Raw genomic sequence first — 142,183 nt, 5'->3', positions numbered from 1 at the left:
AACCCTAACCCTAACCCTAACCCTAACCCTAACTCTAACCCTAACCCTAACCCTAACCCTAACCCTAACTCTAACCCTAACTCTAACCCTAACCCTAACCCTAACCCTAACCCTAACTCTAACCCTAACCCTAACCCTAACCCTAACCCTAACCCTAACCCTAACCCTAACCCTAACCCTAACCCTAACCCTAACCCTAACCCTAACCCTAACCCTAACCTAACCCTAACCCTAACCCTAACCCTAACCCTAACCCTAACCCTAACCCTAACCCTAACCCTAACCCTAACCCTAACCCTAACCCTAACCCTAACCCTAACCCTAACCCTAACCCTAACCCTAACTCTAACCCTAACTCTAACCCTAACCCTAACCTAACCCTAACCCTAACCCTAACCCTAACCCTAACCCTAACCCTAACCCTAACCCTAACCCTAACCCTAACCCTAACCCTAACCCTAACCCTAACCCTAACCCTAACCCTAACCCTAACCCTAACCCTAACCCTAACCCTAACCCTAACCCTAACCCTAACCCTAACCCTAACCCTAACCCTAACCCTAACCCTAACCCTAACCCTAACCCTAACCTAACCCTAACCCTAACCCTAACCCTAACCTAACCCTAACCCTAACCCTAACCCTAACCCTAACCCTAACCCTAACCCTAACCTAACCCTAACCCTAACCCTAACCCTAACCCTAACCCTAACCTAACTCTAACCCTAACCCTAACCCTAACCCTAACCCTAACCCTAACCCTAACCCTAACCCTAACCCTAACCCTAACCTAACCCTACCCTAACCCTAACCCTAACCCTAACCCTAACCCTAACCCTAACCCTAACCCTAACTCTAACCCTAACCCTAACCCTAACCCTAACCCTAACCCTAACCTAACCCTAACCCTAACCCTAACCCTAACCCTAACCTAACCCTAACCCTAACCCTAACCTAACCCTAACCCTAACCTAACCCTAACCCTAACCCTAACCCTAACCCTAACCCTAACCCTAACCCTAACCCTAACCCTAACCCTAACCCTAACCCTAACCCTAACCTAACCCTAACCCTAACCCTAACCTACCCTAACTCTAACCCTAACTCTAACCCTAACCCTAACCCTAACCCTAACCCTAACCCTAACCCTAACCCTAACCCTAACTCTAACCCTAACCCTAACCCTAACCCTAACCCTAACCCTAACCCTAACCTAACCCTAACCCTAACCCTAACCCTAACCCTAACCCTAACCCTAACCCTAACTCTAACCCTAACCCTAACCCTAACCCTAACCCTAACCCTAACTCTAACCCTAACCCTAACCCTAACCCTAACCCTAACCCTAACCCTAACCCTAACCCTAACCCTAACCCTAACCCTAACCCTAACCCTAACCCTAACCCTAACCCTAACCCTAACTCTAACCCTAACCCTAACTCTAACCCTAACCCTAACCCTAACCCTAACCCTAACCCTAACTCTAACCCTAACCCTAACCCTAACCCTCTAACCCTAACCCTAACTCTAACCCTAACCCTAACCCTAACCCTAACCTCAAAAGAACCACCAATTGATACGCACCACTCCAACTCTTAGGCGACCAGGACCACCCAACCCCAGAACCATCACCACAAGATGACATGGAAACACTTCCAACAGCACCACAAAATGGAAACCCGCAGCTCAACAAACAGAACCAGAGAAGACCAGACAACACATAAACCATCAGCATCCAAAAATATCATAAAACACTTGTTTTATTAATTTGATCATATTTTGTCCATTTTTAAAACTAAGCTTCATTTTATTTTAATTTTTGTATTTTTTGTATTTTTAAACTTCATTTTCATTTAAAAACAAGTTGAAAGAATTTGAATTCTTACAAGGGAGCTTTCACAAATGTGAATATTCAGGGTGAACTTCATATAAAAATATTAGAGAGGCATCTTAAAGCAGACATCTTGTGATCATAGGTAACATTGGAGACAAGCTTGTGATATTTAGAAAAAGAAAAGAAGAGTGAGTAAAGGGAGGCTTGATAAATGTCCATTAAATCTTGATGAGATAGGATTTTTATTTATTTTTTATTGATCATGATAGAGATAATTAGGGCTATCTGGTGCAACTAAATCAGTGGGGGATTTAGAAAAGGTATTCTTAGTGTATGAGAGTCAGTTCTGTGTAATGGTTAAGACCAGGGAAATCCAAGTTCAGATCTCTGTTTAGCCATGGAAGCTCACTAGGTGTCTGAAGATCAGTGTCCTGACTTAGAGTGAAGAACCACGCTGAGACGAAAGGTTGGAGCTCTAGTGTGTATTGTTCTACTCTACTAGACAGAAAATCTACCGCTGCCCCTTCACTGGCCTCTCTCACCAGCTGGCAGGGGGAGCCCCACAAACTTTCCTCCCTCCTGACTCTCACTCAAGGAGGTAGGATTCCCACATACTGTCAGGCTCTGCCTGCTAACCAGTAAAGACGCAGATGCTAGCGTGGGCTTAGGTTCTGGCTTTATTGATAGAACAGAATGCATGCCATTTTGAAAAGCTGAGAGTGAGTGGAGCGTGCCAGAACGGGATTTAAATAGCCCGCACCGGTCAGCGCTCCACCCCTTCTTACTCTGGGTGTGCCCGAGCCCCGTTGGTTCCGTTGCCGGTAGGTGAGGGGTCATGGAGCCCCTCCTGTGCTTCGGGCGTTTCCTTGACAGTTTTCCCGGCCGGTGATGGTTCATTGCCAGGCGATCAGGTTTGTAATCTTTTTGACAGCTCGGGCACGCCTCGTGGTCTGGTCTTGTCAATTACCTTCTTTGCAACATTGTATCTCTCTCTTCCGCACCTCCGGCTAGAGTCGATACTTTGTTGCCAGCGCCTGTTGCTCTGTTTTGTTAGCTAGTTGCCTTTTTCCTTAATCCGCCCGGTACCCATTTCCCTGTATTGTTATGCAAGCCGTTGCGATGTCACAAGCATCGCAACGGTGATCATGACACATACACACCTCATCCACTCTTGGGCTCCCTCCCCGTCTCTCATACCAGGGAGGGAGTATCCCACTCATCACACTGGAGGTTTGTTGTAATTTCTGTTACAACAACTAGATATCTCTTATGATGGGAACCAATGCTTAACTATTTTATTGAGTACTTTAGAAATGCTCAGTAAAACTGACAAATCAGTAAATCTTCCAGACTTTTGCTGTAGCTCCATTCTATTCTTACAGGATTTGATTAGCTACTTCACTATTAAGGTTAGCGTCATTATGTTGATAAGAGTTTGATTCACTTCAGCATTTAGCATTTCATAAGGTTTTAACACTACCAAGGGGTCTTTAGATCTAAACACCTTCTTTCTTTTTTTCTCCTACATACCACAGCAGGTGCAAAACCAATTCACAGCAATTCCCAGAAGCAACCTGAAGTCATTTGGATGTGGCATATGTGGAAAGCTCTGGCTTTGTTTCCAAAGGCCAAACAGTAGGGGTAGCCCAACAAGTTGCTTTTTTAGTGGTTGAGGCAGGACCTTGCTGGTGAGCTAGTGTGAGGTCACAACTGCAAACACAAACTTGGCCATCCTCATCAGGAGCTTCCTTGAAAAAGCAAACTCAGCTATTGCTACAGTATTCCCAGCTTTTCTTCTAAAGCTTTACCAGAACAGTACAATTTTTGCCACCTTTCTTCCAATGTGAACAGAAATATGGAGGAGTCTGAATCTGTGTGGGTGGAAATAGAGGACCAAGGGGAAGCAGGGGGCTGGGGTCCATGAACAGCATGGGGTCTGCTTAGCATTCTCCACTCATCCTACAGTTTGTCTGCATTCATGACGGGGATTGCCAACCAGAGTTTTGTAGACATCCGCCATGGTGTCTGCCACCCCTGATTCTGATGTAAAGAAAAAAAACCAAAAGCAAAAACTTAATAAAAACATGGTGAGCTGCAAAGCCTCTGTCACCTTTATTTACATGAAAGTTTCTATGGCCTACATTAGCATTTTCAGAAATAAAATGAGGCAATTACATCTGCTTTATCTAGAAGTGAGATTTCCTGCTGCCCTCCCCCTACCCCCAAAAAAGAGACAGATGGTGTAGTAGAAGACATTCTGAGCAGCTAAAGTAATGATGGACTTGGGTGTCTGCTGCTGTTAAACTTAACTTTAAATGTATACTAGGGTTAGCCCATATATGGCTTAAGGAGCTGTCATTAGATGCTAAGTGTGCACCCTCATATACTCCAAAGAAGCTGTATACCTTTGAATCTTGTGCCAAGCAAAGAGAAAGCAGTTCAGGTTGGACAAATGGAGGAGACTGTGGCTGTGGAAAATCTAAGGCTTGTCCACCCCTCTCACCTGAGACTTCTGCTCCAAGACTGAATTGAGGATTTTAGAAAGCAACACTTCAGCAAAGGATAGTTACCTTGTCGTGGTGCTGGAGCTTGAGCACCTGTAATGATTGCCCAGTCCAAATACTCAGACTCACAAGAGGTTGCTAAATGAAATCTGATTTATTAGGAAACTTATGACAAGTACAGAGAAAGCTGAGAATGACAGAAAGCGCGCCAAATACAAACTTAAAATCCTCGCTGCAAATGTAACCCCGCCTCCCTTCCAGCAGAGCCGCCCATCCCAGGTGCTGGCAACCGTCAGTTCTTCTAGCCTGGGAAAGCAACCTTGAACACAGGAGATAACCCAAATACATTCCGAGCTTACAGCCAAGAGATAAACCTACTCCCAGCAGGAATCATCCTCCCTGGAAAGATGAAACACGCATCCAGCTAATGACATGTGAAACGTTACGATGTATCAAACACATTGAAATGGCGAACATGACATACCGCCCCCCCCCAAAAAAATTTAGGGACCCGGTTTAGAAGGGTAGGCGGAATGAAACTGGGCAACAAGGGTAGGAGAAGCTACGTCATAGGCAGCGACCCATTCCGGATGAGGGAAATGCTTCCAGCGAACTAAATATTGTAGATTATTGCGAAGGCGTCTAGACTCTAAAATTTCTTTAACTTCAAAGTGTTGTTGACCATCAATCATGATGGGGGGTGGAGTTGGAGGTTGATCATGCCATCGGTCAGAACAGGTAATGGGTTTGAGCAAACTGCAATGAAAAACAGGATGTAAGCGTTTAAGGTTATGTGGCAAATCAAGTTTAAAAGTTACAGGGTTTATCTGAGCGGTAATAGGGAAAGGACCCACAAATTTAGGTGCCAATTTCTTTGAGGGTTGAGAAGACTTGATAAACTTAGTAGACAAATAGACCATGTCCCCCACTTGAAAGGCAGGGTGAGGTGCACGTTTCTGGTCAGCATAGCGTTTGTAATCCAATTGTGCATCAGCCAATGCATTCTGAATGACCGGCCAGGACTCCGCCAGTTGCGTCGACCAATCGGCCGGCGAGGTCGGTCCGACGGAAGGTTGCGGCAGATCAGGGATGGGTACAAAGTCCCTGCCATGCGCAATACGAAAAGGGGTCTGACCGGTGCTTTGATGAACTGCATTGTTGTAGGCAACCTCAGCAAAAGGGAGGAGGTCCACCCAATTGTCCTGTTGGTAATTCACAAAAGCCCGCAGGTATTGCTCCAACGTGGAGTTTAGAGCCTCAGTGGCCCCATCCGTCTGTAGATGCCACGCCGTAGACAAAGCTTGCTTAGTTCCTAGAAGTTTGAGGAACGCCCACCAGAATTGAGAGGTGAACTGTGTGCCCCTGTCCGAAATCAAGCAAGAAGGACATCCGTGAAGCCGGTACACGTGTACAAGGAAAAGGCGGGCCAACTGGTGTGCGGAAGGAACTGACATGCAGGGAATGAAATGGGCTTGTTTAGAAAAATAGTCCTTTACAACCCAAATCACTGTTTTGCGCTGGCTGGGTGGTAACTCCACAATAAAGTCCATGGAAATCTCATCCCAAGGGCAGGTTGGGCTAGCCACGGGTTGCAAGAGTCCCTGAGGTTTACCACCTTTACGCTTTGACATAGCGCACACAGGACAGGAGGTGACATACTCTTTTACATCTTTGCGCAAGGTGGGCCACCAGAACTGCCTCCGGACTAAGTGCAAGGTCTTTACAAAACCAAAGTGTCCCGCAACCTTGTCATCATGTGAACGGAGCAAAATGTCTTTTCGCAAATTCTCAGGGACGTAGAGACGGTTAGATTTCCAAGCGAAACCCCGGTCAAATGTAACATTGTCTCTATTGGCCAGCAACCAAGTATCAGTTTTTAGCTCTTTCAGAAACTTTTGTTGCAACTGGGAGGGAATTGACAAAGGGCTCGGCGGTCCCGAATCCCCAGCGGCTGGCTGCTGCGCCCGGGTTTGGCTGCGCGTCACAGCCTGCATTCCCAGTTGTGGTGTTGTCCACAGGGTGCTGACCACTTCGGGTGCTGCGCATGAGTCTTGGGGTTGCCGTGACAACGCGTCTGCCAAGAAATTCTTTTTCCCTGGAATAAACTTCAATTGAAAATTAAATCGATTGAAGAACTGAGCCCAATGTACTTGTTTCAGGCTCAGTTTGCAGGGGGTGCTGAGGGCTTCTAAGTTCTTATGGTCTGTCCACACCTCGAAAGAGTGATTCGCCCCCTCTAATAAGTGTCGCCAAGATTCTAAAGCAGCTTTCACTGCGAACGCCTCCTTCTCCCATACATGCCGTCTTTCAGTCTCAGAGAATTTATGGGACAGGTAGGCACATGGTTTTAAGCACCTGCCCCATCAGCCTGCATCAACAATGTACCAATGGAATAATCAGAGGCATCGGCCTGAACCACAAAAGGTTTGGAGGGGTCAGGGTGTTGCAATATTGGCTCTTTGATAAAAGACACCTTTAGCTGATCGAACGCCGCCTGACAAGCCAGCGTCCACCGCAGCAGCACACCTGGATTCTTTACTCTTCGAGTATCCCCCAGTCCCTTTGTGCGAAGTAATTCCGTTAGTGGCAAGGCAATCTCAGCGAACCCCCTGATGAACAATCTGTAATAATTGCTGAACCCCAAGAAACTTTGAAGTTGCCTGCGGGTGCGGGGTCTTTCCCAATCCACAATAGCCTGGACCTTGGCAGGATCCATTTCAATGCCCTTATTTGAAATTCTATACCCCAAATAATCAATTTGTGTTTGGTGGAACGCACATTTAGACAGTTTGGCATACAATTCAGCTTTTCGGAGCTTGCGAAGCACCTGTTTAACCAAAGATACATGTTCCTCCATAGTTTCAGTATAAATCAATACATCATCCAAATACACCAATACCCCTTTAAACAGATGTTCATGGAGTACCTCATGGATCAATTGCATAAATACCCCAGGGGCCCCAGCCAGACCAAAAGGCAAAACCTTATACTGAAATGCACCCAATGGGCAATTGAATGCCGTTTTCCACTCATCACCCTCCTTGATCCTTACACGGTAATAGGCTTCTCTCAAATCTAGTTTGGAGAAGATTTTCCCTTTGGCCAGATGAGACAACATGTCTTTGATCAAAGGCAAGGGATATTTATTGGATATTGAGACTGCATTTAGCCCCCGGAAATCGGTACAGAGCCTTAATGTCCCATCCTTCTTTGGGCGGAAGAGGACTGGTGCCCCCACCGGAGAGTTGGCTGGTTCGATAAACCCACGAGCCAGGTTTTTGTCCACAAATTCCCGAAGCAAAGTTAATGGAGTTCCTTTTGCGTCATGGAGTAGATTTTCAGCTTAGGTAATTGGGTGTTAGGCACCAGTTCAATGGCACAGTCCGTTTTCCAATGAGGGGGCAGTTGATCCGCTTCTTTCTCTCCAAACACATCAGCGAACATCTGGTAGTCCACTGGCAGGCCCTCCAGAGGAGGGGCCGGGCAATGCGGAGTTGCAGCTGCCGCTACCCCCACCACCTCCTCTGGGGATTCCCTTCCGTCCGGTGCTTGATAAAATCCGTCCTTAAAGGTGACAGTTCGATAAACCCAGTTTATTTGGGGATTTTGCTGGACCAACCAGGGTACTCCCAAAACCACTAGGGGACCCCCCACCAGAGCCACCACAAACGACAACCCTTCCCGATGGCTACCCATTTGTAAAGCCACTAGCCCAGTGAAATGGGTGACCGGTTTGCCACCCGCCATGGACCCATCCAACTGCGTAAATGCAATGGGCCGTTGCAATGGGAATGTAGGTAGCTCCAGGGCCGCTACCACATCGGGGTGCATCAAACACCGGGAACACCCCGAGTCAATCATGGCCCACACTTCTATTGTCTTAGATCGGGAGCCCAACTTTAACTTCACCGTGAGAATGCGATAACTGCCACTCACCGATGTAGGCTCGCACCCTTCTTCCACCACCTGCCCTGCGGCACCCTTTAAAGCAGGTGGCTGGTGTTTCCCGCCGGCTGCAATAATTCAGGTTCCCCCTCGTCTTCGTAGAACGGTACGCTGTCTACCTCACTCTCGGCCACCGCTGCTTTCATTTTCCTTGGCAGGGAAGAGGACTTCGCCATCGACTTCCCTGGTCATTCCTCACCCTTCGCCCTCGGGCACGCCGCCGCGCGATGTCCCTCTTTGCCGCATCGCAGACACTGCCCCTTCACATATCGCCTCTCTTTCTCCTCTTCCCAGGATCTTTGCCCGGTTCTTCCCCCGGTGCCCAGCAGGCAACTAGGTTTCCCATCTCGCCCCGACTTCGCTGTTCTCCTCTGGGCAAACACCTTGTGTGCGTGTTCAGCCCTCCCAGCGAGCTGGATCCACTCGTACAAACTGTACGGGTCATCCCGTCCTAAGGACCAGCGCAGCACTTCTGTGTTCAGGCCATCCTTGAACAGCTCGATGATGGTTGCTTGAGACCAGTCATCCACCTTTCCGGCCAGCGCCTTAAACTCCAGCACATAATCAGCCACCGATCTCGACCCTTGCTTGAGTTCTTTCAGGGCACGCTTCACCCTCTCTTTCGCTAAGGGATCCTTGAAGTGCTGCCGTAGGGCCCAGAGGAACTCGTTGAATTTTTCCAGTTCAGGCGCTTCCGACTGGCACATCTGTACATACCAGTCTGCCGCCCTCCCTTTAAGTTTGGTAGCAATGGTGATAATTTTCGCTTTTTCCGAGCAAAAAAGTGACCCCCACTCCTCCATGTATGCCTTGGCATTTGTTAGGAAGAATGAGAGTTTTGTCGGGTCCCCATCGAATTTGACGGGGAGGTCCCTCAACCCACCCGCTGATGGGCTGCGCCCCCCCACTGAGGGTTCGGTGGGTCCAACTTCTCTTGCCTGCCGCCGATTGGGGACTGGCGGCAACCTTACAGGCGGCGACGCTAATTCCACTCGGACAGCCTGGTCCCCTTGTCTTGGACGTGCCGTCCTTCTCCGCTCAGGGGACTGTCCATGGGACGAAGGGGTCGAATGCCGTTGGCTTGACCCCTCCCGCGTTTCCTTCAGCGAACTCAGGTCCAGACTCATCTGTTTCAGGATCAGTTCTAATGAGTCCATTTTTGACTCCAACACTCGGATACGGTCCGGAGTGGGAGAGTCCCCTTTTGGTGGCACCTGGATTACGGTAGGGGACAGTGGGTACCTCTGCCTCCAGGATGGGCCCCCCACAACCGAGACGTCCCCCCGGGTTTCATCCCAGGTGACCAGTTCGCCCGGGGTGGTTACGGTGGTTTCCGGCACGGTTTTCATGCCTGCTGCTTCACCCTCCGACCCAGAACTCGCCTCTTCTCGAATTGCTGAGAGCTCACCCAGTTGGGGAGGTCGGTCGGGGCGCATCACAGTCGAGTCCGGCTCCCCTTCACTCGACTCCTCACTTTCCAGTAGCAGGATGTCAGGTTCGGTCATCGCTAGCACTCTCCCTCACAGGGTCGGAAAAACTTGTCTTCTCCTGGAAAGGGGCCAGCGGAATTTCGAGTTTTATGTTTCTCAGCTTTATGTAATGATTGCCCAGTCCAAATACTCAGACTCACAAGAGGTTGCTAAATGAAATCTGATTTATTAGGAAACTTATGACAAGTACAGAGAAAGCTGAGAATGACAGAAAGCGCGCCAAATACAAACTTAAAATCCTCGCTGCAAACGTAACCCCGCCTCCCTTCCAGCAGAGCCGCCCATCCCAGGTGCTGGCAACCGTCAGTTCTTCTAGCCTGGGAAAGCAACCTTGAACACAGGAGATAACCCAAATACATTCCGAGCTTACAGCCAAGAGATAAACCTACTCCCAGCAGGAATCGTCCTCCCTGGAACGATGAAACACGCATCCAGCTAATGACATGAGAAACGTTACGATGTATCAAACACATTGAAACGGCGAACATGACAGCACCTCAATGATGCCATGAGCTAAACCATGAAGGGCCACCCAAGATGGGAAGGTCATAACAGAGAGGTCAGACTAAATGCGATCCCTGGGGAAGGTGATGGCAACCCACCCCAGTATTCTTGCCGTGAAAACTAAATGGATCAGTACAACCAGAGATATGTCGGTATACCATCGGAAGATGAGACTCCCAGGTCGGAAGATGGTCAAAATGCTACTGGGGAGGAACAGAGCATGAGTTCAACTAGCCCCAGATGTGATGACGCAGCTAGCTCAAAGCCGAAAGGACGGCTAGCGGCCGACGGTGCTGGTGGTGAATGGCGAATCCAATGTTCTAAGGATCAACACACCATTGGAACCTGGAATGTAAGATCCAGGAGCCAGGGCAAACTGGATGTGGTTATTGGTGAGATGTCAAGATTAAAGATAGTCATTTTGGGCATCAGTGAACTGAAATGGACTGGAATGGGCCACTTCACATCAAATGACCACCAGATCAACTACTGTGGACAAGAGGACCACAGAAGAAATGGAGTAGCCTTCATAATTAATAGTAGAGTGGCTAAAGGAGTGCTTGGATACAATCCAAAAAACGATAGAATGATCTCAATTCGAATTCAGGGCAAGCCATCTAACATCACAGTGATCCAAATATACGCCCCAACCACAGATGCTGAAGAAGCTGAAGTAGAGCAGTTCTATGAGGATCTGCAGCACCTACTGGACAACATGCCTAAAAGAGATGTTATTTTCATCACGGGAGACTGGAATGTTAAGGTGGGCAGTCAAATGACACCTGGAATTACAGGTAAGCATGGCCTGGGAGAACAAAATGAAGCAGGACATAGGCTGATAGAATTTTGCCAAGACAACTCGCTCTGCATAACAAACTCTCTCTTCCAACAACCTAAGAGATGGCTTTATACATGGACTTCACCAGATGGACAACACCGAAATCAGATTGACTACATCCTTTGCAGCCAAAGGTGGCAGACATCTATACAGTCGGTAAAAACAAGACCTGGAGCTGACTAGTTCAGATCACAAACTTCCTATTGCACAATTAAGGATCAGACTAAAGAGATTAGGGAAGACCCACAGATCAGCTAGATATGAGCTCACTAATATTCCTAAGGAATATGCAGTGGAGGTGAAAAATCAATTTAAAGGACTGGACTTAGTAGATAGGGTCCCGGAAGAATTATGGACAGAAGTTTGCAACCTTGTTCAGGAGGTGGCAACAAAATACATCCCAAAGAAAGAGAAAACCAAGAAGGCAAAGTGGCTGTCTCCTGAGACACTAGAAGTAGCCCAAGAAAGAAGGAAAGCAAAAGGCAACAGTGATAGGGGGAGATATGCCCAATTACATGCAAAATTCCAGAGGTTAGCCAGAAGAGATAAGGAATTATTTTTAAACAAGCAATGCGTGGAAGTGGAAGAAGACAATAGAATAGGAAGGACAAGAGACCTCTTCCAGAAAATTACAAACATTGGAGGTAAATTCCAGGCCAAAATGGGTACGATCAAAAACAAGGATGGCAAGGACCTAACAGAAGAAGAAGAGATCAAGAAAAGGTGGCAAGAATATACGGAAGACCTGTATCGGAAGGATAACAATATCAGGGATAGTTTTGATGGTGTGGTCAGTGAGCTAGAGCCAGACATCCAGAAGAGTGAGGTTGAATGGGCCTTAAGAAGCATTGCTAATAACAAGGCAGCAGAAGATGATGGCATCCCAGCTGAACTGTTCAAAATCTTGCAAGATGATGCTGTCAAGGTAATGCATGCTATATGCCAGCAAATTTGGAAAACACAGGAATGGCCATCAGATTGGAAAAAATCAACTTATATCCCCATACCAAAAAAGGGAAACACTAAAGAATGTTCAAACTATCGAACAGTGGCACTTACTTCACATGCCAGTAAGGTAATGCTCAAGATCCTGCAAGGTAGACTTCAGCAATTCACGGAGCGAGAATTGCCAGATGTACAAGCTGGGTTTAGAAAAGGCAGAGGAACTAGGGACCAAATTGCCAATATCTGCTGGATAATGCAAAAAGCCAGGGAGTTTCAGAGAAACATTTATTTCTGTTTTATTGACTATTCTAAAGCCTTTGACTGTGTGGACCATAACAAAATGTGGCAAGTTCTTAGTGGTATTGTCATTACAGGTATGGGGATACCAAGTCATCTTGTCTGCCTCCTGAAGAATCTGTATAACGACCAAGTAGCAACGGTAAGAACAGACCATGGAACAACAAACTGGTTTAAGATTGGGAAAGGAGTATGGCAGGGCTGTATACTCTCACCCTACCTATTCAACTTGTACACAGAACACATCATGCAACATGCTGGGCTTGAGGAATCCAAGGCTGGAGTTAAAATCGCTGGAGGAAACATTAACAATCTCAGATATGCAGATGATACCACTTTGATGGCTGAAAGCAAAGAGGAACTGAGGAGCCTTATGATCAAGGTGAAAGAAGAAAGTGCAAAAGCTGGCTTGCAGCTAAACCTCAAAAAAACCAAGATTATGGCAACCAGCTTGATTGATAACTGGCAAATAGAGGGAGAAAATGTAGAAGCAGTGAAAGACTTGTATTTCTAGGTGCAAAGATTACTGCAGATGCTGACTGCAGTCAGGAAATCAGAAGATATTTAATCCTTGGGAGAAGAGCAATGACAAATCGCGTGTCATGCCCCGTTCTAAGGCATACATGCCTCACAACGTGATCATGCCTTCCTGCTGGAAGGGAGGGGCAGGAAGCATGCATAGGCTGTCCCCCTCAAGAACAGATTGCATGGGTGGCATGCCCAAGGCCGGGCAGCCATCAACATAATCACCAGCCACTCCAAAGGGCCCCAGGGCACTCACCTGGGGTGCACTCAGAAGGAGGATAATGGCAGTTGGATGGCCCCACCCGAATCACCCATCAAGAGGGCCAGGAACGGACACACGGATGGGGGGGGGCGGAAAGGGGCAAGGCCTACACGCATGTATATAAAGGGAAGGAGCCCAACACGTGCTCATTCCCGTCTTTCTCTAGTGACCATATCCTTCTCAATAAACCAGCTTTCCTTAGCAAGCCTAAGTTCGAGTCTGCACCTTATTGGGGAGAAGCTACGCATCACATAAAGACGGGAATCAACAAATTTTTGTCTCACTAGCACCTTTCCAGGTATTCCTGTGAGGGAAGAATGCAGCGATGATCCATCTCCCGACACAACGCGGCGGAGGCCCAAGAACCAGCGTCGGCACCCCCAACCTTCGCAGAGGGGGCGCGATCATGTCTCGGTGAGTGGAAATTTCCCAGCGTTAACCGTGAGACTTAAGCTCGGTTCCCCTACAAAAACTGTGGAACTATGGGCTATGATTGATTCTGGATGCTCACGTTCCTTAATGCATCCTGATGTAGTAGCTGCTTTGGAGTCACCCACCTTCCCGTTGAAACGTCCCATGATTTTCACCCAATTGGATGGATCTATATCGGGGGGAAAACCAGTCACCCAGTCTACAGCGTTAGTGGCTTTGCAACTGGGTAGCCACTGGGAAAAGTTGCCCTTTGTAGTTTCACCAGTGGGTGCTCCAGTACTCTTTAGATCAAAGAAAGACGGAACTTTAAGACTATGCACGGATTTCCGTGGGTTAAATGCAGTCTCCCTATTAAACAAATCTCCCCTCCCGGTCATCAGAGGGGGCCAGCAGATGCCAGGCAGGGGAGGAACCGAGCCGCAACCTCACCTGGACGCCCACTGATGAGACGCTGCCAGAATGGGTTACCCTCGACGGCACGGGGGATTCCCTGCCCGTGATCCTCGGGACGGCGTGGGAGCCATCACACGCAACCTAAACCAGCAGCAAGGATCGGCGGTGGAGCAAGCAACCCGTGGGAGGCCTCCCGGAAGACGCAAACGACGGGGCCACGGAAGCGCGCCTGGCAAGGATCGAGCGGCTACTCCTCGACCTGGTGCGGGAATGCGGAGGCAGCGAATGGGGTGCCAGCAGCGCATCCCCGCCCCCACACGATTCCGCAGCATGGCGGCAGCAGCAGCAGGAGGAAACCGAGGACGCCGACGCTTACCTCACGGAGGAGAAGGAGTTCCCCCCCCCTTCGCAGGGCGTCAGCTGGGAAGAGGCCGACGACGAGTCGAAGGCAGCGAGCAAGGTGATGTCATGTTTCCCATTTCAATGTTCTGTTAACATTGTAACGTTTCACATGTCAACTTCTTTCCCGTGTTCATTCACTCCTTCAGGCTTTTTCCATTCCTCCACCCTCCGTTGTTTTGGAGCCTTGGAATGTATGTTTGGGTTTGCGCTCCTGTTCAAGGTTACTTTCCCAGGCATGTGTAACGGTTCCTAGCACCTGGGAGGGGGTGCGCACTGACAGGTGATTGGGGCGGGACTAGCTCACAAGCAAAGCTTTTAAGTTTGTATTTGGCATGCTTTTGCTCATTCTCAGCTTTCTCTGTATTTGCATACTATTCCTTTAATAAATCAGTTATCTTTAAGCCCGAGCTTGTGAGACTGAGTATTTGGGATTAGGCAACCATTACATAAAGCTGAGAATCATTTCAATCATCTTCTGCTAGCCCCATCCAAATGTTGGATAAGAGGGAGCGCTAGCGATGACCGACCAACAGCTTCGCGTGAGTGAAGGGAGCGAGGAAGAGCAGGATTCGACAAGGACCCGGCCCGTTCTAACTTCGAGAGCACAAAGAGCAGCACATCGAGAGATGCGGGAAGTTCAATTAGATGAGTTGCTGCTATCCATGCAGGAGACCCTCAGGAGTGAACACAAAACCATAGTGGAAAGGGCAACGGGGAGGGAGTCCCCACAACTATCCTGGGAGCCCGAAATCCCCTTGTCACCGAGGGTGGTGGTAACCAACCAACCTATGGAAGAGCCGGTCACTCCTGCTCGTATAAAAGCAATCGAGGACAAAATGAATCTGATAGTGACAATCCTAAAGGATCTCCCCAGGGGTGCAGAGCCAACTCAGGAAGATTGGGAGGAAGAGCCATCACAGCTGGCTTACCCAAGACACAGCACCCTGCCACCCAGAGGAAGGAGCAAGACTCGAGCGTCCTGCCAGTCGGGGGGGCGAGAGGCAAGACTGCCCAGAGATCGACCACCCCTGGGGGCTCAGCGTATGCTGACGTTTACAGAGCCGCCACAGCCAGCTGAGCCGGTAAGAAACTTCCCACCATTTGGGGTGAAGTTTGATGGGGATCCCACTACACTCTCCTTCTTTATTACAAATGCCAAGCATTATATGGAGGATTGGGGCTGAAGCTTTCGTTTGGAACATGGCAAAATCAATTTTATTGCCAACAAACTGAGAGGGAGGGCAGCTGATTGGTATGTGCAACTGTGCCAAACCGAGGCAACAGAGTTAGAGGACTTCGATGACTTTTTGTGGGCACTTAAACAGCACTTCGAAGACCCTTTAGCCCAAGAGACAGCAAAAAAAGCCCTGAGGAAACTCTATCAAGGGTCCCTCTCCGTTGCCAATTACGCGCTTGAATTTAAAGCCTTATCAGGGAAGGTGGAAGATTGGTCCGAGCCAACTTTAATCAAAATGTTCAAGCAAGGGCTGGAACCAGAAATCCTCCATTGGACGCTAGGAAGAGACGACCCTAAAACGCTATACGGATGGATTCAGTTAGCGGGCAGCGCGGAGAATGCCCTGCAGACCTATGCCCATACTAAAGAACTTAGACAATCCCAAATTGCCAGAGGAGCGCGTACGACTGGACTTGCCAGCCGCCCTAAACCAAAATCCTGGGAAGAGGAAAGGGAATGACGGTTTTCCAAAGGTCAATGCCTGAGATGTGGAAAAGAAGGGCATCGCACCACTTCGTGCCCTAGACGCCGTTCAGAGGAATGGCAGGCGAAACCTTCGGTGAAGTCGCCTGCTCTGCCGCGGAAAATGAAAGCTGCCATCGCGGAGCTAGACCCACCAGAACTACCATTTGGGGAAGAGGAAGAGGAATTACAATTCGAACAGCCGGCGGGAAAAGGCTACCACCTGCCCTGAAGGGCGCCGTTGGGCAGGTGGAAGAAACCGGGCGTGACCACGATTCGGTGAGTGGGAATTTCCCTACACTGACTGTAAAAGTTAAACTAGGCTCAAAAACCAAAACTGTGGAAGTTTGGGCCATGCTTGACTCGGGCTGCTCCCATTCCCTTATGCACCCTGATGTCGTAGCGGCTCTGGAACTGCCTACGTTCCCTTTGCCAAGACCTATGATCTTCACCCAATTGGATGGAACTATGGCGGGGGGAAAAGCAGTCACTCATTCCACAGGACTGGTTGCTTTACAAATGGGTTCCCATCGGGAAAAGCTACCATTTGTTGTAGCTCCAGTGGGGGGCCCTCTGGTTATTTTAGGTATGCCCTGGTTCATACAACAAAATCCTTTTATCAACTGGCTACATAGAACTGTCACCTTTGCAGATGGATTTTACCAAGTACCCAAAAAGGATCTCCTAGACGACATGGAGGGTGGAGGGGTAGCGCACACCATTGTACAAACACTTCAACCTCTTGAGGGACTACCCAGTCAATATCAGGATCTAGCTGATGTGTTTGGGGAAAAGGAAGCAGATCGCTTGCCACCTCACCGAAAAACAGACTGTGCCATTGAGTTCTTACCTAATGTAAAGTTACCTCACCCAAAAATCTACCCCATGTCTCCCAAAGAGATGGCCACGCTAAGGGAGTTCATTGACAAAAACCTGGCTAGGGGTTTCATTGAACCTGCTAACTCCCCGGTAGGGGCTCCTGTCCTCTTTAGACCAAAAAAGGATGGCTCATTGAGGCTTTGTACCGATTTTCGCGGGCTCAATGCGGTCTCAATATTAAATAAATATCCTTTGCCCCTGATCAAAGATATGTTATCACATCTGGCCAGAGGCAAAATCTTCTCAAAACTGGATTTGAGAGAAGCCTATTTTCGTATTCGCATAAGGGAAGGGGATGAGTGGAAAACGGCGTTTAACTGTCCTCTCGGGGCTTTTCAATACAAAGTCTTACCCTTTGGTTTGTCGGGGGCACCTGGGGTTTTTATGCAACTAATCAATGAGGTCTTGCATGACCACCTATTTAAGGGAGTACTGGTGTATTTGGATGATGTATTGATTTATACTGAAACCATGTCAGAACATATTCACTTGGTGCGTCAGGTGCTGGCTAAATTGAAAAAAGCTGAGTTGTATGCTAAACTGTCTAAATGTGCCTTCCATCAATCACAAATTGATTATCTAGGATATAGAATTTCTGCTAAGGGCATTGAAATGGACCCTGCTAAAGTGGAAGCTATTGTGGCATGGGAGCCTCCCCGTACCAGGAGACAATTACAAAGTTTCCTTGGATTCGCCAATTTCTATCGGGCATTTGCCCAAAATTTTGCTGAAATCGCCCTCCCCCTCACTGAACTGTTGAAAACTAAAGCGCAGGGGGATACGCAGCGTTCAAAAAACCCAGGAGTGCTCCTTAAATGGACTCCGACCTGTCAACAGGCGTTCGAAGCGCTCAAACAAATCTTCACCACTGAACCAATTTTACAGCATCCAGACCCTGCCAAACCATTCGTTGTACAAGTGGATGCTTCTGATTTCTCAATCGGAGCACTCCTGCTGCAATCTGACCACTCTGGCGCCTTAAAACCCTGTGCTTACCTCTCCCGCAAGTTCACCGAAACAGAGAGGCGATGGCATGTTTGGGAAAAAGAGGCTTTTGCTGTAAAAACTGCTTTAGAGACTTGGTGACACTTATTGGAAGGGACTTCAAACCCTTTTGAAGTCTGGACTGACCATAAGAACCTGCAGGCACTAAGCACCAGTCGTAAACTCAGCCCCAAACAGCTTCGCTGGGCTGAGTTTTTCAGCCGCTTTGACTTCACCCTTAAATTCATACCAGGCAAGAAAAACTTTTTAGCTGATGCGCTCTCCCGCCGACCCCAAGATGCTGGCCCAGGGCCAATGGTCCAAGGTACGGTCTGGACCAAAAAGCAATTGAGTTTGGCAGCGGTGACGCACAGTCAGGCGCAAGCGCATCAAACACAAACTCCAGCCACCCCACCTCCCAGCCGCTCGCCGCGCTTGCCAGTTCCATCGATTTGCAACAACAGTTGCTCCTCCACCTTAAAACTGACACTTGGTTACAAACAAATCAAAACAATGTAACTTTCACCGACGATTTTGCCTGGCGCAATGATCGTCTCTATGTGCCTGATGCTTTGCGAAAGACGATCCTTCAACGCTGCCACGATGACAAGCTGGCTGGGCATTTCGGTTATTTAAAAACACTCCACCTCGTTCGGCGACAATTCTGGTGGCCGACGTTGCTTAAAGACCTTAAAGCCTATGTCACAGCATGCCCTGTTTGTGCAGCAACTAAGCGCAAAACAGGCAAACCTCAGGGTCTTCTTCAACCTGTCGCCACCCCATCAGTCCCCTGGCAGGACATATCCATGGACTTTATTGTTGACCTACCCCCCAGTCAATGAAAAACTGTCATTTGGGTGGTCAAAGATTTTTTCTCGAAACAAGCCCATTTCATTCCATGCGCTTCTATCCCCACCGTGCAACAGCTGGCACGCCTCTTCCTCGTTCACGTGTACCGCCTTCACGGTATCCCCACCCGTTTGGTGAGTGATAGAGGCACACAATTTACGTCACAATTTTGACGGGCATTTTTAAAACTACTGGGCACCAAACAAGCCCTCTCCACCGCGTGGCATCCCCAGACGGACGGCTCTACAGAGGCGGTTAATTCTACTCTTGAACAATATTTGCGAGCTTTTGTCAATTACCAACAGGACAACTGGGTCGACCTACTCCCTTTTGCAGAAGTCGCTTATAACAATGCCGTACATCAGAGCACTGGCCAGGTTCCCTTTAAAACTGTCTTCGGTCGGGACTTCGTTCCAATCCCTGAACTCCCTCATCCACAACCCCTACCAGCCTCACTCACTGGCTGGGCTGACTCTCTCAAAGAATCATGGCTAAACATTCAGCAAGCTCTGCTCCATGCCCAAACCACTTACAAACGTCATGCGGATGCTAAGCGCTCGCCTGAACCTGCTTTTACTGTAGGGGACAAAGTCTACTTATCAACCAAATTTATCAAGTCACCACAACCTTCCGAGAAACTTGGCCCTAAGTTTGTGGGTCCTTTTCCTATTGTGGCACAAATTAACCCTGTTACTTTTAAACTTGATTTGCCCCACAACCTCAAACGTTTACATCCTGTTTTCCATTGTAGTTTACTCAAGCCCTACCTGCCGTCGGACCGCTGGTATCCCCAACCCATTCCACCACCTCCTCTCATGATTGATAACCAGCAACACTTCGAGGTGACAGACATCCTGGACTCTCGCCGCCAGCACTCCACTTTGCAGTACCTCATTCATTGGAAACATTTCCCTCATCCTGAATGGGTAGCTGCCCCTGATGTACACTCGCCTCGTCTAGTGGCACGCTTTCACTCTGCCTACCCCAACAAACCAGCTCCATAGCATTGTTTTGGGGGGGGGGGCGATATGTCATGTTTCCCATTTCAATGTTCTGTTAACATTGTAACGTTTCACATGTCAACTTCTTTCCCGTGTTCATTCACTCCTTCAGGCTTTTTCCATTCCTCCGCTGTCATGAGTGCCGTTGAGCTGAAGACATCAGCACAACGGCACACATGACAATAACGAGGAAGCAGAGGAAGGGACTCAAGATAAGCATAGCACGCACAACAACAGACACAGACCCTGGGCGGATGATTCAGCCATCAGGACACAAAAGAGAAAGAAGGAAAGACAAAGACAAGGCGGATCACGAGGCACACCCAAGCTGTTAGCAAAAGTGCAACGGAGATCGCCCAGCTGACAGCAATCACCGGCTGAAGGAGGAAACCGATGATGGGCGATCCCGGGGCAACAGCTGGGGCCCCGCAACCCTTCACCTACCGGCACGACAGTATACAGGACAAAGGGGGGATGACGTAACCCAGGGTGAGGGGGCGCTGACCGGCGCGGGGTATTTAAACCCCGCACCAGCGCGCTCCCCTCACTCTCAGCTTTTTTTTCGCAACTGACTCTACGTATGAATAAAACAGAACCTGCTCCCCTATGAATCAGCGTCTGTGTCTTACTCAGTGGTAGGCAGTGCATGACATCCGCCCTCCGTTGTTTTGGAGCCTTGGAATGTATGTTTGGGTTTGCGCTCCTGTTCAAGGTTACTTTCCCAGGCGTGTGTAACGGTTCCTAGCACCTGGGAGGGGGTGCGCACTGACGGGTGATTGGGGCGGGACTAGCTCACAAGCAAAGCTTTTAAGTTTGTATTTGGCACGCTTTTGCTCATTCTCAGCTTTCTCTGTATTTGCATACTATTCCTTTAATAAATCAGTTATCTTTAAGCCCGAGCTTGTGAGACTGAGTATTTGGGATTAGGCAACCATTACAGGTGAGTATGGACGGGGCAGTGGAGGCGCGTCCCAGCCCCTGCCTGTCCCCAAAGCATGGCGGCTGCGGCGGCAGGAGGAGGCCGAGGGCGCCGGCGCACACGGCGCAGGGCTGCCGGGGAAGGGCTCCCCCCCCCTCTTTTGCAGTGCGTCAGCTGCAGAGAGGCTGGAGACGAGCGGAGGCAGAGCCAGCACCACCCGGAGCCTCGTCGAGGGAATCTCCACGCCGGAACCACAGCAGCCTACCGGAAGTAGGGATGGCGGCACGCCCGGGGGGAATCCCCGCCCGAAATCTTCGGTGCGGCTCGGGAGCCACCCCACGCACACACAGGCAGTGGCAGAGGCTGGCAACAGAGTGAGCAAGCAACAGGAAGTGGCCCAGAGGACGCGCGCTGCGGAGCCGAGGAAGCGCGCCTGGCGAAGATTGAGAGGCTGCTCCAGGACCTAGCGCTGGAGCATGGAGGCAGCGAATGGGGTGAGTATGTCCGGGGCACCAGAAGCCCACCCCCACCCCCGCCCGACACCGAAGCATGGCAGCCACAGCAACAGGGTGTAGCGCAGCAGGAGGAGGCAGAGGACGCCGGCACACACCGCGCAGGGTTGCCAGGGAGGGTCTTTCCCCCCCCTTTTCTGCAGCGCATCAGCTGGGGAGCGGCTGGGGACAAGGGGAGCCAAAGCCGGAGCCACCTGGAACCTGGCTGGGGGGAACCCCGCATCGGAACCACAGCTTCGCACCGGAGGAGGGAGTGAACATGCACCCAGAGGTACCCTGGAGCCCACCAGCGATGGCAGTGAGAGACCTCAGGGTGAAATTCAACGGCGACCCAGCCACGCTGTTCTTCTTTTTGATCAATGCAAAGAACTACATGGCGGAATACGAACCCTGCTTCTGAATGGAAAGGGGAAAGATCAACGCTATCGCAAATAGACTCAGAGGGAGGGCGGCTGACTGGTACGTCCACCTATGCCAGGCAGACGCTCCAGAACTCAAACATGTGGATGCATTTCTCAACACCCTGGACTGCCATTTCCGAGACCCCCTCGAGGCTGAGACGGCGAAGAGAGCTCTACGGGGAATCCGGCAAGGGCAACGCTCCGTGGCTGACTATGCCAGCGAATTTCAAGTGCTTGAGGGCAAAGTGCGGGACTGGTCTCAATCCACCCTCACTGAAAAATTCAAGGAGGGACTCAACCTAACCATTTTAAGGTGGGCACTGAACCGGGATGACCCCGCCACCCTCCGCAAATGGATTGGACTCGCAGGGAGGGCAGAGAACACCCAGGAGACCTTTTGGCACATCCAGAGGTCCCTGCAACCCACAGCAATGGCGAGAGGACCCCGACCTAGTGGCGCTCCAGCAAGACAGACACCCCAGCCCTGGGGGGAGGAACGAGAGCACCGGTTTGCCCAGGGTCAGTGCTTCCTGTGTGGCAAAACGGGCCACAAGGCGGCAACCTGCCCTAACGCAAAAACACCAGATCGGCAGAGACGAGCAGCAAACAAACCGGCCGCGACAGGGAAAAAGACCACAGCAGCCAGCGGAGTAGTAGGCGTAAAAGCCCTACATTACTCCACCAAAGGAGACGACAGTGAGGATGGTGAGCCGGCGGGAAACGCCAACCACCTGCTTTAGGAAGTGCCACGAAGCAGGTGGAGCCGAACAGCGGGCGCAGCAGAAGCTGGGTGAGCGACGACTGCCCCACCTTCTACACAAAAGTCAACCTGCGGAGTGAGGCCAACTCGGTCAACGCATGGGCCCTCATTGACTCTGGCTGCTCGCGGTGCCTCATGCACCCGAGCCTGGCTACTGACTTAAAGCTCTGCCGCCACCCGCTACCGCAAAGCCTCACGTTCACACAGCTGGACGGCTCAGCCGTGGGGGGAGGGGGCGGTCACCCACTGCACCAAAAAGGTGACTCTGCAGCTCGGCAGCCACCAAGAGAGACTGCAATTCGTGGTGGCACCAGTCGGCCACCCCCTAATAATTCTCGGGATCCCGTGGCTGGTGCGCAGGAACCCGCACATAGACTGGGCGACCAGAACCATTACGTTTCCCGATGGCAGCTACACAGCACCCACGGGTGAGCAGGTCCCCCACGCGGCAGTGGGGCGGGCGACCTCCACAACGGTACACCCAGTCCCAGAGCCCCTGGAAGGCCTACCCCCCCAGTACACAGATTTCACAGACGTCTTTGGGGTCAAGGAGGCGGACAAGCTCCCCCCCCACAGGAAAATGGACTGCTCCATACAACTGATCCCGAACGCACCCCTACCTAAACCGAGGATCTACCCGATGTCCCAGAGAGAGCTGTCGACACTGCGGGAGTTCATTGATACAAACCTGGCGCGGTTTTATCGAACCCGCAAACTCGCCTGTCGGGGCCCCGGTCCTCTTCAGGGAAAAGAAGTATGGCACCCTGAGGCTATGTATCGATTACCGGGGCCTCAACACAGCATCCATTTCCAACAAATATCCCATGCCAATCATAAAAGATATCCTCTCCCATTTGGCCAAGGGCAGGATTTTCACAAAACTGGATCTGCGCGAAGCATACTACCACATCAGAATAAAGGAGGGGGATGAGTGGAAGACGGCGTTCAACTGCCCGTTGGGAGCATTCCAGTTCAAAGTCCTACCCTTCGGGTTGGCAGGTGCACCTGGGGTCTTCATGCAGTTGATCAATGAAGTCCTGCACGAACACTTATACAAAGGCATCCTCGTCTATTTAGATGACGTATTAATCTACACAGAATCAGAGGAGGAGCATGAGCGCCTAGTGAAACAGGTACTCAGGAAACTCTACAAGGCTGGACTCTTTGCCAAACTCTCCAAATGTGGGTTTCATCAATCCCAGATCGACTACCTGGGGTACAGAATTTCAGAAAGAGGTGTCAAGATGGACCCGGACAAAGTCCAAGCCATCCTGGCATGGGAACGCCCACGCACAAGAAGACAATTACAAAGTTTCCTGGATTTCACGAACTTTTATTGGGCGTTCATACCAGGCCTAGCAGAAATCATCCTGCCCCTCACCAACTTGTTACGTACCAAGGGTTTAGGGGACACGCGCAAGTCACGCAACCCGGGAGTGCTCCTCAACTGGACTCCGGCTTGCCAGATGGCCTTTGAGCACCTCCAAAAACTTTTCACCACGGAACCGGTCCTCCTTCACCCCGACCCCACGAAGCCCTTCGTGGTCCAGGTCGATGCCTCCGACTTCTCGATCAGGGCAATACTCCTGCAGAAGGATCCCAATGACCAGCTGCGGCCCTGTGCGTACCTCTCCCGCAAGTTTTCCGAAATGGAACAGAGATGGCACGTGTGGAAGAAGGAGGCTTTCGCCGTCAAGGCTGCCCTGGAGGCATGGCAACACCTATTGGAGGGAGCCACCTGCCCCTTTGAGGTCTGGACGGACCACAAAAACCTGGAAGCTCTCAGTACCCCAAAATGGCTTAGCCCCAAACAAGTCCGATGGGCGCAGTTCTTTAATCATTTCGATTTCAAACTAAAATTCATACCGGGGAAAAAGAACTTCCTAGCGGACACCCTCTCCCGCCAGCCACAAGACGCCAGCCAGGCATCCGACATCGTCAGAACCGTATGGACTAACTCGCAACTGGGCTGCCCAGCAATCACACGCAACCACACGGAAATGCAACGCACCAAAGCGCAACCACCAGCAAGGGCAGGGAGAGGCTCACACATCCCCTCTGATATACAACAACAGTTTGCCCAAGCACTAGACACGGACGCCTGGCTGCAAGCAAACCGCTCCAACGTCACCATCAAAAACAGCCTGGCATGGCGGCAGGACAAGCTATACGTCCCGGAACAACTGAGGCCCGAAATCCTGCGGCAATCACATGATGACAAAACGGCTGGCCACTTCGGATTCATTAAGACACTGCACCTCGTCCGACGACAATTCTGGTGGCCTCTACTGCGGAAAGATGTAAAAGACTATGTTGCAGCTTGCCCCACATGCGCCAGGGTCAAGCGCAAACCGGGGAAACCTCAGGGTCTCCTACAACCAGTGGCAAAACCCTCATACCCATGGGAGGAAATATCCATGGACTTCATAGTCGACCTCCCACCCAGCCAGCAAAAAACCGTCATATGGGTGGTAAAGGACTACTTCTCGAAGCAGGCGCACTTTGTACCTTGCACTTCCACCCCCTCCACACAACAGCTAGCACGCCTCTTCCTGACCCACATATACAGATTACACAGGACCCCCTCTAGAGTGGTCACGGACAGAGGGACACAATTCACTTCCAGGTTCTGGAAGGAATTCCTAAAGTTACTCGGCACCAAGCAAGCACTGTCCACCGCTTGGCATCCCCACACAGACGGGTCGACGGAAATTCTGAACTCCATCCTGGAGCAGTTCTTACGCGCCTTTGTAAGCTACCAACAGGACGATTGGGTAGACCTACTCCCCTTCGCAGAGGTAGCGTACAACAATGCCGTGCACCAGAGCACGGGCCACACCCCTTCCAGGTGGTATATGGCAGGGAGTTCGTCCCCATTCCAGAACTCCCACAGGCAGACACCCCGCCCTGCTCCCCCGATGACTGGGCGACGCAGCTGGCCAACATTTGGCCGGTCATCCAACTGGCCCTCTCCGAGGCCCAGGCAACATACAAGCGCTTCGCGGACAACCACCGAGCAACACAACAAGACTTCAAAGTGGGAGATCAGGTCTACCTCTCCACGAAATTCATCAAATTCCCGCAGCCCTCGAGGAAACTGGGGCCCAAGTTCTTCAGCCCATTCCCAATCCTGGAGCGACTCAACCCAGTGACATATAAGCTCGACTTGCTGCATAACCTGCAACGAATACACCCGGTTTTTCACTGTGCTCTGTTGAAACAGGTCGTCCCGTCCAAATGGCACAACGACCCCCCCCCCCCCCGCCTCCTCCCATCATGATCAATGGACACCAACACTTCGAGGTGAGGGAAGTGTTAGACTCCCGCAAGCTCCGCGGCACCCTCCAATACCTGGTCCGCTGGAAACACTTTCCCCATCCAGAGTGGGTACAGTCTCGACACATCGCAGTGCAAAGACTCATAAACCGTTTCCACGCAACCCACCCGGACAAGCCAAAGCCATGACTTCCTTGGGGAGGCAGTATGTCATGCCCCGTTCTAAGGCATACATGCCTCACAACGTGATCATGCCTTCCTGCTGGAAGGGAGGGGCAGGAAGCATGCATAGGCTGTCCCCCTCAAGAACAGATTGCATGGGTGGCATGCCCAAGGCCGGGCGGCCATCAACATAATCACCAGCCACTCCAAAGGGCCCCAGGGCACTCACCTGGGGTGCACTCAGAAGGAGGATAATGGCAGTTGGACGGCCCCACCCGAATCACCCATCAAGAGGGCCGGGAACGGACACATGGACGGGGGGGGCAGAAAGGGGCAAGGCCTACACGCATGTATATAAAGGGAAGGAGCCCAACACGTGCTCATTCCCATCTTTCTCTAGTGACCGTATCCTTCTCAATAAACCAGCTTTCCTTAGCAAGCCTAAGTTCGAGTCTGTGCCTTATTGGGAGAAGAGCAATGACAAATCTCAATAAAATGGTTAAGAGCAGAGACATCACACTGACAACAAAGGTCTGCGTTGTTAAAGCAATGGTGTTCTCCATAGTAACATATAGCTGTGAGAGCTGGACCATAAGGAAGGCTTAGTGGCAGAAGATAGATGCTTTTGAACTGTGGTGTTGGATGAAAATTCTGAGAGTGCCTTGGACTGCCAGAAGATCAAACCAGTCCATCCTCCAGGAAATAAAACCAGACTGCTCACTTGAGGGAATGATATTAAAGGCAAAACTGAAATACTTTGGCCACATAATGAGAAGACAGGACATCCTGGAGAAGATGCTGATGCTAGGGAGAGTGGAGGGCAAAAGGAAGAGGGGCCGACCAAGGGCAAGATGGATGGATGATATTCTAGAGGTGATGGACTCGTCCCTGGGGGAGCTAGGGGTGTTGACGACCGACAGAAAGCTCTGGCGTGGGCTGGTCCATGAAGTCACGAAGAGTCGGAAGCAACTGAACAAATAAACAACAAAAGAAAGCAACAATAGGACAAACGAACAAGCAATATCTTTGACACCAAACCACTGGAATTTTCACTTCACTTTATTGGAATTTACTGAGGATGGCAAATGGAGAGGAGGAAGGGAGGGTTTTAAGGAGAGGGTTAGGGTACTTAGTGGGGAATAGAGGACAGTTATTTAATTCTGTTTGCTTTGTATATTGGGTAGGATCTGCTGTGTCCATATTTAGGGAGCAGTGGGTGCTTTTGTAGCAAGGAACCAGTTTTTTTAAAAAAGCCTAACCCCTAATCCTAAGTAACAATCCAGCCTCCCACAAGAGAAGCTATGTAAGAACACTATTCAGACGAGCACTTACACACTGCAGCAACCCAGAACACCAGAAAAAAGAAAAAGATCACCTGTACAGCATCTTCCAACAAAATGGATACCTGCTCAACTTTATCAAAAAGTGCCTCACCACCCAACCCACTGCAACCCAACCAATGGAAACTATAAAAAGGATAACACTGCCATACATCAGAAACATCTCAGAAACCACCAACAGACTGTTACAATCACATGGCATCACCGTAGCACATAAACCAACTAAAACTCTTCGAAACATATTAAGCAACCCAAAAGACCCAATAGCCCACGAAGAAAAAACAGGAGTTATTTACAACATACAGTGCAAAGACTGTAACAGCCACTATGTAGGACAGACAGGCAGAAGACTAGCAGAGCGCATCCATGAACACCAACTAGCAGTCAGAAGACATGATGAGAACTCCTTAATCTCACAACACATGGACAGACCCAACCATAATTTCAACTGGGAAACCATGAGCATCCTAAACCAAGCCAAATCCAAAAATGCCAGGGAATTCCTGAAAGCCTGGCACTCAGACAAAGCAGCCATCAACAGACACATAGAGGTAAACAACATTTACATACCATTCAAAAGAGACAATAGAAAAGCCGAAAGACTAGTACACTCCCTTGCCAGCAATCAACACCCAGATATGCAAACATCAACACTAGGATCAACACCAGATGAACCATCAAACAGCACAATACACCCTAATCAAGGAACTATTAACTCAGTCAATCAACCAAGCTGCAAACAGCAGCCCAATCAAAGAACTCCCAAGGAGAGAACAACACCTCTACCAACACAAGCTGGACAGTATATAAACAGAGAGCAAGGCCCACTCCCTCTTCGCACTGAAGATGTTGCCTAGTCTGGCGATGAAACGTCTGCAAGAAAACAGCAAGGCTCAGAGAGCACCAAGGACTCCACAGTTCAACCCTGAGCTACAAATATTCACTTCGATTGGTACCTAATCCCTAACCCCTGCATGGGAAGATTTAGGGTCTAATCTGAAGATGTTCAAGGGTGAGGAAGAACGGACATTATTGCTGATGCATGATGGATAATTGAGAAAGCCAAAGAATACCAAAAAGAACACACTGATTATAGAAAGGCTTTTGATTGTGTCAACCTTGTCAGGCTGTGGAATGTCCTTAGGAATATGGGAATCCCAGAACGTCTCATTGTCCTCATTCAAAACCTATACCAGGGACAGGAAGCTACAGTCCAGATAGAACATGGCAAAACAGAAGGGCTCCAGGTTGCCAAAGGAGGAAGACAAATCTATGCTTTATTTGTTTATACTTTATTTGTTCAACCTATGTGCTCAGTATATATATCAAAGGAGATTGGATTGGAGGAAGATGAGTGTGGTTTTAAACTGGAGTAAAAATGTCAATAACCTTTGCTTGATGGTGATACTACTCTGATAACTAAAAATGCAAATGATCTGTAAGTTCTAGTAATAAAATTAAGGAAGACAATGAAAAAATGATTAAATATAAAGAAAACCAAACTAATGACAACAGGTCCAGCTACGAGCTTTAGAACTGACAATAAAAAACATTGAAGTGGTGGGGAGCTTCTGTCTTTTATGACCAACTATCAACAGTGAAAGAACCGGCAGCCAAGAAATATGCCACATACTAGGACTTATTAGGGTAGCAACCTTAGCAGGAAAAGATATTCAGAAGCTGTGATGTGTCTATACCTATTAGCCAATTAAAACCTATCAGACAAGCCCCTCAATCCTAACTATGTGGGGGGGAGACTATCTAACAGGAGGCATCTGTGTGGAGGTATGGGGTATTTTGTGCTTGCTCTATTTGTTTGTTATTTTCTGAAACTGCCTCAGCTAAATTATCTACCAATGAAGGGAAAACTCTCCTTATGTAAAGGCTCTAAACTTTCTTTGGACACTGTTTTTGCTACTTTCTCTTCTTTGATCCATAATAGTGGATCCAAAATAGATTTCTCCTGGAGTGTGGAAAATGTAAAAAAAAAATGCTATAGTTAGAACAGGAACTGTGAAAGACAATCCTAAAGGTGATGAAGTCATCCCAGGAGGCAGACAAGAATTTTGCCACCCTAAATTTCTTTTATAAAGAATCTAATCTGAAAGTAAGGTAGTCACTGGAATTCTTAACCTTCCTTCTAATAAATGCTTTTAATTGAATTGTTTGGATTGTTTCCACCCTAGACTGCAAGGAGGGAGGTCTGATGGTTTGTATCATAGAATAAAAAGAATTTTGTCTGAGATTGTCAAGAAAAAAAATTTCCCTGGTATTCTGAAGGAGAGGATGGCATTTGACCCAGCTTTGTGGGCAGACTTTGTCAGGTGCAGCTGCTGCCTTCTGTGTCACCTCCAGGCTTCCAGGATGGAGCCATCACTGGCTGTGCCTGGGATGAATGCAGTCTGTGATTGTGATGTCACATATGACATATAGGACATTGGAGGGAGTTGGAGAACCGAGTTGCCCTCAAAGGTCTGGAAAATGTCTGCTGGGTTGAGGCAGATGACAAAATTCACCAGAGAACATGACTCTCTGTGGAAGGTAAGTAGAGAACCAGGGAAGAGGGGTTGGGAGGGCAGAGGCACAGCAGTGGGATGACATCCTAGAGCTTTGCCTACTCTTCTGAAATGAGGGGTGATACTGTGCTGGAAATGTTCTTTACCTCACTATAACCTCAAAGCAATAGCCAAAGATTGCTCTGAAGTTGTTTTATTATATTGTGATCACAGGGTATCTCTCTCAGGAGAAGACAAAATTTACATGCACTTTTATCAAGGTGGTTACACATACCATCTTCTTGTTCACCTCACTGGCAACCAACTATAGTTATTAAACAGTAATTGGTTGATTTGGCAAAAGAAAATCCTTACCCTTGGTTATAGTCAGTTATTGTGAACTTCTTTCTTTCTCTCTTGGGGAATGAGACAAAGACAATACAGCCTATGTTTCTCATCAGTTATTCCCTTCCCTGCTGATACACTGTCTTCTGATTCCTTATCAGATTCCTTATCTGATTCCCAATGGCTTCTAGCAAACTTCCTCTGGAAGCTTCTCTTCTTCAGGCAATCAACAATTTGGGACGTGGAAGTAAATTTAGCCTTCTACTACTTCTTTCTGCCAAGCTGATCAATACACTTGCTGGTTTTTCTTTGTCTGATGCAGCTTTCCATGTATCCCACCCCTCACCTGCAGTTAAACAAAGCAAATTATGTCTACCAGTCCTACTAGGTCCAGCAGGAGAAGCAAGCTCTGGGTCCCCTCTTAGGGATTGCCATCTGGTGGGGCCCAGGAAGTGCCCACCCTTTGGAACATCATCCCCTGGAGAGTAGATTGGCCCCAACCCTGCTGGCCTTTGTGAGACCTTAAAGACATGGGTTTCTCACCATGCTTGGGGATCTGGCTGTGCAGCAGAGCCTGTGCAATGTTGATCTGCTGTTGGAGGTTCTATTCTTTACCTCTGCTGCTGATTAGGTGTGTGTTCTTTTTACTATTATATGTTTTGTGGTGTTTTTAACTGTCATGAATTTGAGCCATGAATTTGAGATGGGTGTGGAAAGGAAAGGAAAGGAAAGGAAAGGAAAGGAAAGGAAAGGAAAGGAAAGGAAAGGAAAGGAAAGGAAAGGAAGGAGAAAGAATCTGATGTCATTACTACTCATTGCTTCCATGAAGCTAAAGCATACCCAAAGATTCTTGTTTGTTTGTTTGTAATTTTTGGCATCATTCGCAAGCCTCAGCTTATTCTGACTTAGCTTTTCTGACAGAGTTCTTAAAGTTACTGAAGAATTCCTTCTATCCAAGCTATCATCAGGGCCACAACTAGGGTCTGTGTCACCCAGGGCAAACATGGATTCCACACCCATTTTGGCACCCCCAGCACTCATTTTGGCACTCCCCCAGCATGGCGCCCAGGGCACATGCCCCACTTGCCCCCCTCCAGTTGAGGCCCTGGCTATCATTATGCCATGGAGAAAGGAGGGTGGCCAGTTCTGGGTACCAAACTTCAAAAAGGACAGCGACAAGTTGTAATAAGTTCAGAGGAGAGCTACCAAGATGTTGAAGGGTCTGGGAAGCAAGCCCTATGAGGAATGGGCTGGTGGGCATTGTCAGAGGTTGTGCGTTCTACCCTTTCACCCAACAGGGTGATTGAGGCTATTAGAATAGCAGTTAGCAGGTTGAAGAAGGCTTTGAGACTGAATTGTGCATTGGTGGGGAGCTGCCATTTCACACAGGGAAGGAGCAAGATGATCCAGAAGGAAGGAGACTGTGGCCTACTCATTATGAAGAGACCAATTCTTGAGTTGGATGATGGGTTCCCTTATCGTGGCTCATCTGCAGCGAAGAATTCATCAAAAGTCCACCATTTTGAAGATCACAGAGGGTTGACAGGAGTCATTATGACAGGATGGCTGGCAGCTGGAACATGTTGGTCCTGTGGCAGGAGAGGCCCTCTTACAGTACTTCAGTGAGAAGCTGCGACAGAGAGACCAGATGGTGGGAGGCACAGCGCCAGAGTCGCATGACTTGCTGGGTTTCCAGCCAAGGTCCTGGCTGCCAGGCTTATTTTCCATTGGCCAGTTACCAGGTTTGCTTGTGCAATTACTCGCTGGACTGCTTGCTGGACTCTTGGGACCTTGATCTCACCCTGCATTGGGTGTGATCATGTAGACTTGCATTGTGACAGCCACTGGGCCCAAGGTTTGGAGGAGACAGCAAGGGGATTGCTGAATGGGGGTGGGGGGGATAGTTGCATTTGCTACAACCTGTCATGTTTTTTAGCCACTGAGTCAATAGGCAGAAGCAGCTGGGGTAGGGGGGAGGGTAGGATTGCCAGATGGTAGTTGGGCTGAGATACATGGCCCGCTATTGAGTGGTTAGCTGATGCCTAACCTAATGTTCAGCCCTGATGCCATCCTTGGTGGCTCTGTTTGCTGCTGCTAAATTCCAAAGCAGTTTATATTAAAGCTGCCCTCATCCATTATCTTATTCTGAATGAGGCAGTTGACCTGGCATGAATCACTGAATCCTGGGTGGGCCCAGGGGGGCATTCTGGGACATGTACCCACCTGAGTTTCAAGTGTGTACCAGCTGAGAACTCAGGGCAGGGGGTGGGTGTCTGCTGTTATCTGGGAAGTCTTATTGGCTTTCAGAGGCACTGGACCACAGATCAGAGGTGCAGACCTGTGGCTGAAGTTAGGCTCGGGATCATCTGGGTTCGTGGCTGCCGCACCAGTCTCCCTGCTGCACAGGAACATCACTGCCAGAGCTGCTTGGTTCTCTTGCTGGACTGGTGGTAGAGCCTTTCAGTATTCAGAGACTTTGGCTTGCCCTCCTGTGGCATTGAATCTGAAGCAATTCAGGGCTCATGGCCACCATGGCAACCATGGACCTATCCCAGATTGTTGAGGGCCCAATTCAAACTGGTGGTCACATGTAAGATCTAGGTTTTGTCTCAGGGCGGTTGCAATGCGATCTGAAGGACATTGTTGTTTCTTATTTGTTTAGTCGCTTCCAACTCTTCATGACTTCATGGACCAGCCCACGCCAGAGCTTCCTGTCGGTCGTCAACACCCCCAGCTCCCCCAGGGACGAGTCCATCACCTCTAGAATATCATCCATCCACCTTGCCCTCCACTCGGCCCCTCTTCCTTTTGCCCTCCACTCGCCCCAGCATCAGCATCTTCTCCAGGGTGTCCTGTCTTCTCATTATGTGGCCAAAGTATTTCAGTTTTGCCTTTAATATCATTCCCTCAAGTGAGCAGTCTGGCTTTATTTCCTGGAGGATGGACTGGTTTGATCTTCTGGCAGTCCAAGGCACTCCCAGAATTTTCCTCCAACACCACAGTTCCAAACCATCTATCTTCCTTCTGTCAGCCTTCCTTATGGTCCAGCTCTCGCAGCCATATGTTACTACGGAGAACACCATTGCTTTAACAACGCGGACCTTTGTTGTCAGTGTGATGTCTCTGCTCTTAACCATTTTATCGCGATTTGTCATTGCTCTTCTCCCAAGGATTAGATGTCTTCTGATTTCCTGACTGCAGTCAGCATCTGCAGTAATCTTTGCACCTAGAAATACAAAGTCTTTCACTGCTTCTACATTTTCTCCCTCTATTTGCCAGTTATCAATCAAGCTGGTTGCCATAATCTTGGTTTTCTTGAGGTTTAGCTGCAAGCCAGCTTTTGCACTTTCTTCCTTCACCTTCATCATAAGGCTCCTCAGTTCCTCTTCGCTTTCAGCCATCAAAGTGGTATCATCTGCATATCTGAGATTGTTAATGTTTCCTCCAGCGATTTTAACTCCAGCCTTGGATTCCTCAAGCCCAGCATGTCGCATGATGTGTTCTGTGTACAAGTTGAATAGTAGGGTGAGAGTATACAGCCCTGCTGTACTCCTTTCCCAATCTTAAACCATTCCGTTGTTCCATGGTCTGTTCTTACCGTTGCTACTTGGTCGTTATACAGATTCCTCAGGAGGCATACAAGATGACTTGGTATCCCCATACCGCTAAGGACTTGCCACAATTTCTTATGGTCCACACAGTTAAAGGCTTTAGAATAGTCAATAAAACAGAAATATATGTTTTTCTGAAACTCCCTGGCTTTTTCCATTATCCAGCGGATATTGGCAATTTGGTCCCTAGTTCCTCTGCCTTTTCTAAACCCAGCTTGTACATCTGGCAATTCTCGCTCCGTGAATTGCTGAAGTCTACCTTGCAGGATCTTGAGCATTACCTTACTGGCATGTGAAATGAGTGCCACTGTTCGATAGTTTGAACATTCTTTAGTGTTTCCCTTTTTTGATATGGGGATAGAAGTTGATTTTTTCCAGTCTGATGGCCATTCTTGTGTTTTCCAAATTTGCTGGCATATAGCATGCATTACCTTGACAGCATCATCTTGCAAGATTTTGAACAGTTCAGCTGGGATGCTGTCGTCTCCTGCTGCCTTGTTATTAGCAATGCTTCTTAAGGCCCATTCAACCTCACTCTTCAGGATGTCTGGCTCTAGCTCACTGACCACACCGTCAAAGCTATCCCTGATATTGTTATCCTTCCGATACAGGTCTTCCGTATATTCTTGCCACCTTTTCTTGATCTCTTCTTCTTCTGTTAGGTCCTTGCCATCCTTGTTTTTGATCATACCCATTTTGGCCTGGAATTTACCTCCAATGTTTCTAATTTTCTGGAAGAGGTCTCTTGTCCTTCCTATTCTATTGTCTTCTTCCACTTCCGCACATTGCTTGTTTAAAAATAATTCCTTATCTCTTCTGGCTAACCTCTGGAATTTTGCATGTAATTGGGCATATCTCCCCCTATCACTGTTGCCTTTTGCTTTCCTTCTTTCTTGGGCTACTTCTAGTGTCTCAGGAGACAGCCACTTTGCCTTCTTGGTTTTCTCTTTCTTTGGGATGTATTTTGTTGCCGCCTCCTGAACAATGTTGTGAACTTCTGTCCATAGTTCTTCTGGGACCCTATCTACTAAGTTCAGTCCCTTAAATCTATTCTTCACCTCCACTGCATATTCCTTAGGAATATTAGTGAGCTCATATCTAGCTGATCTATGGGTCTTCCCTAATCTCTTGAGTCTGATCCTAAATTGTGCAAGAAGAAGTTGTTATTTGTCATGGCTGGATCACTCTCTGATTGCTCTTTGGTTTGCTGGCGCTGTTTCCCCCACCCCACCCCACCCCAGGGAGCCTGGGCCTATTAGATCAGCCCATCCCAGGTGACTAATGGTATCTGATGGGTTTCAGGGGGAGCATGGGATTTTTCCTGAACGTCTTATGGGCAGCAAAACCAAAGCCTTAGTTGCCACCCTCAAGCCAGTTTGGTGTGGTGGTGAAGGCATTAGGCTGGAAACCAGGAGAACATGAGTTCTAGTCCCACCTTTGGCACAAAGCCAGCTGGGTGACCCTGGGCCAGTAACTCTTTCTCAGCCCTAGGAAGCAGGTGATGGCAAACCACTTCCAAAACACCTTGCCAAGAAAACTGCGGGGACTTATCTAGCAGTCACCAGGAGTCAACACTGACTTTAAGGCACCCCCCCCCAAATGTTGTCACCTGGAATGCACAGGTGTTGAGGGTCTTGATCAGATTGGTCCTATATGGCCTATTAGTTGATTCTGGGGACTACCCTGGTTTTCCAAGGGGCTCCAGAAAATAAAATGAAAGAAGAGATGCCTAGAGCACCCCCTGAGGAAAGATGAAGAGTGAATCCATATAAAAGTCCATATTAGGCATTACATTATAGTGATAAGAATGGCAAAATATGCTTATTTTTCCACTCTTATCATGTCCATAGGCAGCCATCCAGAACACTGTTTAAAGTGACCTGCTCTCTGCTGGGGAGGGATGGGTTACAGGAATATCCGCAGAGCCACTATTAGGAATATTCTAGGTGCCTGTCAGATAAAGTAGTTCAGAAGTGCTCAAAGTTAGACTGACTTGATGAGTCCATGCAAGTTGACTGAGGCACTACCTTGTCCTGTTACTTGAGAGTTGTTTGCCCCTGTAATTCCTGAGAAGGTACACAGGATCCTTGGGACTGTTAACCTGTTCACCGGCATGTTAGATCCATGCCTCTCCTGGCTAGTTAAGACTTCCTGAGAGGTAAGTTGTAGTTGGGTCAATGCAGTGGCGCATTTTGAGTGACAGAGTGATTCTACCTATCTTAAATGAAGCAGTGTGTCCCTCCTCAAAAAGCCATCACTGGATTCAATAGTTCTGAAAAATTTTCATCCGTTTTTGGGGAAGGTTGTTGAGAATGTGGTTAGGTTGAAGCTTCAGAGAGCCCTGGAGGAAGCAGACTATTTAGACCCATTGGACCTAATGTGGAGACAGCATTGATCACAGTTTATTTATATATTTATTTATCAAATTTCATCACTGCCCATCTCCCCCAAAAGAGGGACTCTGGATGGTTTACAATAAAGCTGAACAGATTAAAATACAATAAAAACGTATAAATATAAATATAAAATATAAAATAGCATCCAAGATGGCAATTTATAAATACATGGGGACCACTTCAAGGTGCTAGCCACCCCCCAGATTGACTACCCCCTTCCTGCCCCAAGCGAGATGGCAGAGCCAGGTCTTTAACTTTTTCCAGAAGGCCAGGAGAGAGGGGGCTTGCCTCACCTCTAGGGGAAGAGCGTTCCAAAGTGCGGGGGCCACGGCCAATTGACATTCTTTCATGGACAGGGTCTGTAACATGCCCTCTCTGCATGACCGGGTGGGACGGGTTGATGTAATGGGGGTGAGGTGGTCCCTCAGGCAACCTGGACCCATGCCATGTAGGGCTTTAAAGGTAATAACCAATACCTTGAATTGGACCTAGAAGCAAACTGGAACCCAGTGCAACTCTCTGAGCAAAGGTGTTACGTGCACCATCCTTGGGGCACCCAAGACTGCCTACATGGCTGCACTTTGTACCAGCTGTAGCTTCCGGATATTCTTCAAGGGTAGCCCCATGTAGAGCTCATTGCAGTAGTCTATATGGGAGATGACTAGTGCATGATTGACTGACTGGAAGGCCTCTCGATCCAGGAAAGGGCATACCTGGCACACAACACGAAGTTGAGCAAAGGCCCTCCTGACCATGACTGCCACCTGTTCTTCAAGCAGGAGTCATGAGTCCAGGAGGACCCCCAGATTCCACACCAGGTTTGTCTGGGGCAGTGCAACCCCATCCAGAACTAGAGATGGTAAGTTCCCGGATACAGAGGAGCCTCTGACCCACAGCCACTCCGTCTTACCAGGGTTCAGCTGAAGCCTGTTTTCCCCATCCAGACCCCCACAGCCTCCAGGCACTGAAAGAAGGTGGTCATAGCCTCACTTACATCACCCAGGACAGAGATGTATAGTTGGGTATCATTTGCATATTGATGATACCCCATCCTGTGGTGACGGATTATCTCACCCAGTGGTTTCATGTAGATGTTAAAAAGGAGCGGAGAGAGTACTGAACCCTGCAGCACCCCATAAAGAAGGGGCCGTGGGCCAGATCTCTCACTCCCCATCAACACTGATTGGGTCCAGCCCTGGAGGAAGGAGATGAACTAGCGTAAAACCTCGTCACCCACCCCCAACTCCCTGAGCCACCCCAAAATGGTACCATGATCGATGGTATCAAAAGCCACTGAGAGGTCAAGAAGAGCAAGGATGGATGCACAGCCTCCATCCTGCTCCTGCCAGAGTTCATCCGCAAGTGTGACCAATGCTGTTTCTACCCCATATCTGGGCCTAAAACCTGACTGAAAGGGGTCTAGACGATCAGTTTCTTCCAGAATCCTCTGGAGTTGCAACACCACCACTTTCTCAACCACCTTCCCTAAAAAGGGGAGGTGGGAGACAGGACAAAAATTGTCCAGCACGGTAGGGTCCAGGGATGGTTTCTTGAGGAGGGGGTGCACCAGCACCTCCTTAAAGAGAGCCAGAAACACCCCCTCTCTCAAGAATGAATTCACCATCACCTGGACCCAGCCACACTTCACCTCCTGAGCTGCCTTCACCAGCCAGGAGGGGCATGGATCTAATTGACAAGTGATGACATTTACAGTCCAGAAGTCCCTGTCCACTTCCTCGGGCCCAACAGAATCAAACGGTTCCCAGATAACTGGGTAAGTACATTCTCCAGGGATCTCCACAGACCACATTTAGACAGTTTTGCATAGAGCTTTGCCTCTCTAAGCTTGCTCAGGACCTGCCTCAGAAGGCGTTCATGCTCTTCCTCTGTTTTGGTGTAAATCAAAACATCATCCAAGTAGACCAACACCCCTTTAGACAGATGGCCATGTAGTACTTCATTGATTAATTGCATGAACACTCCGGGTGCCCCCACTAGCCCAAAAGGGAGGACTTTGTATTGGTATGACCCCAATGGGCAATTAAAAGCAGTTTTCCATTCATCCCCTTCCTTTATACAAATACAAAAGTATGCCTCTCGCAGATCTAATTTGGAAAAGATTAGGAGAGGTGAGCCAACATGTCCTTCATGAGAGGGAGAGGGTATTTGTCCACAATGGAAACCGCATTTAACCCTCGGTAGTCCGTGCAAAGTCTCAACATGCCATCCTTTTTTTCCCTGAATAATACCGGTGCCCCTACCAGGGAGTTGGCCGGCTCAATGAAGCCACGTGCCAAATTCTTATCAATAAAGTCCCTCAGGGCATCCAACTGCTTTTGGGTCATGGGGTAAATTTTTGGCTTGGGCAATTGTGCATCTGGAACCAATTCAATGGCACAGTCAGTCTTCCAGTGAGGGGTTAACTGATCTGCCTCCATCTCCCCAAATACACCTGCAAACTCACAATATTGATGAGGCGGCTCCTCCAGCCCTGGCAGTACGGGAAGTGCCTGGCCGACCCCCACCTTGCAAACTCTGGCTTGTGCGGCCACTACTTCTGTGGGGCCATTGTAAAATCCATCTTTGAAAGTCACAGTCCTGTGCTCCCAATTGATATAAGGATTTTGATGTTTCAGCCAGGGCATGCCCAATATTACCGGAGGGCTTCCTGCTGGGGCTACCACAAACTTTAAAGTCTCTAGGTGGTTGCCCACTCGCATTGTCACAGCCCCAGTGAAATGAGTGGCCGGACACCCCGCCCCCCCAGTTTCTGAGCCATCCAGCTGGGTGAATATTAATGGGTGTTTTAGGGGGAAGCTTGGAAGGTCCAATGCCTTGACTAGATTGGGATGAATCAAACACCTGGAACATCCAGAGTCAACCAAAGCCCAAACTTCAGTAGATTTCATTTGGGATGCTAGTTTCACTTTCAACATCAAAGTGGGGTAATCATCACTCACCATAGAGTCCTTGTGCCCATCGTCCTCTGCCTGCTCACTGACGCCCTTCACAGCAGGTGGCTGGAGTTTCCCACCAGTTCCTTTATTTCGCCCTCTGACTCCCCCAAGAAATACACCAAATCCTCAGCCTCTATTGCTCCCTTCACTGCTGTCATTTTGCATGTGGTTGGTGGTGACTTGGCTGGCAGTTTCCCCTGCTTGGACTCAGCTCTTCCCCTTGGGCATGCAGCTGCATGGTGCCACTCCTTCCCACAACAAAGACACTGATCCCTGGCATAGCGGCACTCCCTCTCTTCGTCCCAAGGCGTGGGGCTCTGTTTAACAGCTGTAGCCTCACTCCTGGGGCCTCTGGCAGTTGGGTGAGCTCTCTTGGGTTTACGGGTTTGTAAAAAAGTATATCAGGCATTCTCAGCCTTCCCAGCCAAGCAAATCCAATCGTATAGCAAGGTGGGGTCATCTCTACCCAACGCCCACCTCAGAATGTCTCTGTGAAGGCCCTCTTTAAAGTATTCGATCAGGGTTGACTCTGACCAATCAGTGATTTTGCCAGCTAGTGCCTTAAATTCTAACGCATAATCAGCCACCGATATCTGGCCTTGGAGAGCTCCTTTAATGCCTTCTTGGCTCACTCCTTAGCCAACGGGTCCTCAAAGTGCAGCTTCAGCACCCACAGAAAATCATCAAAACTATCTAGAGCAGGGGAGTCAGCATCATGTAGTTGGATGTACCAGTCTGCTGCTCTACCCTTGAGCTTGGTGGCAATGGCATTAATTTTGGATTCCTCTGTGGGGAAGCATGCACCAAATTCTCTCATATAACTCTTGGCATTGGTCAGAAAGAATTACAGCTTTGTTGGGTCTCCATTAAATTTTACTGAAAAGTCTCTCACTCCTGCCCTGGCTGGACCCAGTCCTGCGGCTGCCTGGGGGCTGTCACTCCAAGTGACGGAAGATCTGGCCCTGCGCGGTGGGGATACGGAAGGCTGGGCTCTGTGTGGCGGGGACCCACCCCTGGTAGGCTTCTGTCCTTGATCAGCTGCCGGCCTCAGGAGAGGTATGGGAGAAGGCTGCTGATGGGTATCCTCCCTTTGTCTCCCCTGGCTCTCCATCAACATGGACAAGTTCTTTAACAAACACTCCAGGGATTCCATTTTTGCTTCTAGCACTCACAGCCTCTGGGGGGTTGGGGAGCCCCCTCTCACCTGCCCTCCTGGTGTCCCATCCGTCGACAGCATGGTGGATTCCTTCTCTGGTGTCAGCAGGAATCAGGACTTCCAGGATGTCCCTGATGTCCCTGGCTGCGGGTCATCCACCTCATCCAAGACAATTAGCTCGCTAATTGACTCCATGGGTGCTGGTCCTCCTCTCAAAACCCCACTGCTCTCTGACTCCCCCAAGTCCAACTCTGTATCCAACAACTGTTTTGGAGGGTTCAGGGAAGCAGATGGCTCCGAGCAAGTGTCTTGCCTTCTGCTCCCAGTTGCAGGTTCAGGAGCTAAGCTGGTGGGCTCCTCAGGTCCTTAGGCGCTCATTTGCAATTCAGCCATCATTAGCTATAATCCCTCACAAGAAGCAGTTCTTGGTAGGAGCTAACAGTTTTACAGGATTCTCAGCTTTATGTAATGATTGCCTATTCAAAATCACCATCAGACTCACACAGGGCTTTCATGGATATCTGATTTAATAATGAATAGTATGCAGGATCACAAGCAAAGCTGAGAATAGTGAAAGTGCGGGATGTCTCCCAATAAATCCCCAAGCAACTCCCAATCCCCCCCACAAAGTCAGTACAATTCCATGCCCCAGGTGCCCCTAACGGTTCCTGCCGGTCTGCGGGAAATGTCCTTGACAGGGCGAGATAACCCAAATGTCATGTTCCCGTTCCGATGTTTATGGTTCCTCGTAACGTTTCACATGTCATGTCTGCAGTTGCGTGCCTGCCTGGCCACGCTGGTAAATTTCCTTTGTGCTGACTTGTGATCTTCTGGAATGTATGTTTGGGTTATCTCTGCTGTTCAAGGTTACTTTCTCAGGCCGATTCTAACAGTTGCTAGCATCTGGGGTGGGTGGTTGCTATGCTAGCCTGGGGGGAGGGTTCGCAACAGGAGCAAGGCTTTTTAAGTTTGTATTTGGCGCGCTTTTGCTCATTCTCAGCTTTCTTCGTACTTTGCATACTATTCATTCAATAAATCAGTTTTCTCTAGTAATTACTGATGAGACTCCTTTTATTGGAATAGGCAACCGTTACACCAAACATGCATTCCTCATTCTTCATTCCTCGCATCGCAGCCTGGTACAAGGAACAGGAGCAGCCCCCTCCCGTACAGCAACTCGTGTCAGCCCCATGGCATGGGAACCCGTTACAATGTTTTCCAGGAACACTGGAGCAGTAACCATGACAGCCATAGGCACCTTGCCTGTAGCCTATTGCAATACACCATCCATGGGACTTGAACACCACCCAGAAGCTGCAGCTGATCAGGACTGCAGTGGTGCAGACAGTTATGGGTGCCCCTCAGTATGCTCTTATAACACAACTGCTGTGTGATCTGCTCTGGTTACCAGTTACCTTCCAGATGCAGTTCAAGATGCTGGTTTGTTACCTATGAAACCCTGTCATGGCATACAGCTGGACTACCTAAGTGACTCCCATTGACTCTGCCCATCTAGGGCACATTCCAGGTCCCTTTGTTAAAGCAGTTCCATCCAATAAGACCCAGGTGCCATGCCCTCCAGAATAGTATTCCCCCAGAGGTTCAGGTCAAGTGGGCCTTGAAGACCTGGCTTTTCCCAAGGCTCTGGGTTAGATCAGGGTGTATGCACCTGAGTGATTGATATGTCTGCCCCTCCAGTTATTGCCTTGTTTTATCTCCTTTACTGTATTGGGTTTTGTTTTAACTTGTATGCCACCCAGCATCATCATTAATTGGGTGGTTTTATAAATGTAATAAAATATTTATATATAATGAAATGCTTTTGAGTCAATCTTGATATACCTGATCTAACCCAGAGCCTTGACAAGTCCATTTATTTATTTATTTATTTATTTTTCAAATTTCTATCACCGCCCATCTCCCCCTGAACAGGGGCTCTTTAGTTTTTTTTGAAGCATCTTCTAAAGTGCTTTGCTCTTGCCTTCCTCCTAGGGCTGAGAGAGAGGGACTGGCCCAAGTCACCCGGCTGGCTTCATGCCCAAGGCAAGGCTAAAAGCAAATAAATAAATAAATAAATAAATGTTTTGACTTACTGGAAAGACATCTGAGGAGAGGTATGATAGCAGTTTTCAGATCCCTGAAGGGTCGTCAGAAGGAGTGAGTGTATTCTCCATTGTCCCAGTGGTCAGGACCAGAAGTAACAGGTTAAAACTACAAGGAAAGAGTTTCAGGCTAGATGATCCAAGAAACTTCCCGACTGGTTCAGGCTGCCACATGGTGGTGACTTCTCTTTCACTAGAGATCTTCCAACAGAGTCTGGTCATCTTCCAGAGATGCTGTAGTGGATCCTACATTGAGCAGGATTGGACTAGATGACCTCTAATTCCTTCCAACTCCATGATCCTATGATACATTTCTAGTTCATGCCTAGTTCAATTATTGATTGTAGCCTAATATATCAAGACAGAATACTCAAGACCCCATAAACTAATAATTCACAGGAATAGTTTCGGTAATAGTCGGTTTCAGGCTCTTCAGCAGATATTTGAGATGACGGTAATGACCATAACATTAATAATAATAATAATAATAATAATAATAATAATAATAATAATAATAATAATAATAGATTAAATTTATATGCTGCCCAACTCCCAGCTACTCTATAATGGAAATATAAGAAACTTCTGCTGAATTGCCTGACATAAAATGTCCTTACTTGGAGGAAGAGACATTTTGTTTCTCAATTTTGTTCTAGGATCTGCTCAGTTTTCAAGAGAGTAAGCCGTAAGAAGAACAGAGTCCATTCTCACCCTTTAAGGGAGGAGACCTGCAATTCAAGCAGAGATTGTCCCTGGCAGAAAGGAAAGGCAGAAACCCCAGAGGAAGAGCTGAATGAAAATGGTGATGAACTTTGCCTTGGACCTAAGACACACATCCTTAAAATCTCATGAACCTACCACACCAATAGCAGCATGTAAACACATTGAGAGCCTTTTTTGCTGGAGATATGGCTGCCCACCAAGAACATCTCTTTCTCTGGTGTTCACAGTATTAGCCTCCTCTCTCTGACTGTAGACAGGACAACAGACCCCCAGATGCTGATCTTAAATCTCAGGCAGGTTGGTAGAATCTGAGCTGGCCAAGCCTGTCAAGTTTCTACTATACCTGGGGTATAAGTATCCAGTTCATCAATACTTTGGAAAATTGTGCCATTCTGGGAACAGTCACAAAGACTGGTTAATGCTGAAGAAAACCCATACAAGGTTAAACAAACTAGCCAAGAGGCTGGATTAACTTCCCAAGAAAGGTGACAACAGTTTCAGCTATTCAGCACAGAAAAGTCTTCCTCAGTCTGGGTACCCTTCAGTTTCTAGCATCCCTCACCCAGCATGGCAATAACTGAGAATCTTCAGGGTTGACGTCCACATACCTACAAAAGAGGTTTACTATGCTGGGGGAAAACTGGCATTAGAAAGGGAGTTAGAGAAGAGTACGAAAGTATGCTTGTTGTGGAGAATTTTTTTCTTCATTTCTGTGGAATTTCTTTACCTTAAGATGTAATAACTGCTCTCTCTTTGAACGGATATTAGATGAACCCATGTTGGGTCAGGCTATCAAACATTGTTGCTGACTTTTTTTTCTGTTTACCAGAATCACAGGTCTGCTTTAGCAACTTGAGGAATCTCCGAGAAGGAAATGGCCCTTCCCTGGTGCAAGAGTCCACCAACGATTTATGCACCTTGGCAGAGACCAAACTGGCTGGAGTCTTGCGGGCCATTTGCAAATATCGTCACAGCATCCATAAGGTACACATTCTCTGAAGTGCTCTCAGCACCTCAACAAAGGTGGAACCCTGTTGAACCTGCTGTCTCCAGTCAGCAGCCTTTTGGAGCAACTGAACCTTCTGGGTCATCTTCAAAGGCAGCCCTAAGTAGGGTGTGTTACAGTACTCTTTATGTGAGCCACAAGAATCAGAGTCAATGTTACCAGGGCATCTCAGTCCAAAAATTGATGCACCAGCCAGAGCTGGGCAACGTTCCCTGACCGTGATCCCTACTGAAACCTGGAGTCAAACATCAGGACAGGACACCCAGACTGTGAATGTACTTACCAAGGTTCTTGAGAGAGAAGGACGAGTTTCAGAAGTTTGTGGGTGGTAGCTGTATTAGTCCTTTTCCCATACAGGAAGCCCCATCATCCAGGGGAAAACGAAAAGGTGTTTCTGGGAGAAACTTTTTCATGATAAGAGAAGCTGAACAGTGGCATATTCGTCTAAGAATAAATTGTGTTCATCTCTTCTCATGATTTCAGATTTCAAACAATAATATAGATTTTCTTTTGTATTTCTGCAGATCTCTCCAAAACACCGATTGCATATCAACCAAATCCTGCAGGCTGTGATCAGAGCTGCCAGTCACGTAGATCACAAATTAGCCAAAGTGATAATCAAGCTGGCTGCTGAAGATATGCTAAGAACCACAGTAAGGACCAATCTGACAACAAAGATAAGATAATGAGCCCTGCTTCCCCTCCCCACTTGCCTTTGAGTAGAATCCTCAGCCCTTGTACATGTTCACAGCCAGAGGGAAATCTAACCCAATCGCTAAAGGAATGCAGAAGTATCTGGGTCCCCAGCTGGATTAGTTTGGATTACTGCAACACACTGTACATGGGACAGCCCTTGAAACCACCCAGAAGTTACAACTGGTCCAGAATGCAGCACCTCATGCACTACCAGGTGCCCTTCCGTTTGCCCACGTTACACCATTGCTGTGCGAGCTGCCCTGGCTCCCAGTTTTTTCTGAGTACAATTCAAAGAGGATTATCACCTTTAAAGCCCTACATGGCCCAGGGCCAGGTTATTTGTGGGACTGCTCTCCCTGAGGGACTTGCCCTTGCCACCAGATTGGATAAAGTGAGCACACTAGACACTGCCATCTGGTGGGACCTAGGAAGCATGCCTTTTCCTTTCCCTTTAGTGGGCCCTGCCCTGTGCCCCCCACCCCACCCCGGAGATACAACAGCCCCCCCCACCTCCTGGAAAGCTGTGATGAAAAGTGCTGGCTTTTCCCCCAGGGATCAGGATAGCAAGGTTGGAGGCCAGGGATGTGCACAAGTGAATGGATGGAGGTGATGGACGAGGCACTAGTTTTTCTAGATTTTCTGTTTTATGGTTTGTGATTTGATCTTGGTTGCTGGCTGCCCCATTGGAATTATCAGGGGTCAACTCAGCATTGTCTCATAAGCATAAGGGGGTCTCTCTAGTAAACGCATCTCTATTGTGCTTGTGGGATGTCACATGGGTCACCTAATTTCCACTTCCTCCTTCTTCTTGGGTTTGGGGATTAACCATCTCCATTTTTACCTCTTGGGCACACCTGCAAGCAGGAGGTGCTGCAGAATGCAGCTCTCGTCCTTTTCATCTTGCTTGCATGCAGACATTTCTATTCCACATAGAAATGTGTCTACAAAGAACCAGTGATGAATAAGTGCTTTCTGCTATGAACCTACCTGTATCCAGATCTACTGAATAAGTGTAAGCTATCTCTATTTCTCTCTTCATCTAACTACTGCGTGAATTCTTTTCTGAATGTAATTAAGCTTAATGTGCAAGTTTCTTTTTGGTTCACGCTTCTACTTTGCAAGATTGTTGTTAGCTGCTTGGAGTTCTTGTATTAACCTTTAAAAACTCCATCAGCCCCTGCCTTATGAAACACCCTCCCCCGGCAGTCTTAGCTTTCCACTCTCTTAGCTTTCCGGAAGGCCATTAAAAGCTGGCTCTTTACCCAGGCTCTGGGGTGGAGTGGTGGAGCCTGTGGGTGGTTGTTGGGGCACCCTGGGAGGATGATTGAGGTGCCAGGTTTTTCATTTTTGTTATATGGTTTTTATGGTTTTTGTAGCTTTGTTGTTGTGAGCCACCCAGAGTTGTTTCAAGATGGGGAGCCTTACAAGTATTATAAATGAATGAATGAATGAATGAATGAATGAATGAATATAAATCACATGATATAAATGAAAAAGCTTTTTTTATATACAGACATTTGCACAAATTGTGAGCTTCTGCAACATCAGAGAGCTATAGAACAATCTCCCCCAGTAACTATTAGCTTCTGAAATACTCCAGGCTTCAAAGTTTTCTGTGCACTACGATTGCCACTTTCACTTCAGACCTGAAAATCCAGCAAACTGGCACAATCCCATCCGAGCACCTGTAGTACAGAGTCTGGGCAACTTCTTAGTATGCCCTTGAGTTGAGGGCAATGAAGCAGGGTAAGAAGCCCATGCTGATTGAAACTGTGTAGGGAGCTAATGATGGAGACTGTCTTATTCATTCATTCATTCATTCATTTTATTTATTTATCAAATTTATATGGCTACCCATCTCACAAGAAGTGACCCTGGGCTGTATGCAACAAACATGTCAAACACAGTCATATTTAAAAAGGTTTAAAGAAATGGTGGGATTTTTTCTAGGAGCAGCAGCAACAACAACAACACAATTGCAAACACCACTCTGGAAGGAATTCAGAGGCTCATCTAGCCTAACAATCTGTTCTCCACATTGGCTAGCTATATTCTTTTGATTAAACCCAAAAGTAGGACATGAAGGGAATAATATACATTAATTCCTGTTCTCCAGCAACTGGTACTGAGAGTCTCTCAGCACATATCTTCTGCTGATTTTATACTGTGTTACATCTTAAACTTGTATCATCTTATTTTCCTACCTGATGGTTTAAAGTTATATTGTAAGCCCGAGAACTTTTCATTATTAGTCTTCTGTCCTTCCTTTGGAGGAAAATCTATGCTAAAGCCCCTATACCTTACAGAAAACCTCTGATATGGAGCTTCTGCTGAACCCGCCATCCATTCATTTGAAAAGTAAATAAACAGGACTATGCAGCATGGCAGTGAGAAAATTATCACGTATATTTTCCAGGGGGATTCTGCTTCTCACGCAAAGCTATTGCTGGCAGAATGGGACAGGAGAAGACCACTAAACCATCTCTGCCTTCTTTCCTGCTGCAGGATCTTCAGGACTTGTATCAGGATGCAGCTGGTGACATCCTGGTAGCCCTTTGGAGCCATTTTCCAGCAGAAGTGCTCACCAAGCTTTTGGAGGGCTTTCAAGGGAGACTGATTCCATATCGCAGCATCCTCTGTGTGTTGGGGAAACTGGCAAACAAAGGTACAATTTCCCTCTTCTCCTGGAGGCTTTTCAGCTTTGCTTCCAAATCATTGAAAGTTGGCCTTCACCCAAAGAGTTCTCATGTCTTTTGGAGTAAGGGGTGCCCCAAGAAAGATGGGGGCAAGCCTGAATTCCAGGAGCAGCTCTGGGCCCCAGAAGCAGCAATAGTGATTCTGCCCTCTGGGGGAAGGATGGCTTTACAAAATACAGGGCGACCCTAACCCTGACTAGTCCAATAGAGGTTCTTATTTCTGTTTATCTAGAAAATGTATACAGCTGCCACCTTAAATAAATAACTCTGGGCAGCTAACAACCAATGCTGTACCCTCAAAAAAAACCCCACTATTACAAAGCTCCCATAAAACAAACAAAAAACAAACCAACAAAAGAATACAATGAAAAAAACAATAATTGTGATACAATAATTGAGGCACCACAGAACCAACTCACCACTCAAACACACACATATCAGGGTCCATTACTATCCTGGACCTACTGCCTGGCAGAAAAACCATGTCTTCACAGCCTTCCAGAAGTTCAAAAGGTTGAGGCTGTCAACATCTCTGGGGGGTGGGGCAGGGGGGAGGCTGTTCCACAGGGCAGGTGCCACAAGAGAAGGCACGTCTCCTGGGTCTCCAGAGCATACCCATCCTGTTGGGGCTGGTGGGAGACAGAAAGAGACAGGCGGTGTGTTCTAAAGGGCTTTAAAGGTGATATGTGGCACCTTAAAATGCACCTGGAAGCACACTGGACCAGTATGCTGAACCAGTGCCACTCATGCAACAGCAGTGTGGCATACGCAAACTTTGATGCACCAATATTACATGAGCTGCTGTATTCTGGATTAGCTGAAGCTTCCAAGTGCTTTTCATGGGCAGCCCCATGTAAAGCACATTGCAATAATCCAATTGGAAAGTGACCAAGGCAAGAATGACCATGAGCATAACATCCTAATCCAAATAAGGGTGCAATTGGTGCACATGATGGATTTGTGTAAAGGCCCCAGAGTGCTCACCAGCACTGTCTGGCGAACTGCTTCGCCATCAAGGTTAAAGATGGAAGATCTCCAGATCCAGGGAGGCCAAAACCCACAACCACTTGGTCTTGCTAGTCTTGAGTCTCAGTCTGTTCTGTTCCATCCAGACTTACCATCTCCAGGCACTGGGTAACAGCCTCAATAGCATTACTCCTATAGCACAGGGGGGTGGGGGGTGTCAAAATTTGCTGAGAGATCCAGGAGAGCAAGGACAGATGCACCCCCTCATCCCAAGCCTTCCAGAGGACATCCATAAAAGTGACCTATGCCATCTCAGTACTATCACTACACCTGAACCCCAATTAGAAAGGATCCAGATAACCCACTTCCTCCAGGGCCCTTTGAAGCTGCATGCCTATCATCTTCTCAACAACCTTCCCTAAAAAAGGAAGGTTGGAGGCTATGCGAAAATTGTCCAGTAGTGTGTGATCCAGAATTTGGCTTCTTGAGGAATCATCTGCTTCTGTGAATAAGCATTCACCACCACTTGGACCCACTATGTGCTCTACTGAGAGGTCTTGACTAACCAGGAGGGGTATGAGGCTAAAACACAGGTGGCAGAGTCCCCAATAATATAGATTAGGTTTGTGGTTATCATGGTGGCCATGAACCCCAAGCCATCTCTGACTCTGCATCCAGAGAAGCAAGTTGAAGCAAGTTCTCTGGGTCCAGAGAAGCAGGTCTCCCAGAACCATTAGTCTTGGGACCACACTGCCAATTTGGGCACAGAATCAAGAAGCTCAAATAAGGAAGCCACTGGGTGGCAGGGAGGCTGGTACATCAGCAGCAATCCCATCTGATCCTTATAGCCCAACTTCACAGAGAGGGTTTCACATGCAGTCATGTCCACAGCAGCACCCCTGAAGACTATCAGGGATTCCTAGATAACCACACCCCCACCCTGCCCCAAAATTGTGGCGCCACAACACTTGAAAGCCAGGAACAGAACCCTCCCCCAGGCCCAACTAGGTTTCAGTAATGTTTACCAGGTCAGTCCTCTCATCCAAGATTAAAGCATGGATGAGGTGACACACATTACAGACTACTCTTGCATTAAATAGGAGCAATGACTGGGACCACCAAAGCTCCATGGGGCTGAGCACAGGACACTGAACACAGCTTCAGTACTAAACACGGAGGCTGCTGTCCCTGAGAGCAGCCCACTCCTGTCTCCTGACATCTCTCTCCATTCCATTACCCTCGTGGCGCAGCTGCCTGTCCTCTCCCCCTCACATCATCTGGCAACCCCCAGCCTTTGACCTCCCTCTCCCAGATCAAAGGACCCCTTCACAAGCTCTGATGCCACACCATTCAGAAGTGAGAGATGACTCACAAAACCCAGCACTCAGATGCTTCTGCCTAACATTCAGCACCTGTAACCTGGGGGATGCAGCCACCTCCCATGCCACATTTAAACCCTGCCAACACCATCACCCAGCCACCCCGCTCTCGTCCAGGTAGCCAAGGGAAGAGACGTAACCTTGCCAGGCCACGTAAGCATGATCTGCCCACCCACATCTGTCACCTGAAAGGGGCCATCAACTCCAGCTCCACCCGGTCCCCTCTCCCAAAGCTGCCTTGACCTCCGGTTGTCCGCCCAGCCTTTACTCCTCCATCCTCCCAAGCAGCCAATGTCACCGAAGCGGGGCTGCCCCAGTTCATAACGGGCAAGGCAAGCCCAGCCCTTCCGAGTCCAGAGTCCAGAAAACAGCATGCAGGAGACCGCCAAAATGGCCACAGCACCACGTGATTAACGCGCAAAACTGTTTCTCTGTGAAAGAAACGAGCTTCCATAAAGAGTCTTGTCATAATGATGACATGGAAAATCTGCAGCATCCTCGGTGTCTAGCAGACGCTCCAAAGTCCTCCTGTCTCAGGCACCCAGTGATTCCTTTTCTCTCGTGCGCAGCTTTCACCGAGAGTGACGCCCTGAAGATTGACGTATGGGAACGAAAGCTGGTGGAGGTAAGGTGAGAGCTCTTCTACCTCAACACATGGTCGTTTTAGAAGAGCTAGGCATTTCAGCTGCACGGTTGGGCAAAAACCTCTAAAAGCTAGTCTTCGGGTACAGCCGCATGAAGGTGGTGGGAGCAGGAAAAAGGATGCCTAGAAACAGAATGTAGCAAACATTCCACTGGATAGTTTTTCTGGCAAAGTGGTGAATTCCAAAGCTGATGGAAGTGAAATTGCAAACATATATGTGGTGGTGAGCAGATGACCAGGACTGTGCTTTGCCCTAAATTCTCTGACTGACAGCAAAAGGTGTGAGATAGTAAGTAAACGAGGCAAAACTCAGCAGATGAATACCTACAGTGATATGGTTCCCACCCAGGTAAGCGTCTCAGCATTTCTTTTCCTTCCACTGGGATAAAAAGTCCTGGTACATTCTTGTTCCAGTGACATTACTGAAATCTGTTCCCTTACAGCTATTGCTACTGGTCTTATATTGCCAAACCTGGAGCTCAGACCATATCCATACACTTTTTTCCTTCTCCACTCACACAACTCCCTGTGACTCCCATACCATACATCGGTTCATCAGTTTGCCCAGAACCCAGGAACACCGCTCTGGATTTCCCACCCTTGGTAGATTCTAAACTCCAGGAATGTCTCTTACCAAAATCGGCCCAAGGAATATTTCTACCAGGAGCAACTCCACCAAGACTGATCCCAAAACACCCTGTATTTGTTTTATCTCTCCCCAGGAATACCATTATCACATTAGGGCCCAAGATACCTTAAGGATATCTCTTAATCAGTCCATCTGGCATGTCCATGCCACAATCATCCAGTAACATCTTTCATGCTCTTTAAGGAAGTTGTGCCCATAAGAAGTAAGAATTAAACTGTGTTTCTTTCCTAAGGCTTCATAGGTGTCTATTAGATTTGACATCCTAATCTCAGAAAACAGAAAGAGGGAAAGGTCAGGAGGAAGCAGGACATGGGGAAAAATCTCCAAAGATGAAGTGGAGTGGCTTCCTTTCCATAGTCTGATGTTAAATTCTCACCATCTGCTGCAAAGTCTTTTCAGAATCAAAAGACTCTTATATTGCACTTTGTTGGTCTCTCAGGGGTAAGATTAAATGGAGGGGAGGCTGCTGGGAAAAACAGGAACCATTGTGCCAGACCATTCAAGGAAGTAAAGAAATCTTCCTTCTTGCATTGCACTGGATGTGCCACATCTTGGCCCACTCTTCTCATTGGGTCTTTACCCTTCTTCATATGAGGAGTAACCCCCTGTCTTTTTCCTTCAAATGCTTCTTTCCAAGCTCCTCCACTTGCACAAGCATTTATCCTAGTGACTGGTGGTTGTCAGATACTCACTTCATGCTTTAGCTTCTTGTGGTCATTGAGCATCCTGTTAGGTACTTACAAAACCTACAGAAGGCATGAGGAGGGAGGGCAGGAAAATAGCTCAGGGAGAGGGCAGGGTCTAGATTCTAACTAAATACACTTTGGAGTCCTTGGTGCTCTCTGAGCCTTGCTGTTTTCTTGCAGATGTTTCATTGCCAGACTAGGCAACATCTTCAGTGTGACGAGGGAGTGGGCCTTGCTCTCTGTTTATATACTGTCCAGCTTGTGTTGGTGGGAGTTAGACCAAGCCAAATCCAAAAACCAAGCCAAATCCAAAAACGCCAGAGAATTCCTGGAAGCCTGGCACTCAGACAAAGCAGCCATCAACAGACACATAGAGGTAAACAACATTTACATACCATTCAAAAGAGACAATAGAAAAGCCAAAAGACCAGAACAGTCCCTTGCCAGCAATCAACACCCAGATATGCAAACATCAACACTAGGATCAACACCAGATGAACCATCAAACAGCACAATACACCCTCATCAAGGAACTATTAACTCAGTCAATCAACCAAGCTGCAAACAACAGCCCAATCAAAGAACTCCCAAGGAGAGAACAACACCTCTACCAACACAGGCTGGACAGTATATAAACAGAGAGCAAGGCCCACTCCCTCTTCGCACTGAAGATGTTGCCTAGTCTGGCAATGAAACGTTTGCAAGAAAACAGCAAGGCTCAGAGAGCACCAAAGACTCCATAGTTCAACCCCGAGCTACAAATATTTGCTTCGACTGGTAAATACACTTTTGCAACAGTGTATCAAAGCAAAGCAAAAACCAATATTTTACACACCACTTATTTCATTTGTATCAATCAGTCTCCTATAATCATTGCCCTTAGCAGGCCAAGCAAATGCAATGCCTCAGAGGCACAGAAAACTGCAATGGTAAATAGTGCCTTGGTTGCAGGGCTTGTCATGCCAACATGACCACGTCCTTAGCCTTACTTTGGCCCTCTCTTTCTCTCTGGCTGTTGGGCTGAATGATCATCTTTCTCTTCCATGTGCTTCTGACAGTTTGCAGAGCGACTTTTAATTGATGTCACAGACAAAGCTTGCTTTGAGGAGCTCAATCAAGAGCTACGGAAAGTGGACCAGAAACGCAGCAGTCAAAGCATTGAAAGGGTGAGTGAAAACTTCATTGTTTTCTATCATAAAATAATAGAATGGCAGGGTTGGAAGAGACTTTGGAGACCGTCAAGTCCAGGTATGGCACCTGTGCAACAGGATGGCCATGAGTGTTTTCAGTGTCCTAGCCAGCCTCTCACAGCCCCCAAGACACACCATGCAGCTTCTTTGTCAATATCTCAAAGGAAGAAGACTTGCCTGCCTTTGGGGCTGTCTGTTCCATTGTTGAATAGTTCTTACTCCTTACATTGTCAGGAAGTTCTTCCTCATGACCCACCAAAACCTACTTCTTTGTAATTTAAACCCATGGTTTCTTACCCTGATTTCTCCTCGTCTTGACTCTCTACTTGCATTCATGCTGCCCAGGACTGCATTTGCTTTTCTTGCAGTTGCATCGCACTGTTGACTCGTGTTCACCTTGTGATCCACCAAGGCAGTCAAATCCTTTTCTGGCACCCTTTATGGTCCTCCTTTCGTGCTATAGTTATGTTTGATTTTTCTTACACAAATATAGAACTTTGCATTTATCTGTAAGGAATGCCTAAGACTAAATAAAAGACTCAGACTCTAAAGCAAGTTTAAGTTCTGGCTTTTATTCAGAATAGAATGCACACCAATAGAAAGCTGAGAGTGAGGGAAGCGCACCAAAAGTTGAATTAAATAGTCTCGCGCCAAACAGCGCTCCACCCCCACACTCTCCGGGTGTGCCCCATGAGTTTCACGGAGTGACAGGTCATCCAGGCTTGCTAGGTGCGAGGTTGTCCAGCCCCATTCACCCCAGGCATCGCCCCGTTTATCTTCCTGAGAGGTAATGGTCCATTACCGGGCGATTTCCTCAAAAGCGCCGGGACGCACCCTTCCGAACCTCGCCCTGATCATTTCTTTGACAATGGTGTCAATGGTCAATTATCGGGCGATGAGACCTTGTAGATCTCCCAAACCCATTACCTTCTTTGTCCGGTTTATTGCCCGCACCTCTCCAGTCATTGACACGCCTCCGCGCTTTGTCATGCGAGCCGTTACAATGTCGCAAACATCGCAACAGCGATCATGACATACCACCCCCCTGAAGAAAATCAAGCTGAGGGCTTGGAGGGATATGCAACGTGGAAGTTGTGGATTAGCTCAGGGGCCTGAATGTCATGGGCAGTGACCCACTCAGGGTGGGGAAAGTGTTTCCAGCACACTAAGTATTGGAGAGAGCCACGAAGCTTGCGGGAGTCAAGAACTTCCTTGACTTCGAAGTGCTGCTGTCCGTCGATCATGATGGGTGGGGGGGGGAGTGCGTGGATGCCACCGGGAGGGGTCACTGGCTGGCTTGAGTAAGCTGCAGTGGAACACAGGGTGCAGCCACTTCAAATTATGAGGTAGATCCAAACGTATCGTGACTGGGTTCACAATTTGTGTAACCTGAAAGGGGTCAATAAATTTGGGGGCCAGTTTCCTGAAAGGCTGAGGTGACTTGATAAATTTAGTGGAGAGGTAAACCAGGTCCCCTACTCGAAAAGGCAGCTGTTGGCACCTGTGTTTGTCAGCCTGAAGTTTGTATGCAGTCTGTGCCTCCTTGAGAGCATCCTTAATGACTGGCCAGGAGTCTGCGAGTTTAGCACCCCAATCACAGGCCACCACTACTGGAGATGGGGGCTGTGGAAGCTCAGGAATGGGGACGAAGTCCTGACCTGACACCACTCCGAAGGGGGTTTGTCCTGTGCTTTGATGCACAGCGTTATTGTATGCAACCTCCGCGAAGGGGAGCAAATCCATCCAGTCATCCTGGTGGTAGTTGATGTACGAGCGGAGGAATTGTTCAAGGGTGGCATTCTGATCTCAGTAGATCCATCCATCTGGGGATGCCAGGAGGTTGACAATGCTTGCTCGGTGCCAATTAATTTCAAAAAGCCCGCCAAAACCGTGAAGTAAATTGTGTGCCCCTATCGGTCACCAAGTGAGAGGGGCAGCCATGAAGGCGGTACACGTGCCCCAAAAAGAGATTCGCCAGCTGTTGCACCGACGGGATAGAGGCACAGGGGACAAAATGAGCTTGTTTGGAAAAGTAGTCTTTGACTACCCAAATGACTGTTTTCTTTTGACTGGGCGGTAAATCCACGATGAAATCCATAGAGATTTTGTCCCAAGGGCATGAAGGGTTAGCCACGGGCTGCAGCAGCCCCTGGCATTTACCAGACAGCTGCTTAGACATTGCACAAACAGGGCAGGATGCCACATATGTTTTGACATCCTTCCTCAGTGAGGGCCACCAAAATTGGCGTTGGGTCAAGTGAAGGGATTTGAGGAACCTGAAATGACCAGCCTGTTTGCTGTCATGAGACCAGCTGAGGATAGTTGATCATTGCGAGTCAGGGATGTATAAACGACCCTCCACCCAGGTGTGGTCTTCTTCCATGGAGACCTTGTCAGGGTTAGCAAGGAGCCAGGGATCAGATTTTAATGCGAGGGCAAAATCTGCACGCAACCCACCCGGCATCTGTGGTTGTCTGCGGCCTGGGGCGGGCTGTGCCAGAGTCGTTCACAGGGGAGGGGCTGTTCCCAAGCACGGCTCCGGGTGACAGCAGCCAAACCCAATTGCGACTCCGAGAGCACAGTCCCCACGACATCAGAGACAGGCTCCGCATCCTGGGGCAGTCGGTAAAGTGCATCTACCAAAAAATTCTTCTTCCCTGGAATAAACTTCAGCTGAAAGTTAAAACGGCTGAAAAATTGAGCCCAGAGAATCTGCTTAGGGCTGAGGCGCCTGGGCATGCGAAGTGCCTCGAGGTTGCAGTGGTCTGTCCAGACCTCAAAAGGGCAAGTCACCCCTTCTAAAAGGTGACGCCAAGCCTCCAGTGCTGCTTTTACTGCAAATGCCTTTTTCCCAGACATGCCAGTGCCTTTCCGTCTCGGAAAATTTCCAGGAGAGATAGGCACAGGGCTTCAAGAGTCCGGCAGAATCCTTTTGCAATAGGATAGCCCCAATTGAAAAATCAGAGGCATCAGCCTGAATGACAAAAGGCCATTCGGGGTCGGGATGTGATAGAATTGGTTCCGCTGTAAAGAGAGCTTTCAACCGGTCGAAAGCAGCCTGACAGGCGGGAGTCCAATTGAGCATGGCCCCTGGGTTTTTTACCTTGCGTGTCTCCCCGAAGTCTTTGGTCTGCAACAAATCAGTCAAGGGCAGGGCAATTTCTGCGAACCCTTTTGCGAAGGATCTGTAGAAATTTGCGAATCGCAGGAAACTTTGGAGCTGGCGCTGGGTGCGCGGGTGTTCCCAGCTCAAAACAGCCTGAACCTTAGCAGGATCCATTTCGATGCCCTTATGTGAAATCCTGTAGCCTAAGTAATCCAGGCACAACTTGTGGAATTCGCACTTGGAAAGCTTAGCATAAAGTTTAGCATGCCGGAGCTTGGTGAGAACCTGTCTTACCAATCTTTTGTGTTCTTTCTCAGTTTTGGAGTATATCAGGACATCGTCCAGATAAACCAGTACCCCTTTAAACAAATGGTCATGCAGAACCTCATTAATTAGTTGCATGAAAACCCCCGGGGCTCCTGCAAGACCAAACGGCAGTACCTTATACTGGAAGGAGCCCAAGGGACAGTTAAAAGCTGTTTTCCATTCGTCCCCCTCCCTGATGCGAATGCGGTAATACGCCTTGCGGAGGTCAAGTTTGGAAAAAACCTTTCCAGTCGACAAGTGTGCCAACATGTCTTTCACGAGGGGGAGGGGGTACTTGTTTGACAAGGAAGCTGAATTTAACCCGCGATAGTCTGTACACAGTCTTAGGGTACCATCCTTCTTTTCGCGGAACAGAACGGGCGCTCCAACTGGCGAGTTTGCCGGTTCGATGAAGCCCCGTGCGAGGTTTTTATCAAGGAAGTCCCTCAATGCCCCCAATTCCTTTTGTGTCATTGGGTAAATCTTTGGCTTAGGCAATGGGACATGAGGGAGCAGTTCGATGGCACAGTCCGTCTTGCGATGGGGGGGTAACTGGTCCACCTCTTCCTCCCCGAAGACGTCCGCGAAGTTCATGTATTGTTCCGGCAACCCCTCTATGGGGGAAGCGTGAACTTGAGGGTCAACAATCTCCGCCCTCCCGACAGTCAAAGTAAGGGATTTCCCCTTGGCAGGTGCTTGGTAGAACCCATCCTCAAACATTATCGTACGGGTCCTCCAGTTAATGTAGGGATTGTGGCGAGTTAGCCAGGGGATTCCCAGAACCACTATAGGCTTGCCCACCAGGGTGACCATGAATTCTATGGTTTCCCTGCACATGCCCATTTGTAGGGTAACGTTCCCTGTACCCTGGGTGGCCGGCCCACCCCCCGCCATGGAACCATCAAGTTGCTGGGAGATCAGTGGCTTCGGGAGCGGGAAACAGGGTAAATTTAGTACAGCGACTAGGTTGGGGTGGATTAGGCATCTGGAACACCCGGAGTCCACCCAAGCCCCGACTTCGGTGGTCTTGGAGCAGTAGCTCAGTTCAATTGTTATGGCCAGGATGGGACAGTCTGCACTCACCCTGGTGTTATCACGCCCATTCTCCACCACCTGTCCAGCAGCACTGTTTAGGACAGGTGGAAGGTGTTTTCCACCGCCTGCTTCAGGGCAGCCAACCTGTCCTCCGCGAGGTAGATGTCCTCTTCTTTGTCCTGGGTCGCTAGTGCCGCTGTCAGCCATTGGGGGGGGTGGGCAGTTTCTGTGGAGCCTTCTGCATCGGTCTAGGTGGGCGATCCGCCGTTCTAGCCTTGTGGCATTCCGCCGCACGGTGACCAGCCTTACTGCACTTGATGCATTGCCCACAGGCAAAGCGACGTTGTCTTTCGGCATCCCATGTCGGGCCCGACTGTGGCATTGGCCCTTTCCTGCTGGGAGGAAGCCTGTCCCTCTTAGCCGCTAGCATGAAGGTGCGCTGGGCATGTTCAGCCTTCCCGGCAAGACAGATCCAGTCATGCAGTGAGTCTGGATCATCTCTGTACAGTGCCCATTGCAACACCTCTCAATTGAGGCCATCCTTAAACATGTCAATCAAGGTGGCCTCCGACCATTCAGGTACCTTCCCTGCCAGGACCTTAAATTCTAGGGCGTAATCCGCAACCGATTTCTGCCCCTGATTAAGTTCTTTCAGCGTGCCTTTAGCCCTCTCCTTCGCCAAGGGGTCTTCAAAGTACCGCTTCAAGGCGGTCAGGAAGGTGTGGACGGTAGCCAGGGCTGGGGCTCTGGACTCTGACATTTGTACGTACCAGTCCACGGCTCTACCCTTAAGTTTAGTGGCAATAGCCGAGATTTTAGCCCCTTCCAATGCAAAACAATGTCCGTATAGCTGGATGTAGTTTGTTGCGTTAGTTAAAAAGAATGACAGGTTCGTGGGGTCGCCATCAAATTTTACTGGAAAGTCTTTAGCAATCCCACCAACTGGAGAAACCCCAACCTGTGTGTGAGTAGGGGTGACCCCCACTGGAATAAAACCACAGGGCCCTGGGAGCAAGTCTCGTGCCTGACCCCTTCCTCTCGGGGTCAGCGATAGGGTGGGTGGGATGCCGAGATCCCTCCCTGCACCCTGCGCGGCAGCACTCTTCGTAAGTTCACTCACCACAGTTGACAGGGATTGCAGCAGGTGCTCTAATGATTGCACCTTGGATTCCAGAGCCCTGATCCTGTCTGGTGTGATGGGATCATCCATCCTCGGTGCTGCCGGTTGTGGCCCGATCGGCAGTCCTGCGAATTCCCTCTCGGGCATCTGGGGGTATTGGAGTCTCCAAGTGGTATGGGATGTCCCCGGCCGGGGGTCTGTGATGACGTCCCACCTGAAGTGTTGTTGACTCCCGACTCCCCCTTCTATCGGGGCCCTCCGTGCTGGGGCTCCAGGCTCCAAACTGGGGTGCAGTGTGGGTAGGGAGGGGGCTCGTGTCCCATCTTGGGAGTGCCGATTCCAGAAGCTGTCTGGTCGCCTCCCCCCCTCACGATGAGTCCTTCGCGTCTCCGCTCTGAAGCGCTGACTCCAAGCTCGTCCCCGGTTCAGTCATCGCCAGCTGCTTCTCTCGCAAGAAAAAATTTTCTGGTAGAGGCTGGCGAGGTTCGTTCTTGAAAGACTCTCAGCTTTATGTAAGGAATGCCTAAGACTAAATAAAAGACTCAGACTCTAAAGCAAGTTTAAGCTCTGGCTTTTATTTAGAATAGAATGCACACCAGTAGAAAGCTGAGAGTGAGGGAAGCACACCAAAAGTTGAATTAAATAGTCTCGCGCCAACAGCGCTCCACCCCCACACTCCCCGGGTGTGCCCCACGAGTTTCACGGAGTGACAGGTCATCCAGGCTTGCTAGGTGCAAGGTCGTCCAGCCCCATTCGCCCCGGGCATCGCCCCGTTTATCTTCCTGAGAGGTAATGGTCCATTACCGGGCGATTTCCTCGAAAGCGCCGGGACGCGCCCTTCCGAACCTCGCCCTGATCATTTCTTTGACAATGGTGTCAATGGTCGATTAGCGGGCGATGAGACCTTGTAGATCTCCCAAACCCATTACCTTCTTTGTCCGGTTTATCGCCCGCACCTCTCCAGTCATTGACACGCCTCCGCGCTTTGTCATGCGAGCCGTTACGATGTCGCAAACATTGCAACGGCGATCATGACATTATCCTTGCAGAAAGTTGGCCTGATATTCCAGTTTGCCAAAGTGATTCTGAATCTTGATAATGTCCTCTAAAGTATGACCTGAAAATGTGATAATTTATTGATATGTTGAATAGCACAAGACCTAAAACAGAGCCCTGTAGTTTGCCAATTGCTGTTGCCCCCAAGCTTGACATGGAATGATTGACATATACTTGTTGAGTACAATTGTCCTATCAGTCATCCATCCATATAATGATTGTGCAAAGCCTAGCCTATATTTTGCCATCTTCTGTATCAGAATCCCATAAGAGACTCTATATAATGATTTGCAAAATCAGATCCACAAAGTTCACTAAACTGGACACACTATCAAAAAAAAGAGAGTAGGTTGGTTTGGCATTTGATGAACCCTTGGTGCTTCCTGCCAAGTAATGCATTCTTTTCTGAATGCTCACAAACTGCTTAATAATGTTTTCCTGTTATTGACAGTAAGCTGACCAAGTTATTATACCTCAAGTCTACTTCTTTCCCCCACAGCAGTTCCCCCTCTCCAATCCTCTGGCACTACACCCACCTATGATTTCTCAAAGATCCCAGAGATCTGAGGTGACGTCTGCAATGTCCTTCAAGAAATTGGATGTCCTGGAAATTTAAACTTGTTTAGGGTTGCCAGCCGCTCCCTTACCATCTTTTTACCTACCTTGCATGGCCACTCCCTCCTTCTGTCAATTATTCTGCTTAGATCCATTTGAAGTAGGGCATCTGCAGGGTGGGGGTCAACAGTGCCAAAACAGTGGGCACAACTGGTGCAATCAAAGCCCTGCCCCTTTTTTACACATGTGTAATGCATGCAATTCATTTTAAAAAGGGATGGGGCTTAATTGCTCTGTCATGCCCACCATTTTGACATGGTTGATCCCTCCTGCAAAAGCTCCTGATTTGAAGATAGTTCACTTTTGAGGAGATCTATTCTACTATCCTACTATTTCCTCCTAGCTGTGGGTCCACCCCTCCTTTTATCTTCCTTTTTCTTTTGATTGGTTTTGGCAATGCTTGCAAGCCTAGTTTCTTTTGTGTGGTAGCTTTCTTATTCAGATTGGTTGATTGATTGATTGATTTTTATCCCACCTTTATCATTTTTATAAATAACCCAAGGTGGGGAATATACCTCATACTCTTTCCTCCTCCTATTTTCCCCACAACAGCAATCCTGTGAGGTGAGTTGGGCTGAGAGAGAGGGACTGGTCCAAAGTCACCAGCTGGCTTTCATGCCTAAGGTGGGACTAGAACATACAGTCTCCTGGTTTCTAGCCCAGCACCTTAACCACTAGACCAAACTGGCTATTTGGATCTTTGTTACAAAATTCCCAGGTTTGGCTTATGGTTGCTTGCTCTACTCATGCAGCCAGCGGAGGCATGGGGATTTTATTCTGTGTTCTTTTTTTCACTGCTTCTCTAGCTAAGCATGATATTGCAAATCCCTTTCTTGCCTTTCTGGTCAAGTCTATGCTCAGCTAGGTTTTTTTTCATCTTATTGCTGTCCCAACTTTCTTTCTTTTCTTTTTTTTTATCTATTCCTCCACTTCTGGCAATGATGAGAATATAGTCTGAATCCCAATTGTGGAAGTGGTCTGACAGCCTTGGGTCTGTTGCCAAGGGCCACTCATCTTCCACCTCTGCTGTGATAAAGGACTTTCCCTTCTGCCCACCCCCCCACCCCCGGGTTCAGTTTTCTTTGTCTGACCCACTAGCATAGGGAGGGCCACCTTGTTTTTTTGGCTTGACCATCGCTTGCGATGTTAGCATGTCAGCTAATCTCTTTTAAAAACTTTGGGTCAGGGCCTTTCCTGAGGCTCCAGATGTCATTCACAGGTTTGTGCTGTGTGATTGGTCAGATTCCACCTCTGCCCCCAACTTTGCCAATGAATCTGATCCAACCCACAGCCCATAATACACCAACTTGTGTTTTTTTTCCTCTCTCTTTTATTAACATCATAAGGCCAGTTACTAGTTTTGTTCACAGGTATTCAGGCAGTATTAATTACAGTGGCTAAAAATAGCTAATGGGATTTCTTTCCCCATTCTCCTACCTTCCACATCTGCCTTTCTGATAAACAGTGGCAAAGCAATATACCGATCGCTTAATGTATGTGCAGCTGGTCAAACATTTCAGAGTTAACTCTGTGTGTGTGTGTGTGTGTGTGTTGGTGATTACTCATAGCCAAGTAAGATTGTCTTCCAGGATTAAAATCTTAACGGTGAATCTGTAAGTGGCTGTAAAGGCCAATTCTGGATCTGCACAACCTCCCACAATGAGGGCATAAGTTTCCAGGTGGAAGATGGTCACGGTGAGGATTTGTTTGACGTGCCTTCCTCTTGCTCGCTTCTCCCTTTCACCCTGCACCCGTGCTTCTTCAAAGTCCATAGCGCCTTTAATAAGGGCTGACCTCCAATTTAAATGCTCATGAGTTAGGACTTCCCAGTTCTCAGTGCTGATATTAAACTTTTTAAAATTAGCTTTGAGAACTTCTTTGAATCTCTTTTGCTGTCCACCAATATTCCGTTTTCTGTTCTTAAGTTGGGAGTCAAGTAGCTGCTTTGGAAGACGATGATCAGGCATTCAAACAACATGACCAGCGAAGTTGATGTTGGATGATCATTGTTTCAATGCAGGTGGTCTTCGCTTCTTCCAATATCCTGACAGTCTGCCTATCTTCCCAAGTAATTTGCAGAATTTTTCAGAGGCAGCATTGATGGAATCTTTCAATCAGATACCATCAGAGTTAACCATCTCTTCATTGTATGTGCAGTCTACAGCCTATATGTAAACATTGGCATTTCTAGATTCCTACTTAGAGTTAAGTAAGGGGATAACTATAAATATAACTATAAAAGCTGGCACTTTCTCTCATGGTGGGATCTTCAGCTTCAACATCTCACAGAAGCTATTTTCATTGGGTAGACTGATCCTTTGATCCCTTTCTTCCTCTTTCTTCAGCAGGTTTTTTTCCAGATCTTCACCCAGCTTCACTTCAAGAGTTTTGTCCCAGGGTTTCCTGAAGCTAACAAGCCTTTAACAGTCAATGCTGTCTAGAGTCCATTTTGGCTTGTCAGCCATCCCTCCTTGAGTCTCCCATTCTCTCCTCCCTCTTGCCAGCATAGCAGCAAACCCCCCCCCTTTTTTTTCCTATAGGGAAATTACCACCTATGAGAAAATAGGTTATTTCTTCTTTTCATTTCTATTATCAGTTGCAAAAGAATAGTGTGTACGTCTGCAAGCTCGCGTGACAGGATGGTAGATAGGCTAGCCCTGGGCTATTGAATGCTATTAAGCAGTAGGTCTGTGAGCATTTAGAAAAGAATACATTCTTTGGCAGGAGCCAGAATGAGGTCAGCAAGAAGAAATCATACTAAACCAACCAGATCTCCTTTTTGATAGCATGACCAGTTTAGTTGACCAGGGGAATGTGGTGGATATAGTGTACCTTGATTTTAGCAAAGCATTTGATAAGGTTTTCCACGTGGTTCTAGTAGAGAAGATGATGAAATGTGGGCTGAACTATGCTATCATTTCATGGATACAGGTCTGGTTGAACAAACATATCAAATCAACATATGTCAGTGACTAAGTCACAAAGTGGAGGAATGGGTCAAGTGCTACAGTGGATATAAAAAGTCTACACACCCCTGTTAAAATGCCAGGTTTTTGAGATGTAAAAAAAATCAGACCAAAATAAATCACTTCAGAATTTTTTCCACCTTTAATATAACATATAAGATGTATAATTCAATTGAAAAACAAACTGAAATCTTTTAGGGCAAAAAAAATAAAAATAAAAAACTTTTATTTTTTTTGCCCTAAAAGCTGCGTAGACTTTTTATATCCACTGAGCTGTCTTCTAGACCCTGTGATAAATGGTTCCCAGGAGAGGTTAGAAAATATGATTGCCTAATCATACACAACACAGCATGAGCAGGCAAGGGGGTAGCAAACACCTTAGAGAGTTGTATCAAGATTCAACAGTGCAATGCAACAGTGGGGAGAAAGCTGCAAGATTTATTTCAACAGGACCAATCCCATGGTCCTACATTTCAGTAAGAAAAACCAAAAGCATGAGTATAAGATGTGAGGAAAACCTATTTGGCAGCAGTACACGCAAAAAGGAACTAGGAGACAACAGTGTGATGCAGCTGCAAAAGAAAGGGGAAAAGTGCAGATGGAATCCTAGACTGCCATAGCAATGGTGTGGTGTCAAGGGAAGTCATAATTCTTCTCGATTCCGTTTTGGTCTGAACGCTCCTAGAATATACTGGGCACAGAAGAAAAGTGTTATGTGGAATAGCTGGCAGTGTTGGATTAGAAGTGCTTAATGTTTTGGAAATAAATGTTATGCTAAAGATGACACCACAAACAGAAACTGGAACAATATGGGGTACAAACACACACACACACACACTTTTGTGTGGAAGCTTGTCCCAGTTTCCCTGCTGTGTTGGACCGCTACTCATTTCTTCCTTGTGCAGATCTTCCTGTATCAATACTGCGGAGCCATCCTGCGTGCCTCAGACGACTCTCAGCTAATCCAGGACCAGCTCTTTACTATCTTGGCCATGTGTCAGCAAGGACCCCTGGAGGCAAAGGTGAGGTGGCAATTATTCAAAGGGCAGGCAAATTACCACCCTCAATCTCCTTCTGCATCTAGGCTGGAAAGAAGGGAGAAACAAAACAGTTCAGGAGATTATTGTAGGAGGAACCGGAAGACTCTCTGAAGGAGAAAGCAAAGGCTGAGGTGGGAGGCTGCCAGAGGGCTGTCCCAGAGCATAGAAACTCCCTAGCATGATGCCTCTTCTAGGACCAGTGACCATCTTTCTTAAAGTTGCGTGCATTTGAGAGTCACAGTGAAGAGTTTGAACATGATCAATAGGCCCAGGTGGTTCCAAGAGCACAAGAGAAAAGGAGTGCCTCCTTGAGTCTATAGAAAACCTTACAAGTCTCTTGTTTTTGAGTCACCCAGTGGGGAAGAATTAGCCATGGAAGCAGAGGTAGGGGAAATGTGACTCTGTCATGCTGGAGTTCTTCATTGTAAGGAAAGCTGAATGCAACTGAACTTACTGTATATTTGGGGCTTCAAAAAGTGGATGTTAATTAGCTCAGAGCAATGATGAGTGGGATTTCTTGGAAGGAGAAAATGGGGAAATGGAAGTGAAAATCTGAAAACAAAACAATACCACATCTCCCTCAAGAGAAAGAGTCACCAGAGAAGAATATACAGAGACAGCTCAGAATTGTTGACGTAGTGTCAGAAAGGCAAAATGAGCTGAAGTCAGCAAAGAACAAAAACAAAGCAACAAAAAGAATTCTTCAAATACTAATATACCTGCTGCTAGGTAAAGAAAGCAAATGCTAACAGGTAACAAAAGGTGGAACTCCTGATTCAGCTCAACCCTCTTCAGCTAGAGAGTCTGTATTCCACCAGGCAAATGTGAAAAGCTGAATGAAGGGACAGGAGTCAATGGGGAGTCTGTTAGAAACAAGGAATATCTATTGGCTTTGGATTCAGTTTCCAAGACCAGATGAATTGCATCCTAGGACAATGAAGGAACTCACTGATGGCCTGGCCAGACCCTTATGTATTAGTTTCATAATCCTAGAGACCAAGTGACATTCTAGATGACCAGTGGATGTTATCCCTCTCTTCAGAAAGGGGGGAAGGAGAATTGAAGTGACTACAACCATTCAATATGAAATTGATAATTAGGAAGTTTCTAAAGCAAAAATTTGTAAGCATTTGTAAACATTTTAGTAAGTTAGCACTGATTTGTCATAAGTTTTGCCTCATTAACCTCATCTCATTTCTGTATTGAGAAATTAATATATAATTTGCTGAAATTAACATATATAATCTGGGGGGATTAGAGCAGGTTATCCTATTCAGGTGGTGATGGGTCAGGGGTGTCATGCCAGGGGCCAGAGGGTGGGCCATTGTTGGGGAAGGCACCCCCAGTGTTTGGTACCAGTTCAAAAAGTAAGTAAAAAGAGTCTTACTGGTTTTATTCTTGGTCTAGTTACATTTCCATTCAAAAAAGATAAAATCTTTATTCTTCTTTTGTCCCTAAACTTAATTTACACTTAGCCCTCATTGATGCTAAGGGCTGTGTGGAGAAAAAGGGGGATATCCTTCTTTTCCTAGGCCCATGCATGTGGCCAAGGGAGCTTCGGCTGCATGCTCCCTCTCAGACAGTGGAAGGAGGAAGAAAGAGGAAGTGGGAGGGACAACAAACAGCTTCCTCAAGAAGCACGGAGTGTTGCATCATGGGACAAACTCATTTACATGCTAATGAGGCATGCCAATTTGCCAGGACCTCCAACACCCCTTCTCAAATCATACATGCATCATTCCTACACAAGACTTAACTCACTTCATAGGCCTTGATAGATGCCCTTTGCAAGTGGCTTTGTCAGGATTTCTGTGATCATGCTCTCTGAGGGACAGTACTCCAAATTTATTAGTCCTGTCTCCTGTGCCTCTCTAATCACATGGTAACAAACATCCATGTGCTTAGTCTGCCCTCCCACCTTCTTTGCTAGAGTCTTATACAACTTTGGTTGTCCTCAAAGACTCTTATTGGAGCAGGAACACTGACCCGCAGATCATCAAGTAAATACTTGAGCTGTTATACCTCTGTACATGTCTCAGCTGCTGAGACATACTCCACTTCAGTAGTTGAACATGCCAATATAGTCTGCTTCTGACTAGCCCAGCCCACAGCCCCTCCCCCAAACAAACACACATTCCCACTAGTGGATTTATGATCAGTTGCATTCTCTGCCCAATCTGCATTGGAGTACCCCACTAGTTCAGGAGAATCAGTTGCTGGCAGCTTAAGCTTCAGGTCTGCAGTCCCCTTCAGGTATCTTGCCACCTGCTTAAGGCCTGTCTAGTCCCTTTAGGTGGGTCCACTTGTCTTTCTGCAGAGGATCCCTATTGCAGTCAAAATATCTGGCCTTGTTGTGGTTGACAGATAGAACAGCTTCCCAATGGCCTCTCTGTAGCCATTGTTCTGAGGCAACAGTTCACTAGTGTCCTTTACTTTGTGAAAGTCTGTTTCCATTGCAGTTGGTACTGTGTTTGCTTCTTCCAGCCCCAGGCTCTCCAATAACTCTAGAATCTTTTGCCTCTGACTAAGGAGAAAACTTCCATCTGTCCTGTTCAGACTATGAGGCGGCCAGGCAGAATTACTTTTAAATCCTTTATTACAAATAACTATTTACAACAATAAAGTCCTTAGTAAATTAGGCAATGCAGATCAGTCAAGTCCACTCAGGCAGTGGAGGAAAACAAGGCAAAACTGCAGGATCAGGAACAGCAGGAGATCTAGGCAAAACAGCTAGGCAGAACTCGGCTAGACCCCTCAAGGAGGCAGCCAGACCCAGCGTGGCTATCACAGTGGCAAGGAGCAGACTTGAGATGTGAGGCTTGGGTTTGACATGGAGTCCAGGCAAGGCTTGATCGAATCAACAAGGCAAGGCTCGGAACTAAGGGAAGGCCGGACTCGACTGGAACAACAAGGCAAGGCATGGAATTTGAAGTGGAGCTGGGCTTGGCTGGAACAACAAGGCAAGGCTTGGATCTGGAGGCAAGACCGGACTTGGCTGGAACGGCAAAGCTAGATGTGGAACTCGAAGCAGAGCTGGGCTTGGCTGGAACGACGAGTCAAGGCTTGGAAATGGAGGCAAAGCTGGTTGTGGCTGTAGCAGCAAAACTAGGCTTGAAACTGGAAGCAAGACTGGACCAAACAGGAGCAGCAAGGCAAGGCTTGGAGCTAGAAACACAACAGGACTTGGCTGGAGCGACAAAACAAGGCTTGGCACTGGAAGCAGGACCGAACTTGGCTGGAGCAGCAAGGCAAGGCTCGGAATTGGATGTGAGGCTGTGATCTGCTGGATGGGCAAGGCTGGACTCGATCGGAGTGACATGTAGAGGGAGCAGATCCATGACAGTAGGAGAAGCTGGCTCTGATTCCATAATGGCTACAGAGGAGGCTTCTGACTCCAGTAAGGACTCTTCCACAGAGGCTATGAGCTCAAAGGATCGGTTGTCTCCGGCAGCTTGCTCTTGGCACAGGTGCCTTTTTATTCACTCCTTTTCATGCCATTTTCCTTTAGCAGCCAATCGGGCTGCTTTTTCCTTCACAAGCTTCTCTGCTCTCCTCTCTCGAGCACTGATTGGAGGCTTCAAATCTCCCTCCAATTTGTCCAGTTTGTCCAATCAACATCTGCAATTTCTCCTGCTCTGTTGAGTCACTCGTGGTTTCTTTTTCCCCAAATCTCTCTGGATAAGTTTCATTTTTCCCTGTTTGCTCAAGAAAGGTTTCATTTTCAGAGTCAGACTCAGACCCAAACCTCACACCATCCTCTTCTCTGTCAATTTGTATCTCCAGGTAGTAGTTCACCTTCCCAAGGCATTTCACCTCTACTTCCATGTTCAAATTGGATACAATTTCATTAATGTCCCTTTGATCCTCATAACAGAGAATCAAATTGTCCACAAATGTCAGAATGAACACATCTCTGCCATTCTTGTCTCATGTGTAAAGGCAGGGATCGGCTTTGCCTTGCGTGAAACCTTGCTTTATTAGCATCTGGTTTAATTTCACATTCCAGGCCCTGGCTGCTTGTTTCAGCCCATACTGTAGATCCCCTTCTGAAGCTTACACACAAAATGCCAGTTCTTTGGATCAGTGAACCCTTCAGGTTGTTGCATGTACAACTCCTCCTGAATTTCTCCATGCAAGAACACTGTCTTAATGTCTATATGTTCCACTTGCATGTTTCTGCTTGCAGCTAGACTTAAAAGAAGTCAAATTGTTGTGTGGATCACAACAGGTACAAAAGTTTGGTCATAATCTTCCCCATACTTTTGTGAATAGCCCTTGGCTACCAGTCTAGCTTTGTATCTTTGGACTTCTCCCTTCTCATTCTGTTTGGCCTTAAAGACCCATTTGCAACCAATTGACTTTTTGTCAACAGGTAACTTTGTGAGTGTCCAGGTGTTGTTGTGTTGCAGATCCTCAAACTCCTCTTGTGCTACTTTCCTCCACTTACTTGCTTCAGCTGGTGGCAGCTGCTGCACGTCCTTCCATGATGCAGGCTCTTTTGGCAATGCCACCCCTGCAAGGTAGGACAGTCACTTAGCTGGAACTCCCTTGCTGGCTCACGATGAGCGTCTCAGGTCCAGAACAGAACTCAGGTCTGGATCGTACTGCATCTCTGCCCCTTCTGTTCCTCCTGGTTCCTCATCATCTGAGCGAGGTGGGGTCTCTGTCTCAATCTCCTCTCTGGGTATGCCTGCTCACTGCATCTGGAAACACTGGGTAAGGTACTTGGACAAGTCATCATCACCTCCCCCTTCTGCAGTGCTATTGGTTAGAGGATTTTTATTTGGCTCTGTTCCTTTTGTTGGTAATCTACTTTGTAGGTAGATAGCTGTCATTGCTACTTCCCATCTGTTGTCCCCAACAGATGCCTGAATTGGCCACACACAGCTCGGTGTGAATTAGCTCCAAGGGCTGCTTGGAGCGCCTGGTGCTTTGTTCTGAAATTGCAGGCCTAGTGGCCTTTCCTTGCATGCAGGTTTTGTGCCTTGCATCAGTCTTACCACAGTCCTTGACTTCCAAATTGCTTGTCAATCCATTTTTCTTCATTTGAAGAATTACATTTGAATCTCTATGACCAAACTGTCTGCGCCTCAGGGTGGCACTGTCGTCCTCCTTTCCTTGGTGACTAGCCATGCATGTCATATCTGGCCTCTCACAGTTGAGAAAAAATTAGTCCTTGATCTAGGAATCCCATTAAAAAGACACCTTTTTGATCCATTATTTCACATTTGTTGCCTTTAAATCGAAGAGTATGCCCCTTCTTCATGACAGCAAGTGCACTAATCAGGTTCATTCTCAAATCTGGAACATATAAAATATTAGTCGCAATCAAATCCCTCTGGGTAGCACCATTTCCACACCTTAGGAGGGCACACCCCTCCCCTTCCACTGGGATTGTTCTTCCATCAGCCAAACCAATTTCTTCCTTTGAACTTGGGTTCAATTCAATAAAGAAATCTCGATCCATACTGCTTGTTGTTGTTGTTAGTTGCTGTCAAGTTGTTTACAGCCCATGGTGACCCTATGTATAACAGAACAAAATGCTGTTCGATCTTGTGCTGTATGCCTGATTGTTCCAATGGTTGCATCCATTGTTGCAGTAACTGTATCAATCCATCATATTGAGGGTCCTCTGCTTTTCCGCTGGCCGACTTTACCAAACATGATGTCCTTTTCAAGTGATCAGTCTTTCCTGATAATGTGTCCAAAGTATGAGAGTCTAAGCCTAGTTATCTTTGCCTCTAGGGAACATTCTGGTTGTATTTCTTCTAAAACTGATTTGTTTGTTCTTCTGGCAGTCCACGGTGTTTTCAATAATCTTCGCCAACACCACAATTTGAATACATCAATTCTTCTTCTATCTTCCTTTTTTAATGTCCAGCTTTCACAGGCATATGTGGCCATTGAGAAGACCATGGCATGAGTCAGGTGCACCTTTGTTTTTAAACTGACATCTTTACTTCTGAAAACTTTAGAAAGGTCTTTGGCGGCAGATTTTCCCAGCGCAATACATCATTTGATTTCTTGATTACTACTTCCCTTGGCATTGATTGTTGATCTGAGTAGACTGAAATTGTTGATGACTTCAATTTCTTCTCCATTTATTGTGACATTGTTTATTGGTCCATTTGTGAGTATCTTCGTCTTCTTCAGATTCAGGTGTAGTCCGTATTGCTGACTACAGTCTTTGATCTTCATCAGCAAGTACTTCAAGTCTTCTTCACTTCCAGCAAGCAAAGTTGTATCATCTGCATATCGTAGGTTGTTAATGAGTCTTCCACCAATTCTGATGTTGCATACTGCAACCACTGTCTATTATAAAAGAAGAGCAACTTTTATTAATGGCTGAAAATGCAAGAAGAGTAATTTCTGGAGCCTTTTCTCTGCTGGTTTTCTGATCTGCCTTCCTGGCCCAACAATTTTTCTTTATGTGCCCACTATTTATTTATTTATATTTCAAATTTCTATTGCCACCCTTCTCCCCCAAAAGGGAGGAGGTTTACAGTAAAATAAACAATTAAAACCATAAAACATAAATTACAGTACAAATCATCATTATAAATAGATAAATATAAAATCCATGTGGTGAAAAGCTCTCATTCAATAGGAAGGGCACTATGGCGCCAGCCACCCCCAGGAAGAACTATTGCCCTTCCCATCCCAAGCAAGGCAACAGAACCAGGTTTTCATATTCTTCTGGAAGGCCACAAAAATGTCACTTGATGGGTTTGTCTTTGAATCACTCCTCTGTTTCTGACCACCATCTTTGTCCTGAGGCACATTTGAAAAATAGTCTGCCTCATGATGGGTCTGCTTGGAATTTCTATAGGAGGTCTGCCTGCTATGCTCAGACTTTAATTCTTGAATTAATTCTGATAGGGGTTGTCTTGATCCCTTATAACTTGCATCAAAGCTTGAATAACTCTCAGGTAAAGTTCCTAATAGAAATACAACGAATTCTGTTATCCAGAGTCACATCATTACAAGCAAGCTCGTACAATAATAACTGAACTTTGGAAATAGTTCATTGATGTCTGCATTTGGTTGCAGTTTTACATTGGATAATTCTCTCACCAAATTAACAAGTTGGGAATCTCCTCCTTCCCCAAAGAGTTTAAACATCGTTCCTTTTGCAGTTTCTCTGTGCTGGATCTGTACCAACATTGATCCATTTAAGGAATTCATGATTAGTCCTTGGAGTTTCAGGTCACTGGTTGCCCAGTTTGCATAGACTTCTGAATCTGAATTAGGAGGATCTTCCTTCAAAATATTATACAGATTCAGAATCTTTGCCTGCCTTTCCACCCAAATTTTCCAGGGATAAAACTCTTTGGATTTGAGTTTAAAAATTACCGGCTTGTAAGGCTGGTTGTTAGACATTGTTAGCCATTTTGTCTAAGCAAAATATTTAAAAATCACTTCAAAAAGAAAAAAAAATCATCTCTTCATGCTTAAGGCTATTTCCTTGTGCAAGATAACCTCCTGAGTATTTTTCACTGAGTATTCTCTCAAAAACAACAATGCTCATGCAAAAACAAAACAAGCCCAAAAAGAAAATTTCTCTTTCTGTAAAAGGATGGGCCCATAACCCTATGAAGCCATTAGTAGACAGCTAGGACCACTGAATGGAGCAGAGCTTAACACAGTGAAAGATGTGCACAGAAAAAAGAATATTATCTAAAATAGCTTTAATGAGCATGTTAAAGAAATATAGGTTATTAATCTTACACACCTAGCCCTCCCAAGCATAAAGAATCACACACTTAGACAAAGTAGGTTCAAAAAGTAAGTAAAAAGAGTCTTACTGGTTTTTTATTCTTGGTCTAGTTACATTTCCATTCAAAAAAGATGAAATCTTTGTTCTTCTTTTGTCCCTAAACTTAATTTACCCTTAACCCTCATTGATGCTAAGGGCTGCATGGAGAAAAAGGGGAAAATCCTTCTTTTCTTAGGCCCATGCATGTGGCCAAGATGGAGGGAGCTCCAGCTGCATGCTCCTTCTCAGACAGTGGAAGGAGGAAGAAAGAGGAAGTGGGAGGGACAACAAACAGTTTCCTCAAGAAGCACAGAGAGTTGCATCATGGGACAAACTCATTTATATGCTAATGAGGCATGCCAATTTGCCAGGACCTCCAACACCAATGCTGTGTTCTGGACCTCTGTGCTCAGACCCAGGCCATAAACAGGAAACCCATCAAGACCCTGGCTGTCAGCTGCTGCTTCTTAATGCCAGGTTGGTTAACAACAAGGCCCCCCCTTATATGTGATCTGATCATCAAGGAGGGGGCAGACCTGGCATGTGCCACTGAGACCTGCCTGGGCCCTGAAGGTGGGGTGCCCCTTTCAGAAATGTGCCCTGCCAGGTTCACAGTATGGCACCAGCCAAGACCCCAGGGTAGGGGAGGAGGGGTGGCTGTTGTCATCTGGGAATCTCTGATGGCCTTCAGAGATGCTGCTCCACAAGTGGCCAGTTGTGAGACCCTGTTATTCAAGTTGGGTTCCCGAGAAGAGTTGGGAGTGTTGCTACTGTACCAGCCTTCCTGCTGCATGGCAACCTCCCTGCCTGAGCTGCTCGAGGCCATCTCGGGGTTGGTGGGGGAGTTCCCCAGATGTATGTTTCTGTGGAACTTCAACCTGCCATCCCTGGGGTGTGCCTTGGAGGCGGCTCGGGAGTTCATGGTCACCATGGCGGCCATGGGCCAGTCCCAGATTATTTGGGACCCAACTCGAGACAGTGGTGTCACTCCAGACCTGGTTTTCTTGTCAGAGCAGTGGCATGTGATCTGACTGGAGAGTTACAGCTGTCCCCATTGTCATGGTCACATCATGCCCTGCTGGCCTTGAGATTCTCCTATGCTGCCCCCCTCTGCAGGGAGGTGGGACCCATTTGATTGGTCCACCCCTGGTGACTGATGGACCAGTAGGGTTTCAGAGGGAGCTGGGGGTTATACCCAAGGATCTGCTGCACAGTCCAGTGGAGGCCCTGGCTGCCACCTGGAATAGGAAGGCAGCCGGAGCCTTGGGCAGGATTGTGCCTGTGTGACCTCTCTTGCCCCATCAAACTTGATGCTCACCATGGTTTACGGAGGAGCTGAGGGTTCTGAAGAGGATTAAGAGACATCTAGAATGCCACTGGAAGAAGAAACGGACCAAACCAGCCGAACACAAGCTAGAGCCACTGTTAAGGCCTACCTTGTGGCAGTTAGAGCATCGAAATGTCAATATTTCTCCACTCTTATTGCATCTGCAGAATGCCACCCAGAGACCCTGTTTAAGGTCACTCAATCCCTTTTGGGAAAGGTGGTCTCAGTGACCCACCTTCATGGCTGTGCAGAGGAATATTCAGGGCATCTGGAGGATAAAATCACTTGGATCCATTCCAAGTTGGATGCCAAACATGTAGCAGTGTCTGAGGAGATGCCTGGAGAACGTACTTACCATGTTATCTGGGAACTGTTTGATCCTGTTGGGCCTGACGAAGTGGACAGGGTTCTTGGGTCTGTAAACACCACCACTTGTCAACTAGATCCCTGTCCCTCCTGGCCAGTGAAGGCAGCTCAGGAGGTGATGTGTGGGTGGGTCCAGGCGATGTGAATTCATCCTTAGGGAAGGGAGTGGTTCCAGTGGCCTTTAAAGAGGTGCTGGTGCACCCCCTCCTCAAGAAACCATCACTGGACCCTACTATTCTGGACAATTTTCATCCAGACTCCCACCTTCCCTTTTTATGGAAGGTGGTTGAGAAAGTGGTGGCATTGTTGCTCCAGAGGATCCTGGATGAAATGGATTATCTGGACCCCTTTCAGTCAGGTTTCAGGCCCTGATATGGGACAGAAACAGCTTTGGTCACAGTTATGGATGATCGCTGGTGAGAGCAGGATGGGGGTAGTGCACCCATCCTGGCTCTCCTTGACCTCTCAGCAGCTTTCAATACCATCAACCATGGTACCCTTTTCGGTTGGCTCAGGGAGTTCGGGGTGGATGGCATGGTTTTGCACTCGTTCACCTCCTTCCTCCAGGGCCGGTCTCAATCAGTGTTGATAAGGAGCAAGAGATCTGGCCTGCAGCCCCTCCTTTGTGGAGTGCTGCAGGGCTTGGTACTCTCTCTGCTCCTTTTTAATATCTACATGAAACTGCTGGATGAGATCATCTGTCATTAGGGGACAAGGTATCATCAATATGCCGATGATACTCAATTATACATTTCCATCCCAAGTGAAGTAAGTGATGCTGTGACCATCCTCTCTAGATGCCTGGGGGCTGTGGGGGTCTGGATGGGGAACAACAGGCTTTAGCTGAACCTTGGTAAGACAGAGTGGCTGTGGGTTGGGGATCATCTGTATCCAGGAACTTACCATCTTTGGCTCTGGATGGGGTTGCACTGCCCAAGTCAGATCCAGTGCATAATCTGGGGGTCCTCCTGGACTCATGGCTCCTGCTCAAAGAGCAGGTGGCAGTTGTGGCCAGAAGGGCCTTTGCGCAACTCTATGTTGTGCACCAGCTACGCCCTTTCCTGGATCAGGAGTCCCTCCAAACAGTCACTCATGCCCTGGTCATCTCCCATATAGACTACTGCAATGCACTCTACATGGGGCTACCCTTGAAGAGTATCCAGAAGCTACAGCTGGTGCAAAATGCGGCCCCGTGAGCAGTCTTAGGAGCCCCTAGAAAGGCACATATAATACCGTTGCTGCACAAGCTGCATTGGGTGCTGGTTTGCTTCTGGGTCCAATTCAAGGTGTTGGTTATTACCTATAAAGCCCTACATGGCATGGGTCCAGGTTACCTGAGGAACCACCTCACCCTCGCTACATCGACCCATCCCACCCAGTCAGGCGGAGAGGGCATGACCCTGTCCATGAGGGATTGCCAATTGGCAGTGTCCAGGAGGAAGCCCTTCTCTGCCGTGGCACCCGCTCTCTGGAACAAGCTACCCCCGGGGGTAAGACAGGCCCCCACTCTCCCGGCCTTTCGAAAGGGGGTAAAAACTTGGCTATGACACCCTGGCCTGGGATGGGAGGGCGACAGCTCTTCATGGGGTGGTTGGCCCTGTGAGGATGCCAGGATAAGACCTCATTGCCCATTTTGAATTTTATATTTTATATTCGATTTTTATATTGTATTTATATGTTTTTATATTATTTTTATTCTATGTAAGCTGCCCAGAGTCATTGTGTACGAGAGGGGTGGCAGAGAAATTTAATAATAAATAAAATGTATTATCAAATTATATATTATGACTATAGCTTTATTTTAGTCATTTATTTATCATATTTATATAGCTGCCCATCTCACATAAAAGTGACTGTGTGGCTTTCTCACAATTTACTAAGGATTTATCAAAAACAAATATTAAGAGACTGATCACATTTTTGATTAGGTAGTCTTTTTAGTAGATTATTGGAAAGCTGTAGACATTATCTTGATTTCAGCAAAGCATTTGACAAAGTAGATATTGTTGGTTAGATCGCAGGTGACAAGCAGGAAGAGTGTTTATCCTAGAGCCTGGAATCAGAAGCAAAGATAGATACTTGTCAAGCAAGGCTTCAAATAGCTCCTATACAGAGCCCCAGTGACAAGGCCAGACATCACTGACATAATCAGAATCCTGTGCTGGAAAATGAGTGTACCAACAAAAGGAGATGAATTGGAGTCAAGAGTGTGGGCAGATACCTAAAGAATATGGCACCTTCAGATCTCAGACTGCCAGTGAACAGCAAGCCCAAACTGCTAGGCTACCTGAATGCTGACTGAGCAGAAGACAGGACCGACTGTAAGTCAAGCATGGACAGGTGTAGCTGCTGGAGATGGAGTACTCAGTTGGGTGAACGAAAAACAGTCAGCTGTTGCCCTGTCCCCCAAAGCAGAGTTTTGCAGCACAAGCATGCCAAAAGTTCCAAATTTGGTGAATATAACTTAACAGGATATCAGCATCTTTAAACCAATGTCATTTGAAGGACCGGATTCAGCATAGTAATAATATCCAATCAAAATGGAACTAACAATGGACATGACCAAAGCATATGGACAAGTGTACCTCCACATTTATTCTGTCTCCAATATAAGAAAAACAATAACCAACCTTTTGCTGAGGAATCCAATGAATCTGATTTTTTCTTGCATTAACCTTGTTTTTAGATAATAAATATATTGAGTTTCTCAAGACATGAGACCATTGGTCTGTAGTATAGGAAACTTCCATTCTCTATTCCAAATTTCTTGTGTATTAGCCAAATTTATTTTGTGCAAAATTTCTTAATCGGTAACTTTGGATTGTTGTTCAACCTCTATAAAACCCTTTTATAATACCTTCAAAGCTACCAGGCAGCCTAAGCATCAGGACCAAACAAGGGACATAGCAAATGCCTTAACAGTGCATACTGCCATTCAGCTGCTTTGGTAAATTATACTTATTTTGTAAACTTTCAAAGGTTTTTGAAGTACTTTTAATAATTGTATTATGAATAATTCACTGAGTAAGAGTAACCATCCCATTTTTTTACCCATGTTTTCCAAAGAAGGTTTTTTCCCACCTTTTCTTAAGTAAGGGTTATTCAAAAGTGTCAATTTCTAATGAGAAATTTGGTCAAAAATTTATTTTTTTTACTCAATAATGCCCCAATATGTTTAACTGTCTTTAGTATTGGAAATACCAGAAAGTTCCCACTATAGTTGAAGCCAAATTTTCTTGCCAGGATTTCAAGATAGCCAAATATAACTCTGTAATTGGACTCATAATCAGTATCATTTTCATCCCAATACATCAGAGAATTTTTTGATAGTAATTTTATTGAAGATTACAATTTACAACAATACAAACTAATACAAACTATAAAAGAATACAAAGAAAAATAGAAGGTGCAGAAAAGAAAAAATAGAAAAGAAATAAAAAATAAGAATATAGAAAAAGAAAAGAAATAGACAAAGAAGTGATTTTCTCCTACATCACAAGTATCAACAATGGTAATAACTTACCACCTTCTCTTAAAATACAACAAATGATCCCTTCTTCCCATATCCCGTATCTTATCTATAAACCAATCCACAAAACCTTGTCATTTTAGTCCTGATCAGCAAAAGTCCATTAGGGTTACCAGAGATAACAACATATCTATTTTAACCTTGATCAAATAAACCAACTTTATATTCCTTCCTTTTACTTCTAACAGTCTTGATCTTTAGTTCCTTTAAATAATAATGTCCTAGAAGTTGATTTCTTTTCACTTTTCCTTTGCCCCTTCTCACAAAATTCTTCAAAGCTTTTACAAGCCTGTTTTATAAATCCAATATAGGAGAATTATCCAGGTCACTCTCTTGGTTTGTTATTTGTATATCCCTTTTAATTATTAAGACATCAGCAGGTTTCTTTTGTATGTCCGGTGTAACATCTTCTTCCATGTCATTCTTGTAGCCTGTCATTTTTAAATCCACTTTCAAGTCAGTCTCAGTCATGTCAGGTAATACTTGTTGGTCTTCCATAGCATCTTTTAAACATATTTTTAGCCTATCTGCAGAGGCATACACTCTTAAAATTGTGGAGTCCTTGGAGCTCTCTGAGCCTTGTTGTTTTCTTGCAGACGTTTCATTGCCAGACTAGGCAACATCTTCAGTGCAAAGAGGGAGTGGGCCTTGCTCTCAGTTTATACTGTGGCTTGCCCTGCTTGTGTTGGTAGGGATGTTGTTCTCTCCTTGGGAGTTCTTTGATTGGGCTATTGTTTGCTCCTTTGGTTGATTGCCTGAGTTAATAGTTCCTTGATTAGGGTGTATTGTGCTGTTTGATGGTTCATCTGGTGTTAATCCTAGTGTTGATGTTTGCATATCTGGGTGTTGATTGTTGGCAAGGGAGTGTACTGGACTTTTGGCTTTTCTGTTGTCTCTTTTGAATGGTATGTAAATGTTGTTTACCTCTATGTGTCTGTTGATGGCTGCTTTGTCTGAGTGCCAGACTTTCAGGAATTCTCTGGCATTTTTGGATTTGGCTTGGTTTAGGATGCTCACGGTTTCCCAGTTGAAATTATGGTTGAGTCTGTCCATGTGTTGTGAGATTAAGGAGTTCTCATCATGTCTTCTGACTGCTAGTTGGTATTCATGGATGCGCTCTACTAGTCTTCTGCCCGTCTGTCCTACATAGTGGCTGTTACAGTCTTTGCACTGTATGTTGTAAATAACTCCTGTTTTTTCTTCCTGGTCTTTTGGGTTGCTTAACATGTTTCAAAGAGTTTTAGTTGGTTTATGTGTTACAGTGATGCCATGTGGTTGTAACAGTCTGTTGGTGGTTTCTGAGATGTTCCTGATGTATGGCAGTGTTATCCTTTTCATAGTTTCTATTGGTTGGGTTGTAGTGGGTTGGGTGGTGAGGCACTTTTTGATAAAGTTGAGCGGGTATCCATTTTGTTGGAAGATGCTGTATAGATGACCCCTACCAACACAAGCAGGGCAAGCCATGGTATATAAACTGAGAGCAAGGCCCACTCCCTCTTTGCACTGAAGATGTTGCCTAGCCTGGCAATGAAACCTCTGCAAGAAAACAACAAGGCTCAGAGAGCACCAAGGACTCCACAGTTCAACCCTGAGCTACGAATATTCACTTTGATTGGTACTCTTAAAATTAACTTCTGGATCTATTGTTCAAAAATATTGTTCAATATGTCCAATATTAAAACATTTTGCTTCATTCTGTATTTGTATGTTGAGTTTGAGCAGTCTTTTCCTTTCATTATAATCTTTAGTTCCTTCTAGTTCCCTCTAGTGTCCAATTTTTAAAGTCTTATTTTTTTTAAGAATTCAAAACAAAAGCATTTTCCCACAGGAAGGATTCTTTATAATTAATTCCAAAATCTTATTTCAAATTTATGTGGACCCTTAGTCCATTTGTAACTTCCTAAAACCAGAGTTTTAATCACCTTTTTTCTGTTTATTCCAGAAAAGAAAAATTATGTCCTTAAACATGTATTTAAAACTTCTTTCACTAAGGATTGAAGGAGACTCACCTGGTGCTATGAAATGTGTTGACCCAGAGATTCCTAATAGGTGAAAATCAGTTAACAAGCGATTTCTGAAAGCGATTAGAAAAGGAAGTATGCAAACCCAGTGTCCCTTTAAAGGCACCAACCACGGTTTGAGCAAGATGGCTATTCCCTCATCTCCCAGAGTTCTAAACCCACTGGAAATGGCTGTCTTGTGGTCTCCACATGGGGAGTAACTGTCTGGAGCACTTATGGGTGATCCCTCCTGATCTGGAGAGGAATTATAAAAAGCTGGTCTACTTGCTGGCTGTTCTTTCCATCGCAGTGATCAGCTCCACTTTTTACAGAGCTGTCTTCAGTTTGACATTTCTTCCCTGGAAGTCCCAATATATTAGAGAAATTGACAAATATGCCCAACTGCCAATCAAAGCGAATATTTGTATTTGGACTCCACATGCCCAACTGCATCATTTAAAATCAGCAAAACTTAAAGTCTACAGTTCCATATTACAACTGTAGGTTTGAAAGAGAGATTTAACTTGTCAAATTGTTTAATATATCTGAATAGAATCAACATAACCATCATTCTCAGCATCTCCCTCTTTGAGTCTTTGGAAGCAATATTCATTTCCTTCCTCGCCAACTCATAGGTATTTTCACACCACCGTTTAACATCCTTCTTTATCTGGTATTTTTAGCTTGAAATACTGTTATTTATTTCTTTGATTTATAAGCTACTTAATCATAAACTATTTAAGGCAATGTACAGAAATTTAATACTCTAGGAAATAAAGCCAGACTGCTCACTTGAGGGAACGATATTAAAGGCAAAACTGAAATACTGAAAAACTGAAATTTAAAGATGTCATTGTTGTTTATTCGTTCAGTCGCTTCCGACTCTTCGTGACTTCATCGACCAGCCCACGCCAGAGCTTCCTGTCAGTCGTCAACACCCCCAGCTCCCCCAGCTCCCCCAGGGATGAGTACGTCACCTCTAGAATATCATCCATCCATCTTGCCCTTGGTCGGCCCCTCTTCCTTTTGCCCTCCACTCTCCCCAGCATCAGCACCTTCTCCAGGGTGTCCTGTCTTCTCATGATGTGGCCAAAGTATTTCAGTTTTGCCTTTAATATCATTCCCTCAAGTGAGCAGTCTGGCTTTATTTCCTGGAGGATGGACTGGTTTGATCTTCTGGCAGTCCAAGGCACTCTCAGAATTTTCCTCCAACACCATAGTTCAAAAGCATCTATCTTCCTTCTCTCAGCCTTCCTTATGGTCCAGCTCTCACAGCCATATGTTACTACGGGGAACACCATTGCTTTAACTATGTGGACCTTTGTTGTCAGTGTGATGTCGCTGCTCTTAACCATTTTATCGAGATTTGTCATTGCTCTTCTCCCAAGGATTAAGCGTCTTCTGATTTCCTGACTGCAGTCAGCATCTGCAGTAATCTTTGCACCTAGAAATACAAAGTCTTTCACTGCTTCTACATTTTCTCCCTCTATTTGCCAGTTATCAATCAAGCTGGTTGCCATAATCTTGGTTTTTTTTTAGGTTTAGCTGCAAGCCAGCTTTTGCACTTTCTTCTTTCACCTTCATCATAAGGCTCCTCAGTTCCTCTTCGCTTTCAGCCATCAAAGTGGTATCATCTGCATATCTGAGATTGTTAATGTTTCCTCCAGCGATTTTAACTCCAGTCTTGGATTCCTCACGCCCAGCATGTCGCATGATGTGTTCTGTGTACAAGTTGAATAGGTAGGGTGAGAGTATACAGCCCTGCCGTACTCCTTTCCCAATCTTAAACCAGTCTGTTGTTCCGTGGTCTGTTCTTACTGTTGCTACTTGGTCGTTATACAGATTCTTCAGGAGGCGTACAAGATGACTTGGTATCCCCATACCGCTAAGGACTTGCCACAATTTGTTATGGTCCACACAGTCAAAGGCTTTAGAATAGTCAATAAAACAGAAATAGATATTTTTCTGAAACTCCCTGGCTTTTTCCATTATCCAGTGGATATTGGCAATTTGGTCCCTAGTTCCTCTGCCTTTTCTAAACCCAGCTTGTGCATCTGGCAATTCTCGCTCCATGAATTGCTGAAGTCTACCTTGCAGGATCTTGAGCATTACCTTACTGGCATGTGAAATGAGTGCCACTGTTCGATAGTTTGAACATTCTTTAGTGTTTCCCTTTTTTGGTATGGGGATAGAAGTTGATTTTTTCCAATCTGATGGCCATTCCTGTGTTTTCCAAATTTGCTGGCATATACCATGCATTACCTTGACAGCATCATCTTGCAAGATTTTGAACAGTTCAGCTGGGATGCCGTTGTCTCCTGCTGCCTTGTTATTGGCAATGCTTCTTAAGGTCCACCCAACCTCACTCTTCAGGATGTCTGGCTCTAGCTCACTGACCACACCATCAAAGCTATCCCCAATATTGTTATCCTTCCTATACAGGTCTTCCGTATATTCTTGCCACCTTTTCTTGATCTCTTCTTCTTCTGTTAGGAAGATGTCATACAAAAACAAAAAGAATAAAACCAATAAACATACCACTTCAGGGAAATATAAAAAGAATTTTTAAATCGTATCATATCACCCGTGCAGTTCACAAATCACACTAGCCCAAGGCCTACTGGAAGAACGAGTTTTTGAAGTTCAAAAAAAAAACAAATAAAAACAACAAATAAATAATTGATTGGATGATGCCCAGCTGCTGTGTTTTATTCTTATTTTTATATTGTGTATTTTATGGTTTGTATTTATTGTAAGCTGCCTAGAGTCATGAATGTGAGATGAGCAGTTATATAAATTGAATAAATAAACAAAAGAAAGCTCTCCTAAAAGACGGTAGGGTTAGGACCATGCAGACCTTGGGGGAGGGTTCTATTCCTACCAAACAAGATATTTTCCTAAGAATAATTATTTGCTGAGAGCTTGAGCAAAAGACCAAAAGACCGTTTTATGTGTTTCCATAGATAGTTTATTACCAGTTGGCAGTTTTGGAGTAGTTACTACACTGCTGCACCATCTGGCTAACAGCTGTGAGTGGCTCACAAGTTCACGTTGCCTGTGTCCTTGCTGGAACAGACCCTAGGGCTAGGGTTAGGGTTAAGAGAGTTAGGGTTAGGAAACTTTTTATTAGGAAATTTTTTATTTGTTAAAAACCATTAGCGTTAGGGTTAGGGTTAGGGTCCCACTGAGTACTGCCATGCATTTCCAGTGGAGTTGGTACCCTAAAACTGGAAGCACGCTTCCCTCCCTGCCCTGTTATTGAGGAGACTTCCAATCAGCCTTTCCCTGCTGGAAACCACTGCAAGATCAGCCCCCTATATCTATGGGCTCTCCCTCCAAGAGAAGCAGACCGCCTGCTTAGCTTCTCCTAACTGCTGGTTCCTCCTCTGTAGGGCATTGCTGCTGCTTGTGGCTTGGTTGCCTCTCGCCACCTTGATGAAGTTTTTAAAGTGCTGGAAGATTTTGGCAAGACTCTTTCAACCACAGAGGCCCTTGTATCAATAACCAGCCAGGTAAAGTTAGAAAACATCAAATCAGTTTGCAGGATATCATTAATTCTCTTTTTTTCTCAAAACTTGACCAGACTTGTTGGGAGATATCAGTGTCGGTACGGAATACTTGTTTTCATAAGATTAGTTCATTCCTGGAGTGCCAAACAGGAGCGATTGTGTTAACCATGATCCTGCTGAAGTTGACTCTCTCCCTGCACTTACTGTAATGCCTCCTCCATTCCCTTGGGCGAAATTGCTTGACTTGAATTGGTTCTCCTGCCCTCCATCTGGGCACAGATTCCCCACGGCACGAGGGGTGGGAATACGCTTCCTCGGTAGCTGCGTTGCCAGGAGGAGTTGATGGATGGGCTTTGGCTTCCCCCCCACAGTTCTGCCAACGGAACACGCTCCTGCTGTGCTATGGACGAGTGGCTCTGGGGATCAAGGAGGAGGTCCTCATGCGAGTGGAGCTCATTATCGCCAAGCTGATCGAGTACTTCATTATCAATCCTTCGGTACTGGGCACCATTTTCAGACTTTACACCAGGGCGCCCTTATCCAAAAGACAAGGGGGAAAGAGAGCTTGTCAGGGCAAAAATCAGCCCTGCCCAGCCCAGCCAGGGCAAGCAAGAGATTCTCATGCTGAGCAGGGCATTCGTGGTGCACCTTGGGGACCATTTGTTGGCCAAGATGTGGTTTCTGGATTTGGGGTTTGCTTGGTTTTTAGCCTGGGTAAGACTTCCTCTTAATAATGGACAGCTGAAGGCAGCAAACCTGGCTGCTTTGTCGCTTGATATGGACACCAGATCATTTAAAGGAATGCAGGTTTTGGAGACAACTGGCCATGTCTTGCTTGGTTGCTCCTCCTGGGCTGGCCTCCTCACTGCAGAGCAGGCAGAAAGTGGGTGAACCACGGACCTGGCAGGCCCACAGGCCCATCTGCTGCATCAGGAAACCTCCAGTTCTCTCAGTGTGCCCTTAGCATGCATTTGGTATAATGAATCCCTTCCTGGGGGCAGGAACAGTAAGGAAAAGTTGGGAACAGGAGTAGAAAAGCCTCCTCCTTCCTCTTAGCCATCTGCCAGCCTGATGACACAGCCATGCAGGGGGGCCAACCCCTCCACCACAGTCACCTCCCCAGACCCACAAGGTTCCTCTGCAGCAAGGGGCAAAGGCCAACAGTTTTTGTGCAACAAAGGTCCCTTGGATTAGCCCTCCAGGGTTCCCCAGCCAGCAGGGCCCCTTTGAAGAATCCCGAAAGTCAACTGTGCTTCTGGAGGGACCACGGCTGGGAGGTGCTGGGCTTGGCTGGGTGACTCCATGTGCCTGATTTAGCTCCTGGTCAGGCTTTTCCCTTTTCCGCTCTTGGACATAGGACCTGAATCTGAAGAAGAGCTTTTTGATTGCTGTGCTCATGCTCCTTGAAGCCATCACGGCCACGGGGAAAGCCGGGGCAATACGGCTGCACCTGAAAGCACGCCTTGTGGAGTGCCTGATAGTAAGTGGGCTGCCTTGACTTCCTGCTGAGGACTCACCCTAGGTGGCTTTATCCAACCCAGGGCCACTAGATGGACCTCCTTAATGGGGTGACCTGTAAAGTACCCCACCTCCCCAATCTGGTGGGTTGGGCAGATGTAACTGGGAAAAGGTGGTCCTTCAAATAACTTGGGCCCAAGCCATGTAGGGCTTTAAATTGGAATTGGACCTGGAAGCAAATCGGCAACCAATGCAGCTCCCACAAGAGAGATGACACATGTGCAAACCTGGACTTGCAAAAAACCATTTGGGCTGCCACAGCTTGAAACAACTGAAACTTCTGAATACTTTTCAAGGGCAGCTCCATGTAGAGCGTATTACAATAGTTAAGACAGGAGGTCAGGAGGGTGTGGGTGACTGTGAGCAGGGCCTGTTGGTCCAGGAAAGGGTGTAACTGGTGCAGCACTCGTAGTTGCACAAAGGCCTTCCTGGCCTTTATGTGGCAGAACATGGAAGAGAGGAAGGCCTTTCAAGTTCCCACTGTTTTGCATGTTTTGAGTTTTGTTTGGTCATTACACTGCATACGGTACAATATTTCTAATTAGGGTACTTTGATCCAAGTGGATCAAAGTTTGACACCAAGTTTGAAACATTTTTTTCTTTACTTAAACATTTTTTCTTACACCTCAACTAGCCATTAACTTTTAAGGTCAAACAATGTTGTTCTTGGGGGTTCCAAACTATAAAACTGTTGCACAGATGAAGCTGTGAAGAATACCTTTCTTTCTGGAATGAATTAACTGCCGTGAGCAGCTAAACATTCTATCAATGAGAATAACATTCTGCTCCATTTACCTGCTTAAAGGTTGTGGGAGACTGGGGGTGCTTAGGCAGCAGGGCTAGGAGCCTTCAGAGGTTCAGGGCCAGAAGAGTCGCAGAGTCACAGGCAGGGGAAGGACTGACTTTTTCAGCCCATTTTTCATAAGATCTTTAGCTTGAGGGGGAAATGTGTGTGTGTGCAGTTTGAGGCAGCCTAGAACAAAAGCACCACTTCAGATCCAAGACAGTGGGCACTCCTATATGTCTCCCCCTGGGCAATGAATGCATGCTGATAAGGGGGAGGGGAGGGGAGGGGAGGGTGGCAGGAGGGAAGAATGCAGAGAAGGGGCTCTCTGGCTCATCACCCCTCTCTCATTCTCTCTCTCCCATGGCTGGCAGGTGCTGATCGAAAGAGAACCCATCCACATTCTGGACAGCACAGTGCGCCAAGATGCGATGTATATCGCTAAAGAACTCAGGTAGTGAAACAGGAGACACACTTGATGTGGTATGGGGAAAATTTTCAGTCAAATGGTCATTCTGTGCATTTAAGAGCACCCTGAATAACAACACAAAGGTTTCTTTTAAGGAGACTAATTGTAGTTAACCCTATACTCCTGAATAGTATTGACATTTACAGCATGAGTTAGAGTTACCCCTGTTTCAATCAAACTGTTTTTAAATTTTGTTATTATTTACTTAAAATATTTAAATGGCCACCCATCTTATGTCACACAATTCTGGGCAGCCAACAACTGAGATCAAATCACAAACCATAAAACAAAAAACCTAGAAAAACCAGTGGCTCGTCCATCACCTCCATCCATTCACCTGTGCAGTCCCTGGCCTCCAACCTTGCTATCCCGATCCCTGGGGGGAAAGCCAGCACTTTTCACCACAGCTTTCCAGGAGATGGGGGGGGCTGTTGGATCTCTGTGGGGGTGGGGTCCACAGGGCAGGGCCCACTAAAGGGAAAGGAAAAGGCATGCTTCCTAGGTTCCACCAGATGGCAGTGTCTAGCGTGTTCACCCTATCCAATCTGGTAGCAAGGGCAAGTCCCTCAGGGAGAGCAGTCCCACAAATAACCTGGCCCTGGGCCATGTAGGGCTTTAAAGGTGATAATCCTCTTTCAAGCACCTTGAATTGTACTCAGAAAAAACTGGGAGCCAGGGCAGCTTGCACAGCAATGGTGTAACGTGGGCAAACGGAAGGGCACCTGGTAGTGCATGAGCTGCTGCATTCTGGACCAGTTGTAACTTCTGGGTGGTTTTCAAGGGCTGCCCCACATACAGTGTGTTGCAGTAATCCAAACAGGAAGCAACCAAGGCATGAGTAACTGTGAGCAAGGCCACCCAATCCATGAATGGGTGCAATTGGCACTTATCTGTGCAAAGGTCCTCTTAGCCATGCCTACCACCTGCTCCTCAAGCAGAAGCTGCGAGTCCAGGAGGACCCCCAAATTGCTACCCCGTCGAGAGTCAGAGATAATGCACCACCAGAGTCAGAGAAGCCCCAAAAAGCAAAGCCACTCCATCTTGCTATGGTTGGGTTGGAGCCGGTTCCTCCCCGACCAGACTCTCACAACCTCCAGGCACTGGGTCCGTGCCAAAACAGCATCACCTGCTCAGCCAGGGGTGGAGATGAATAAGCACACTGAAGATACCTCACCCCTTGCTGTCTAATAAACTCACCCAGCTGTTTCATGCAGATGTTAAAAAGGAAAAGGGAGAGAGAAAAACTGTGAGGCACCTCACACTGCAGGGGCCGAGGGCTGGATCTCTTCCCGCACCAACACCTACTGGTGCCAGCTGCAGAGGAAGAAGGAAAACCACTGCAAGACAGTGCCTCCCACTCCCTATCCCCACAGCCAGCCCAGAAGGGTACTGTGGTCTATGGTATTGAAAGCCACCGAGAGGGGCTGGACAGTTGCACCATCTCCATCCCAAGCCTCCATGGGTCATCCACAAGTTCAGCCGATGCCATCTCCATTCCATATCCTGGTCTGAACCCAGACTGTAATTCTGGGTCTGGGGCACAAATGCACAGCACTGCATCTAAACAGAATGAGTCACTTAGTCAAGAATCGCATGAGTGCTCCAAAGAAAGAAATCCAGAATCCCAGGGAGACTGGTATCCGAACCCCATGTTCCTTAAATGGCTTTTTGACCTAGGAGGTCAAAAACATGGGTGGAGGGGGACCCTTTTATATCCTGGATTGCTCCAGCAAAATTGCAGAAAAAAGGAAAATCAGTTTATAGTTTATGGTAACAATGGACAAGCTGGTGATAAGCCAAAGAAAAACAGAGAAATCATAAATTGATCCATACATTTCATAATCATTGAAGTATAAGACATAAATTAAATGGAGCAAATGCAGTGTAAGATTGATTACATCATTTGTTGTTAGTTGCCGTCGAGTTGTTTATGACTCATGGCGACCTTCTGTATAACAGAACAAAATGCTGTTTGGTCTTGCACCATATGCCTGGCTGTTCCACTGTTTGCATCCATGGCTGTGGTAATTGTATCAATCCATTGCATTGAAGGTCTTCCTCTTTTCTGCTGGCCCTTGACTTTAACAAACATGATGTCCTTTTCAAGCGATTCGTCTTTCCTGACAATGTGCCCAAAGTATGAGAGTCTATGCCTAGTTATCTTTGCCTCTAGGGAACATTTTGGTTGTATTTCTTCTAAAACTGATTTGTTTGTTCTTCTGGCAGTCCATGGTATTTTCAATAATCTTCACCATTACATCATATTACATCATAATACATCATAATAAATGGTAAATACATCATAATACATCATAATACATCATAATAATTTGACCAGTGTGTTTGCTAAGTGAAACTTGTCCAGTTTAAGGTGTGTGGACCTCATTTTCTGCTAAGATGAGATCTAACCTTTGGCTGGGGGTGAGGGGGAGAGTCCAAAGTACTTCAGATTATTTTCCAAATAATACAGTGGGGGCACTTGGGAAAGTGGGATCCGCATACAGAGCAGGAACATGACCAGGGACATGACTGAAATGAGGTGGAGAAGAATTAGCATTAGATCCAGTCAAGACGTAGTTAAGAGTCTTTATTATTATCATGCCTTTGGGTCATGGTAGAGTTTTTCTATCACTACGAGTGGAGTTCTTCCTGGTAATTAATCCCTGGTGGGAAGTTTGATAGTTCTCAAAACATGTTGAGGATAAAATGGTATAACATACTGTACATCCTATCTGTGAAGTTCATGCAGCTCATATTGCTAGATGACCTCCAGGTGTTCAGACCCAAGAGTGTGGCTCCTTTACAGCCCCAGAATTCAAACATTTTGTCTTCATGCTCGATGTTCATTTTGAAGTTGAAAGCAATGTTATAACTGATGGAGTTTTTAAAGGTTAATAAAAGAACTCCAAGCAGCTAACAGCAATCTTGCAGAGTAGAAGCGTGAATCAAAAAGGCAACTCGCACATTAAGCTTAATTACGTTCAGAAATAAATTCACTCTTCACACTGTAGTTAGATGAAGAAAAATAGAGATAGCTTACTTTTATTCAGTAGAGCTTGATACAGGTAGGTTCATAGTAGAAAGCACTTAATCATCACTGGTTCTTGGTAGCAGAGGATGGTTGGGGGAGGGCTGCATTCCTGCATCACCTCCTGCTTGCATGTCTGCCCACAAGGTAATGGAGACTGGCAATCCCCAAGCCCAAGAAGGAGGAGGAAGTGGAAATCAGGTGACCCATGTGACATCCCACAAGCACAATAGAGATGTGTTTGCTAGAGAGACCCCCTTATGAGACAATGCTGAGTTGACCCCTGATAATTCCAACAATAACCAGAAGGGCAAAGTCATTTGTTTCACCATTTCTTGTGGCAGCTAAATCTCAGGTGTGTTTCTGTTCCATCAGCAGCCTGAAGCCTCTCCTGGAACCAGAGAAAAAATCCAATCTTCTCAGTGCTTCTTTCAAAAGTGTCTTTTGCCTGGCCCCAATGGAAATCCTAGAAGGACAGTCTTGTCTAGATGAGCAGGCAGCTGATATCAAGGTGAGCCCTTCTCTCCTTTGAGTATCTTATCCAAGCCAACATGATTTTCCAAAATGGTTTTTCTTTTCCCCTGATTCTTTCTGGATGAGAATTACACAGAAATTATGACTCTGGTTTGAGTAATCTAGCCTAACCAAGATGCAAATCTATGCATAAGCATCCAAATTTATTTTCCAACTTTTCATAGAATCATTTCCAAAAGCACAGTGGACCAAAAAAGGGAAAAAAGAATTTCCCATGGTTGTGTTATGGAGATGCCTTTGGCAGCCTTCTGTAAGTGCTGGAGGAGAGGGTTATGACATCTGGGCCCATTGGCTTTTCCCAAGTGCTCACGGATGCAGCATACAAAACAGAACTTGCCAGGCACTGTTTGGCACTGACCTGGACATCTCAGCGTCCAGTTGGTTGAGGTTGAGTGAGGTTGCTACCCATGGTTTCCCCTCTACCATGGGTAGCAACCTCACTCGCTGAAAGAATAGTCACCACAGAGAGAAAGTCCTGGTCCCTGCTGAATAAATTAAATGACCCGACAAATACAGAGTTGCAAAAGCAAATGGTGAGTGATTGTGGTTTGTTCATGCGTAGGAAAAAGGAGAGTACGGTTTCCAGCTATTCTGTCCCGGGGAGCTCTCCAGGATGCAGGAGGGATTCCTTGAGTTAGCCTTGAGGACACTGGGCATCTTATTTGCCCTGCCCAGGAGAGTTCACACATTGTCGTATTAATGTGACATACACCCTTGTGCTTCAGGGCTTCTATCAGCAGACCATCAGCTGTTTCGAAGAGATGCTGCAGGCTTTACTCTCGGAGAACCCACACCCCAACGAACTCAGGCATATGATGGAGGTATGCAGAAAGAGCTGTGAGGAAAGAAAACTGCACAGGGGAAGCTGGTGCATGAAGTGTGACCCTCCAGGAGTTGTTAGAGTATCTCCAGAATATTCCAGGACATGGGGGTCAGAAGGTGTCTTCAACAGCCACGTTGTTTTAGTTAGTCTTGATATGAATTTTTATACTGTATTTTTTTTAATCTTTGTTAGCCACCCAGTCACCGTAGCAAGATGGGCAGCCATATAAATCAATGCCAATCCATCTATCCATCAATCTCACAGACCCACTTATGGGTCCCTTTTAAGCAACTCCTGGCACTGCTCACACTTCCTGATACTTTGGTCCAAATGACTCCTGAGGTATCATGGAAGGACATATACAGTATCTCTGGGTTTTCTTGCAAATAGCCACCCAGAGAAAACAGGGTTGGGCCTACAGCATCTGTGAGAGCAGGATTAATGGCATTCTGGATCTGCTGCATGGTCCAGCAGAGGCCCTGGCTGCTGCCTGGAATAGGGAGGTGACCAGGTCCTTGGACAGGATTGCGCCTGTGCAGCCTCTCCTGCCTCATCCAACCAGACACTCCCCGTGGTTCACGGAGGAGCTGAGGGTTTTGAAGAGGCTTAAGAGACACCTAGAGCACCGCTGGAGGAAGACAAGGACCGAATCTGACTGAACACAAGCTAGAGCTGCTATTAAGGTCTACCTTGTGGCTGTAAGAGCGGTGAAACTGCAGTATTTCTCCGCTCTTATTGCATCCGCAGATTGCTGCCCGACGGCCCTGTTTAAGATCACACGCACCCTTTTGGGGAAGGTGGGCCCAGTGACTCACCTACAGGGCCGTGCGGAAGAGTTTTCTGAGCATCTGCAGGATAAAATCTCTCAGATCCGTTACAAGTTAGACTCCATGTGTGAAGCAGGGTCTGAGGAGATGCCGAGGGAACGTTTTAGCCTTGTTATCTGGGAGCAGTTTGATCCTGTTGGACCTGAGGAAGTGGACAGGATCCTCCAGATTGTGAATGCCACCACCTGTCATTTAGATCCATGCCCCTCCTGGCTGGTGAAGGCAGCTCGGGAGGTGACATGTGGTTGGGTCCAAGCGATGGTAAATACATCCTTGAGTGAGGGGGTGTTCCTGGCTGCCTTTAAAGAGGCACTGGTGCACCCCCTCCTCAAGAAGCCATCGCTGGACCCAACTGTGCTGGACAATTTTTGTCCAGTCTCCCACCACCTCTTTTTGGGGAAGGTGGTTGAGAAGGTGGTGGAGTTGCAACTCCAGAGGATCCTGGATGAAACGGATTATCTGGATTCCTTTCAGTCAGGTTTCAGGCCCTGATATGGGACAGAAATTGCATTGGTTGCACTTATGGATGATCTCTGGCAGAAGTGGGATGGAGGTATTGCATCCATCCTTGCTCTTCTTGACCTCTTAGCAGCTTTCAATACCATCGACCATGGTATCCTTTTGGGACGGCTCAGGGAGTTGGAGGTGGGCGGCATAGTTTTGCGCAGGTTCACCTCCTTCCTCCAGGGCTGGTCCCAGTCGGTGGTGATAGGGGGGGAGAGATCCAACCCTCGACCTCTCCTTTGTGGGGTGCCGCAGGGTTCGGTTCTCTCTCCTCTCTTATTTAACATCTACATGAAACACACGGGTGAGATCATCCGTCACCACGGGATGAGGTATCATCAGTATGCCGATGATACCCAATTACCAGATACCCAAGAGTATCCAGAAGCTTCAGCTGGTCCAGAATGCAGCTGCACAGGCCATTTTTGGTGCCCCTAGGTCGGCACATATAACACCGTTGCTGCGCGAGCTGCACTGGGTGCCAGTTTGCTTCCGGGTCCAATTCAAGGTGTTGGTTATCACCTTTAAAGCCCTACATGGCATGGGGCCAGGTTACCTGAGGGACCATCTCATCCACATTACATCGGCCCGCCCCACCCGATCATCCAGATAGGGCATGTTGCGGACCCTGTCCATAAGAGAATTTCATCTGGCAGGGTCCAGGAAACGGGCCTTCTCTGCAGTGGCCCCCACTCTCTGGAATATCTTGCCCCCAGAGGTGAGGCAGGCCCCTTCACTCCTGACCTTCCAGAAGGCCCTGAAGACCTGGTTCTGCTGTCTCACCTGGGGCAGGAAAGTGAACAACCATTCTTGGGGGTGGCTCCCACCCTAGAGTCCATCCCACCAGCATGGATTTTATACCTTCTTGGATTTTATATTTATTTATTGTATTTTATAATAATTGTGATGTGTCTGGTTTTATGAGATTTTAATGTTTATGTTTGGAGCTTGATTTTATTGTAAACCGCCCAGAGTCCCTCTCTTGGGGGAGATGGGCAGTAATTAAATTTGAATAATAAATAAATAAATTCTCCTTTGGGGCACGCTGAGGAAATCCACCCTCTTTGTATTAGTAATTCATTGTAGGAAAGAAGGTTCAGGCAGTTTCCCTTGAACCCAGGAGCAGGTGGAAAGCACCTCATCAGGTCTGGAGGCAGAGACAGGCATTCCTGTGGCCCAGGATCCACACCCCGCCCCCCATGGATGCCACTGGCAAGGCTTGTTGTGTGAGGGGGGAAAGGGGGCTTCGCCATCAAGATTCTAGTGGAGGGCTTGGCACCTTTGGCTTTTGGATTGCTGCCTTGGGGTTTCTGCAGTGTCTCAAAGAACTAGCATTCGACCACACCCCATTATGGTATGTCAGTGGCATTCTTCACACCTGCTTAGGAATGGCCTCATGGAGAAATACAAGCTCACGAGTCCTTTGGGGGCCCGGTGGGTTTCAGGCATTTGTGATCTTACTGCTTTCATGGAGCCCAGGCATGCACCCAGGGCCAGCTGTTGCCATGCTGGCACCCCAGGCCCAGTCATTTTCTGGCACCCCCTATGGTTCGGCTCATCTTCCAATTTTGTTGGGAATTTCAAAGAGGTGCCCTCTTGTTTCATTTTTTTCTTCAAGTTTTTGAGCTTTACAATTATGATTTTCAGCCCAGGACATTTTTTTTCTCAGACATTTTGACCCTATTTACACTGCAAAATTATACTTAACACTCAAACAGGCGTGCTCACTCAACAGAGTACACCATTACTGCTTTTTGCTTGTTTATTGTGTGTTTCAGAAGTCTTTTCAATTTTGCCACCCCCTAAAATTTGGTGACCCTAGGCCAGTGCCAACTCAGCCTTCGCCTAGAGGTCGCCCTGCATGCACCACATAACAGCTGCGTTTTCCTGCCTGCCTTTCTTTCAATAGCTTATAGAACCATGGATGACATCAAAGCTAAATCATGTGCGTGAAAGAGCTGTGGAGACAGCAATGAAGCTTTTGAAGTTTGTAGCTGAACATTTCCACCTTGATGTGAGTATCCCTAAATCCAGCTGTGTACCTCCCTATATGGAGCTGCCATTCCTTAACAGTGCTGGGCTAGAATTAGAGTTTTTCTTAATATGGTACAGAACACAGGCACGACTGCCTTTGTTTTTCCCACAAAAAATGTTTTATTGTGCCAAATTAAATGCCTATTCCTGACTTCTAAAGTTAATGCTAATTCTATGCTTGTTTCTATTTTCCTACCTATCTTACTCTACTGTCTTCCTATTACTGTAACTTACAGCTATTTCTATCTCATCTGATCTATAAAGTTCTATCTCCCTGTCTATGTTCCTATCTCTGTGCCTACTCACTCTGGGCAGTGAGTTCACTCTTCCACAGTTAGGAAGCAGCAGGATGAGCCCAACTTCCATAGTGCAGCCATGTTTGCCCCAAACAAAGTAAGGGACACCTGGTTTGTTTGTTTGCCATTTATTGCTACAACTTTTAACCCAAACTTCTGGAAAGCCTGCCCTTGAGTCTTTGGGAGACTGAAGACAGGACATGTTGGTTCTTCCAGCATCTAGTCAGGGGGCCTTTGCACAAATCCATCTTGTGCACCAACTGTGTCCATTCCTGGGCCAGGAGGCCTTGCTCATAGTCCCTCATGCCTTAGTCACCTCCTGTTTGGGTTAGTGCAACATGCTCTGCCTGGGGCTGCCCTTGAAGACCATCTGGAAGCTGCACCTGGTCCAGAATACAGCGGCATGCATAGTTTTGGGTGCCCCATGGTTCACCCAAGTAACAACACTACTGCATGAGCTTCACTGGCTCCCAGTTGCTTTCCAGGTGCAATTCAAGGTGCAGGTTATCACCTTTAAAGCCCTATATGGAACAGGACCAGGTTATTTGCTAGACTACCTCTTCCTGAGGGTATCTGCCCATCTTACTAGGTTAGATAGGGAGGGCATGCTCCAGGTCCCCTCCCTTAGATGTTGCCACTTGATGGGACCTCAGAGGTGCGCCTTCTCTGTAGCTGCCCCAACCCACAGAATGGCCTCCCACCTGAGATCCAAGGGATCCCTACCCTTTTAGCCTTCCAGAGGGCCATGAAGACCTGGCTCTTCCCCAAGCACTGGGCTAGGATGGGGCTGAGCTGGGAGGCTGTTTGGTCTGGTCCTAGGGAGAAGGGAACTTTTGGTTTTAGCTAGGTTTTTACAGATTGTTGTGAGTCACCTAGAATCATTATATGAGATAGATAGCCATATAAGTCCTGTAAATAAATAAACAAAATAAATGTGATGACTATTCATGCACTGCCTCTGAGAAGCACAGGACACCTATTAAAGGAGCAGCAGGAGCTCCAGTGTTGGGAGAGAAGGCAGATCAGCTGCCAGTGTGGAATCAGAGCTCTCCAGACACCACTGTCTAAATCTATTTCCCTCCCACCCACCACCCACCCAGCAGACTGAATGACCTGGCCAGTCTTGTCTGGGCTCAGAAACTAAGCTGGATCAGGCCTGGTAAATATTTGGATGGGAAACTGCAGGATTCAGAGCCAAGAGTTCTGTCGGTTTTCATGGAGTTTGGGAAGTTTCTTAATGAAGAACAAATGATAAACCTATTTCAGTTTTATGAGTTTCCTGTTTCAGGAAATTCATGCCACCTCAATTTTATTCATTTGTGATTAAGATGTTCATTTCAAACATTGCAAAGAGCAGTTTATAATAATTACAAAAGCAGGGTTATAAATAAAAACAATCTGCACAAAGGTACATATTGCGGGGAGTTCATGGCCAAAGGCCATTATGCAAAATTAAGCATGGCTTGGTATACCACAGACAGGACAGTCTTCTCAAATTGCATGAGTAGGTGCTCCAAAGGCGCACCTCTATCCTGCATAAAATATTTACTAATTTGCTTGTTTGTTTATACCAAACATACACACATACATACAATGTATAGGCTGCCTGATTCCCAGGGACTCTGGACAGCTTACAATTTAAGAAGTAAGAAAAGCACAAAACAAGAGGAAAAAATCACGAGCCGGCAAAAGACAAACACACGAACAAAGAAAAGCCCGTCTGGCAGGGCTTCAGCTATCCCTCTGCCCCAAGGCCTGGGGCGCAGCCCAGTCTTCAGTGGCTTCCTGAGCATTCACCCAGACCTCTGGAGGGATATCATTCCAGAGAGCAGGAGCTGCAATCCCAGTAGATGACACTGTTTAATTGAAGAGCCCTCAAGAGCACCCAATCTGATAGATCTTACTGGATGGGGGCATCCCTCCCAGTCGAGGAAAAATACTTCTGAGGAGCCCCATTTATTTAATGCCTTGGCCAGCTATGGCATGGCACGGGAGCACTGGGGGGTTATAGTTTCTATCTATGTAACACAAGGATTGGCACCTCTGTGGAGCAGACTGGCTGCATACCTGACTGCCAAGCCAGGTATCTGGGGAAGAATTTCGGGAGAGGTGTTGTGTGCAAGCCCAGTTCAGATTTCCTCAGGTGTGAAGGCATCCTATTTATTATCTCTCCCTTTTACATTTGAAAAAAAAAATTCGCAAGATGGCCATGTTAGCCGATGGCATGGAAAAAAAATGTGAGCAAGGGTAGTGACGGTCCATGTGCTTCAGCCAGCCAGAGATGGAGTTGGGTGGAGACCTGCCCAAAGTTGTGCTGCAGCAGCATCCACACCAGAAGCTTGGTGCCTGTCTTGCTTCGGGTGTGCGTAGACTGAGCTCTTTGCATCCTGCACAATGCAGAACAGGTCGCAAACTATTCTTGTGGCTGGGACATCATGCTGACCTTCCATCATAGCCACAAGACTGTGCATGCTCTGGAAAGTTTGCCAGGTGATGCCATCAAGGAGGCAAAGTGCCTTGCCTGATTCCAAGAAGGCTCCAGTGGCAGCAGTAATATTCTTCCCCTCCAAGCCAGCATGTGGGTGTTCTTTGATGGAAGTTTTAACTTTTGTCCTCCCAGTCCAGCAGCCCTGGATTCTGCCTGAGACCTCCATTTTGGTCCATAGGGGGTGCTGTGGAAGATGGCATTGGAAGGTTCTGGGTCTGTCCTAATGAAGGATAAGAATGGGCCTTGCACAGGAGCTAGCTAAAAAAATCCGCAAACTCCTTCAGTCAACGATTCCCACCTTTCACTACTATTTCCTTAGCTTTCTCGGGAGTTCTGCAAGCTGGCCCACCTGACAGCTCTTTTGATTGGTTTGTGCAATGACCCAGTGCCATGCATTAGTTCTTTTGCTGTTCAAGGAGTCAGCTGTCTCTATGAGATCTTACTGCACCGTAAAGGTAAGGTCTATTTACCCATATGCTTCTTTGCTGCTGTTCAGATAGTATGTGTGGCAGATTCCACATTTGGGTTCCTGGTGCTCTGTGAGAAAACAACCAAGCTCAGAGAGCACCAAGAACCCAACGGTTCAACCCTGAGCTACATACGTTCTCTTCTGTTGAGATTCCATAGAAGCCCATCACAACCTTGAGAAAAAGAGGCCCTTCATTCATTCAGAGATGTTTGTTTTCTAGGATGTAACAGACCATAGCTGGGGCAGAGGGTGGAAATGAATCTCTCCCTGGTGAAGATGTGGATTGAGCATGTCTGAATGGCAGGCCTGTGAATGCCTGCCACCTGCACATTCACCAAACAGGAGGTTACCCATAATATTGTAGCTTAATCCCCATTTACTATGATGGACTAGTGGACTATGATGGTTTTCAGCTATTTTAATTGCTTATGAAATGGCCTGTTGAGAGAAAGTGACTACCCAAGAGAGAAGGCATGTGCCAAAGGCCATCTGAATCAGCCTTTGAGCATTGTTTCAGACAACCTCAAAAGACCAAAATAGAAGGTTCCTTCATGACAACAAGACCAGATGGGACCACAGGCAACCCAGAATGATGCCATCAGCGCTGGAAATTATACTTAAAATTCAAAGCCCAAACAGTGAGCACTTTCCAACTAAAGGGAAGTAAACACGCTGTATAAGAAACCTTGAAGGACGCTAAATCATTTGCGCAGGCAAATGTTGCAAGATGAAAACTGAGCCATGTTGCAGCGCAACAAAGTCTTCAGAAGCTTGTTTATGGTTTAACATGTCACAGTTCCATCTAAACCTCCAGCAGTGCAGCTCGTTAAAATACCTTTTTCTAAGTTTCCTGTTATACACTAACATGGCCAAAACTTCAGAGGTAAAGAAAGAAGAAAACCTCTTATTTCTCTAATTCGCAGCAGGAATGAAAAAGATTCAGATGAAGGTTGGAGGGATCTCTTCCCGTTTGGAAAGCAGGACCCAAATGCTGGCGACATTCTCCAGGGAGGCAGGAGAGCACAGTGATATTCTGCCAGCTGCTTCCCTTCAGTTCTTTCCCAGCCTTCCTGCAGGGGACACCTTTGCTGTTTCTTTATCCAGTATGTCCACACTCTTCCCCCTTTTTGGTCTCAACATCTCTGCTCTTCTAAACAAAAATTAACATCCTCTTAATTCTCCACAGAACTTTATGTATTTCTTTGTTTACTAAGATTTCTGGGCTGCTCCATCCCAAAGTAGTTATGACCACCTTTTAAGAAAAACTCGATGCATGAAAACCATTGTCTTTCTGCCATCAGGTGCCTTCTGGAATGGCCTCTTGCAGGAAGTACATTTTGCCCCCATCTGATGGGTTTCATTTTTGTCATTTATTTTGCTTATGTCATTTATTTTCTTATCATTATCATCATTTCTGTCACTCTACAGTATATTGTTTATTACTTCCTATTTCAGTCATGCTGACCATGGATGCTTTAACTGACCGTATACTTGCATACTGTTGCTCTCAACCTCCAGGAGCCTTTCCTGATCCTTCAGGGCCTCCTCTGGTCTGGAGGAGGCATCGCTGGCACCAGGGCTGATGACCTGCTCAGGGTTTCAGATCCGCCCAGTTCCTCTTAGTCACTTGGTCATGCCCAAACCTCTGCACACTCAGGACTAAGTCAGATTGTGGCTGACAGCACCACTGTGACAACAGGGACAATCCTGATGCTTGGGCAGAGTTTATTTGATAAGTGCTGCCCAACTCCAGATGACTCCGGGCAGCTTACCATACCAGAAAGGATAAAAGGCAATACAATTCAGAAACACGCAGCTCTTCCCACCAAGAGCCCACAGACTTGCTATCCCTGCCTTTCCTCTCTAAACGGCCAGTTGGCAGCTTTGGCTGCCAGGTGGAGAAAAACAGCAGAAAGTGCTCACAGACCACGATCCCTGCTGCCAATGGTCCTTGGGGAAGACAGGCCCTCCCAATGATTCCCAAAGGCTTATAGCATTAGGCCAGTAAGTCTGCCAAGTCTCAAAAGAGGCGAGCCTGTCTCTTTCCCTGACTCCCTCATCCTGAAATCAGGCCTCAGCACTGAGACGTTAATGATGCAGATGCAGTTCACGGATAATGGAGGTGGGATGTATAGTTGAACTCCCCCCGCCCCCGCAAGGCTTCCATTTAACCAGAGACCAGGACACCATTATATTGAAGCAGAGGGATTTTATTCAACTATCTTGGCACTGGATGCCCAAGGGCAAAGCCCAGAGATGTGTGGGTTGTAGACGCTCTTAGAGGAGGTTGCAAATGAATTCCTCCCCTTGATTCGCTATATTCTTATTACCGTATATAACCCACAATAGGATTAGTTATCGTCATTATACTTTGACATCGTTACCCCTATCGATTGGTTTGGATAATACTTATTTTTATAATATAATGAAGGACAAGATAAATGAGATTGTCTTTTCCTGCACAACAGAAGCCTTTACTTAAACCATATGCCTTTATGGTGCATCTCAGATTGGTTAATTTCCCTCACCACTCTCTAGAAAACTGTGGTTCCCAGTGCTAGCCACGATTCTTGGCCTTTTCGATGGACTCCCAATGGCTGACTGGCATTCTGGCAGTTCAAACTTGTTGGCACCTTCTTATTGTAACCAAAGCCAGGAATCCCGGGCTCCCAGTTGCTCTTCCCAGCCTCCAAATGGCCTGTCCTCTTACTGGTTCTACTCTAAAGGTCGCTTAATATGTGGCACTGGGGCTTCTCTAAAAATCCCCCCCAAATTCTACTCCAGGGGCAAGGAGAGGCAAAAACATGTGAGAGGGCATGTTGGCCCTACAAATCAAGAAACAGACACTGTGTAGGCCAAAATCTACTTTTATCAGAATGGCTCTAGTAACAGAATCTTGCAAGTCTGAATGTGCTTCCCCCCTCCCTCTTTTATCTTCATGTGAATTGGGGGGAGCTGTCTTAGGCATTTTTGTAGATCTCTATCTTCATATTAAGCCACGTTTATCTTGGTAATGCATGTTCCCTCTCTCTGTCAAGGCCATCCTCGATACTCTTTACAGGGCACAATTATGCAAACTTCCTGCTGGCTTTTCTATTGACTTTGTTTGTCAAAAGCCAGCAGGGAAGGTCACAAATCATGATCACATGACCGTGGGGACGCTGCAACAGCCTAAGTATGAGGACCCATCATAACTACCACTTGTTCAGCACTGTCATAAGTTCAAACAGTTGCTGAATGAGTGGTTGCTAAACAAGGACCATTTGTCCATTGACTGGACAGTGTGTTCTCAACTAGCCTGAAAGCTTGAGAAAGATCAAAAAGAAATAGCTGTTTTTCTATTGGAGGGTTTAATAAAACAGTCCTGAGAAAAGGGCACGATTCTGCACTCGTGACCAGCAGTGCTTGTGGAATGTTTGTGTTCCTACCCACAAGCAACCTGTCATACAGTTGCAGCAACTGGAAGTTTGCAACAGGACCAGAAGAAAAAATGTAACTATTAGAGCAGCAAGTGGCTACACCTCAGCTTATCAAAGAGGGCCCGGGGAAGACTTTTCATCCTAACCCTGTGCTGGTCAACAGTGTTATAGGTGCCTGCTGGCTTCAGCTGGGCAGCTGGGATGACGTTCACTCCTTGGGTGACCCTGCTGGGAATACAGTATATACTCTGGACAGACACTCCCAGCATTCTTTGCTCATGCCTTCCAGGAACACGCCCACTCTCACCACAAGGCAACACACCCAGCAGGACTTGGGGGGCTTGGTCAGACTGCACATAAAGTATTGCGTCCGGTTCGCAACCTACATTACACTGACAACCATAGTGCCTGAAGGAGCCCGGTGGCACCTGGATCAAGCCCAAGGAAGTCTGGGCTCAAGTTGCAGAACTTTTATCCATTTCTTCAGACTCCACAAGCTCAAGTGATTTCTGGATGATGTTGCCAGATGTTGCCACAGTCGCCTTCTTAGGCTCCACCCAAGTGACATCCAGCTGGGAAGCCACTGCGAATCAGTTTACCTAAGAAGAATCTTGCAGCCATGTCACAACCACCAGCAAAAAAAAATAATCTCCCCCACTCTTCCCCAAGAGGCTGCAAGTATAATGAGCCTTGAGAAGCCTGCAAGGCTGTTATAAAGAAGAAAATCAACATCTACTTTCCACCCTTCTGGGGCAGGAGATGAAAAAAATGGATTCAAATCACAGGAGGGCAGATTGCAGTCAGTTGATAGGAAAACTGTCCAAGGAGCAATAGAACTTTGACAGGGGAACCTATTACCCAGTGAGGCTGTGGGATCCATGTGGTCAAGTAGCGGTTGGACAATGAACTTCAGGGATCTTTAGCCTGATCCCCACCCTAAGCATGGGGTAGGGCCTGACCTTCCAGCCGTATGATCCCACTGAAACAGAGCACCGGGAAGGCTGGGAAGAGCGTGCTGCCATAGCAGGTGGCAAAGAAAAGGGGTGTCTATACGCATTTTACTGTTTCCCTTTTCTCTGCCAGTGATGTGCTTAAGGGATGTGCGTGTGTGTTTGTGTGTGTTTGTATGAGATCCCTGGGTATGTTATGCCCCTGAATGGCTGCAGGTATGCATCCCTCCCATCCTAAGAACAGAAATAGTCTTCAGCCTTGAAAAGATTAGTCATCCGTTCTGTTTATGTCCTCATGTGTATCCTATCTGTTTCCCCTTGTACAATATTTTCTTGGTGGTGTGGGAAAATCCTACTTACAGGCTTCTTCCTCTCTGCCTCCCACCTGGGTAACGTTCTCTTCCTCCATTTCCCCCTCATTTTCTGCCTCAGGGGAGAACAGCCGTTCTCTCCTTCCACATCCTCCACTGCCTGTCACTCATGCCTTCTCTGTTCACTTCCCTCAGTCTTCCTTTCCTGCCGCTGCTCCAGATTTTTTGCCCAGGCCAAGTTTCCCCCCACACACCCTTCGCTGCTTTACAATCCCACGTGCCCACAAGACTCTGCACTAGCCTCTTTCTTCTTAGTTGTTCCCATCCGGATGGAATCGCTATCCTGCCTGATTTCTCTCCTGCTAAATGCTGATGCGTAGCACTCTCTTCTGCCACTGAACCAATAACAACAAAAACAAAAACAACAACCACTGTTCTCTTCTGCTTTAGGCCTGAAGACAAGCAAGCAAAAGAAGCGGAAGTGGTTGATGAAGCGGAGAGTGAAATTCCAGGGAGAGGACTACTCTGCTTTCTTAGCACTGGGCAGCAGTTGGCATATAGCAATGGTACTGTGGCTGGCTTCAAGGGGTGTAAAGTGCTCCCTTTAGGCCAAATGGCATGTTCCACTCCAGACAGATAAACTCCATCAGGAGATGTGTATTTCCAGAGTCATGAATTCCCCTGGGCAAGTGTGCAAGTGGGCAAGCCTTTGCCACCCAACGTATTTCGCAGGGGCGGTGCTAGGGAGGAGTATGGCATGGGCACCTGCTAACCCAGTCAACACTGGGGCAGAAGAGGGACCTGTTAACTAAAGATGGTTTAGCCTGGGAATCCTCAGAACAGAATGCCTGCATCAGAAGACCCCTCGTGTGTCCCAATAACCTTCTTCTTACACACGGCGAGCTCCCATTTCCCTAGAGCCAGTTTCCTCCTTTCATGTTCTTCCAGGGGATTTAAAAATCCCCTGCTTCTTTTAAAAAGTGAGCAGAAGCAGGCAAGGAAGAATTGGAGGAAACCTTCTCAAGGGTTTACCAAAATGAGAAACAGCCTTTTCTTTCTTTCATAGGTGTATCGCAATACAATTTCCTATGCTGAAGCTTCTCAGAGTTGTTTGGTTACAGAGTTGTCACAACTGTCACATTAGGTGTTCGTAACCCATCTTCATAGTTAGTTAGTTAGTTGTTTGCTTGTTTGTTTGACCAAACTTATAGGGCCACCCCACTCTATTGACTCTGGATGGCTTACAGTAAACATGTGCAGTGCAAAAGATAGCAGGACCAGGTACAAATGACCAAAACCAAAAAGAACCAGGTCTGATCATAAAAAGACACTACAAGATGCTCCTTATCCCAGGAACTAGGAAAAGAGCCAGGTCTTCAAAGCTCACTCGAGGGACCAGGGCAACACAAACCTTCGGAGGGGCCCCATTCCAGAGAGCAGGTGCTGCAACAGAGAAGAACGCTTCCTTGGCCTGAGAAAGTGACTTTGTTCCAAGGGTGGGGCCGGAGTGTGCCCACTCTGCTGGACCTTACAGGGGGCAGAAACAATGGGAGAAATGCAGTCCCTCAAGTACCCAGCCCTATGTCACAGCCAACACCTTGAATTGCACCTGGAAGCACATCAACGACCAGTGCAGTTTGCACAGCAGAGATGTCACATGGGCGTGCCAAGGCACACCCATAACTGCCTGCACAGTTGCATTCTGTTCCATTTGCCGCTTCCCAATGATTTTTAGGGGCAGCCCCATATTGTTGAGGGAATAGAGAATGGTCTTGAAGGACATGGGAAGATCCATCACCAAGGTAACAATCAGACAAATGCAACTTAAATCCATTCCAAGACTCTAACTTGAGAAAATGTCTCAGTCAGGCCCCTCCCTAATTCTCTTGAAGATAAAGTGAGGGAGGAGGGAAGCCCATTCAGACTTGCAAGAATCTGTTACTATACCTGTTCTAACAAATGTAGTTCCAGACTGATATAGCATTGGTTTCTTAGACTGATCTACTGTCAGGCTCTGCCTGAGACCCAAATGAAAACACAGACACTAGGGTAGGCTTAGGTTCAGGTTTTATTTGGGAATAGAATGCATGCCTTTAGAAAGCTGAGAGTGAGGGGAGCATGCCGGAGCGGGATTTAAATAGCCCCCGCCGGTCAGCGCTCCACCCCACATCATCCCAGGTGCATCCCACGAGTCCCAACGGTTTCGTCCCTGCTGGGTGAGAGGTCGTGCATCCCCCTTGTGCCCCGGGCATCGCCTCGATCGCCTTCCTGTGCGGTAACAATCCATTGCCGGGCGATCAGGCTCTTAATTCTTCAAAAGCCCAGGCACGCCTCTCCTGTTATTAGTCAATTACCCGTTGGCTACTTTGTATCTTTTGTTTCCCGGTCTGCCGGTCCCGGTCGTTACTTAGTTTCTTCGCACCTGTTGCTGGTTCTTTGTGTTCTTAGTTGCCTTTGCCTAATCTGTCAGGGACCCATTTCCTTGTGTTGTCATGCGAGCCGTTGTGATGTCACAAGCATCACAACAGTGATCATGACATACTGCCCCCCTTGAGATAATCAAGCCGAGGGTTTGGAGGGATAGGCGGTATGGAAGTTGCGGATTAGGTCGGGAGCCTGGATGTCGCGGGCAGCGACCCACTCAGGGTGTGGGAAGTGTTTCCATTTGACCAGGTATTGGAGGGAGCCCCGCAGCCTGTGGGAGTCGAGTACCTCCTTGACCTCAAAGTGTTGTTGTCCGTCTATCATAACTGGTGGGGGGGGGCGTGCGTGGGGTGCCACCGGGAGGGGTCACTTGCTGGCTTGAGCAAGCTGCAGTGGAACACCGGGTGCAGCCGCTTTAAATTATGGGGCAGGTCCAAGCGCACCGTGACTGGGTTCACGATTTGTGTGACCTGGAATGGCCCAATAAATTTGGGGGGCAGTTTCTTGGACGGTTGCAGTGATTTGATGAATTTGGTGGATGGGTAAACCAGGTCCCCTACCCGAAAAGTTGGTTGTTGGCGCCGGTGCTTGTCCGCTTGCAATTTGTATACGGTTTGTGCCTCTTTAAGCGCGTCTTTGATGACCGGCCAGGAATCTGCGAGTTTCACACCCCAATCACAGGCGGCCACTGCTGGGGATGGAGGCTGAGGTAGCTCAGGGATGGGGACAAACTCCCGACCCGACACTACCCCAAAGGGGGTTTGTCCCATGCTTTGATGTATCGCGTTATTGTATGCGACCTCTGCAAACGGGAGTATGTCCACCCAGTCATCCTGGTGGTAGTTAATATAGGAGCAGAGGAATTGTTCCAATGTGGCATTAAGGATCTCTGTAGATCCGTCCGTCTGGGGGTGCCAGGAGGTTGACAGGGCTTGCTGGGTACCTATTAGTTTCAAAAAATCCCGCCAGAACCTCGAGGTAAATTGTGTGCCCCTATCGGTCACCAAGCGGGAGGGGCAGCCATGGAGGCAGTACACGTATACCAGGAAGTTTTGCCAGCTGTTGTGCTGATGGGATCAAGGCGCAGGGGATGAAATGGGCTTGTTTAGAGAAGTAGTCTTTGACTACCCAAATGACCATTTTCTTTTGGCTCGGTGGTAAATCTATGATGAAATCCATTGAGATTTCATCCCAAGGGCAGGAAGGCTCAGCCACTGGCTGCAGCAGCCCCTGGGGTTTACCGGCTGGTCGCTTGGCCATTGCACACACAGGGCAGGACGCGACATATGTTTTGATGTCCTTCCTCAGCGAGGGCCACCAAAATTGGCGTCAGGTTAGGTGTAGGGTTTTTAGGAACCCGAAGTGACCAGCCTGTTTGCTGTCATGCGACCTGCTGAGGATTGTCGGTCTTTGTGAGTCAGGGACATATAACCTTCCCTCCACCCAGGCGAGGTCCTGTTCCCTAGTCACCTTGTTAGGGTTGGCAAGGAGCCAGGGGTCAGATTTTAGTGCTGTTATAAAATCTGCCTGTAACCCATGTGGCATCTGTGGTTGCCTGCGCCTTGGTGCGGGCTGCGCCGGAGTTGTTTGCAAGGGGGGGAAAGGCTGTCCCCGAGCGCGTCCCCAGGTGACAGCTGCCAGACCCAATTGGGAGTCAGAAAGCACAGTCCCTATGACGTCGGAGATAGGCTCTGTGTCCTGAGGTAGTCAGGAGAGTGCGTCTGCCAGGAAATTCTTTTTCCCTGGGATGAACTTCAGCTGGAATTTGAACTGGCTGAAAAACTGAGCCCAGCGTATCTGCTTGGGACTGAGGCGCCGGGGCATACGGAGCGCCTCGAGGTTGCGGTGGTCTGTCCAGACCTCAAAAGGGCAAGTCGCCCCTTCCAAAAGGTGACACCAAGCCTCCAGTGCTGCTTTGACCGCAAAGGCTTCCTTGTCCCACACGTGCCAGCGCCTCTCTGTCTCTGAAAATTTCCTAGAGAGATAGGCGCATGGCTTCAGGATTCCAGCAGAATCCTTTTGCAGTAGGATAGCCCCAATTGAGAAGTCAGAGGCGTCAGCCTGTACAACAAAAGGCCGTTCAGGGTCAGGGTGGGACAGAATTGGCTCTGCTGTGAACAGCGCTTTCAGCCTGTCAAAAGCAGTTTGACAGTCGGGAGTCCAATTAAGCATGGCCCCTGGGTTTTTGACCTTGTGTGTCTCCCCGACGCCTTTGGTCTTTAGTAAATCAGTCAAGGGCAGGGCAATTTCTGTGAACCCCCTCGCGAAGGACCTATAGAAGTTTGCGAGCCCAAGGAAGCTTTGAAGTTGGTGCCGGGTGCGTGGGCACTCCCAGCTCAAAACCGCCTGAACCTTCGCAGGGTCCATCTCTATGCCCTTGGCTGAGATTCTGTACCCTAAATAGTCCAAGCGCGACTTGTGGAATTCGCACTTGGAGAGCTTAGCGTAGAGTTTGGCTTTCCGGAGCTTAGTGAGAACTTGCCTCACTAATCTCTCGTGTTCCCTTTGATTCCTTGTGTAGATTAGGACATCGTCTAGGTAAACTAGGACTCCTTTGAATAGATGGTCATGCAGCACCTCGTTGATGAGTTGCATGAAGCCCCCCGGGGCCCCCGTGAGACCAAAAGGCAGTACCTTGTACTGGAAGGAGCCCAAGGGACAGTTGAATGCCATTTTCCACTCGTCCCCCTCCCTGATGTGAATTCTGTAGTACGCCTCACGGAGGTCGAGTTTGGAAAACACCCTTCCCTTTGACAAGTGTGCCAGCATGTCTTTTACAAGGGGGAGGGGGTATTTGTTTGATAGGGAGGCGGAATTTAATCCGCAGTAATCTGTGCATAGTCTCAGGGTGCCGTCCTTCTCCCGGAATAGGACGGGCGCTCCAACTGGCGAGTTTGCCAGTTCAATGAAGCCCCTAGTGAGGTTCTTGTCTAAAAATTCTTGCAGCGCTGCCAATTCCCTCTGGATCATGGGGTAGATTTTGGGCTTGGGTAATGGAACGTCTGGGAGCAGTTCGATTGCACAGTCCGTCTTGCGATGGGGGGGTAATTGGTCCACCTCCTCTTCCCCAAAGACGTCAGCGAAATCCGAGTATTGCTCCGGCAGTCCTTCTGGGGGGGTGGGCTAGTTGGTCAACGATCTCAGCCCTCCCCACTGTCAAATCGGAGGATTTCTCTTTCATTGGTGCTTGGTAGACCCCGTCCTCGAATGTTATGGAACGGGTCCTCCAATTAATGCAGGGGTTGTGGCATGTTAGCCAGGGGATCCCCAGCACCACTATGGGCTTGCCCACGGGGGTGACCACGAAGGCTATGGTCTCCCTGTGGGTGCCCATTTTCAGGGTGACCTTTCTTGTACCCTGGGTGGCCGGTCCCCCCTGCCCCCCCGCTGTGGAGCCATCGAGTTGCTGAAATATCAATGGTTTTGGGAGGGGGGAGCAGGGCAGTTGTAGTGCGGCGACAATGTCTGGGTGGATCAGGTTTCTGGAGCACCCAGAGTCCACTAGAGCTCCAACCGTGATGGCTTTGGAGCCGTAAGTCAGTTCGATTTTCCCTGTCAGGATGGGACAATCTTCACTCACCCTGGGGTTGTCGCGCCCGTTCTTTGCCACCTGCCCGGCGGCGCTGCTTAGGGCAGGTGGAAGGCATTTCCTGCTGGCTGCTCCTGGTCATCCAAGATGTCCCCTGCGAGGTAGGCTTCCTCTTCATCGTCCAGGGTCGCTAGCACTCCTGTCAGCTGTCTGGGAGGGTTGGGTGGCTTGTGCGGTGGCTTCTGCATTGGTCTGGGCGGGCGATCCATCGTTCTGGTTTTGAGGCATTCAGCTGCCTGGTGCCCCGTCTTCCCACACCTGACGCATTGCCCGCGGGCAAACCGCCATTGTCGCTCTGCGTCCCACATCAAGCCCGACTGTGGGACTGGTCCTTTTCCGTCGGGAGGGGTTCTGTCTTTCTTGGTGGCTAGCATGAAGGTGTGCTGGGCATGCTCAGCCTTCCCGGCAAGGCAGATCCACTCATGCAGGGATTCTGGATCGTCCCTGTATAGTGCCCATTGCAACACCTCACGGTTGAGGCCATCCTTGAACATGTCGATCAAGGTGGCCTCAGACCATTCCGGGATTTTACCCGCTAGGACCTTGAATTCAAGGGCGTAGTCCGCCACCGCTTTTTGTCCTTGGCGCAGTCCTTTAAGGGTGCTCTTGGCCCTTTCCTTTGCCAGAGGGTCTTCAAAGTACCGCCTGAGAGCAGCCAGGAAGGTATGGAAAGTAGCCAGGGCTGGGGCTCCGGACTCTGACATCTGGACGTACCAGTCCGCAGCCCTGCCTTTGAGTTTCGTGGCTACTGCCGAGATTTTGGCCCCTTCCGTTGTGAAGTAATGTCCATATTGTGACATGTAGTTCGTGGCGTTCGTTATGAAGAAAGACAGGTTCGTGGGGTCTCCGTCAAATTTCATGGGGAAGTCCTTGGCGAACCCCCCAATTTGTGAGACCCCCACCTGTGGGTGGCCAGGGATGGCCCCCACCGGAATGGGACCACGAGGTCCTGAGAAGGAGTCCCGTGCTTGTCCCTTTCCTCTTGGGGTTGTCGATGGGGTGGGTAGGGTGCCACGATCCCCCCTGCCCCCTGTGCCGCTGCAGTCCTTGTGAGCTCTCTCATCGCCAATGCCATGGACTGGAGCATGTGTTCCAGGGCTCGTACCTTGGCCTCCAGGACTCTGATCCTGTCGGGGGTGACAGGGTCGTCCGTCCTCAGTGCTGCCGGTTGCTGCCCGATCGGCAGTCCTGCGACTCCCCGCTCGGGCGTTTGGGGGTAGTGGAGTCTCCAGGTGGTGTAGGATGTCCCTGGCCGGGGTCCCGCTACGCCATCCCACATGAAGAGTTGTTGGCCCCTGACTTCCTCTTCCATCGGGGCTCTCCACTCCGGGCTGGAGCTCCAGGTCTGGAACTGGGGTGCGGTGTGGGCAGGGAGGGAGCCCGTGTCCCATCTCGGGTGCGCCGACTCCAGTAGTTGTTGGGTCGTCTCCCCCTCTTGCATTGCGTCCTTCGTGCCTCCGGTGTGAAGCACCGACTCCATGGCCATCCCCGGTTCCATCATCGCCTAAGGTTTTCTCCCGCAGAAAAAAATTTTTCCCGGTGGAGACTGGTGAGGTTCGTTTTTTGTGACTCTCAGCTTTTTGTCAGGCTCTGCCTGAGACCCAAATGAAAGCACAGACGCTAGGGTAGGCTTAGGTTCAGGTTTTATTTGGGAATAGAATGCATGCCTTTAGAAAGCTGAGAGTGAGGGGAGCGCGCCGGAGCGGGATTTAAATAGCCCGCACCGGTCAGCGCTCCACCCCACATCATCCCAGGTGCATCCCACGAGTCCCAACGGTTTCGTCCCTGCTGGGTGAGAGGTCATGCATCCCCCTTGTGCCCCGGGCATCGCCTCGATCGCCTTCCTGTGCGGTAACGATCCATTGCCGGGCAATCAGGCTCTTAATTCTTCGAAAGCCCAGGCGTGCCTCTCCTGTTGTTAGTCAATTACCCGTTGGCTACTTTGTAACTTTTGTTTCCCGGTCTGCTGGTCCCGGTCGTTACTTAATTTCTTCGCACCTGTTGCTGGTTCTTTGTGTTTCTTAGTTGCCTTTGCCTAATCCGTCAGGGACCCATTTCCTTGTATTGTCATGCGAGCCGTTGCGATGTCACAAGCATTGCAACGGTGATCATGACATCTACCCTATTGGGTGATACATATCCAGTGAACTATAATACTCCAAAAATTAAGGCACCAGTGACTGAGAGGAGGGTGACCCTGTCCAGGAAAGGTCACAACTGGTGCACCAGACAAATCTTGACCACAGATGACCACCTCCTCAAGCAGGAGCTGAGAGTCCAGGAGTACCCCGAACCTGCACACCAGTTTGGGGTGGAAAAGTGAATCCCATCCTAAATTAGAGTTGTCAACTCCCAATACTGGAAGACCCAAGGACCCACAGCCACTCCATCTTGTCAGCGCTGTCAGGAGAACCCATTCCATGTCTCATCCAGCCAAAAGGCTCTTCCTCTCCTCTCCTGCTTGGTCTTCTGTATCTTTCACTGTAGAAACTCTCCAGGAAGGGTTCAGAGCTGCCTGAGAGCATTCTGGCCCTGTCTTCTCCCAAGGATGTGATGAATGCCTGCCAAATCTTGTGCTCCTCTTTGCAGCATTGCAGTGACCAGCTCTTCTCAGCTCAGTTGACCAACCTCCTGCTCTCTGTCCTGGACTATTTGAGAGGGTCCAGCCCAGAAGTACTGAAGGCAGCAGAAGAGGTCCTCGGTGCAGTTCTGCAGAACCATGCCATGAAGGTGGAAAGGGTGAGTGTTTTTAGCTGCACTGTCCATCCCCTCCCTCACATTTTTCCTGCTACTTAAAATGCAGCAATTTTATTTACAGTATTTATTTCTTGGTTGCTCGCTCTGAGGTTAGAGGCCACCCCACTCATGAATGACTCTAAGCATGTCTGATCTCACCCTGTTCACCCTGGGTGAACAAATGGGTCTGTCAGGAGAACTCCTTGTCTTTTTGTCTGTGGTGACATTGGCTTCCCTTCTCTGTCCTAGTCTGACCAATATTGGGCTCCACTCAATTGTAACTGAGTGTTACAATTCAGACCCTGGGAAACACATTCTCACATCCTATGGTACAGAAGGAGCTTGTCCTTCATTTACTTGCTAAACTGATGGGAGACAGCAAGGAAGAGACTTAAGGTGGGCCCCCCTTGACCCTCTTGGGTATAAGAGGGAGGGGAGGAGAAACCCTGTCAGCCTTTCAAGATTCTGTTATGAGCCCTTATCTCAATAAAGTAGATGCTGGTATTGCTTGTAGTCTCTGCTTCCTCACCTGCTCTACCTGGAAGAGCTGATGAGCTGATACAGCCTTGATACTTGATTTTCATGGTTCTGGATTCTGTTGACTATTTTCATTACACTTGTTTTTATCTTCTTTGCAATTACTGTAAACCCCCCAGGGCCTTCTGAAGTAGAGCAGGATATACTGTAAATGGCTTCATGGCCAACTGATAGCTATTAAAGAATCGCAGTAAGCCTATAGTCCAGCATGGCGTGAAACAACGTTCCTCCTCAAATAATCTGGCCATAAAAAGAAAGCAGAAGTTGGTTAGACGGCTCGTGCAGCCTTCCCAAGCCCAGGGAGGCGGAATGTTCTAGACCTTGCAATCAATACATGGATCTATAAACTGTCCCCCCTTTTGCAGGTGACAACTCAACTCAGTGTTTCTCCTGTTTGATGCAGATCAGAGATGTTGTTGGCGGCATCTACATGTGCTTGCAGCTACGCCACGCTTCCTACTGGACCCGGAAAGTGGTGCTAAGGGCTCTAACCTTGATGATCCCGTATCACCTGGAGAAAGTGATGCAGAGCTGCCTAGCATTTTCCATACCCCTCAACAGGTAGGACCACTAATCACCCTTACAGGCTGATTCTCCCCCCCAAGTACCGCTCCCATTTGTGACTTTCAGGCTTATGTTGATTTCCCAGACAGGCCAGTGAACTCTGGACAGCCATGGCTTCCAGCCCCAAGGTGGCTGTGCAAATCCTGCACCTCTTACTGAAGAATCTGCAGGTGAAGGGCACTTCTGAGGACAGAGAAGACAGCACAGCCACATCTCTGGCGGTAGGTGACGTCCCACAGTGCCACTGGCCCTGGTCCACGGGACTGGCCACATCCCTCTTCTGAGCTGCATTTTGTGGCCTGCTGGAGGCTTCTCTTCCCTGATTAGAAAGAAAAAACTCAAAAGCAGGTTTCCTTTTCTCATGGAGGAAAGGCAATAATTGTTCTTTTGTTGTATTTTTTAATTACCATCTTACATTTTACCATTAGCCTCTGTTCTGTACCCTGTCTAGAATCCATCTCAATTGATTTGGTAACCAAACCTCATCCATAAAAATATAATAAATAAATGTCCTTCCTGGCCAGTGAGTCACTCAGGGCATTTTATATTGCTTACGGTGCCCCTTCCATATCGCTTAGATAGTCATATAGAGGGGATGCTCCAGGATTTAGGAAAAGAACACCAGTGGTTGTCCTCAAGGCTTTTCCTCATAGCTCCATTAAAGGGCTATCCCTTCCCTGAGTCAGCAGAAAATTTGCTGTCCTTGCTCCAATCTGTAGCCTTCCTGCATATTGTTTAGATCTGGGTTTCTCAACCACGCTTCCGTGGCACCCTAGGGTTCCACAAGAGGTCACTGGAGGATCATGATTTATTTAAAAGGTTATTTCAAATTCAGGCAACTTCACATTAAAGAGGTAAGTTTCGTTCTTTATTTTTAGTTTAATAATGCTGTTACTGCATATTTGCAGGCCTACACATGAAACAAATATAATAATTTTGCAACCTGGCCTATATTTGAGCCAGAAGTTGCAGGGGTTCCCTGAGGCTTGAAAAATACCTCAAGGGTTCCTCCAGGGTCAGAAGGTTGAGAAAGGCTGGTCTATATCAAAGTTTCTCCCAGGGCACGTTTCTTTTAACGTGAACAAACGTTTCAAAGTTTCTTCCATGTAGAGGGCATGTGCACCCCGTTTGGATGACAGCCCGGTCTGCTCTTGGGATCCTGGCCTCTAGCGTTGCCAGCGCCAATCTCATGCGGGGTCCCGACTTGCAGGTGGATGGCAAGTTAAGCAAAGGGGTGGACAGATAAACCCTCTGGGCTCACTGCCCTCCCCTTTCTGAACACCTTATTAATTAAAGTTTCTTTTTAATTAAAGGTTCTTTATCTGAACAAATTTTACAAAAAGCAATGCACAGATCTAGAAAAAAAGAAAAAAAACTTATAACTCAAACAAAGAAACAGCAAAAAGAAGAAAGGGGGGAAACTATGTATGCATATCAGATATCCATCCAATATCAAAAAATACTTAAAAGTTTCTAAATCTGCATTAAAGAAAATAAATGATAATTAATTATTGCCACAAAATGTCATGACATTTATGCCAAAGGAGAACTTATTGTGTCAATTTTTTTCAAATAATGTTATTGAGAATTATAAATGAAAAGAATAAAAGCCAATATGGAAAAATACAAAAGAGAAGAAAATAATGTGAAAAAAGAAAAATAGAAAAAAGAAAGAAGTAACTTCCCCTTTCATCCCAGCAAATAAAAACAATTTTAGTAGCTTATCACCATCTCTAAATAAAACATAATCTCTCTTCACCCCGTATCTCATCTATGGAATAAAAAAAAAGCAAAATCCAAATGCTCTGTCAGCCATTCCTTGTCAGCAAAAGTCCAATAAGGGTAACTAGATGTAGCTCTTTTTCTCCTTTAACCATGTTCAGATAAGCCAACCTTGTATTCCTTCCATGATTTTTTTTAAAAGTATCTTAAAATACATTCTGTTCATCTGTGTTTCAAGCCAAAACTCTTTCAGAACTTCAGCAGGTTTCTTTTGTATACCCAGTAAGTAGAAGTTGTCCTTTTATTTGTCATCTCTAATAAAGTCCTTCAAAACCTTAGCAGAACTCTTCTATATATCCAGTAAAAAAATTATCCAAGTCAATTTCTTGATTCAATATATGTACATCTCCTTTTGGAAATACATCATCCATCGGATCCATTTGTGTGCCCATATCTTTCTCCGTATTTTTCTCATTACTTGTTACATTTAAGTCCTCCTTCAAAATAATTTCAAAATCATCTGCTGCAACTTGTTCTTGTTCTGTAATTCCATTATAACATGCTCTGTCAATTTTGTCTAGCAATTTATTTTTTAAAGAGCTGGCAAACAGATATTCCCAGGTTTGTATTATAAATTTCTGCTCCATTTTATCCTTTATTCTCTAGCTCCCTCTAGTGTCCAACCTTCAAAGTCCCCTTATCATTAAAAAAATCCTCAAAACAAACCATTTTCCCAGGGGAAAATTTATTCTAATTAATTCAAAGCTCTTTATAGGCATTTAAAATTATAATTCCAAGTCCATCTGAGCCCTTAATACAGGCTCGTATCAGTGCTTGGCCAGACTCGTTCAGTGGCACTGTAGGCATCTCTTATTCCAAAAAAATGTAATTCACAAGGCCAAATCTTTCATATTTTTTACATTACCAACAAAGGAAATTTGACATCCATCCTTTCAGATACATTCTTTGGGATACCCAGTAGACTTGAAATAAAATATTTTTATTACCTTAAATCCACTGAAACAAGGGTGACATTTTTTATGACCTGCAACCATCAATGTTCCATTATTGGGTGTTCCAATTGTTTAATCCATGTCATTAATATCAACTTTAAAAACATATTTTTACAAATACAATGTGGGTTTGGTTTCAGATATCAGCTCTATAAAAAAATGAAAGCACCTCAGGTTTCTTAGGAGCAGACAGAGGATCCAATGTGTATTGAGCCATTAAAACATGCTTAAATTGATTAAATTGCCACCGTTGTGAATTAGGGAGGCAAAAGTCTAGTCCAGAAAAATCCTTAAAATAATCAACACAAAGAAATTGACTGAAACTGATTTCTCCCGCAACTTAATGCAAAAACTTCTGAAATAACTGCAATGTATACTCAGTCTTTTTTTTTAATCCGTTCAATCTTGTCTGATTCTCGGAGACTGCCTGGACAAGTCCCTGCAGTTTTCTTGGCAAGGTTTTTCAGAAGTGGTTTGCCATTGCCTCGTTCCTAGGGCTGAGGGAGAGTGACTGGCCCAAGGTCACCCAGCTGGCTTTGTGCCAAAGGTAGGACTAGAACTCCCAGTTTCTAGCCTGATGCCTTAACCACAACACCAAACTGGCTCTCTATAGTCAGTCTAAGCTACTAATGTTAACAAACTAATTTGCCCTTGACTTCAAGAGTATATATATTTCCATCCCCGTTTATAGCAATATTTTTTCTTCCTGCTGTTTCATTCAATAAAAGAACTGTGTGTAGTATAGCTGCAGCTATAAAGAAAATTAAAAGCAGGGTTAGTCAGGGGCCCCAAAGACACTAAGATATGGCAGGAGCTGTTTCCCAGGCTCAAGTGAAGTTAAGAACCAATGATACCAAACCAGTCCCGGGACCAAACTTTAGTGCTAAAGCATGTTAGCACCCCAAATACAGGTAGTCCTGGCTTAGCGACCACAATTAGGACCAGCAACTCCATCTCTAAGCAATGCGGTTGCTAAGCAAAATGGGACGACGGACTTACGGCGTCACTTCCCATTCAGTTGTTAAGCGAGACATCATGTGACTTACAATTTTACTGCTGGCTTCTCCACTAACTTTGCTTGTCGGAAGCCGGTTATGAAGCGCCCAAATGTTGATCACATGACCGTGGGGATGCTGCGATAGTCGTAAGTGTGAGGACTGGTTGTAAAGTTACTTTTTCAGTGCCATTATAACTTTGAATGGTTGCTAAACAGGGCAGTCATTAAGCAAAGACTACCTGTACGTCAAGGATGACCCCTTCCGTCTTCAACAGAGAACCACTTACTGTCCAAGTAAATCAGCAACTTCCTCCAAAAAACTCCTCTGAATCCTAATTCTAAGTATGGTGACTTTAAGGTCAGTGTCAACCAACAAGGAAGACCAGACTAAGAAACCAAGGCTATGCAGATCAGGACTCCTCTTATTGGAACAGCTTCAGTAACAGAATCTTGCAAGTTCAAAGGAGCTTCCCCCCACCCTCCTCTCACTTTACCTTTGAGTGAACCAGGGAGGGGGCTGTCGGAGACATTTCCTCAAGTCAGTTTCTTGGCCTGGGCTCAAGCCCCTCTTCTCCTGGTAGCAGCTCTTCCTCCTGTCCCTCGAGGCCATTCACTCTTCCCTCTGCAGTCAGCAAGAATAAAAGGGAGCCACTCCACTGAGGGCCGCGTCCCCTGATTTCTCTCCACCAGGCAATGAACGTCATCTATGAGACCTTCCGCATCCCAGCATATCGGGCAGCCCTGGCAGAGATGCATCTTCAGCTCTTCATCCCTCTGCTGAAGCAGGTCCTTTACGTGATGCAGCTGAACTTGCCAGAGAACTTAAAAGCCAGGCAGGAGGTCATCCTGAGGGAAAATCCCACAGCGCTCAGCTTCCAGAGGTACCAAACCGGCACACTGGAGGGTTGCGCCCTCTCTGCCCAGATGCCCCCTAACTCGCCCCCCCCCCCGCACAGTGCAGGGTCTGCAAGGGGAGGTGCCCCCCCCAGCCACCCCACTTGACCCCTCTGCCTCAGGACAGCACACTACCTCCCACCCACCCCCCACCCCCCAGCGGCTTCTCTGCTGGGCCTAGTCCAGGGTTCCCCAAAGTGGCCAATATTGATAAATGGCTGCGGGGGCGGGGGTCAATGGGTGGTCCGTAAAAGATGGAAGGTCAATTGGAGTCAATTATTCCTTTGGGGCCTCTGTACAGCTCTGCGCCAGTCCGTACTCCTGAAGGTGAGGGGTAGTGGCGAGACAGTATTACCCAGGGTCGGATGGTCAGCCGCCAGCCAGCGAGAGCAGCCTTGAGTTGTCGTGGCGATGGCGATGATGATGATGATTTTCATAGAATAAATGTTTGGGGGCCTGAAACGTCGCGAAGAGGTCGCTGAGCAGCAGGGTCGCAACTAGGGGCAGCAAGCGGGGTATGTGCCCCGGGAGCCGCGCTGGGGAGGGGGCGCCAAAATGGGCGCGGAATCCACATCTGCCCCGGGTGACAGACCCCGGCTGCGGGCCTGCTGAGCAGGAGAGTTCCGAGCCCCGGTCTCGTCCCCGTCCCCGGGAGAACCCTGCAGCGCCCCCTGCTGGCAAAGGAAGGTAGCTGCCCATCTCCCTTTCCCTTCCTCCCCACGCGCTCCTGCAGTCAGGCCCCTTGCCCGCAGCCAGGCCCCTTGCGGCCACGCCCCCCTTCCATGTCCTTCCACCGCCTGGCCAGAAGGGGGCCGAGCATTTCAAGCGCGCCCTCATCGGCCTAGAAGGACCGGCCTCGGCGGGGTCCACTCGGGCTTGTAGCTCGGCGCCCCGCTGCGCCTCGGACAGCCCGCCGTGGCATCTTTTAATGAAGTGATTTATGTGGGGTTTTCCCCACCTTTTTGCTGTGGTGGGCTGATGGCTACCAGAATGAAAAACAAAAACAGAATATAAAAAGTTAAAACTACAGATGGAAATTATTAATATCATCAGTACTAAAACCAACTAACAATTAAGTGCATTGGTCGCACTTATGGATGATCTCTGGCGGGAGCGGGATGGGGGTAGCGCATCCATCCTCGCTCTTCTTGACCTCTCAGTGGCTTTCGATACCATCAACCATGGTAACCTTTTGGGTCGGCTCAGGGAGTTGGAGGTGGGCGGCATAGTTTTGCGCAGGTTCACCTCCTTCCTCCAGGGCTGGTCCCAGTCGGTGGTGATAGGGGGGGAGAGATCCAACCCTCGACCTCTCCTTTGTGGGGTGCCGCAGGGTTCGGTTCTCTCTCCTCTCCTATTTAACATCTACATGAAACCGCTGGGTGAGATCATCCATCACCACGGGATGAGGTATCATCAGTATGCCGACGATACTCAATTGTATATCTCCATCCCGGGGGAGGTAAGTGATGCTGTGATTGCCCTCTCTTGGTGCCTGGGGGCTGTAGGGGTCTGGATGGGGAACAACAGGCTTCAGCTGAACCCTGGTAAGACAGAGTGGCTGTGGGTTAAGGGTTCCTCAGTATCCAGGACTTTGTCATCTTTAGTTCTGGATGGGGTTGCACTGCCCCAGACAGACCCGGTGCGTAATCTGGGGGTCCTCATGGACTCACGGCTCCTGCTCGAAGAGCAGGTGGCAGCCGTGGCCAGAAGGGACTTTGCACAGCTTCGTGTTGTGCACCAGTTGCGCCCTTTCCTGGATCGGGAAGCCCTTCGGAGGGTCACTCATGCCCTTGTTATCTCCCATATAGACTACTGCAATGCACTCTACATGGGGCTACCCTTGAAGAGTATCCAGAAGCTTCAGCTGGTCCAGAATGCGGCCGCACGGGCTATTTTTGGCGCCCCTAGGAGGGCGCACATAACACCTTTGCTACGTGAGCTGCATTGGATACCAGTTTGCTTCCAGGTCCAATTCAAGGTGTTGGTTGTCACCTTTAAAGCCCTACATGGCATGGGACTGGGTTACCTGAGGGACCGCCTCTTCCCCGTATCATCAGCCCGTCCCACCCGCTCATGCAGAGAGGGCATGCTGCGGACCCTGTCAATAAGAGAATTCCCTCTGGCGGGGTCCAGGAGGCGGGCCTTCTTGGCAGTAGCGCCCGCCCTTTGGAACTTCTTGCCCCCGGAGGTGAGATTAGCCCCATTGCTCCTAGCCTTCCGGAGGAAGTTGAAGACCTGGCTCTGCCACCGGGCTTGGGGCAGGGAGGAGAATCGACATACTTTGGGTTGGCTGGTGCCTTAAAGTGCCCCTCCTACATAATGATTGAAGAGATTATAGCCATCTGGATTTTATGAGCTGGGGTAGTTAAGAAATTGTTTTAGTTTTAATGGGATTTTATTAGAATATTATTGTATATTTATTTAAATTTTTATTGTATATTTATTCTATATTGTAAACTGCCTAGAGTCCCTCCGGTTGGAGGAGATGAGCGGTGACAAATCTGATAAATAAATAAATACAATTAAAAGCCAAATGTTAGGCTTTTTAGCAGCTTCTTGTCTAAAAAGGTGCATGAACACCCTGGGCAGCTAAGGAGGGCTAAAGCATGGCCGTGCTGGGGCTGGGGAGGGCACCACGGGCCGCAGCTTTGCCAGGCTGGTCCGAAGAAAGGGCGAGCGACTGAGGAAGCCGAGCCTTGCCCTGCCAGCCAAAATGTCTGCACTCGCAACCCTGCCAGGCAGGATGGGCCATCAGATCCCCTTTCAGAAAGGCCTCAGAGGTAGAGAATCGCGGACAGCAACTGATGCCTATCCCTCCCCGCCATCCGACCTTCCCTAGTGCCGCCCCTTTTCCAGAGCTTGGCTGCGTCTGAAGGGAATCCGATTGCCAGTTCAGGACATTGGTTAAAGAGGCCAGCAGGCGGGAGTTGGGCGGGGGGGGTGGTCGATGGCAGCACAAGAGGAAACCAAAGGAAGCCCTCCCGAGCCCCCTCGAGGCTGCAGGAAGGCCCAACCAGCCTGACTCACTGAAGGGACCACCAGAAGGTCTGGGCCTGCACACCATTCTCTTTGCACAATGAAAGCCGCTTCTCAGCAGCCCTCTACTAAGTGATACCCCCCACCTCCCCAGCAGGGAGGTCCGTCTGGCCATTCCAAGATCGGCCCCAGCCATGGGCTTTCTGCAGTGGGTCTGGCTGCGCTGACTCATAGGCAAATGGAACGCCGCAAAGGGGCAAAAGACGTGGGGTGAGGCTGGAGCAGAGAGGTGGGAGGCCCTGCTTTTGGCCCACCCCTCCTGGTGATGCAGGCCCAGGTGGCACTACCCACTTCCCAGCAGCCCCCACATTGATGGCAACAGAGGAACCCCCCTCCCAGACTGAGCCCTAGTCCTGGGGTGGAACATACTCCTTCCGAAAAGGGGTGGCCCAAGGTCCACTTTGGCCTCAGAAAGGACGGGGCACAGCGCAAGAGGGGGACAACATAAGTGATTCTCCTTTCCATTTATAGCATGTCGGTGGAGATTGTGAAGAATCTGTTCTCTGTCGCTGGGGACTGGGCAGTCTATGCCTGCATTGAGTTCCAGCAAGGATGGGTGGTGCTCAGCACCCCCGAGCACTTTTTACAGGGCACACGTCTGCTGGCACGGTAAGAGGCCTGGCCATAAGTCTCCCACACACACACACACAATGGCTCAGCACTGCGCTGCTGCCATCTGCCCTTCCCACCCCTCCCCTGCTGCTTCCTTTTCTCCATCCAGCTCCTTCACAGCAATGCCAGTGGTGAGAGATGGCAACATGGCAGTGGCCCTCCCTCTCTTCCTAGGCACAATCTCTGGGCAAGACTCTTGAGCCAGATCTCTTCTCCGGGAGGGTGGGGAGCATTCTTTTCCCTGTTGAACAGTTCCCTTTGGGCTAGGGTGGGGCAAGTTATCTCTTTTAATCAGCCCAATTTTAGGGAGTGAGAAAGTGAGCTGAAAATGAGCCTTTGGACAGCACCCCTTTCCCATCCTTCTTCCTACCGGAAGCCATCGGGTGCGGGGGGCATGGCACATGAGGCTCTCCTTGGGCCCCTCCTGGCTCCCCTGCAACAACAGGGCAACTAGGAAGTGAGGGCAGAAGGGCAGCGTCCCTCTCTCCTCACTGTCTTACCAAGGGAGAAGCGACTAAGCAAAGCCCTCCGGGGCCAGCACCTGGGGGAGCGGCTGGGCAGCTACCCTGGCTGTCCCCCGCAGCCCTCTGCACCTGCTTAAGCACTGCTCTCAGCCTGTTTGGCGATGAGATCAGCATCACTTTGGCTCTGCTGCTCGTTCTGCAGGGCCATGACGGAGTGCAACAGTGCCCAAATCCCAGGAGTCTTTGGGGAGGCTGCTCTCATTCTCAGCAGTGAGGAGGACGAGCTGAAGAAGATGACGGCCTTGGCACTCGTGATTGAGGTGAGGACTCTACTCTTGCCTTGGAGGTTGTCCCTCACCTGAAAGTCACCAGGCAAGGCTGGGCTTTGTGGAAGATGCTGCCTCCAGCGGAGCTGGTTCAAGCGGCCCTATTTTCAAGTTTGCTGCAAGCACATACATGCACGTGCACACACACAGAGACGTGTCCTCCCATAAGCCTGTTCATGCCTTTCTGTCCCATGCACAATTGTTTGCTAATAAATTTAAAAAGGTCGCAGGCTGATCTCTGTTGCATTTTGCCTCTTCAGTTTCTCAAAAGTCCATCTGCCATCAAGATGATGAACAGATTCAGCCTGAAGGACCATCTGGAGGAGGGCTTGGTGGCTCACAATCCTGTGGTCCAAGATCTCTGTGTGAAAGGGCTCAACAGTTTTGTTTTCGAACAAGGGAAGGTAAGAGCTGTTACAATAAATGTCTTCTCGGTGATTCACTCCCTGCTCAGGTCAAACACCAGACACCATAAATCAGAGTTCAGAAATCTATTAGCACACAAGACAAGAGCATTGAGTGTGGCCCAGGCACAGTGCAAGGGGTGCAACACCCTTTTATAGTCAGGGATAAAGAACCAGTTTGTGCGTCTTAATTCTAAAATCCTCAAGTTTTAGTTTCCTAATAAGGCATAGCCTGATTTCTCACTGTTCTAATTGACATGTCTTATCTCTGTTGCTGCAGCCTAATGGTTTCTCCTCATTCCTTTCTTATCTGCCTATTTTTATCCTTATTTTACTCTCTTGCTTCTGTATAATGGCAAAGCATTAACTTCCCTTCTAAAATGGCATTAGTTTAGCTTTCTAATAATTACTTTCCAACACTTCCCCCTTTAAGCCTTTAAAGAAACATCTTTTAAAGGCTCATCTTTAATTTATACTTATCTGGTTAATTTCCTCAATCTCTATATGCATAGTGAGTTTAGCAGCATGAGGTTTGCAAATATTAAAAAGCTAGAACATACAATAGGTAAATTACCTAGATACTGAAAGCAACAACATCCAAAAGTACAACAAAATCCACAAATTACGAACACATAAGATAAACAACTACAATGCAAGCAAATAGTTCCATTTGACAAAAGTTAATAAAGTTCATTTCTAATGGGCAAACTGCCAGTATTACCCAAACAAGTAGGCTAAGGCCCAGTTATCTGTACCAGGAACTCTCTTCAGCTTGAGTAGAGATCCTGCATGTTTGCCTGGACTGGAATCAAAAACAGCAGGCTTCATGTGGGCGTGATGGATCCACGTGATCCTTTCAGTAATCTTCCCAATGGTCAAGGTGGTTCACAGGACTTGGAAGGGTCCATCAAACACATTAAACAAATAAATTCATCTCTTTGTGCAGGCTACTATTCCTGTATATTTCGCTTCGATTGGTACTATTCCTGTATTACAACAGAGGTTTATTTCCTAGCCATGTTGCTCATGTCTCTGGAAAGCTTTGACCACATTCATGTCTGACAGCAGTAGAAGGGGGGGGGAGACAGCAAAAGGTCCTAATGCAAACCTCACCCCTTGCGGACTGGCCTGCAGTGTCATAGAGCACATTTCATCCATTTTGTGCTATCGTGGTAAGGAACAGACGCCTACAATTGTTGTTGTTGTTTATTCGTTCAGTCACTTCCGACTCTTCGTGACTTCATGGACCAGCCCACGCCAGAGCTTCCTGTCGGTCGTCAACACCCCCAGCTCCCCCAGGGACGAGTCCGTCACCTCTAGAATATCATCTATCTATCTTGCCCTTGGTCGGCCCCTCTTCCTTTTCCCTTCCACTCTCCCCAGCATCAGCATCTTCTCCAGGGTGTCCTGTCTTCTCATGATGTGGCCAAAGTATTTTAGTTTTGCCTTTAATATCATTCCCTCAAGTGAGCAGTCTGGCTTTATTTCCTGGAGGATGGACTGGTTTGATCTTCTGGCAGTCCAAGGCACTCTCAGAATTTTCCTCCAACACCACAGTTCAAAAGCATCGATCTTCCTTCTCTCAGCCTTCCTTATGGTCCACCTCTCGCAGCCATGTGTTACTATGGGGAACACCATTGCTTTAACTATGCGGACCTTTGTTGTCAGTGTCTCTGCTCTTAACTATTTTATCCAGATTTGTCATTGCTCTTCTTCCAAGGATTAAACGTCTTCTGATTTCCTGACTGCAGTCAGCATCTGCAGTAATCTTCGCACCTAGGAATACAAAGTCTTTCACTGCCTCTACGTTTTCTCCCTCTATTTGCCAGTTATCAATCAAGCTGGTTGCCATAATCTTGGTTTTTTTGAGGTTTAGCTGCAAGCCAGCTTTTGCACTTTCTTCTTTCACCTTCCTCATAAGGCTCCTCAGTTCCTCTTCGCTTTCAGCCATCAAAGTGGTATCATCTGCATATCTGAGATTGTTAATGTTTCCTCCAGCGATTTTAACTCCAGCCTTGGATTCCTCAAGCCCAGCATGTTGCAGGATGTGTTCTGTGCACAAGTTGAATAGGTAGGGTGAGAGGATACAGCCCTGCCGTACTCCGTTCCCAATCTTAAACCAGTCTGTTGTTCCAAGGTCTGTTCTTACTGTTGCTACTTGGTCTTTATACAGATTCTTCAGGAGGCAGACAAGATGACTTGGTATCCCCATACCGCTAAGAACTTGCCACAATTTGTTATGGTCCACACAGTCAAAGGCTTTAGAATAGTCAATAAAACAGAAATAGATGCTTTTCTGAAACTCCCTGGCTTTTTCCATTATCCAGTGGATATTGGCAATTTGGTCCCTAGTTCCTCTGCCTTTTCTAAACCCAGCTTGTACATCTGACAATTCTCGCTCTGTGAATTGCTGAAGTCTACCTTGCAGGATCTTGAGCATTACCTTACTGGCATGGATGCCTACAATAGAAGCATTTATTTATCTTGTTCCCTTCTCAGGTGAGCCAAGAATCTATTGGCTAGAGAGGAGGGGAGGGAGGGAGGGATCTGATTTATATCCTACCTTTTCTACAGATCAAGGTGCATACAGAGTGGCCCCTGTGTGGTAGTTTGGCCAAGAGAGAATCACCTGCTCAGGGCTCCCAGAGAGCTTCTGTGGCCAAGGGTGGGCTACAGCCTGCATCTGCCCCCTCCTTGTCCAACTGCTGCAAACTCTCCCACTGAACCCCCTGCCAGATTGTTCCCTCCCCTGAGTTTACTCCCTGGAAAGTGGCCACCACCAATTCCTCTCAAAGTCTTTACAGTCCCGCTCACTCAACAGGGCTAGCACCCAGTCACCCACAGTGACAGTCGCTAACTCTGAGGACAGACCCCTCGTGCCTTATCATAAGAATAAGGCAGCAGTCTTGTGTAGCCTTGCTAGCAGGTGATTGTACCAAGTTCAGCAGAAGCCATGTAGAGGGAGATCTAAGTCAGATTTGGAAGGGACACTTCTGAAGCTGCAGGAGGTAACATTTGCAAAGCCTCTTAAATGCTGTTTCTTTTCAAAGAAGAATGCAGGAAGAGGCAGGGAAGACATCTCCATAGGCAGGGGTTGCATTCTCACCTGCAGTTCCCTGTTTGAGAACCACCACCAAACTTCCCTCTCAAAACTGTGTTTGTCCTCTCTCTTGTCTGCTCAGGTTAAGTCCCTACGAGACCAGCTTCCAACAATGATCAACTCTATTTTCAGTGGACATGCAGAAGATGTTCTGGAAGGGCTGAATGACATAATGACCACACTCTATGAGATGGATGGCCAGGGAATTGGGCTCCTCTGTGTTGATCTTGCTCTGAATGTCCGCTCATTTTTTGAAGATGTAAGTTTTGAAGAAATGGGGTTAGGGCTTCCATAAAAACTTAACAACACCTGCTAAATCAGTCCAGGGGTGTCAAGCCCTTGGAGACTAGCAAATTCAGGAAACAAGAATGCTTGGATTTCTGGAATGCTCATCTTGGAAGTGGGGAGGATGTCTGAAATGGGTAAGGGCAATTTTCTAGATCTATATTTTGGATTGAGGAATGTTTCTGGTTTTTTCCTTTTTTTCCCCAAACAACTTGAACATTCCCAAGTCATCCATTAAAATCTCTCTCCTCTTTTGCTGTCAGGTGAAAATTAGTTTGGGATCCCTAAGAGCTTCAAAGCTGGGCTGCCATCACAAGAAAGGCTGGCAAGGAACACTTCATACAAGTTTCTTGCTTTGTGTATCTCCCATCAGGAAAGAGTCAATGTCCGTGCAACTGCCATCTCATTGTTTGGGCAGCTGGTGATGAGAGCCAAAGAAACCGACAAGGCCCTCCTCAAGAAGGAAGTAGTCTACAGCCTTCTCCCTCTGCTGCTGCATTTGAAAGATCGGGAGAGCACAGTTGCCATGGCAAGTTTAGATGCCTGCAGAGGGGGGGCTAAGACCATCTCTTCAGCATAATTGGAAGGGCAATAGCTCAGGGGAAGAGTATCTGCTCACCTGCTGAAGGTAAAGAGCTCCAGTCCCAGCTGGCATCTCCTGGTTGGGCTGGGAAGGACACCTTCTGAAGCACTGACTACCATCAGTGTAGACAGAACGGACCCTGACAGACCAGTGGCCTTCCCTGGTCAGAGGCATGTCCTAAAGGCTTAGCCATGTGTCCTTGCATCTAGAAACAAATTAAGCTTCCAGTGAAGAAGCCCTTCTGCGGGGCTGAAGATTGAACGGGGTTCAGTAGCACCAACACAAATACAGAAGTTGGAGGATCTTTCAGAGGATTTGAAGGGGGCACAGCAAATCTGAACAAACTTGGTTTGCAAGTGGGGTCTAGAATATATCATCACAAGCCAACACTTAGGTAGATTAATGGATGGAACCACTGACTTCAGTTGCACAATAATTAAAGAGGGAAACCCAGCAACCTTGGAAGAGAGCAAAGAAAGAACAAAATGAGAGTTTGGGTGCAGGCTGTTTGCCCTGGTCCTTCTGTCTAATGAACATGTCCTGTCACTAGGAGGTATAAGGACTCTTAACAGAAGTATAAGGCTTAGAAAAGGGTGGGCACCCCTGTCATCAGAGGGGTGGGATGTCTGTGCGTGTGGCTGCTGAATTGCAGGGGTGCCGCAGAGTATTTCTGGAAGAAGATTATTCCCTCTTAGGCAGAGGTGTCTTTGGGTGTCTGGGTGGGTTGCACCTTTCTGTATCTCAGTGTGCAACAACTCCCACACCCCCACCCCTTTCTTCCTGGTTGCAGAGCTGCAAGTTGACTCTCTTGCACTGTGGCGTCTTTCTGGGATGGGCCCATCTGAAGCTGATGTTCCGCAGCTTGGCCTGGGATGATCTCCGGAACTGCTTGGTGAATGTGTGGAAATACTTGGTCAGTTAATGGTTTGCTTGACAGATGCTTTTTAAAAAATGTATGTCATTCACAAAGTTAGTAATAGCCATCGTATGACAGATTTGTCAATATAAAAATATGGATTAGATAGTTCTACTTTTACTCTAGGAATTCAGGATGACATGCATGGCATTTGCTTCTCCCATTTCATTCCTGCCCCTTTGTGAGGTGGTTGAGCTGAGGGAGGGAGGGCTGGCACAGAGTGTACTGAGTGTCACCGTCTGTACAGCTGCAAAGGGAACCCCTTGTTTGAATGGCATCCTCCAAAGCCTCAGCTCACCACCAGGCCACTTCCCCAGCCCCCTGTACTCTCATTGGATCAACCCCAAAGATCACAAGCCATGATCCTTTGCAACTGCAACAGTAGGCAACTGAAAACCACACTTGGGGCAAGACCGTGAGTCAAGGGGGGAGATCTTGAATCTGAAGTAAATGGGGCCAGATAATTCTTTTTTTTTTTAATTTTATTATTTGACAAAAAGTCAATCTCTTTGTTTTTGGCTGATGTTTTTGAGGATTTTCTTTAAAAAGAAAATCCTCAAAAATATCAGCTAAAACAAAGAGATTGACTTTTTGTCAAATAATAATAATTATATTTCAGCTTTTCAACAGTTTAAAACCACACCACTGAATTTTAGCAGAAAACGTGGGAGCTTGAGGGTGACAGATGCTTGCCATCTCCCCACCCCAATCCTGCTGCATTATGACCAGCAGCCATGGAGAGGCTCGGTCGAGCAGCTACTCTGGGGAAGGGCAAACTGGGAACGGAGCTACTCCAGTTTGGTTCAGTCTTTCAGGCAAGAAGGATGGTCCTCTCAGGACATGGTGAGGGACTGAAGGTGGAGGTCGATAGAGACACGGTTGTGGGACCTCTTTTTATCAGAGTGAGTTTGAAAAATCCTTGGGAACTGGGGAAGTACTAGATGGAGGAGAGCCCACGTTGTCCCTGACCGTGTCTTCCCAAAAGGGAGGAAGGGTTCCACCACACCACAGACCCACCAGGCAGTGGGAGTGGAGCCAAGGGGAAGAGCGGCACCATCGTTTTCACTTTGGTCATGGGCTTATCCTTAGTATTGTTTCAGTGCAGCATTGTCTGCCTGTCCATCTGTCTGTCCATCTGTTTGTCAAATTTATATGGTTTATATAGCCTATTACCATTCAGTTGGCTAATTGGCAGTTATCTAATCTAGGTTAGCTGTTTAAATTGATTTTAAACTCTAAGCTTTTAACCCTAATTTTATTGGGCTGGACATATACCATACTGTCCCAAGCTATTGTGAGTTCATGAGATCTGGCCCAACCCACAGGACTGACTCCAAGCACCTCTTGGCAACCACTTCTTTTGGGACGCAGAGAATATAAACAGGCAACTGCCACTAACAAGTGAACATGACTGGAATGGAAGGCAGGAGCCCCATTACACAGAGGGAAATGTGGGAAAAGAATGTGCTGGATTTGGCAGGGAGGGAACATAAGTTGTGTGTCAGCCTCATGACACTCCGTGACTGTCCATCCTTTGCCACGGCTCCTGTTCCTGAATTACAGCAAAGGTTTCATTCCCAGCCACGCTGATCGAGACCCCGTGGACCCGTGTAAGAAAGGGGCATAAGAAATGGGCTGAAAAGAACCGAAAAAAGCAGAGACAAAAGCAAAGTCTGTCACAGTGAAAAGAGGAACCACTTGCACGGAGACTTCTGCAGTCTAACAGGGGTGCCCATCTCTGGGTTTTGCCCAGCTTGAGGACAAGACGACCAGTGGAGCTGGGGGTCCTCCTCTCAGAACCCATTTTCGTTTCTCTCAAACGCCTCCTGTGGTTTTGAAAGCCAGGCCAATGCGCCTCCCTGCTTTAGAAGTCCGAGGCGGGGCCTGGGAAAAATTCAGAGCTCCCCCTCCCAGGAAGCTTGATGGTAATAAAAATGGGGAAACAGGACCGCAACTTCAGGCCCGAGAATTAAGTATGTATTCATAATGAATTCCTCTCCTCCTTTCTCTGCAGATGCGGAACAACCATGATAATATACACATTTTCATATCTCAGGCCTTGGGATTCCTCCATCATCCCCAGACAGAAATAAGGAATTCTGCAGCACGGTTCATGGGTAAATCTCAGGAAATGCTTCTCTGTCCCTCGAATTGCAGCCTCTTCCCTAGTCCTTCATCCGGTCTCGACAGTCTCCCCTGAGTTGGATCCGTAGCAGGCTCCACCTGGATCCATAGCAGGCCGTGGGGTGGGCAGACAAACAGACAGTGCTCTGGGGCCTCGGTGCGGGGGTGAGGTGGGAAGGGGCTTGGGCCCAGGAGAGAGCCAAATTGGGACCACTTTCCCAAGGGTGGCAAAGTAGCTTTTAAACTGATACCTGAGGGAAAGCCAACAGGGGCAAGGCAGCGTCTGACTGGGGGTGGGGGGTGGGGATTATGCCACAGAGGCATTGCCTACAGCAGGTATTGTGACAGACCCCATGTTGGACATGGGTCAATGGGTGGCCATGTCCACAAACATGACCATGTCAGCATGAGCCTGTCCATAGGCTTTCTGTGTCCCTCTCTGGCACAAAAAGTGTATGGAAAGGCTCACGCCAGCATTTCATCACTCCCAGAATGAAAGGGCTGGAAGGAGACCGACTACTCCAATCTACCACCCAGTGCAGAAAGTCACTGTGGTCCTTTCAGAAGGTGGTGGTACAGTGCTAGAAGCACCCCAATTTGCCCAAGATAAAGAGGGAATAACAGAAACCTGGTGAAATGGAGAGCTGGTGGGATACCACCTGTCACAAACCTTTGTGGGTGCATGACACAGAACATCCAACACCACTTGAAATTTTTCTTCTGTTCTGCATGCAGCAAGCATGTAAAACAACTTCCTACTTCAATTTTCAGTCAGCCTTGCTTTGCAAGAATTATTCACAACCAGATAAGGCCCTGGGTCTAGTCACCTATCAAAACTCCCCTCTTCCCCTGCTGAACGTCCCATGCTGGACAGTGACACACAGCAGGAGGAGAGACAAGGCCAGGAGACTTCACAATCCGTCCCACTTGAAAGCTAAGAGGACAGACCGTTTGCCAGCCTTGTTCCTGAGGGACCCTGAAGAGCTGCTTTGGGACAGAGCAAATTTATTTATTTATTTATCATATTTCTACACCGCCCCTCTCATATAACAATGACTCTGAGGCTGGCTGAATTCTCTTTCCTGCCACCAGCCAGACAGGAGGAAACCTGTTCAGCTGCTGTCTGCCTGGGTACACCCTTATGCCAGAACAGCTACTCTGGTCTCTCTTCTGGGCTAAGAGACAAGTTGAAGGGCACCAAGGCCGGGTGTGGGGGGAGAGGGGGAGGGAGAAAATTGGTGTTGGCAGGACGTAAGTTTGCTGTGTCAATGTGCAAGTGAGGACAGGACCTTTGCTTGTTTTTTATTTATTTGTTTGTTTGTTTTCTATCCCACCTTTATTATTTTTATAAATAACTCAAGGCAGTGAACATACCTAATACTCCTCCTCCTCCTCCTTTTCCTCACAACATCAACCCTGTGAGGTGAGTTGGGCTGAGAGCGACTGGCCCAAGGTCACCCAGCTGGATTTCATGCCTAAGGCGGGACTAGAACTCTCAGACTCCTGGTTTCTTTTACTTTCTCTTCCTGTAATCCTGTTAATGTCTTGTAAAATGCACATTTATAATCCACCCCTATTCACTTGCCTTATTGGGTCAACACCCTGTTTTTTAATAAAAGGGTCTATTGTCTAGCATATTTTTGCAGGCCTTGGGAAAAAGGGTCTCTACTAGCAAATGATTTAAATTTTCAGAAAACAAGGTAAAATTCTCAAACTTTTTTTGTGTAGGCTATACACTCAACTATTACAGCTCAGAACTGTCTAAAAACCTGGAACAGGAGGACCTTTTTTACTTGAATAAAGGTAGGAGAATGAAGGTATCACGCTGCCTGCCTGAGCTAAAACAGAGGCTCCTTCCTTTGCCCAGCGGGTCCAGAGGGGTACATCCCCACAGTGGGCGAAGTTTGATGCTGCGTGCCACCCCCACCCCATGCACACCCCTCCCTCTGCAAAAGACAGAGGAGAGATGGGCCGAGGGGGGGCCTCTCACCTGGCCCCGGGGCTGACCTCCGGTTTCCTGGTGTCTCTCCCTTAGCTAACTGCAGCTGAGGTGGGACTGACCTCTAAACGCCCCAAGCTCCTTTATTGACAAAAAAGACTGAAAATTATCCATGTATAAAAAATTACAGAATCCTAGGGCTGGAAGGACCTCAGGGTCTTCTGGTCCAGCCCCTGCCCAGGGCAGGAACCCTCAGACCATCCCAGGTGAAGGACTGTTCCACCTTTGCTGGAAAACCTCCAGCGATGAAGCACCCACGGCCCCAGGAGGCAGGCTGTGGCACAGTGGCTCTCACGGTCAGGAAATTCCTCCATAGTTCAAGTTTGGATCTCCCTCTGTAAGGCCACCCCGTTGGTTTTTTTCTTACCCTGGATCCCTCTTCCCTGGGACATCCCTTCAAATATTAAACGATGATAAATACATTCTGCAAAAAACATAGTGCTGTTTTTAAAAGCTTCCTAGATATTAAGAGGTCCATAAAGCTCCATCCTTGGTAGTGTTAGATCTTTAGAGACAGTATTACTTTATTGGGCCTTGAACCCAAGCAAAGTTCTACTAGGGTTCATCTTGGGAGAAGGGTTGATGTCATAGTACTTTTGGTCCTTACTGTGATTTTTTTTACTGTTGTGTTTATCATTTTGAGCTGTAGTGACACACTCACCGTCTTCAGAGATGGACAGGCTATAAAACAGGAAAATCAATCATGGGAAAGTGAGAGGGGTAGCTCTTCTCTCTGCAGGGAGTGCTCACCTCCAAGTCCCACCTGCTGCACTTTGCAAGAAGGAGACACTCAACAAGAATTCCTGACAAGCACAGCCAGCCTTGCCATTTGCTGTACACTCAGTGCTGGCATACTGACTGACCCATCTGGAAAATTTAAAAAAAAAATCCTAATTTTAAATACCTCAACAAATCAAAAGGTTTTAAGAATTCCCACAGGACTCTCTACTAATTGAATCTTCTGAGCCTGTTTCCACAGCAGCTCCAGTTCCCATGTGCTTCAGTATGCTGCCTGAACAGCAGCAGTTTTCAAATTACGAGGCATTGTTCTATTTCGTTCTGTATTGATAGTCTCGCCTTGAATTTTCTGACCAGTTTTAAGAGTTCAAACCAGCCCAACAGGTGCAGAGGAAGGCTCCAAGGCAACTCCCTGGCCTGAAACGCAAGGAAGCTGGGCATGTCTAGCCCACAAGGACCAGGGTGGGGGACATCCCTCAGAAGGCCCAGATCTGCCCTGTGTCCACAGAGGACAGGGCACAGCATGGCAGGTGGCAGGCTGGGTCCACCTGAAGGGGTGTGGGAGGCTGCCTGGGATGAGAGCAGTTGGTTAGCTGTGAGGGAGGGAAAGAGCCCTGCTCAGGAAACAGGTTCGAGGACAGGATGCAGCTGCTTTATACAGTATATCCACACACACACTTGGTCAAGTATATTATTCCTTTTGAATCATTTCAACTGATTTGTTCTTTAATGTTCTTAAAACCAATTTAAGATTTTACAAATTAGTTATGCCAAATTTTACATTCTTAGACAGTGTACCTAAGACTTGAAAGGCAACCAATTCAATTCACCTTATTTATTACGGTCGTAGACCAGTACAGAAAGGCAACCAAGAAATGCCTTTCTTGGACATTAAATCGTTGAAACAAATGAATTGGGGTACCATAGCAACTGAGGCAACAAGGAGAAAGATCCTTGCACCCTAATCTAAATGCTCAGGCAGCCAAGCTGGGTGGGGGGCTGCTCTACGCCAACAGCAGGGCATAGAAACAGGCAGGCACCCCCCCTCCCTCGCACTGACAATGTGGCCGAGTCACGTAAGGAAAGGTCTGCAAGCAAACTGCCAGGCTTAGACAGCACCAAGGACTGCACAGAGGCTCAACTCTGAGCTGCAGAGATTCACTTTGATTGGAACTGGTCTCCATTGTGCCCAAGGCAAACCTCCTGCAGCTGCATAGAGGAGCAAAAAGCTGTTTTTTGCTACTGAGTCTCTCAGGACTGCAGCCTATGCGGTTGGCCGTTGTAAGGCTGCTGTGGAAAACCCCAGAAAATGCTTGGTTCTGTGGTTTTCGAAATGCCCGGCAGCATCAGCAGAACTGGGGTTCATTGCTCTCTCCCAAGTTCACCAAAACCCTACTTTGTAATCTGTATACTCACTTTTTTCTAGTTTTTCAGAAGATGGAATCAAGTTCAGATACCAGCATGGTCCATTTTGCAAAAACCTACCGGGTAGTTTTGCAGAAACTGTCTGTGAAAAGGAGGTGAGGAACGAGAAGGCATCAACTTCAAAACATGCCTTAGTCACAGCAAGGAAACGCAAGCCAGGTTCTTCTAGTGAACCTGATCTCAAAACCAGGAGGGTGGGGGAACCGTCTCTGCACCAGGACCAATGCCAAGGTGTGGGGCAGAGAGAGGGGGGCTGCAGCTCCCTGAAGGCCCAAGGCCCCTACCAAATGCTGGCTCCAGTGTCCAAAGCAGAAAGGGTGGGAGGCAGCTGGGGGGTGAGGAGGGCACCCCTGGAGAGAAGCCGGAAGGAACTGTGGAGAGTTAAGAACATTTTGCCCCAACAGGCTGGCTGGAGCCGGGGAGAAGGACACCCAAATAAGTGACAGCAGCACTGCAGGTGAGGCTCGGTTGGGTCCCCCACTTCAAGACCCGGCCCCAGATGCAAGGCAGTTCATTGCTCTTCCTTGGAAGATCACTGGCACCACACACCACACACACCTTTTCCAGGTGGTGGCTACCCATCCTCAGGCAGCACTCTGACCTCCTTGCAGGAGAGTTGGTTTGTTTTAACTAGGCCCCCTGTAAACATACCAAGTGATAAAATGCTGTTCGGGGCAGGGGGATTCCTTGTATGGAGTAAAATGAAGAGTAGATCCATTGAGGTTAGTGAGACCAGAGTTCATTAGGGGTTGCCAGTGGGCCCATTCTAACTACAGTTAATCGTCGCTTACCAACTACTTGTTTAGTGACTGTTAGAAGTTACGACAGTGTTGAAAAAGGAGACTTATGACTGGTCCTCAAAGATGCAGCTGTCACAGCATCCCTGCAGTCATGTGATCACGATTCAGACTGTTGGCAACTGGCGCACATTTATTTTATTTTTATTTATTTATTTATTACTCATATTTAGCCACCGCCCATCTCCCCCAGAAGAGGGACTCTGGGCAGTTTACAATAAAATTCCCCATAAAACATAAACATTAAAATCACATAAAACAATTATAATAAAACCCAATAATTAAATAAAATCCAAGAGAAATGTAAAATCCAGGCTAGTGGGACGGACTCTAGGGTGCGAGCCATCCCCAAGAATGGTTATTCCCTTTCCCACCCCAGGCGAGACGGCAAAACCAGGTCTTCAGGGCCTTCCAGAAGGTCAGGAAAGAAGGGGCCTGCCTCACCTCGTTTATGACAGTTGCAGCATCCCAGAGTCATGTGGTTGCCATTTGATACCTTCACAGCCGGCTTCCAACAAGCAAAGTCAGTGGTGAAGCCAGCAGGAAGTCACAAGTCGCAGTCACATGACATGCTTAATGTCCATGGGTGATTCGCTTAACAACTGCAACTGGAACTGACAAACTGACATCATAAGTCGGTCATATGATGTTTCACTTTACCACCATGCTGCTTAGCGACAGAGTTGTTGGTCCCAGTTGTGGTCGGTACATCCAGACTGGGCTCCAACCCACATGATGTGATGCTTGTTTTTCATTTCTTCATCCAGGCTTCCTTTTGCCTTTTCCCTTCCACCTGACTGCCCATGACTGAGGATCCTTTTACAGGGACCACTGAAATAGAGAGATATACCAACCCTAAACTAGAAACATCTCTACATTGCAGTACTCTGTTCCTGAGTGCCCAACTAGATGCCCACTTGGCAGCAGCCTAGCAAGCCAGACCCAAGGGCAACAGTGCCCTTCTTGCCTCTGTGGTTCCTGCCCTACTCTTAGATCAGCCGTGGGATTCTCATCTGCAGGCTTAAACTTGTGTTGTAGTTTTAAAGTTTTTCCAAAAGTCTTGGGGGAAGCTTGTCCACCCAGCTTCCCTCCTTTCCTGCCTGTGGCCTCTTTTCCCCTCTTCATGTAGTTCTACCAGCCCCCAGCCCCCCACTGGGAGAGCCGTTGAGAAGACTACTGAGGCCTCCATCTGGTGGGTGGAGGACGTCTGGCATCCACCCTCTGCAGAGGAGAGACACCAGCCTGCCCCTGCCCCTGCCACACCCCTTTTCTTGGCTCAAGCAGCCTGCCAGGGTGCACTGGAGCAGCCCGCTGCATCTCCCACAGCAGGATGGTAGAAGGAATGGCTGGGTAGAAGGGAGATGGGAATAGTCTTCCTGTAGATGCACACAGTGTCACAAGGGGTAAACAATGCTGAAAAAGGCCATGGCATCACAGAAACTAACAAGGAAAAATTAGAATAATTGCGAGAAGAAAAACACAAGGATATGCTGAGCTTACATTCAGTGAAGATAAGTTGCTCCTTGAAACAGGTAGCCATAATTTAATGGCAGAGGCACAAAAGGCAGACCCCCCCCCCGAGCCCCCCACCGCTGCATTTCTAGTCTGCACAAGAGAAGAGACTGGGCCTCATCCATTCTCTCCGGTTACTTGCCAAAGACAAGCGGGCTGCAAGACTGGCTGAAGACGGCATTTGCTTCATGCATAAAAGCAGCAAACGCTCTGGAAGGGGCGCAAAGTTAACCCTGCCTTTCTTCCACGTCCCCAAAGAGAAACGACTCGTAGAGTGTGAAAGCAGAGTGGCCAGTCCACTGCTCCTGCCCACCGACTCTCCACGCCCAGGCCGATCCACGCTGGAGGAGAGGGGAATTCTGAGCCTGCCCACCCCCAAGCAAGTCAGACGAACACTCGCCCAGAGAGGTCAGTCTGCAAGTCCCCGGCCCAGCTCCCTTGAGACCAGGCCCTGCATGTTCATGTTGACCCCATTCTGCCTGGACCTGGAAAGGTCCTCAAAGGAGTCACCACTAAGGTTATGGCAAATGTTTCTGCACCCTTTAACCCACCGCAGGCAAGCAGCACAGCGAATCCAGTGAGAGAGAGAGGGCACGTTCAGTTGAAGCTCCACCAGGCATCTTCGCTTCCACTTCTGCCAGTACCAGTGGAAAGCAAAGCCCACGGCGTAAAGGCATCTCTCTGAGCCAGGTGGATGAGCAGCCATAAAGGTATCTGTTGGGAAAGCGCTGCAGGCCCTCACAAGGGTATGAGTATGACGGGAAGAGAGTCCTTTTATCCCCTTAGGTAGAGTTGTGGCCACAAAACCCATTTTTCTGAGCTTCTGAAGCAAGCCTAAAATGTGTGGTCTAAAATGGGACCAGTCACTGGAGGTATTATTTTTATCAGTGTGGTTGTCCAAATGGAGCAGCAAGATTTTTGGAATGCTAGACCTAATTGAGGGAGGGCAGCACTAGGAGGAACAGGTAAGGGGTTCAGACTCAGGACTGCAAGAATGCTTTGAAATGCCCTGTTCCTCATGCTCAGCTGACAGGGGATGCCACAGGAACCCGCCTCCAAAGGGAGGCCAACTGGCCAGAGCGCTCCGCCTTGAGATACCTTCATCTCACAGTCCTCCTCACGCTCCATCAACGGCTGACCTACGCAAACCATTGCAGAACTGGCCCTCCAGAGTTCCAGTGCTTGACGGGCCTGACCAAGATCCAAAACAGCCCTGCTCTCCAGAACGTTCCCCATTGCTGGCCTGATGCTTGAGGCAGCTTAGGTTGCCAGTCCTGCCCGAGTGAACTCTCCAATGTATTCCAGCCTTGCAGTTGGAAGGGGGAAAGCATCTCCTTTTGTTCTGAAGACCTTCCCTCAAGAGAAGATGTTGACCCCTCCTCTGCTAGAAATGCCAGAGCTGCTCAGTTCTTTTCCAAGTCAGTAAGACTGCTGAAGACACTCGAGCAAGCTGTTCCTGGTCTAAAATAAATCCCCAATCTGCAAGACTCTCCTTTCAGTAGGATGTTATCAGAGTTTTCAAGGAATTGATTCAGGGGTACACATCTGCTTGGGCATCACTCCAGCTGCTGCTGCTACTGCAGCAAGAAGCAATGGGTTCACATCAACCAGCTCATGAAACAACAGAACTTCAGGGAGCTGCTTCATATGCTGTTTACATATGAAGTGGAGGTTGAAGCAAACTGTCTGAAACCATATTTTCCAAGTTTCCTCCAACAATAGGCCATCACCACTGAAGAAAGAGCTGCCCCACTCTTCAACTGCATTTGGGAATCTGATCTGGATGGCTTGATCTCAGAGGATCCTTCCCATGGATTCAGAGGAATACAAGAGGGTGGCATCCCATGAGAGCCACACTGCACCAGCCAGACACATTCCCTGGTTTGCACTAGGACACTGAAGGCCTGGGGGGCCACGTCTGTTATGCTTATGGTCCTCCATGCCAGGACAGCAATCCCAGCCAGTCCTGCTGGGCAGGGGTAGCAGCGTTCCCAGGGCCCTCCTTTGCCTCACCTCTGCCCTGGGCTGTAACCTACATGAAGCTGCTTGGATTGATACCACTTTGTGAGCTGCTTTGTTCTTTTAAGATTGCAATGCAAAATACACACATTTTTAAATAATATGTAAACCTGGGCAGCTGCAATTTCTGTCTGAAAATACTTCCCATTATACCAGGGATGTTTATAAGGTTCAAAGTGACCTTAGAAGTCTTTTAGTCTGGAGCAGGAATCCCGATACCATCCCAGACAAATGACTGTTCAACATTTGCTTGAAAATCTCCAGCAATGGACCACCACCACTTGGAAGGTAGGCTATTCTACTGCTTGACAGGTCTCCCTCCCAAAGCTTGGTTCTTGTCCCACTCTTGGGAACCATGAAGAATAAATCCACACCCTCTTTCCTGGGGAATTCTTTCAAGTATTGGAAGTCTGCTATCATGTGTCCCCTCAGCCTTCTCTTCTTTAGGCCCAGTTCCTTCCACCGTTCCATAGGATTTAGCCTTCGAGCCCCTCACCATCTTCTCTGCACCCCTTCCAGTTCCTCAGCATCCTTCTTGTATTATATTGACCAAAACTGGACACCGGGTTCCAGGTGTGGTCTGACCAGCGTAACTAAGGTGGAACTATCACTTTCCATGACCTTCAACATTCTACTTCCGTTGATGCTGCCCAAGGCCGCACTGGCTCTTTTGGCAGCTGTGGTACACTGCTGGCTCATGCTAAATATATGTTTTACCAGGACAGCTAGACCCTTCTTACAGGTATTACTGCTAGCCAGATGTACCCATGCATCTGGTTTTTCCTAAATGCAGAACTTTACATTTCTTACCACTAAACAATTTTGTTGGAAAGGGCCCAACGTTCCAATATAACCTGTCTTCTATGGTGTTAGCAACTGTTGTCTGCAAATTTGCCAAGCATCCCTTCTATCCCCTCATTTAAGTCATTTATAAAAATGTTGAAGGGCCCAAAACAGAACCCTGAAGTACCTCACTAGACATCTCTTTCCATGCTGACACACCTTGTTCCTAAGTGTTGTATCAGAACAGCACCATGCTTAGTCCATGGAAGAGAAGAAACGTATGGCCAAGGCAAGTACCAAGAACTTCTGCCTGCAAGTCGGTAGACGATCCTCACTGACATAGCCTGAAGCCTTGCCAGATAGCCCAACCTGACACCTCTGGGACACCCTGCATTGCCAGAGCTGTTTTAAATGCAGAGTGCAATCCCCCCACTGTACTTTAGGGCCTGCTTTTTCCTGTAGAGCTAGGGTTAACAACACATCCTGGGCAAACAGCTCCTTAAATTGTCCAAAATGTCACTGCTCCCTAGGAAGTGATCAGGACAGCTGTAACATCTCCTGTTCACTCAAGGTAAGAAGCAAGCAAACTGGCATCCCAAGACTTCTGTATCAGGGGTGTTTCCTTACTACTTCTTGGTCTCTGTCACTTCCATCCTCTGCCCATCTCTTGCTGGGCAAACCCCAGCAAAGACTTTTTTGTTTTTCATTACTTTAGTGTGCAGGTCATGGAATAATGGATTCAAGTGACTGAAAGGCAGATACCCATGGAAAATCAGAAAAACCTTCCAACGGCACGAGCAAAGGCAGAGAGGAGGTGGGCTCCCATTCAGGGGTGTGTCCAGCAAAGGCTGGGCAGCCAACTGTCTGGACGCCTCAACCTGGGTTTCCACACCAAGCAGACGGTACCCTTCCAAATCTAGGGTTCGTCTGAAGAGGTGGCCTTTCTTCCTTTCTCCAAGGGTCTGAGGAGCCCATTTACCTCTAGAAATTACCTGAGGCTTGGAAGGAAACTAGTGCCATTCAATTCTGCTGAGCAGCATTTGTATCAGCACTTCTTGTTCTTCACTTCTGTCTCCTTTTGGAAACAGAGAGGAGACCCTCCTCCTAAGTCCCCACTGGGTTTTGTTGCAGGAGAGGAGGAACGCCATGAAATGGCCATGAAAACTAGCTGACCTTATTCCAGTTCAGGATCAAGGGAGCCATTTGCTCAGACAATCCTATTCTGGCTGGGAGGCAACTCCTGACTTTCTATCCCGGTATCCCAGGCTCGGCTACTGCTGGCCAAGAGATACTGAATGGCACAGATGCTTATTTATCACACTCACCTAGACCCCCCGTTGCAGTGTCTGAAGATCTGGGGCTGTATAAAGCCAGATGGAAGCAAAGCTGAGACACCCACCACCTTCTTTCTTCTAGCAACTGAAGAAGGCCCCCACCCTCACTCACAGGCATCCTGGGTGTCAACAACACAGCACCCATTTCTCAGACATGGGTCCTGCCAGCCATCTCTCCATATGCAGGAAACTTTATTGCACAAATCCTTGGCAGGGAGGCACCACCCATACACCATGCATCTCAAGGTCCAGATGGAGTCCCAGCCCGGGAAAGATATGGGACAGCCCCTAACAGTGCACAGGAGCAGGACGGAATCGTGAGCATGGGAGTGGGGAGGAGCGGGGGGCCAAAATGGGCTTGTAACAGGGTTGGAGAGCAAGGAGTTGGAACAGCCGTAAAGGTTCTGGGCAGAAGCTGCCAGCTGTGCAACCTAGGCCACCACTCATGGATCATCTTCTGCTGGCTCAGCCCCCAGGCAAGGCGGCCTCGTGCTCTGTCTGCTTCTGGGACTCAGTGCAGTTCTGCAAGGTAGAGGTTTCCCCCTGCACCTGCTACAGCCACGGGCTGCCCTTTGGAAGCCGAAGCCACTACATGAACAGGCTTGTTGGGCAGCAGGATCTCCCCGATCACCTGTAGGCAGCAAGGGAAAACAAAGACCCTGGCTGTGGATCTCTGGTCTGCCAGCTGGCTGCATTTACTCACAGACTGCCCCTTGGCTCCACCTGGCTCCCTAAAGGCAGAGGCAAGCCCTCGACTGCTCATCCACCTACCTGGCCAGTCCCAGTATGGATAATCCCAGCTCCACTGGTACCACTGCCCCCGGCCACCACCACATCCTCAGTGCAGAACTGGGCTGAATAGAGGAACTCTCCCTGGGTGGGGTTGCCAGGGAAGGGCACGTTTTGCCACAGTCGAGACATCCGCAGGTCCCAGAGTTGGAGAGCGTTGCGGGGCACCCAGGAGGCAGTCAGGATATGTTCTCCCTGTTGGGGGGGAGGCAGGTGGGTGACTTCACTGTCCTCTCTGGGGTGTGATTTTTCTCCATTCAGTTTCCAGGTAATTGATGGTAAAGCCCAAATATACAGTTTTAACATACAGTTGACGCTCTGAACTCGTCTGCACCTGACACGTCTTGGAAGGGCTCTGACAGGCTGCCCCTTTGGGTCTCTTCATCCCCTGCATAAACGAATCTCTGGGCTTTGCACTATGTCTTCCTTTGAGAAGCTTGTGGGATTCTGCTGGAAGGTGTCTGAGGCTAACAGTCTGCCTGGTTGTTAAAAAAAGCTCCCCCTCTGGAATTTCTGCCCAGTCCAAGCAGCATCAATTTGGATGGCAGCCGCCAGAGAGATCAGTCAGCAGGACTCCAAGCCACCCCAGAGATGGCTGCCGCCCCATGCCATTGGGCCGGCAGCCTTCTGGATTAATCCAGCCCCCAAGCTTAACCCCACCCCCACCCCAGTTAGACGGGGCTCACCTTGACGTCGATGCCGGGGCCGCAGATGTGAGGCCCGTTGATCACCCGCTGCGCCCCTTTGGGCACGCGCTTGTCCCACACCTGGCGAAGAGAGTAGGCAGCCAATCGCAGGCCGGGGCGCCGGGGGCCGGGGCGGGGCGCGGGGGGGCGGCCGCACGCGGCGGGCAGCACTTGCCTTGACGGAGTTGTCCCAGCCGCCGGTGAGGAAGAGGTGCAGCTCGGTGGGGTGGAAGCGCAGCGCGAAGATCCGCCGGGAGTGGCCGCTGAAGGGCGTGAACTCGTCCCCGGCCATGAAGTCGGGCGCACGCACCACCTGGGCCAGCTTCCGGGGAGAGAAGCAGCGTGGGAGGCGGCGGCAGCAGCAGCGGCGGCGCGCGGGGGGCGGGGCGGGGCGGGGCGGGTGCTCACCTGGTGGGTGTGGCTGTCGTAGAGGCGGATGTGCCGGTCCTTGCCGGCCGTGGCGAAGGAGCTGCCGTCGCGGCAGAAGTCCAGCGCGTGGATCTCGTTCTCCTCCTCTGCGGGCCGGGGGGGGGGAGTCAGCAGCCCCGCCGGAGGACCCTCGAGGCCATCCAGCCCGCCCACCCGCCCGCCGCCGCCGCCGCGGACCCACCAGTCAGAGAGGCCGCGGCGCTCCCCGCGCGCAGGTCGTAGAGGACGACGACACCGTCGGCTCCGGCGGCCAGCAGCAGCCCGGGCTTGGCGCGGTGGAAGCCGAGCGCGGTGACGGCCTGGCGCGCACGCCGGCCCGGCCGCAGGCAGGGGCCCGGCGCGCCCGTCCCGGCGTCCACCAGCTGCGGGGAGAGCGGCGTGAGTCCGGGCGGCGGCTCCCGCTCGGGGGCGCCCGCCGCCCGGCCCCGGTACCTGCACGGCGCCGTCGCCGAAGCCCGCGGCCAGCTGCGCGCCCCCCGCGCCGAAGCAGAGGCTGTACACGCCGTGCGCCTCCCGGCCCAGTGGCACCCGGCGCGCCGCCGCCGCCGCCGCCGCCGCCATGCTCCCGGCTGAGGCGGAGGACGGGCCGCTCGCCGCGCGCGGCCCCAGCGGTCGCCCGGGCGACGGCCACCGCATTGGCGGGGCCAGCCGCGCGCGGATTGGCTGCCCGCGGGGACGCTCGTCTCCGGGCCTGGAGGCGGTGGGGCCGGCGGGGGCGCCGGCTCAGTTCGCGCGGGCGGAGCTCGTGGCCGGGGGACCTCCGTCAGGCTGCCGCCCAGCCTGGGCCGAGACGCTCGAGTGGCCTCCTGGGAGAGCACCGGTGGCTGCAGCGGGTCGGGCGGTCGGGGGCGACCTGGTGCGCGGGGAGGGGCCGGCTAGATGGCCTTTGTGAGCCCAGTTCAACGAGGGCCCCGGGCGGAGTAATTTCAGGCGCCGTCTCCTGCCTCCCAAGGCCCGTACCTGCCGAGGCTGGCCCTGGCGGAGGCGCTCTCCGGGGACCGTGATAGTGTTGGGGGCGGCGGGGAAGTTGAGCTGCTGCTTTCAGGATGGGCTTTACTTTGCTGGTTGGAAGACCGGTGCTTTTAAGAGCAATTTTACTGGGCTTCTGGTACATCCCCCAAATTCTAGGACCAGGCGGTACCTAAGTAAATGCAATAAATCAGCAGCAGCAACGGGAATTGAAATGGAAGTGGATGGACAAGCCAGCGGCTTCTCCGCAGGTGCTTCAACCACCTCAGCAGGCAGATACCAGCTTGGAGGGCACCAGTCCTTGCCCCCGCTTCAGCTTTGATATCTGCAGCAGCAGGCTTGCCGGAAACCAGTGACCTCCCTGCCACCACCATAGTAAAGTAAACTCCCAAGAAAGTCAAGAGTTGCTGTCATGCTCACCGTTCAGACGTTCCCCAGAACACCTTATTGGAAGCCCATCCATCTTCTGAAGACCCCTGTCAGCCTGCGAGTCGCCAAGTGGGAGGGGGGAATGGACTGGAGTGTGAATTGTATTGTTTGGGTTAGAGGATCGTTGCCACAAGGTCATCAAAATAGAAACGTCCTGCCATCTGTTGGCACGAAAGGAGGAGGGGTGCAATCTTAGGTGGGCAATGGGGGGAAGATGGGAAACTGGCAGCTTTAAACTAGAATGCATGGGAACCGCCATTCACAGCTGTACCTTGTACTGGACACTTCACTCATTAACAGATTTATAAGTAACCCTTATGAGTCATAATTGAATGAAGCTCCAGTGGCCAGGCGTTGACAGTTGCTCTGCCAAAGAGCATCTTCAGGCATTGGGACTCAAAGAGCCCCGTGTTCTGCAGACCCATTGCCCTCATCACCACACATGACTCTCCTTCCAGCAGGCTGAGTGGGACTTGAAGAAAGGGGTGCACTGTGTGGTGAATTCTTGATCTGGACCCTAAGCCTCCCAGAGCATGTCCATCTTGTCTGATCCTGTGGGATGGGCAGAAATAATTGGAAATAGATGATCCCACGAATATTTTAGCTTCCTTGGACATTCCATGTTGTTGTTTATTCATTCAGTTGCTTACAACTCTTCGTGATTTCATGGACCAGCCCATGCCAGAGCTTCCTTCCTTTGTTGTCAGTGTGATGTCTCTGCTCTTGACTATTTTATTATTTGTCATTGCTCTTCTCCCAAGGATTAAGCGTCTTCTGATTTCCTGACTGCAGTCAGCATCTGCAGTAATCTTCGCACCTAGAAATACAAAGTCTTTCACTGCTTCTACATTTTCTCCCTCTATTTGCCAGTTATCAATCAAGGTGATTGCCATAATCTTGGTTTTTTTGAGGTTT

General features: G+C 48.0%; 2 protein-coding genes across 2 annotated transcripts; one reads left to right on the top strand and one right to left on the bottom strand.

The window, feature by feature from the left end:
• Window positions 1–40,071: 40,071 nt before the first annotated feature.
• LOC134502423 (maestro heat-like repeat family member 5) lies at window positions 40,072–134,596 on the top strand. The gene is made up of 34 exons (XM_063310763.1): window positions 40,072–40,461; window positions 41,382–41,476; window positions 42,871–43,016; window positions 43,767–43,921; window positions 44,468–44,596; window positions 47,145–47,304; window positions 50,250–50,305; window positions 52,717–52,824; window positions 63,958–64,074; window positions 82,463–82,582; window positions 82,951–83,076; window positions 83,937–84,059; window positions 85,256–85,335; window positions 88,754–88,889; window positions 89,638–89,733; window positions 92,976–93,080; window positions 96,204–96,339; window positions 101,484–101,599; window positions 109,636–109,785; window positions 110,723–110,880; window positions 110,969–111,104; window positions 115,306–115,496; window positions 119,017–119,154; window positions 119,824–119,941; window positions 120,208–120,351; window positions 123,534–123,710; window positions 124,110–124,265; window positions 125,110–125,232; window positions 127,250–127,352; window positions 129,088–129,162; window positions 131,523–131,616; window positions 131,926–131,978; window positions 134,089–134,238; window positions 134,387–134,596. Exons 1-34 carry the CDS (start codon window positions 40,072–40,074, stop codon window positions 134,536–134,538), a joined length of 4,512 nt encoding a protein of 1,503 aa, XP_063166833.1. The 3' UTR covers window positions 134,539–134,596.
• A 3,514-nt stretch (window positions 134,597–138,110) lies between these two features.
• LOC134502120 (ribosome biogenesis protein WDR12 homolog) lies at window positions 138,111–140,444 on the bottom strand. The gene is made up of 7 exons (XM_063310301.1): window positions 140,303–140,444; window positions 140,052–140,232; window positions 139,850–139,956; window positions 139,617–139,763; window positions 139,442–139,522; window positions 138,738–138,950; window positions 138,111–138,597 (listed from the first exon to the last, which is right to left on the bottom strand). Exons 1-7 carry the CDS (start codon window positions 140,429–140,431, stop codon window positions 138,478–138,480), a joined length of 978 nt encoding a protein of 325 aa, XP_063166371.1. The 5' UTR covers window positions 140,432–140,444; the 3' UTR covers window positions 138,111–138,477.
• Window positions 140,445–142,183: the final 1,739 nt, after the last annotated feature.

Source organism: Candoia aspera, chromosome 8 (assembly GCF_035149785.1).
Source record: "Candoia aspera isolate rCanAsp1 chromosome 8, rCanAsp1.hap2, whole genome shotgun sequence".
Classification (NCBI taxonomy): Eukaryota; Metazoa; Chordata; class Lepidosauria; order Squamata; family Boidae; genus Candoia; species Candoia aspera.
This window is presented reverse-complemented; position numbering and strand designations above follow the sequence as displayed.

Excerpts from the sequence above, each read along its gene's own strand:
- LOC134502423 (XM_063310763.1), top strand. The coding sequence starts at position 40,072 with ATGGACAAGTTCTTTAACAAACACTCCAGGGATTCCATTTTTGCTTCT. Across the intron at positions 82,583-82,950 it reads TTGTATCAATAACCAGCCAG|TTCTGCCAACGGAACACGCT; the intron begins GTAAAGTTAGAA and ends TCCCCCCCACAG. Across the intron at positions 127,353-129,087 it reads TTCTGCAGCACGGTTCATGG|GCTATACACTCAACTATTAC; the intron begins GTAAATCTCAGG and ends TTTTTTGTGTAG.
- LOC134502120 (XM_063310301.1), bottom strand. The coding sequence starts at position 140,431 with ATGGCGGCGGCGGCGGCGGCGGCGGCGCGCCGGGTGCCACTGGGCCGG. Across the intron at positions 139,764-139,849 it reads ACGACAGCCACACCCACCAG|CTGGCCCAGGTGGTGCGTGC; the intron begins GTGAGCACCCGC and ends TCTCCCCGGAAG. Across the intron at positions 138,598-138,737 it reads TCCATACTGGGACTGGCCAG|GTGATCGGGGAGATCCTGCT; the intron begins GTAGGTGGATGA and ends TGCTGCCTACAG.